At 44.3% G+C, this 144179-nt stretch overlaps 2 protein-coding genes across 3 annotated transcripts; one reads left to right on the top strand and one right to left on the bottom strand.

Annotated features, from left to right (window-relative positions):
* Positions 1–61088: 61088 nt before the first annotated feature.
* NUFIP2 (nuclear FMR1 interacting protein 2) lies at positions 61089–114359 on the top strand. 2 transcript variants are annotated; one of them, XM_075594189.1, is made up of 4 exons: positions 61089–61398; positions 92652–94343; positions 101031–101063; positions 106186–114359. In XM_075594189.1, exons 1-4 carry the CDS (start codon positions 61197–61199, stop codon positions 106236–106238), a joined length of 1980 nt encoding a protein of 659 aa, XP_075450304.1. In that variant the 5' UTR covers positions 61089–61196; the 3' UTR covers positions 106239–114359. The 2 variants fall into 2 exon arrangements, with proteins under 2 accessions (XP_075450304.1, XP_075450305.1); XM_075594190.1 differs by lacking the exon at positions 61089–61398 and adding an exon at positions 62779–62853.
* Positions 114360–130308: 15949 nt separating this feature from the next.
* Positions 130309–135253, bottom strand: CRYBA1 (crystallin beta A1). The gene is made up of 6 exons (XM_075594188.1): positions 135100–135253; positions 133991–134055; positions 133265–133383; positions 131894–132035; positions 131144–131286; positions 130309–130660 (listed from the first exon to the last, which is right to left on the bottom strand). The coding sequence occupies exons 1-6, from the start codon at positions 135128–135130 to the stop codon at positions 130513–130515; spliced, it is 648 nt and encodes a 215-aa protein (XP_075450303.1). The 5' UTR covers positions 135131–135253; the 3' UTR covers positions 130309–130512.
* Between the last annotated feature and the right edge of the window lie 8926 nt (positions 135254–144179).

The raw sequence follows: 144179 nt of genomic DNA, 5'->3' as shown, positions 1-144179 counted from the left end.
TATATAGAGACATAGAACACAAAAATGTTCTTATGCTACCTAGTAATCCCCAATGGGGCGGCTACATGTTTGTGTTTAAACTATGTGTATCAGTGTGGTAATGTGTGTAGATGCAGATCAGGGTGCGTTAGTGAATTTTTGAAGTGGGGTTAAAGAGCATCAGGCGCAGGAACCATAAATAGCAGAGTTCACAGAGTTCAACTCCTTTACTGCTAAATCTTTAAAGCAGTCAGACTCTCCAGCAGTGCTGTCCTTTTAGTCTGGAGCCAGCTCTAACCAGCATTGCCACTCAGATCTGTCACAGATTATTTTGCATCTGGGAAGTAATATTCCACCCTATGGGCCTCACTCACAATCTAGTTACCAGCTGTATCATGTATCATCGCTGCGGCGACCGGGTGCTGAACCACTAGCATTGTTTAATAATAAATGATACCCTAACTAAGTGAGTTGTATAAAACACTTGACTTCATCAGTAAACTGCGGATACTGAATGTGACCCCAAGGAGCCAAAGGTTCAAGTGAATGCGCAGGAATGAGTTCTGTCGAATAGCACTGCTTAGTAATTACGGGCCTGAAATCCCGTTGTGTGCCAGAAAGGTGTGGGACATGTTGCTTTGCGAAGCATTGCAGATTTCCCTGGCAGAAAAGGCATGAAGGCCCAGATTAGTACTGATCTCTAAGTGAATGGGTGTAAAGGTGCACCATGTACTAAATCTGGGCCTGAATCCAAGCTACATGGGGGTGTCCTTGTATTCTTCAATCCCTTCATTGCTATGTGGGCCTAACTCATACCTTAAACCTTTTGCTGGCAGACTAGCCAGGAATGCATTGCAGAGCATAAACTTGTCAGCATTTCTGCTTGCAAATAGGACTAGAAACAACCCTAACTCACAGACGTCGCTCTCATGGAAAGTTTGTTATCGCAATGTATTAGCAATACCCTGCCCTGCCCAGTTCCTTTATGTGCACCTTTCTGATGAAAGTGCCTCTTAAACATGTTATTGCAAGTCAACTTCGTGCATTTCGGCCTTTATTTACTGAGGTGTCTTATGGGATAGCACAGCTTAGTAAATATGGCCCATTCAATCTTTCTTCATTTAGAATGATTATACGTTGTTATAGTTTTATATGTAAACCAGCAGCATTGGTGGATAACAGGCAGCGTGCGGGCTACACGCGGCCCTCGGAGGGCCACACCTGTGCCCTCCAACCACTGTCTGTATCACACGGTGGGCCCAGGCATCCGACTCTCTCCCAGGTGGAGAGGGAAGCTGCTGTGAATCACAGACTCTCCCTCTGGTCAACTGTTTAATGACTGGTAGCAAGGGTAATAAGGCTGGTTCTATAGTGCAGTCGTGCGCTACGCTCTGCGCGCGGCAGTTTTAGTTGGCTGAGGTCAGAAAGCAATTCTATAATGGTGCCATGCGTGCGCACGGCAGGGAGAGTGGAACCGGCCGACAGGGGAGAGGATGAGTAAAAAAATGAATTTGCGCTGCTACCGCCGCTGAAAATGTAAGTATATGTGTGTATATATGTGTGTATGTGTGTATGTATGTACAATGTTATTAAAAAAATTATTAAAGGATTTATTTATTTGGAAACTTATTTAAACACACACATACACACACATATACACACACATATACACACATATACACACATACAGTCATACACTCGCACACAGTATACACACAAAACGTGTGCGGCACGTGCACGCGCCTACGCACAGGCACGCTCGCGCAAAGTATATACCAGCCCTTAGAAGAGGAGCGCGATAGTATTAATCAGCGCACTTATAATGTTAGATAACACAGTGACTCATTCACTGTGGTTCAATGTTTTATAACGTGTTATTTTCCCACTGCATGGACTGAAGTCCTGAGTATATGTTCTGATGTATGGATGTTTGAGGTCTAAACACGCCACCCGGGATTTCATATTTTGCGGGTTTTTCACAGCTCGTAACATCTTCTCGATTTTTCAAATTCTTTCGAGATCTCACCGCACCCTCCATTCCATCACAAGACACCGCGTCACAATCCCACGTAATTCTATGCAAACAGGCACTTCAGACATTTCAGAAACACTTCACCTCAAGAGCAGGAAAGGTGTTCGCCAGTCACTAGAAACAATTTATCTGCTTTACCGAGGGGTCAGCAATGACTTGCAAAGCCGGCCGTGCTAGCAGCGAAGGATTTATTATTAAGTGGTTATTATTATTATTAAGTGGTTATTATTATTAATATTATTAAGTGGTTATAGTACTCTCTCTCTCTCACTCTAGGCAAATATGATACAAAAACAAATCAAATTCTATAGGGAAATTGCCTTCAGCATCATTAATGTTGGAGGCCTCAACTTGTTCTTATTTATCGACAGAAGATTGTGCATTTCCTACAGAGAATAACCATTAAGATGTGATAGATCTAGGTGAGTATGTGGAGTAACAATACTATTTTTTATATTTACACATTAACAGAACCATTATTATTTTATTTACAGACTCAGAATACCACACTTTTTTTTTACATTTACAAACCCACAGTACCGCTACTGTTTTTTAAGCACACTCCTACTTTCTTTTTCAAAAGGGGGTATATTTTAGAAAGACACACGCGCTCTGTTTTGACAGCATGTTTTTATAGTATAAATATTCTGTAACTCTTTCTAAAATAAGATACAGAGCTTTGAACCGTTGTAGAAAGAATCGAAATGTAACAAATCAGGCACAGTACCAGGACTTATTTTAACCTCTTTGCAGAGGGTGCAGCATGCCCCTATGACATGATTGGTTAGGCCATGGGTGCGCAAACTGGGGGGTGCAACATTTTCTGGGGGCTTACAGAGGCCCCCGCGCTCTTCCCCACAACATTTAAATGCCCGGAGAGTGCGCGAGGCATCTGTAGGTCTCTTACCTTCTCTCCGGCGGCTTCTGGTGACACGTTGCCATGACAACACGGAGTCAAATGACATCGCAAGGTCAATTGACAACGTGACGTCATATGACGTGACATCAAATGATAGTGCCGATGCCGAAGAAAATGTAAGGGAGTGGGGGCGCAAGCAGGGGGGGGGGGAGAAGAGCAGGCAGGTGGGCTCAAACAAAAAGGGTTGCGCTATTGTATCACCAGTGATGAAAATATACACGGGCACATCCTGCATTGTGGGGATCTTAGGGTGAAGTACCACGTAGTGTGAGAGTGAACCAATGACCTGTTTAAAGGGCTAAATCCTAGTGGTTGACACTTTTTTTTAAATCAAATCAGACAGGTATAAATATTTTTAAATAAATGTATTTCTCTAGCGTTGAAGTGATTAATTACTGCTCCCAGCCTGAAACTTAGGTGTTTCACTCTCACACTTTTGTAGGGTGTCACTGTGTGATGAGTAGAAAGTACATTTCCATCAACCCTCCCATTCTTATCGTCTTACTCAGTCCCCTGACAGGGAAGGTGTTATGCATAACTTCATAATGTTGACACCGTTAACCCTTGGGGACTAAAATCTGCTGAGCGTTGTTACATAATGATGGGCGCCAGGACGTCTTTCATTCAAAACAGCAGTTTTTTATATGGCATACACAGTCTCACATATGATATACAGAGATCCTCTTGTATTTCCAGAACAGGTCTTTGGCTTATGTTCTTTACATGGCTTCCCTAGCTGGCCCCCATCTTGGCCCACTAGGAAGGTACTGAGGCTATGTATGGTTGGTCTGCTTGTAGAATCCCTCTGCTCTATAGAACTAGTACTGCTCCATCCATGGAGCTCCTTCTGGACGTAGTACTAGTCCTTCTGGGATGGGCCCCCTCATCAGGGCTGTGTGCCACTGCGTGGCCTTCTGGGTGACAGCCAGTAAGTGGAGTACGTCTCACTATACCTTGGGAATTTGGCTTGTGAAGCTCCCTCTTGACATAGCTTGTCTCTCATGGTACCGGGGAGTAATGCCAGACCATCTTTGTGGAACTCGAACTACACGGGGTATGTTCTCTAACTGAAAATAATAAAGAGGATGGTGAACCTATCCTATACATAGGGGCTTACATAACTATTCACAATGAGATCCCACTTCTTCTGCTCCTCCAGGGATCTCACCTTCCAGAAGCTTCCCCTTCTCAATTTGTAGCCTAGCATGATGTCACTGTCTCCAGGCAGAAAGAGGCAGGCTTACCTTCTTTCAGCCACCCCAGCACCACGTGATAGACAAGGGGTGTTACCCTGTGTGAGCCCACACAGTTAACCTTTAATAGCCGTTATAATGCCAAAGGGCTTTTAATAAAAGTGCTGTCTTTTATCAGTGAGGTGCCATTGATGTTTATGGGGCTGCTCGTGCCAAAAATCGCTGCTATTGACTCCAGACGTGAGCGACTCCAAAAAATCAGAGACCTAGCTTGGGGAGAGGGGGAATATGGCATAATTTTCAAAGACACGTTTGTTTCAGGGAACACATTGTAAAAGGTTTTTTTGCAGCTAAGTGTGACTCCACCTTTACAAATGCTTGATACAATGGGGCATCTCAGATTTAGCAGCCCTATAGCTCCAATTATGTATAATGGTGTTTCCCCCATCCAATCTCATATTGGCCCTATCATGTGGAAACTGACCCATGTTACCTGTAGTGTAGTGTGGTGCACCTGCTGGCTTACAGGACTCCTGAGTCTCCACAATGTTATGGGGGATATCATCAGGACTGGCTCTCCAGGTCTGGCTGAGTCATACTCACTCTTGGTACAGCGCCTCCATCTCTTCCAGACCCCAAGTGTAGTATGGAGGAGTCTCTGAAAGAGAACCTCTATGTGCATCTTCTCCCTGAAAGACTCCAAGCTCAGGCAAGAAGGGTTCTTTAGCAACAGCAGCATAATTTATTACAGCAACATATGGCAGACTGCCCATCCTGCAGCCGGTCTTCTTAGCCACTCATAATAATAGGTTGCCAACCCAAAAGAAGTCCCTAACCTTGCACTCCCAGTCAAGGGCACTGAAAGCAGGTTGAGCTCTTCCCATACTCCCTGGTGGAGTAAGGGGAATAGTCTTCTCCTGCACCACTCCCCTGAGGGAGGGCCACAAACTGCCAGAGCCCTGCAAGTTTGCTGGGACAGACTAACCTCACTTATAGGTGGTGAGGCACACACTCTAAATACAGGAAGTGCTGTGCACTTAATAGCTCCAATAGGCACCACCCCTGTGTCACTGTAATTAGACACAGAGCCTGATGACACTATCTTCACTGAAATACTGCACAGGACATGTGTGTGGAGGAACAGCCCCATGATTACTCCTGGCAACCTGCCCTTACCAGGGATTATTGCACAGGAGGAGAAAGAACTATAACCCCAAAACTACACAGGGTTACATATGTAACCCATTTCCCCCCACCCTAAGGGATATTCGGTTCTAGTTACCGGTGTAGTGCTGCTCACCTGTTACTGATACTCCTGATACTGAGTGTATCGAGCGGCTAGTGAGGTCCTGCGTTCTCCCCCAAGGCATTTAAATTAAATGCCGTGGGGGACTGCTTGAGGCCTCTGCAGCTTCTCCTACCTTATCTTCAATGGTGTGTCACCATAGTAACCGGCATAAAATGACGCCGCGGGGGTCACGTGACGTCACATGAGCTTGCGAGGTCATTTGACGCTTGAGCCGAGGAGGGGAGGGGGGGTGTGAGCCGGGAGGTAAGCAAGCAGGGGGGCGCAAGTTAAAACTTTGCGCACCCCTGCTCTAGGGAGCTGTTTACTGCCGCAGGGCATATATTAACCTTAATACTGCCTGCGCTGGTACCAGGGCTTACTGTATGTGTTAGGCAGGGAAATTAGTAGCCCAAGGGGTACCTGGCTACATATATAAGCAGGGAATTTCTCTTCCCCTGTGCTGGGGAGAAGCTCAGCTCCAAGTGAAGCTTCAAGTGAATGGGACAACATTTTTATGTAAAACAGGCAAGAAAGTTTCACAGCATATTGTGTTTCTGGACCAAGTGTGACTATTCACGAGCAAGAAATGGTGCCTATTCAGTATGTATTTGTGTCTCAAGTAAAAGCAGTGAAATCCCATTGTTGGAAGCACTGATCTATATTTTCAAACTGTACTGTATAAAATGAACTATGGAAAAGACGGATGCACATGTGGCTTAAACTTGTCACCCAGAGCAGCTGGAAAATGTACTGTGCATCATTTAATATGAGTGGAGCAAGAAATACAGCATAATGTTTGTGCTCTCAGAAGATGCACATGAATAAAGACTACAGGTTGTAAATAGATTGAACATGACGAGATAAAGTTGGATTACTGTACTCCTTCTTAATTAACCGTGTTATCATTAGTATTAGCCGGTTCTTTGGGTTGCATCTGGAATTCATGACTGTTGGATAAAGCTTTATACCTTAGCACAGATGGGCTCATCTCCACTCCTCAAGCACCCCCCCCCCTTCTAACAGGTCAGGTTTTCAGGATATCCCACCTTCAGCACAGGTGGCTCAATCAGAGGCCCAGTCAAAGACTGAGCCTCTGATTAAGCCACCTGTGCTGAAGCTGGGACTGAGCCACCTGTGCTGAAGCTGAGACTTATTGAGACACCTGTGCTTAAGCAGAGATATCCTGAAAACCTCACCTGTTAGGGGGGGCTTGAGGACTGGAGTTGAGCACCCTTGCCTTAGCACATCATATACCAGCTGATAATGACTGAATCTGATGCGTCACATTTTGTAGATCAGCGGTGCGCGAATTGAGGGGCGTTGGATTTTTTGTTGGGGGGGCGTGGGTGCTTGCAGAGGTCCCGTGCTTTTCCCCGAGGCATTTAAATAAAATGCCGGGGGTACGCGTGAGGCCTCTGCAACAATAAAACTTACCTTGATACAGACACTGTGACGTGTCGCCATGGCAACGCGGCATCATTTGACGCCGCAGTATCATGCAGGGTGATGTCACACGACTGTCTCCATGGAAACTGGGTGACATCACGTGACCCTGCGGCGTCATTTGACACCGCACACAAGCGAGGGGGGGGCGCGAAAGCGAGGGGGATATGGCAGGGGGGCGCACCTCAAAAAGTTTGGCTCCCCTGTTGTAGATCATTGTATGAATAGAAGATACACACCGTATTTACTGCGCAGTTGAAACATACTGTAGATGCACGTGTACATGAAAACACCATTGTCCACTTGTCCACTTTCCCTTTATTTATTTTCCTATTGCAGAATGGAAAAAAAGTTGCCGTTAACAAACCCCAGAGAAGACAATAAAAATAATAAGTAGAACGCCTGAAAAAGAAAGCCTGTCATAGTGTGTTAATGGCACAAGGCGAGACTACACATATATTTCAAGTTTGTTTTCACCTATTTTGCGGCCTTCCATAAGATTAATGTTGCACAAGCAAGAAGTATATTTACAAGGAGCCAGAAGCATATTTTGAAGCTGAACAAGTAGTGCCCGGACTCAACATTTCCATATGGTAAAACATATACCAGAAAAAAAGGGCAAATATGCGGCACACCAAAAAATAAAATAAACCAGCGACACTTATACCGGTGCTCCTGGCGCCAGGAAAGACGCGCTGATTTCCATTTTGTAGATCCAGCCAATAAAGACAGATTAGGGCACTTCGGATTTTCGCAAATTAATTTATTAGCCCAAGTGTCGGCCGACGTTGCGGGTGGTTTCAAGGGAAGTGGCGTGAAAAAGGCTGCACAAGCGGCCGAACCGTATACCAGCCCTTATCGGAAACGGCATCCAGTATTTCATTAGCTATAATAGTAAAAATAATGCAGCCTTAGGCCTCTTTTCAACATATACCACAAAAAACAAAAATGCCCAAAGCTACTTCCAATGTGACAAAAATGCACAGTGCAATACCTATATATCTCTTGTAAAAGGGTCATTTAGTTTAACCCTTTGGCCAAAGCGTCTTAAGCCTGCTGCCCCTTACGAGGCATGACCGTAGCAGGTCCTAACACTCTTTTCAACATACTGTGAAGCAGTGTTACCCACGCTGGAGATAAGTTCAGCTTCATGCAAGTGAATGAGAGTACAAGCTCCTCCAGCGCGGAGAAGCAGCTTTACCGCATACTGTATAAGGGCCCAAGTCGATGGCAGTTTTCATGATTGGCTTCTTTGACATTGTTAAAGAATTTTTTATATATATATATATTTTTTTCAGCCAATAAATCAAAATAGCTCTTTGCACAGGAATAAGGATCCATAATTCTAACTAAATTTAAATCCGTTTTCTCCACAGATAACGGCTCCCATTACTGCTGAAAAAGAAACTTACAAGAGGGAATCTTAGACTTTACATTTGTATTGTACAGACCAGAAAAGTGTAAAAAAAAAAAAAAACCTTATGTTGAGCGCAGTTTGGACGCTTATCCTCTCCCCCTGGTCTTATTGATGAGATGTGATGGAGAAATATACTTTAAACTCAATGAGAAATGTTCCAATTTTATTTACAGAACAGTTTTCAAATACTAAAGGACCTAAGTAACTTTAGTTTGTAATCACAATGTTCCTTACCCCCTTCTAAAAATATTTTAAATCCTTTGCTACAATGTACTGATCTAAGTTTAGGATTTCCGGGTGCACCCAACTTAACGGGACTGCCCCAGAGTTGTACGAAGAGCCAAATGTAAAAATGTTCAGTTTTGGAACAATTTTGTATAATTAGATTAAGATTAGTACCAGAGTGATGCAAAAAAGGACAAGGAAGTTAAGGGAGAGCAGGGCCGCCAACAGAAATCATGGGGCGGGGGAAATCGAGGAAGCGGGGGGGGGGGGAAATCGAGGAAGCTGGGGGGGGAATTGAGGAAGCGGGGGGGGGGAAATCGAGGAAGCGGGGGGGGGAAATCGAGGAAGCGGGCAGGGGAAATCGAGGAAGCGGGCGGGGGAAATCGAGGAAGCGGGGGGGGGGAAATCGAGGAAGCGGGGCGGGAAATCGAGGAAGCGGGGGGGGAATTGAGGAAGCGGGAGGGGGAAATCGAGGAAGCGGGGGAGGGAATTGAGGAAACGGGGGGTGGGAAATCGAGGAAGCGGGGGGTGGGTAATTGAGGAAGCGGGGGGGGGGAGAAATCGAGGAAGCGGGGGGGGAGAAATCGGGGAAGCGGGGGGGGGGGGGGGAAATCGAGGAAGCGGGGGGCGGGAATTGAGGAAGTGGGGGGGGGGGGAATCGAGGAAGTGTGGGGGGGGAAATCGAGGAAGCGGGGGGGGGGGAAATCGAGGAAGCGGGGGGGGGGGAAATCGAGGAAGCGGGGGGGGGGGAAATCGAGGAAGCGGGGGGGGGGGAAATCGAGGAAGCGGGGGGGAAATCAAGGAAGTGGGGGGGGAAATCAAGGAAGCAGGGGGGGGAAATTGAGGAAGTGGGGGGGGGATCGAGGAAGCGGGGGGGGAATCGAGGAAGCGAGGGGGGGGGAAATCGAGGAAGCGAGGGGGGGGGGAAATCGAGGAAGCCGGGGGGAGGGGGAAATCGAGGAAGCGGGGGGGGGGGGAGAGCGGGCCAGGCCAGGCCCACAGGCAGCAGGCAGGACACCCTGCGGGACCTCGGCTCTGCGCATGCGCAATCGGCGCCATTTTTTTAACTTTTTTTTAAAAAATATAACGGCCAGGGCCATGCAGGGGCCCAGGACGTCAGTGCCTTTTGTCCTCCCCCCTGTTGGCGGCCCTGAGGGAGAGACACCGAGGGTTAACTATTTAAGTGCTGGATAAGGTAGGAACTTATTGCTTAAGCCTGTCTGGTGTGACTGATTTGGAGCTTGTGAGTTTCACTCAGTAGAAAAGAAGCCTCACTCATTTTTATCAGCCTCGGCCCCCAGGGAAAGAGATCCCTCCCCCCGGTACTTAGAAATAACACCACGAAATGTAGCCATACTGTAGTGAATGGCGAGTACCTTTGCAAAAGTCCTTGCTCTGGTTAGTGAATGCAGCCACAGGAAAGCAAGAGCGAGGTATTTTTGTGAAGTAATGAGCAAAAGAATGCAGCCCTCTAAATATCCAGCCCACACAGTGTTATCCACTGAAGAATGAGCACTGGCTGTTACCGTCACACAGCTTTTCAGCAGTGCTGGGAAGGCACAGAAATAGCACCGGCTTTACAGTGGCACTGCTATGAATAGCTGACTGGTAGGGAGGAGGTGTGGGACATCAGCAGCAAAGCATTGCTTTACTCTGCTCTGGAAGCCAGTGAGATCCTGACTTCCAAAGTGAGAGGTAAAGGTGTACATCCTCTAACAGGCTCTGAGGAGGCACTGGATGTGTGGACATGAGTTTGATAAAGGGATACAGGATGTGGGAAAGGAAGTCGGGGGAGGGAGAAAGAGAGAATATGCACCCACTTAGGCTGAGCGCAGAGAGGCTGCGATGCGATGTGCGCGCTTACATGCGTGCGCACATTCGCCACTCTTACGCTTTGGTGGGTGGGAGTTTTCAAACTGAAAACGACCCCCGGCGGTGAAGTACAGCGGTGTCGCCGCTGCACTTGAAAAAGACAACTGAAGTTGTGATTTCAAGCGGCAGCCGCGTCACGTGTACCTCGCCAGCCAATCACAAACACACGCGCTTTGTTTCTTTCTTTCTTTTTTTTATTATTTAAAGTCCCGCCTCCAATTGCGTCATTCTGTCTGCTGGGGGTGAGCACACATCGCCCAGCAGAGAGGCGCGGACGTGCGGTAGCGTAGCAGCCGGTCTGAGCTCAGCCTTATAGGGGACGATGCTGGTTTTAGACAATGTGAAGCATATTATTGCGCCAGACGTCATCGGTAGCTCCACCCAATGTTCTAGAAGCAGGTTCTTCAGAGTCCTGACTGGGATCCTCACTAAGGTTTGTGTGTAAAGTCAGGTGTATTAAGAAGTGTCCAGTCACTGTTTGTTGTTTTAAGTTATAAACATGGCCATTAAGTAGCCGCCATTAGTAAGGGTCCAATGTTGTTCTTACTATTGAAAAGTAGGAAGCATGCTCTTGATAGGGGTTCCCGGCATAGTAAATCTGGAGTATGTTTGGACCGTTACAACCAGAAGGTTCCTAGTGCAATCCTGATCAAATAGGTATGGAAGAAGAATGCAGTACATAGTAGCAGGTCACTAAGCCAGGCAGGGCCGCCAACAGAAATCATGGGGCCCGGGATAAATGAAAGGAGCAGCCCCCCCCACCCCGAACCCATAGCGCGACTACCACGAAAAAATATTTTTTAGAGCGCAACTTTTACTTAACTGTTTTCTTATTGTGATACAGAAAAAAACATTACAATGCAACCTATTTATTTTTATATTTTCAACAAAAGACATGTGACTGCCTGGGTGGCTGAGTGGATGGGTGGGTGAATGACACAGTAGAATGACAGTTGGGTGAATGACGGTGGGTAAATGATGGTGAGTGAATGACAGTGGGTGGGTGAATGATGGTGGGTGAATGACAGTGGGTGGGTGAATGATGGTGGGTGAATGACAGTGGGCGGATGAATGACAGTGGGTGGGTGAATGACAGTGGGTGGGTGAAAGACAGTGGGTGGGTGAAAGACAGTGGGTGGGTGAAAGACAGTGGGTGGGTGAATGACAGTGGGTGGGTGAATGACAGGGGGTGGGTGAATGACAGGGGGTGGGTGAATGACAGTGGGTGGGTGAAAGACAGTGGGTGGGTGAAGGTGAATGACAGTGGGTGGGTGAAAGACAGTGGGTGGGTGAAGGACAGGGGTGGGTGAAAGACAGTGGGTGGGTGAATGACAGTGGGTGGGTGAATGACAGTGGGTGGGTGAATGACAGTGGGTGGGTGAATGACAGTGGGTGGGTGAATGACAGTGGGTAGGTGGGTGGGTGGGTGAATGACAGTGGATGGGTGAATGACAGTTGAATGACAGTGGGTGGGTGAATGACAGTGGGTGGGTTGAATGGCAGTGGGTGGGTGGGTGAATGACAGTGGGTGGGTGGGACAGTTTGGGTGAATGACAAGGGATGGGTGGGTGAATGACAGTGGGTAGGTGGGTGGGTGGGTGAATGACAGTGGGTGGGTGAATGACAGTGGATGGGTGAATGACAGTGGGTGGATGGGTGAATGATGGTTGGTGGGTTAATATTGAATGACGGTGGGTGGGTGAATGATGATGGGTGGGTGGGTGAATGAATGTGGGTGGGCGACAGTGACTGGGTGGGAGACAGTGACTGGGTGGGTGGGTGTTAGACAGTGACTGGGTGGATGGGTGTTAGACAGTGACTGGGTGGGTGTTAGACAGTGACTGGGTGGGTGGCTGGGAGACAGTGACTGGGTGGGTGTTAGACAGTGACTGGGTGGGTGTTAGACAGTGACTGGGTGGGTGGGAGACAGTGACCATGACAGTGACTTGACAGTGACTTGGTGCGTGGGTGGGAGACAGTGACACTTGACAGTGACTGGGTGGGTGGGTGTTAGACAGTGACTGGGTGGGTGGGTGTTAGACAGTGACTGGGTGTTAGACAGTGACTGGGTGGGTGTTAGACAGTGACTGGGTGGGTGTTAGACAGTGACTGGGTTGGGTGGGAGACAGTGACTTTTGGAGACAGTGACTGGGTGGGAGACAGTGATAAATTAGATAAATTTAAAAAAAAATGTAAAAAAAAATGGCGGCGATTCCCTTGAGGTCCCTGCACGCATGCTCCCCCCCCCCCCCCCCCCCCCCGCTCCCAACGTGGGACAGAGGGGGAAGTACCAGCTCCTCCTGTGGCGGCCACTCCCCCCCGCTCCCAACGTGGGACGGAGGGGGAAGTACCAGCTCCTCCTGCGGCCTGCTGTCTATCGGGGGCAGAAGGGGAAAGAGTCCGGCGGCAAGCTGCACCCACCAGGTCAAGGTAAGTCACTCTCACCCACTGTCACTGTCACCCAGTCACTGTCACCCACCCATCACTGTCACCCACCCAGTCACTGTCTCACTGTCACCCATTCACTGTCACCCAGTCACTGTCATCCACCCACCCAGTCACTGTCATTCACCCACCCACCGTCATTCACCCACCCACAGTCAACATTGACCCACCCACTGTCATTCACCCACCCACTGTCATTCAACTGTCATTCACCCACTGTCATTCACCAACCAACCCACTGTCATTCACCCACCCACCCACTGATATTCACCCACCCACCCACTGTCATTCACCGTCATTCACCCACCCACCGTCATTCAACTGTCATTCACCCACTGTCATTCACCAACCAACCCACTGTCATTCACCCACCCACCCACTGATATTCACCCACCCACCCACCCACTGTCATTCACCGTCATTCACCCACCCACCGTCATTCACCCACCCACTGTCATTCAACTGTCATTCACCCACTGTCATTCACCAACCAACCCACTGTCATTCACCCACCCACCCACTGATATTCACCCACCCACCCACTGTCATTCACCGTCATTCACCCACCCACTGTCATTCAACTGTCATTCACCCACTGTCATTCACCAACCAACCCACTGTCATTCCCCCACCCACCCACTGATATTCACCCACCCACCCACTATCATTCACCATCATTCACCCACCCACCGTCATTCACCCACCCACTGTCATTCAACTGTCATTCACCCACTGTTATTCACCAACCAACCCACTGTCATTCACCTACCCACCCACTGATATTCACCCACCCACCCACTGTCATTCACCGTCATTCACCCACCCACTGTCATTCAACTGTCATTCACCCACTGTCATTCACCAACCAACCCACTGTCATTCACCCACCCACCGATATACACCCACCCACCCACTGTCATTCACCGTCATTCACCCACCCACTGTCATTCACCCACCCACCGTCATTCACCCACCATCATTCACCCACCGTCATTCACCCACTCATTCAGCCACTCACCCAACCTTCATTCACCCACCCACTCACCGTCATTTACCAACCCACCGTCATTCACCCACCGTCAATCACCCACCCACCATCATTCACCCACCCACCATCATTCACCCACCCACCGTCATTCACCCAACTGTCATTCTACTGTCATTCACCCACCCAGTCATCCACCCACCCACTCAGCCACCCAGGCAGGCAGTCCCATGTCTTTTGTTGAAAATATAAAAATAAATAGGTTGCATTGTAATGTTTTTTTCTGTATCACAATAAGAAAACAGTTAAGTAAAAGTTGCGCGCTAAAAGATATTTTTTTGTGGTAGGTGCGCTATGGGTTCGGAAGGGGGGGGTACGCTATGGGTTCGGGGGGGGTCCTGCTCCTTTCATTTGTCCCGGGCCCCATGATTTCTGTTGGCGGCCCTGAGAACCAACACTGAGATTGACCAAGAAAACGGATTTTACTGTTCATACATAGAAAATATACACAGAGGTAATGGAACCTCACAATCTGAATATGCAAATGTTCAAAAATAGACAAATAGAAAAAACAAAAGGTGTTACAGTAGGAACTCACAGTATGAATGTGATATACACATTTGAAAAGTGTCTATCCCCCAATCCTTTAAATGCTCCAAAGAGTACTATAAACGTCTGAGGTTATAGATGAAAATTACACGGGAGATTGTAAGACACTCCAAACAATGGTAGACTTGGTAGGGAGGAAGTAAGAACGGCAATATGCAAAACCATGTAATCAAAGAACACAGGGTTCCGCAAAAAAAGAGTCAATGGCTAAATAGACAGCAACAGTCACTGGTATGTTAAGAGGGGTTACATTAACGTTTCAGGGTAAGGACTCCTTTCTTCTGTCCCATTCCTACATCAATGGACAAGAAAAAACACAGTACTTTCCTTTTAAAGTCCACCTGAAATCCTGATACAGTGGGTAGTGACAGGACACCACTCAGGCCCCGTCCAGATGGTTCAGTTGCTACATATTTCTTCAAACAGGTATGTGTGAGCTGGATTCTACTATCAATAGCTACAGATTTTAAAATGTATTAATTGGTATGTCTCCTTCAATCAATTTGCAAGATCCTAAAATTGAATTAACAATTTGGTGTGTCTGAGTTGATTAGGCAGACCCCTCCCTTAATTGTTAGTCAATGTGACTGTGTTTTAGAATACTTAAGGCAGGATACCTTGGCTGTGAGCCATATGGCTGTGTAAAATCAAAGAGTGGGGAGTTAATCTTGGAGTTGAGATTGGAGGAAGATCTGGACTGAACAACAACTTTATAACGGTGAGAACTTTACTTTCTAAAAGCGGTGATTCTTTGTACTCTTCCTATCCTCCAATAACTGGGAAATCTCTCCTCCTCTATCTCACTATGCCCTCCTTATTACATTTTCTGTTTACTGTTTTCTCACTCCTTGGTGAATGTCCCTGTTCTCTCCAACTTCCCCACTCCCCACTGCACCATTATTTATAGACCTCTCTCCCAACAACCCTCAATAAAAATCACCCCCACAAATCCTCTATTCACAGCCTATATCTACTCCTTCCTGCTGCTGGGGATCTCCCCTAAACCTGAAGCCAGACATACACACCTGATCTCACCCACAGCTCCCTGCCATCTCTTCCCCTGTAAATGGTGTTAAATGAAAAGGTTAACACTGACCAACCTTAAAACTTGCTCCACAAATCAAGCATCCCAATAGCCTGCACTCATGGCTATTGTCCCAAAGTCACTTATACCACCCATTGTGGCCAAGCACACCCATCTACAGCACTTATTCCCTCACCTGCTGTCTCTGTAAGTTTCCCCTCAAACCTCTTAGATTGTAAGCTCTTCGGGGCAGGGATTTCCTTTCCCATTTCTGATTTTTGCTGCACTTATTGTATTATAATTCCCTGTACTGCATTCTTTGTGAAACGCTGAGTACACTTTTGGCGCTATACAAAGACATACAATACAATACATGTTACTCTTTATTTGTATTGAAAAAGTGGCTAACATTGAGACGAGCAAATAAATCATTTCACCTTGCCCATTCTTATTACTCCTCACTCATTGAGTGCTGTCTACTCTGTATATCTTCTACGTTTTTGTTTACTTCCATATTAATTGAATGAAGCACGTATGAATCCTCAGAATATCTTTGCTTTTCATCATTAAAGGAAGCATGAGCAGTGGAGTGTATTGCAGGGCTTTCCTGCATCAAAATGGTTAACAAATATAAAAAATCTAATTGAATTCAGTTCCCTTGAACTTCTAAAGGCCCAAAGCAGCTTCTTAGTTTACCGATGCTTAGGAGCACAACTACTAACATCTCACCATGGACCCTCCTGCTTAGATAAAGTAGCACAGTCACCATAACAGGTTTCTATTATTGCAATTAACCTTGGACTACGAAGCTTCCTGTGTTTTTGTCTCACAAGGTTGCTTACTGTATCACAGGCAGAGAATGGGGCAGGAGGCATTTCTCTTACTCCATCACATATTTATCTGTTGGCTTCTTCTTTAGTAAAGTTAATTAAAACAATGGCCCGTTTTCCCTTTTTTACTTATACTGTACCTACAATGAGCTTTGCAACCATTTTGTTTGCCTGTTTTCCGTATGATCGCACAGCAGCACCTCTGAAAGAAAAATATGAAGACAGCTGAAAGCGTTACAAATGTGAAGGCCGAGGTTGATTAATGCAACTGTGGCTACAGTATTTTTTATTTTTACTCCATGCCATATCTGGTAATGCTGTTTTTAGAAATAGTTAGAACTTTTTTTTTTTTTTTTTTTTTTTTTTTTTTAACAAGAGAAACATTTGGATAATTGCTTAGCATTTAACAATAATTGCATCTTTTTGTTGATAAATATATATTTGAAATAATTGGATCATAACTGTAATAAATGGGGCTGTGTTCACAAATCAATTGTTTTTGTTTTTTTAATACAATCTTTTCTTTTTTTCCATTACATTTAAAAATTATTTTAAAAAAAATAAAGAAATGTGTTTGGTACCATTTATTGATCATTGGTCATCTTTATTCCGTTGGTCATCTTTATCATCATCCATTGGTCATCTTTATTCTGTGACTTTAATTGCAGTTCCTATTTTCATTGTAAAAGCCCAGCGTGCTGGGTCATTGCACAAATATAACAGAAACAAAAGCAAAGGTTTACCCTTACCCCAGTACAGGAAGCAGAATGTGTGCGTATCTTTATTTATATAGCACCCACAGTGTTCTTAGCGCTTTACAAAAGAGACACCAGAGTACAGGAAATTATAATACAATAAATGCAACAAAATCAGACAATAGGAAAGGAAATCACTTCCCGGAGAGCTTACAATCTAAATAGTGTGTGTGTGTGTGTGTGGTTAGAGCGCAATCCTTGCTGACATTACAGGTCAGTATAATAGACATAGTATTGGGCATTGTTAACTCTTTTGTTGCTAGACACAAAATGCTCTGAAATACATCACCGGCTCCTCTGGCATCAAAGGGGATAAAATGTGTAACCAAATATATTTGCCCTGTCTGATTCTCCCAATTTATAACCATGGCAATATCTTACACCACCAGTAAATGGTTCACTATGGACTTGTGCGTAATCCAAATGGATTTTTCCTGCTAATAGTAACCCTTTACGGGTCTCCATATACTTCAACAATACGAACCGTGTGTATACTTTGTACCTGCACCACAAGCACATCGATGATTACAGGTTCATGCTCAACCTCCCCAGACTCTATTTGCACCCTTTTTAATTCGTTGTTTACCAGGTACTTTTGCAAACAGTTTTGTATGGTCCCTTTTTTTTAACCGGTGGCAGAAGTCAGGTAAAGAAGTGGGGACGCAATATCTTATTTAAAAAAAAAATCCAAATGTAGTAAACATTGGAGCAAACATTTTTGGAACATATTTAAGAAATATCAATTTAATATTCATGCTATCAAAAGGAAAAGGAAGGGAGTCTTTCTAAAATAAATCGATTTTTGCTTTAAGTGGGGGAAAGTAAGTGTTCAATTAAAGAAGTAGAGTTTCTAAGGCTTGTATATATAAAAGTAGTGTTACACAAGGTCTATAAAGCATCAATACTACACCCCCCCCTTTTTTTTTCTCTTCTTCCTATTTTTATGTGTAAAGCGTGTGACAATGTATAATTTTACATTCTTACCTAAACTGGCACTTGTTTGGTGCTCCTGTTACACATCTGTATAAAATCCTGGATGTGTGCCTAACAATGGCAGCTTTAGTCAGTGTTAGGCCGCGCTTATCGTCCCGGCGACGCGGCATCGCATCAAAACAAATGTATTGAATCTGTCGTGTGCGCTTATCGTAGGAGCGACGCGGCGGGTTGTTCGCGATCGCTGGAAGTTCATTTGATTTTTTTTCAGCGACCGCAGCGTGACGTCAGCGCCACCGTCGCCATAGCAAGGACTATAAGCGCGGCCTAACTCGGCAGCTACAATGTATCCTTGTATTACTCATGTGACAATATCTAGTGTTACAGCTCACACTGCTGGAAACATTGGCAACAAATGATCACAAACAGAAAAGTGTTACAATGATCTTGCAGTTCTTGGGAGGTATTCTAAAGTATGCGACAGAAATGAAAGGTAAAATCTGCTATAGAAAGTAAAGGATGCTTTAAAACTCATTGAAAATGGAATTGAGTTGAATAAAAAAAACCAAAAATCAGTCACTATTATCTAATACTACAGAACTGATTTGATTTTTTTTTAAACACAAGATTGCACATGTTTTGCTTTTTGAAATAAAAAAAGTTGTTACACACCATGTCCAGGGCCACAGGCAGCTTTCCCGGGGCCCAGGTCTAGAGTTTCCACTGGGCCTCCCCCCACCCCCCTAGTCTCAGCGGCCTTGCGAGAACCCCCTCTCTCTCCCCCTCACACCCCCACTTCTCTCTCCCCCCTCATGCCCCCAGCTCTTATTCCTCCATACGCCCCCACATTTCTCTCTCACACGTGCCCCCACACCTCCCTCTCACGTCCCCACCTGTCTCCCTTGCCTCTCTCTGCATTGCGCAGATATACATTTTTTAAATGCTACAAGTATTTTCTCATTGTACAGAACTGTACAATTTATTAAAAAAACAAAACAAAAAAAACACACGTAGGATATTGTTTTAACTGCAGCTTTATTAACACCAGATAAATTAGCACATACATACAAAGGAGCAAGTGCTCTGTGGTGGAGAAATTGTGGGTGTAGAGGTACGTTGTATCATATTTTCTGGGCATGTTCAAAAGCTGGTTCCTTCTGGAGGAAAATTGAGAGATCGCCAGGGCACTTGAGGTTGTTGTGCCACTAGACAGTGTGGTAATGATTTTGGGAAAACCGACACCATATGTATCATGTGCCACAAACAAATTAATTGCACATCTTCTAAAAGCAGCAAGGTGTACAATAGCACTTCAATGGAAACAGATAAATGTACCGTCCTATCCGATCTTTCAGGAAAAAGTTAGACATGTTCTAGAAATGGGAAAACTCACTGCATTTCTGAACAACTCTACGGAGAGATTTGAAAAGATCTAGAGTCCCCGGATAAGAGCCTTTCCAGGGGACATTGCAGTGATACAAGATTTACAAATCGTAACAAATTCAGGCAGAAATGTTTTCTAGATTAGTGATACTGTTGTCTCTTGCCATCCCCACTCACCCATATTTTGTTGTTATAATATTATTTTGATTGTTAATATTATTATGATTATTTTTGTATTGTATTATTGTTTTAATTTTGTCGGTTTTATTGTTCCCCTCCCGTCTTTTCCCTTTTTTCTGTTCTGCACCCTCTCCCCCCACACCCCACATTTACAGTATGATCGACAAATAAAACAAAATGTTTGAAACCAAAAAAAAGAAATGCAGCACTTTTCTTAATCATCAGTTCAAAGTTTATTCCACCAAAAAAGTCAAAAGTCATTGAAATAAAGCACCTCCAGTCAGGCTCTCAGCAGATGGCTTGCACTATTTGTTGTAATACATGGAGGTGCGCCATTGTTTATAGCCCCGCGGCATGTGACATCACTGGTATCTATTGGAGGTTCCTCCTCCCAGTAACCGTAGCCAAGGATCAAAGATAGGGCAAGGCAGACACAGCTGGGCATCAACTTGATGTATGTGCCAGACATGTGCAGTTCTGAAACGGATGAAGCATTGATAACTTAAAGTGCAGCAGTTGGTTATAATACATCCTACATTAATATAAAGACATAGACAAGGCACAACTAGGTGCCATATCTACTGTTAAGATTAAAACTGGTCACAGATAAGGTAATGCAGTCCAATCTTCCTTACTCATATAGAGCAACAGTGATTGATACTCAAACATATAATGCATCTCAGCAACATCTCCACCAGATAGTCCAGAGATAGAAAAATGAACCAAATGGAAAGTGAAATGTATAGGATAGGCTGGGTAGAGACCAGATGGAGAGAAAGGCAGGATCACAGTGGTGGAAAAATGCAACAGAATGTGTGTATGTGTGAGCCAGTCACAGGAGAAGACAAAAATGAATCAGACTCTGCAGGGAGGAAAACCAACCCTAATACATATAAAACACCAAAGGCACACAGACTTCTCTGGTGTCATGTGCATTAAAAGTAAATTCAGGAGGAGGCTCAAATATCCGTACTCCCCCTTCAAAGTGCATGTAATATAGAGAATACTGGGGGTATGGCGACCAAATAAAAATGACCTCAGAGAGTTTCAAAATGGAAAAAAGCAACTGAGATCAAGATCTGTATTCATACCGAAAGGAGTCGATGCTACATTTTTTGATCCATTCTGCCTCTCTTCAAAGCAATAGTCTCAGCCCATTGCCCCCCCCCCCCCCCCCCCCTGTGGTCACTCCACCCAATCAATAACCTGAAACCTCTTCGGACTAGAATTGTGGCTCCTAGATATAAAGTGATGGGCCACTGGTGCTTCCAGATCCCCACTGCATATAGCCGCCTTGTGCTGTTCAATCCTATCCTTCACCTTCATCGCGTGGTCTCTCCCACATATCCTAACCCACAAGGACATTTGATTAGATACACCACGTATTTTGAAAGCCATGAATATAGTTTTTGATGGAAAGCTTCTGTCCTGCCTGTGGACGGGTAACGGTATTCCCTTCCTGTACGCTACTACACCGAGCGCAGCAACAGCATCTGTTTGTTCCAGATTTTGAGGGTCTTAAGAGTGTTTGCTGTGTTTATCTACCACACACATCTGACAGGATTGTCTCTATTTTTAGTTTCTTGTACGAAGAGAGAGAGGTGGAAATGTAAACAGGTCTCCAAGAGTGCCGTAATGTGACAGGAGGGACCAATGTGAGGTGATTGTATTTCTTATTCTGCCACTAATGGCGTTATACACCGATATAAACAGAACCGACAATTCTTTCTTCAGTTTGACCACACCTCTATCTCCCTTTTCCAAAAATGACAGTCTAGGTATTCATTTGACCTTATGTTGTTGACATTCAATGAGTGCTCTTTAATACCCCCTATCAAAAAAACAGTTCTGAATTAAGTCTAAGCCTTGTGGTACCCGTTCTGGTCTATTAATAATCCTTCTTGCCCAAAGGAATTGTCTGAAATGCAAGTCCTTGATGGTGCCTGGTGGATGAAAACTATTGTAGTCAAGGATATTGTTCCTACCAGTCTTCTTGCTGTATGTGTCAGACTTTAACACGCCATCCCTGATACTGATGGTGGTAACTAGGAAACTGGGTGAAGATTCACGGTACACTAAACTAATACCAATAGTTTGTCAAGCACCATACAGATCTTTAACAAAGCTATTCAAGGAGCCCCAAAATCTGGAAACACGGTATGTGTATAAATAAAAAAGGCTTCAAACTCATTAATAAAGATGTTGGCGTATGTGGGTGTATCCTGGTGTATGTGGGCTTATTCTGTTAATCTACAGAAGTCTCCTTTCTGTTCAGAGGTTAACTGAGCTCTCGTTGGTATTTGGTTACCATCAAATATATTTCCCTGTGGAGGGAGAGGACCCTATTTCCTCTTCCACTGGGTGGATGAACAGAGATCTCTCACCTTCCTGGGTTTCAGTAAGTTTAGATAATAAATGTATTTACGCTTCCTGGACCCTGGTTGAGAAATTTTGCAAATTCATGTCTCTTGTGTAGCGGAGTACTTCAATTGGGCCCTCCCAGTTTTGCTAGGAGTTTACTCTAACTAGGTAAAAGCAACATCACTTGGTCAACTGTTTGAAACACCCTCATGTGAGCATTTTGGTTATAATGTCTGTTCTGTCTTGAGCAGATCTAAGATTTTTCCCCTTGCAAAATGGCTGACCATGTCTAGGCGGTTCCTTTGGGGACTTCCCGCACAGCAAACAGCAGAAAGGGGAGAAGTTTATCCCAAGCTCTCTTTTCAGAGTCCACAAATTTCGTTAACATACTCTTTAGAGTTTGTTAAACCCTTCTACCAATCCGGCAGTCTGTGGATGGTAGACAGATGTCCGAACTGACGACCTCTAGTTACTTTAAGAGATCCTGTATATGTTTAGCCATAAAATGAATCTCCTGGTCTGTTAACATTACCTGGAGGAGTCCGCCCCATGAGAACAATTCCAACAATTTGTTTGCTATCTGCTTAGAACTGCTTAGCAGTTGCTATCCTCAGGGTGAAGGCCTCAGAGTATCTTGCGGCATAGTCGACTACTACCAGAATAAACCAGTGTTCCTTCACGGAAGGTTCTAGAGGTCCTACCAGGTCTACCCCAATCCTCTAAAAGGGGACAGAGACCAATGGTAGAGTAACCAAAGGGGACTGTTTTTGTCCCTTCTGGCTGGTTGACTGGCATTCAGGATATGCCTCACCTAATCTGGCAGTATGTATGTATGTCTTTATTTATATAGCGCCATTAATGTACACAGCGCTTCACAGTAGTAATACACGTGACAATCATATAAATAATAAATAATACAAATAACAGATCATGGGAATAAGTGCTTCAGACATAAAAGTAACATTGTAGGAGTCCCTGCTCCGAAGAGCTTACAATCTAATTGGTGGGGAGAACATACAAAAACAGTAGGAGTGCATTCAGGTAAGTGCGTCTGAAGGGAGCCAAGCTTTATGTATCGTGTACAGTATTAGCCACGGTCCTACTCATATGCTTCTTTAAGCAAGTGTGTCTTAAGGTGGGTGTAGAGGGAGAAAGGGGGCGGCCCGGTATTAAAGGGGTTGCACCCCATATGGCCATCCCCTGACCTCACCAGAGAGACAAGGGGTTAACTGGACTGCGGTCCAGGGATGAGGTTTGCACCTTGTTATACCTTGAAAATGTATGTTCTCCTGTTCCCATGTTTCATTATAAGCATGTATTTTAATGTTTTAAAGTGCATTTCTGTATCTCCAGTTCTGGAGGTCGCAGAGAGTTCATATTTGGCCAATATGTGGAGTCACTGTAGGCATTAAATACTGGCAAAGGTCGACCCACTGAGCCCACCAGAATGGAACTTATTAGTATGTGTAGATATTAAAGTGTATATGTATTTTATTTTGGATCTGTTCTGAAAATGCAGACGCCATTTGCTAGGCTAATAGGTCATGAAGGGCAGACGGCTGAGTGGCCTAAGCACGGTGATCAAAAAGTAACTGCCTTGATTGTTACCCAATGTCTAGGGATTAAGTATTAATCAATCAACAAATTCTGTTACCTGAGGGCATGGGTTAGTCTGTTATTCTGTGTCTCCACAATAGAGAGTGGATACAGATAATTGTTCACCAATAGGCTGTGTTCAATGTTAAGAATAGGGTTGCACAGGTATATAAACTGTGTCAACCCTACAGTTTTTAGTTGTGCTGGAGTTGTGCTTCTGATTCCACCTGGAATGTCACTGATACTTCTCCATTCCCCAAACCTGAGTAAGTGTTACCTTCTTGTCTGTTAATTGTACTATATTGCTGTGTTCACCTTATTTAAGGAATAAATTATATTTTATTATATCTAAGCCTTGTTCAGTTCAACCCAGATATTTGGTGTTCATTATATCTTGTAATAAGCTACCGTGACAGTGGGTCTTAAAGATGGGTAGAGAAGGTGCTAGTCGGTATTGAGGGTAAGGGCATTCCAGAGGTGTGGGGCAGTCAGTGAGAAAGGTTTAAGGTGGGAGAGGGCTTTAGATACAAAGGGGGTAGAGAGAAGACAGAGAAGACATTGAGCAGAACGCAAGAGTCGGAAGGGTGCATAGCAAGAAATTAGGGCTGAGATGTAAGGAGAAGCAGAAGAGTGTAAAGCATTAAAAGTGAGGAGGAGAATTGAGTGCGAGATTTGATAGGAAGTCAGGAGAGTGATTTCAGCAAGGGAGACGCTGAGACAGATTTAGGAAAGAGTAGAGTGATTCTGGCAGCAGCGTTTAGGATAGATTGTAGGGGAGACAGGTGAGAGGCAGGAGGTTACAGTAATCGAGACGGGAGAGAATGAGGGCCTGAATCCTTATGCATTCCTGGCTAATAGAACCGGGACAAAATAGGATCCATAGTTTTGTCTCTACAGAGGTGACCACCCCAAGGGATAGTATTGGTTAGGGTGAACACCGCTTTAACAGACACCTAGGGACCAACATTTCTCTTGCGACCCTCCCTGTTTGTGTATGCTTGTTCACTCTATATAGAATGTCATTCAATAATTCAAAATTAGGTTACACCATTACACCTTGTGCATTCAATACCTTTTCATCAATTTTAACAACCTTCTTATAAATGTCTATCAAGGATTGGATCTTCCCTCTTCCCCTGGCGAAAATCGGGAAGAAACAGCTTCAGTAAATCTCCAAGCTCTGTCTCTCCCTCCTTCTGGCCATTCCCAGTCATTACTTGTGACTTATGCATATTAGTACTGTTACCTTGAGTCCCAGATTTTTTTGACCAGTCCTGTTTGTCACTGTGTCTCTCTGCGAGATTTCAGAACCCGGTATCTATGGGGGAACATTGACAGAAAAGGGGAAGAGTTCCCCCGGGCTTCTCCTGTACAGGAGAAGGAGACTCCTTCTGGGATGGAGCCAGGAGCCTGGAAAATAGGGTAAGTCATGGCCAAGCAAGTGTCACGAGGGGGACTCTAGGAACGGGTAGGACCACGGTGGCCAGAACAGCAGGGAGCAGGCACAGATCGTCGGGTCACAGGCAGGGGTCCAGGGCAGGTGGTAGTACTCGTAGTCGGGGCCACAGGTTGAGGCCGATGGCAGGCGGCAAGGGTTACGTAGTCAGGTCCTGGCATGGGTCGGCAGCAGGAAGGCAGGATCAGGGCAGGGGGAACAGGATTGGAACTCACAAGCAGGAAACAGACAGGTACAAGCCAGTACAAGCCAGGTAAGGGCCTTTAATATGAAATCCGGATTTCAAGGAACAGGTCAGGTCAGATGGCAGGAGTCAGGATCACAAAGTAAAGGCAAAGAGGTGCAGGAAACAGGAAACTATAAGGCAGGCAGAGACAGAAGAAAGGAGCACCCAAGAGGCGACAAACAGTTGAAAACCCAGAGCAGGCAGAAACCGCAGCACACCCGGTGGTCAGACAAGGAACAGAAATTGAGAACTCCTGAACTGTCAGGATATTTCTAACAGCAAGACTGGGGCAGGTAGCCAAGGAGCGACTCCTACTTGTAGACTGGCCACCCGACCCTTTACCTGTAGCAGGAAGTTGGCAGTCAGGTACCATTTTGTATCGCCATATATACATTCTATGCTCCACAGGGAGTGATAGGATAGCACTTCAGGTGGTGTAAGATTTTAAAAAAACCAGAGGTTTTCCCAGAGCCCAAATCCACAAGAGCCTGGACAGATTTAGCTCCAATCAGGACTGGAAGTAGCCAAGGCTTGGAGGTTTCCCTGAGCGAGGCTGTGGCGACAGTCCTGCAAAAGGAGCAAAAAGGTGGGCACTCTATAGGATGGTGACCGTGATTCCCAAAGGAGGAATAGAGACAGCTCTCTCATGGTGGGTTGACATGGATACCTCGCAGCTTGATGGGAGACTAAAGACCAGGAGTTGGATGAATCCTGTGTGCGGCGTCCTCTGAAGTTCTCCTCCTTTGGTGACGAGCTAACATCAGGAAGTAGATGAGCATCTTGATGAGCACCAGTGTCAGGATCGCTCAGTTGTTGGAACGGTTGTTCCCTTCATGGGGCTTAGCAATCCTGAGGTGGTGGGTTGTAGTGTTCATGCTTGTCCGGACTCCTCCTTGGGGTGTCTGTCGGAACTGGTGGAGTCTGAGGTCAGGCCGAAGAGATCCAAAATGGCTGATCTGCAGCTAGGCCCCGATATGCCGCCTGGGCTTCTCCTATGAGAAGCGGGCAAACGTGGTTGCCCAGCGATCAACGGACCAGCCCTGGGCCTCGGTGACCCTTTCCAAGGTTAACAAGAAAGCCTCTGCCGGCTTCATTATTCCCCAGGAGAATCAGTGGGCTTTCCAGAAGTTCTGGTCTGGCAGACAGTGGGGACTGAGCCAGCAGTTGGGCCAGCCTTTCATCCTGGCTTGACTGCTGCTGAGTTTGGAGCTGAGCTTGCTGCTGGGAATGCTGCAGTAGTAGTCCATTTTGCTTTGTCTGCTCACTGTTCTATTTGGCATGCTCATACAAAAACGCATACAGAAATGTTCAAAAAGAGCTCACATTCAGCATCTCACTGTACTCAGACATAAAGGAGCTTACTTTCAGCAGTTTATCGCAGTACGTTCTAAGAGTCCAGAATAGGGCTGAGCCCTTTGTCTGCGAGACCAAAAGCAGCGTGGTCCTGCAGGGTTCTACGGTTGTACTGTAGTTCCCTGCTAATGATCCAGCTGAGAGCTGGCTAATTACCCCAGATGAGATTTAACCAGCTCAGTGCTGGACTCAGCAGCTACACATGCAAAGTAATTAGGCAGGTAAGCTGTGTCACAGATTGTCTGGTTTTTTAAATGCCCTTCTTATTGCACTAAAGGGGATTTAGGGACAGCCTCCCTTGTGTACCTTTATATTCTCACAATACCCTTACAGGGATTTGGGCACTAATTTTGTCAACTTTCTTAATATGATGATATTATTTAAACTGTTTGTATTAATTATTTCCCAGTCCTGATCAAAGTCCAGGACACATTGAAATGTTGATCTATAAATGGTTAAAAACAGGTGTTGCTTACACTTCTCATGCCCCCATTCGCTTCACCTAGTTAGTCAACCACTGTTCTTCTAATTACAACACAGTTGTATAATTTCCATTAGATAGAATGAGGACCTCCCTTTTAGATGAAATCTGGCCACAAAGAGCCTCAGCCAAGATCACCAGTTAGACCAGGGGATGGCAACTATTTTGTCCGGAGGGTCATTTGACGAGCTTTGGTAAGATTCTCGTACCACACACTCAACGTATAATCTACGTTTTAAGTCTGTGGTCCGTGAAGCTTACCAAAGCTTCGTTCCTCCTCAGCTTGTCTCCCACATGCTCCCCCTCTCTCCAGTTTTACCTACATACTCCTCTTCTCATCTGCATGTCCCTACCCTCTCTCTCTCTCTTACTCCTCACCTCCCTTTCTCACTCTCGTTTTCTCCCAACTCTCCTTTTTCTCTCTCCCCTCCTCCCTCTCTTTCCCTTTCCCTCACTCTTTCCCCCCCTCTCTCTCACTCGACGTCCAGTCTGTCCCAACTTTCATGTTAGGACCACCTGCGTGGGCTTCCGCTGCACTGCGGCCTCCGTTACCTCCTCTCCCACACCACAGATAGGGCCCGGGGAGTGGGTAACTGTGGTGGGCTATAGGCCCCACCTGTCGTACTTTGCCCACCCCTGAGTTAGGCGGTACAGGCTCATTCTTCTGATGCATTAATTCTCAATGCAAGTTAATGCTGGGGGGGCGTGAGATTCTCTGCAGGGGGGGGCGCAGTGGTTACAGAGGCCCAGCGCATTTCCCAAAGGCATTTAAATTAAATGCCGGGGGAGCGGCGAAGGAATCTGTAAACTTCACTTACCTTGGCTCAGAGGGCTTCTAGAGACGTGTCGCCATGGCAACGCGGCGTTAAATGACGCTGCGGGATCACGTGACATTGTAACGTCAGAATGTTGGAGCCAATTTAAGGAGGAGGGGGGGTGCGAGGAGGGGGGGGGGAAGAGAGCTGGAAGGGGGGCGCAAGAGAAAAGGATTGCGCACCCCTGCTATAGCATATGGACACACTTCGTTGTATCTGTGATTACAGCAAGAATGTCTGGACCAGGACAAAATAAATAACAAATGTGAGTTTCTTTCCCCTCCACATTTTTTGGCAGTCTTAGAGCAGAGGTGCTGAACTGCAGTCCCCAAGCCCCACCCTCCTCCCAACAGGTCAGGTTTTCAGGGCGTCCAGCTTCAGCACAGGTGGCTCAGAGGTTCGGTCGAAGACGGAGCCTCTGATTGAGCCGCCCGTGCTGAAGCTGGGACTGCTTGAGCCACCAGTGCCGAAACAGGGATATCAGGAAAACTTGACCTGTGGGGCAGGGCTTGAGAGCTGGAGTTGAGCCAATGTACTGTATGGGTTTGTATTTAACTCCCTCGCCGGATACAAAGTATAAAGAGAGCTGCTTTGCAAATATTTACAGAATGTGTTGTGTCCCCAAAGCACCTGGAACGGAAGGACAATCGATACACGGCGTCCCTATTGTAGGCAGATGTGTATTGCAGAGTAAAGCTTTGAGAGGGGCGTCTATCAGAGATTCTAAGCTGTATTACTGGTGCAAACACATTAGCTATAGGTGATGTCCAATTTAGCAGAAAACAAATCCGTAGTTATGTTCATGAAAGTTCATGTAAAAGGGTTAAAAACGGAAAATACAGCAACCTCCCCCCCTCCCCCCAAATATATATTTTTTGTTTTAACAGATTAAAAATAATAGTGCTGGTTCATGCACATAAAAAACGACTATTATGGCCTTGTCGGGGTTGGGAGACCATGTCTCAGCTTTGGGGGAACCCCTGTGCATGACCAGTAAAAATAATAAAAAGAAATGTAAATAGAAAACAGGTGGGACTGTTGCTTTAAATACCTAAATGCTACAAAAATTGCCATTTCCCATTGCTCTTCTATTTAAAGTTTTATGACAATAACAGCATTCATTAATGCACATTTAAATTCCCATTTCTCATTTATAAATATCTGACCAGAATGAGTTTTTCCTCCAGGGAACTACCCATAGCATTGCCAGCACTGTTAATCCCGTGCCATCGTGAGATTGGCACGCAATCCTTGTTTTCTAACTGAATGGTACTCTAGTGATTCATTATCCTGCATGTCTATGAAAAAAGAGAGACATGAGGGGGAGGTGTGGGGGGGTTATTTATTAACTTGCAACAGTTCTATAAGCATAAGAGAGAAGGTGTTTCTGAAACCCATTTCCAAGTGACAAAGGCGCTTCAGCACTGAATCCATTAGATGTATATGTTCATAACACAGGACTGGATAAGGATATGGATAACTGTTTGAAGGTAGTAAAGTCCCCAGGTGGGCCAATGTACCCTGAAGGGTATGGTGAAAGGCTAAAAAAAACCATCAAACCCTCATTGGGATGGTCCCTGGACTCACATTGAGCAATCATATATAAGAAAGTACTCACAGAAATCTTTAATCCTGAAGTCCTGGTAGGCATGGAGCCTGGAGTGGTTTTTTTGGAACACGAAACGCATAGGAGGGTTAGTGCCTCCACTTTTTTAGATGGATCAATAAAGAATTATTTTTAATATCAATTGTTTGGGACCCACTCTTTGGCTGCTGTGCCAGAACCACCTTGTTCTTCATATTTTTTAAAACCCAATACATATAATCACCATTTCTTTTTTTTTTTTTTTTTTTTACAAGAAGTAAAAATGTCCAGATTTAAAAAAATAAAAAAAATAAATCAAAAGCAGCGATGCTCAGTAAAATTGTACCTACATACTGACCACTTGGATTTTAGCCTAAACTCATAGAGCACCAACCGTGCGTGTATGCCTGTATCCGAGAGCATACAGCCTAAAGACCAGCCACCTCGTACATGCTTTATATTTTGAATATATTCCTGCTGCTATAGAAACAGGAAGCAGATGTATTGTATTGCATGGATTATTTGTATGGACAGCATCCCTGCCGGCTTCATGCAACACCTACAGAGCCAGAACCCCGTTGTGTGTTTTTTTTTTTATGGTGACGTGTTCAGAGAGCCAGATCAAAATTAATGTGCTGGGGGTAGAGTTTGAAATGTCACAAAGTAGCGTGTGACTCCCCAAAGGATTGGGATTTGCATGGGCCATTTCAACCCCATCATAAAGTCTCAAGATGCCGAGATGTCAGTCACCGGAAACAGAGCTCAAGGTGCACTCCTCACTGTATGTTTATTTATTTTTTAAAGATTTATTCTCAATACTGTAGGATGTCTTATAACACCTGTCTAGTTTTTAACCTGCTCACTGATTTTTGGTTCTGTGTATTGTATTTTGACAAATTGTGCCTAAACCTAAATGAATATGGCTGCTAAGCCTCTCTCCCCAGTGATTTAGCAGACTTCAAAGAACCTTATCTGTGAAGATTAAGAAAAGACAGCTTTGTTAATAAGATCCTTTGAAGTCTGCATGGACAACAGCTCTGTGCTGCCTGATGGACAGGAGAATGTGAGAATAAACAGCAGGAGATGGCATATAAAAGCTCCCCTCCAGGTTTTGAACTTTTTAAATAAATCATTAGAATAAAATAAAAAATAGACCAAATAGAAATGTTGGGAATGAATTTTAAATAGCACCAGATCATGCTCAATGCAGGTAACACTTTGGGGTACATGCACTTTTTTTTTTAACTTACTTTTTATTTGACTTTTAGAAAAACAAAGGAAAGGGGATACAGAAAAGGGGGGGGAAGGGAAGGGAAAGTACCACAATTTTAACACAGGTATCATAAAATATAATGACGACATGACCACATCACCGCACATCATTCAGAATGACCAGCACACTGAGAAAAATACAACCCTCAATCCACATTGATTCAGAGATTTACTTATTCCCCTTAGAGTTCCAGGGCTCCCATACTTTTTTTTTTAATGTTCTTGTGTTATGTCTCACATAGGCTGTTAATCTTTCCATAGATTGCACATCATTTACTCTCAAAATAATCTCTCTCCTAGAGGGGGGTTGGGACTTTTTCCAGGCCCCTGTGATTGCACGTCTCGACGCGGTCATAACATGTAATACTATTCTAGATAACTTAGATCACAATTTATCTAGAGGCTTTCCCAAAACCATTATAAGCGGGTCTAGAGGGATTCTAATCCCAATTGTTTAACGTAACAGATTCTGCACTGTTCCCCAAAATCTCTGAATTTTCAGGCAAAACCACCAGATATGGGTCATATCCCCGACACCACCACAACCTCTCCAGCAAAGATTTGTGGCCCCTGGGTAAATCTGCCTCAACTTCTGAGGAGTCAGGTACCATCTAAAAAATAACTTTATAGATATTCTCTTTAGATATTGTGCATAATGATGTGTTTGTTGCATTGACCCAAATATCTTGCCAATCTTCCCATGAGATCTCTACCTGAAAATCATGGGTCCATTGCTCCAAATAATGGTGGGAGCAAGGAGCGTTGAATTCCCGAGAGATAAGAACTTGGTACAAAATAGAGATGAGACCCCAGTGAGAATTTATTTTTCTACGTAGCCCTTCGAATACAGAACACTCTGGGAAAAACCCACCCGGGAACAACTGCTTAAGATAATGGCAAACTTGTAAAAATCTAAACACATCAAGCACCCGTGAAAGAGTATTTCTGACAAAAATCATTGAAGTTTAGCGGTTTACCATTGAATAGCATATCACCCACATCACTAACATTTTTAGCCTTCCACACATCAAAAGTACCCGTACACCAACCCGGACCAAAATCAGTGTTATCAAAAATAGGGATACCCTGAAGGCGTAGGATGCCCCAAGAGGGAGAGTTAAAAGAGTAAAGAGGTTCACAGACCTGAGGAGAAAGGTACACACATATAATCACCCTGAGACTTCGAAAAGGAGACCAGTCGGCTGGACGGCAAGGAGCCAAAGTGTTGGCCCCCCCCATACCAAGGTTACGGAACCCTCCACGCACCCCCCTCCCCCCTCTCTCCTTCCCTTTCTTACCCTTTGGTCATGTCTCCCTGTCTGTCCTGTGAGTCCAGTGTGTCAATGTGATGGATGAACGTTAAAAAAGAGGTGATGATACTGAAGCCATTGGGTTGTGTTACCATGTCTGTAATATTTCACCTAATAAAATCAAAGTTATAAAAAAAAAAAAAAAAATAGGGATACATCTCGAGGGAACTGAGCATAATTGATAGTGAGTTTTGACACTGTGCCAAATTTTAAGAGAAAATGTTATTACTGCCGAATCAAAAAAATCTACTCGGTAAGATTCTGTTGATTTATTAATCCACAAAAGGGCCGGCAATGCTGCGGAACTGTTAAATATATTTTCTAAATCTACCCCCCTATATTGATTTTTCTGGGAATGCCAAACTATTATCTGTTTTAGATGGGAAGCTAAATAGTATTTCCTAATATCAGGAACCGCCAGCCTTCCCTCTTTCTCTGGGTGCGAGCATAACCGATCTCGGAGATCTTGGTCTTTTGTTACCCCATATAAACTGCATAATCTTATTCTGTAGATCTCTTAAATATTTTATCGGGATAGCAACCGGTAGTGTCTGAAAACAATAAAGCCGTTTCGGGAGAACATTCATTTTAACTGATATAATACGACCCATCCAGGAGATTTGGTGACCATTCAATAATAAAAGATCCTGTTTAATTCTTGTGAAAAGCTCTGGGTAATTATGTTTAAACAGAGATTGGTAGTTTTTCGTGAGAAAGATTCTTAAATATTTCAAATCTAGCAGTATTCCGGTGATAATTGATGTTTAATTTGATTCATTTTACCTCTGTGTCCGATAAAGTTAAGTTTAATGCCTCTGACTTAGCCGAATTAATTTTATAACCCGAAAATTAGCCAAACCCTGACAGCTCTTCCTGTAAATTGGGAAGAAAAATCAAGGGATTAGAGATAGTCAGGATAATATCATCGGCAAACAAAGAGAGTTTGAATTTTTCCTGGCCTATCCTAAAACCTTGAATTTTAGGATTCATTCTAATTCTAATTGCAAGCGGTTCAATTGTTAACGCAAAAAGCAGAGGAGATAATGGGCAACCCTGCCTAGTGCCATTCCTGATTCTAATTTGGTTTAACTCCCCACTTGGCATTTTTTTTTAAAGCTGTTGGGGTGTTTTATAGGGCCTGGACCCCCTTTAACAATGGACAAGAAAAGACAAACCCTTGCATAGTTCTGTCCAGAAAATCCCATTTAATTCTATGAAATGCTTTTTCGGCATCTAAACTCAATAACATCACTTTGGATTTAGAAGACTGTACATAACCTATTATATTAATAATCTTACACGTATTGTCTGAGGCTTGACGCTTACTTATAAACCCTACCTATGTATTAGACAGGGAAGGATTGGATTTAATCTATTCACCAATATTTTACTATAAATTTTTAAATCTGTATTAAGAAGTGAAATTGGCCTGTAACTTGCACAACTCATTGGGTCTTTTCCTTCTTATCACTTCTTATCCCGTATCACTACTAAATTTGCTTTTGACATTTGCGTGGGAATCTGGGAACCCGATAAAAAAAATATTAAACATATCTAAAAGATATGGTGCTAAAATTCCCCAATATTTTTTATAATATAAATTTGAGAATCCACCCGGGCCTGGGGATTTTGGGGTTTTCAAACTTTTAATAACCTCTTTTAACGCCAAAATATTTATTTTAGCATTGAGACGCTCCAATTCTTCCTCAGACAACTTTGGCAGCTCACACGCCTGTAGATAGATTTGTTCACTGGATATTTTATTATAGTTAGGGTCTGATGAGTCCAAAACATACAGATTATTGTAATATTTAGAAAATGCCCTGGCAATTTGGATAGGGTTATGAGTGACCTCCCCATTACCTTGTCTTATCACTGAGACTTGTGTTTTAGATTTAGAAATAATCAATTATTGTATAAATGTCGCGAGGGGGAGAATAAAAGGTATAATCTCTTTGTTTTTTATTTTTCATGCACCAAAAATCCTCCAATGTAAATTCTTTTATTAATTTCCAAAATACTTAAAACTTATGATTTGTTAAATACATCGTTCGCTATCTTTTGTCTTTGTGACGAGGACATGTCTAATTCGGGGTTCAGGGTCATATTAAAATCTCCTACAAATATTATATCCCCCGGCGGGGCTTCCCCAATATCTTCTACGACTGATTTCACAAATTCAATTTGTTGGTCGTTTGGAGCATGTATATTAACTAAGGTTAGTCTAACCCCTGACAAGAGACCCCTCACCATTATAAATCTGCCCTCTTTATCCCTTTTAACTTCTTCCATTTGAAATTACAGGACTATGCTACCTGTGAACACAGACAGGGGAGTATGGGAAAATCCACTTACTAGGGGGATTAAAGAGGTTGTCAAGACAACCAGCTATTCACAGTCTGGTGAGGGGAAATGTAACTAAAATGTATCAGTTACACAGGCACTGTGATTTTTCAGAGCAGAGAAGCATGCAACTGAAATAGAGAAAGCGGACAGTGAGAACTGCAAAGTGGGGAACAGAAAAACAATCCTGTTCCAGGACAGTCCCTAATGTGTAAATCCACCGTGAATCCTTTTTGAGGAGCTCTGTGTCTCCTTTTCTTATCCCTGTTGAATATTGGTCTACTGTATGTCTTAAAAATGCATTGACTTTAGGTTTCCGTTGTGACAGGTGTTGATATGTTTTGCTACTGGAGTATCAAGACTGTTGCGCACTGAGCCAATGTGCTCCAGTATACGTTGTTTGAATTGGCGTTGTGTTTTTCCTACGTATTTATTCCTACATACGCAGGTGCCTAGGTAGATTACTCCTGCAGTTGTACAGTTTTGAATTTATGAATCTTGAAATTCCGTGATTCATCATGAGTGCTGAATTCTTTGGATACGTTTACATATTGGCAGGCCTTACGTCTCTGTCATTGAAATGTTCCTACTGGTCTTGGCGGTAGCCATGTTGGTGCTGCCTGTCCACAAAAATGGCTATGTACCAGAGTATCCCTTAGGTTTCGAGCCCGTCTGCTCACCATGGATGGATATGTGAGTAGGACTTCGTTGATGTCAATATCAGCCTTCAAGATATGCCAATGCTTTAGTAAAATGTCTCGTGCTTGTTTCCATTGTTTGTTATATGTACCCACAAACCTAGCCACTTTCTGATCTTGGCCTTTTATGTTGTTCTTTAGTAGTTCTGTACGTGGTTGATGTTTAGCCCTTTTATAGGCATATTTGATGAACTTATTACTGTATCCCCTTTCGAAGAATCTGTTCCTCATTTTTACTGCTTGCTGTTCAAACTCTGCCTGATCGCTGCAGTTTCTCTTTAATCTTAGGAATTGCCCAATTGGTATCCCGCTCACATGTGCCCTAGGGTGATGGCTACTGGTCTGCAAAATACCGTTGGTGGCTGTAGCTTTCCGAAAAATGGTAGTGTTCAATACTCCATTCTCACCCCTTGTTATTGTAAGGTCTAGGAAGCAAATAGAGTCACTGTGGTGCTCTAAAGTGAGATGTAGATGTTAAGGACATCAATTATAGGTTTTCAAGGCTTCTAAAAACCAACGCCAGAGGATGAACACATCATCAATGAAGCATTGTCACATGTCAATGCACGCCGTGTATTGCTCCATGTCCTCTTCAAAAACTACATCTGCCTCCCACTACCCCAAATACAGGTTCGCGTATGATGGGGCACATTTAGTACCCATAGCGGCCCCCTGTATTTGGTGGTAGATTCTATTGTTGAACCATTAGTAGTTTTTATTGGAGTACAAATTGTAACACTCTTGTTACAAAAAGATTATGCGCCTGATGCCATTAACCTCTCGTATTAAGGAAATACATGATGGCTTCCAAGCCTGGACCATGCTTAATGCTCGAGTAGAGACCCTCGACATCAAGGCTGAGGTTTATTAAGGACATCTTTCCTGTCTCTTATGTAGGACGGGAGTGCTGTCACAAAAGGTCTCAGTACTTGGTCGATGTAATAACTGGCGTGCTCAGTAAGGTTACCAATGCCTGGTACAATTGGGCGACCAGGTGGTGGTATCTTTTATTTTAAATTAATTTTAGGCAAACTATAGAACGTGGATATCTTTGGGAAATTAACCAGAATATACAGTAGTTGTATTCTTGCTCAGAGATAAGTTTGTCTGACAGGCCCTTGTAAAGGATGATGATTAATTCTGTATTACATTTCAGAGTAGGATCTGCTCCAAAACCTCATAGCAGGTGGTATTAGATAATATTCTGAGATTTTCTTTGATGTAATCCTCTGATCTCATAATCACCAGGTTTCCACTTTCATCCTATGGTTTGATGACAATGGTTTTATTTTCTTCAAGATCTTGGAGGGCTTGTTTTTCAAATCTGTGAAGGGACCCTCTCCTGGTATTCTTGCGGACTTCTTGCCTGACCTGGTTTGTTGTCTTGGACCTACTTGCACTTCCAAAGTATCTGAGGGGAAAAGTGCTTTTGGCCTCTTTTTGAAATGAAACTTCTTTCGTGGCACCTAGTCCTGATAGAGCAAAACTGGATAGATGGGGGGCGAAATGTGAAACGGAAGTGACGTCACCCAATGGACGCCGCTCCGCTCACACGTCCCCTGTCCCCTGTCACATGCTCCTAATCGCCGCCGCACCCCCACACACACCCTCCCACAACCCCCCCCCCCCCCCACACACCCGGCTGCTGACATATGCGGCGCGCCACCGCTCCTAACGGCCCAACTGTTCCACGACCGCTGCCATGCCGCGCATGCGCAGTTGTGATGGCGCCGCTGACGGACGCCACACATGCGCAGAAGCGTCTGGCAGCGGCATCGTCCCACCCACACGCTCCTCACGGCGCCATTCAGCCTTCCACTGCCGCGGGCGTTCGCGGGGCCCTTGCGCTCGCAGGAAGCGGTGGCACACGGCGCAATTCCGGGCACAACCCGCGCGGCACAGAGCCTCGGTCACTCATGCCCGTGCCGGGCGCATGCACCCCGCGGGAGGTGTGTGTGCGCAGATTGCGTGCGGGGTGTGTGTGTGCAGATTGCGTGCGGAGTGTGTGTGTGTCTCTGTGTGTGTGTCTGTGTGTCTCTGTGTGTGTGTCTGTGTGTGCGCGCGCGCTCAGAATTTGCATAAGGGAGGGGGAGAGAGGTGGTGCGCAATGTTACACCCCGCCCCTGGCTGCAGCTGGACACATACACACTGACTGACCCACCCACACACTGACTGACCCACCCACACACTGACTGAACACACTGACTGACCCCCCCCCCCCCCGCACACTGACTGATGCACACTGACTGACCCACCCACCCCCCTCGCACACTGACTGACCCACCCCCTCCGCATACTGACTTAACCACCCACCCCCCCCGCACACTGACTGACCCACCCACCCCGCACACTGACTTAACCACCCACCCCCCCCGCACACTGACTGACCCGCACACTGACTGACCCACCCACCCCCCCGCACACTGACTGACCCCCCCCCGCACACTGACTGAAGCACCCACCCCCCCGCACACTGACTGACCCACCCACCCCCCCGCACACTGACTGACCCACCCACCCCCCGCACACTGACTGACACACACTGACTGACCCACCCACCCCCCCCCTGCACACTTACTGACTCACCCACACACCCCCGCACACTGACTGACCCACCCACACCCCCCCCCGCACACTGACTGACCCACCCACACACCCCCGCACACTGACTGACCCACCCACACCCCCCGCACACTGACTGACCCACCCCCACCCCCCCGCACACTGACTGACCCACCCCCACCTCCCGCACACTGACTGACCCACCCCCACCCCCACGCACACTGACTGACCCACCCCCACCCCCCCGCACACTGACTGACCCACCCCCACCCCCACGCATACTGACTGACCCACCCCCACACACACTGACTGACCCACCCCCACACACACACACTGACTGACCCACCCACACACCCCCGCACACTGACTGAACCACCCTCACCCCCCCACACACTGACTGACCCACCCCCACACACACTGACTGACCCACCCACACACCCCCACACTCCCCCACACCCCCCCCACACCCCCCACACACTGACTGACCCACCCCCACACACACTGACTGACCCACCCACACCCCCCACACTGACTGACCCACCCCCCCCACTCCCCCACCCCCCCACACACACCCCCCACACACCCCCCCCACACCCCCCCCACACACACACACTGACTCACATACACACACACTGACCCACCCTGACTGACACACACACACACACACGCACTGACTGACACACACACACACACACACACACACTGACTGACTGACACACACACACACGCACTGACTGACACACACACACACACGCACTGACACACACACACACACACACACACACACACACACACACACACACACACACACACACACACACACACACACACACACACACACACACACTGACTGACACACATACACACACACACACACACTGACTGACACACATACACACACACACACACACACACACACACACACACACACACACTGACTGACACACACACACACACACACACACACACACACACACACACACACACACACACACACACACACACACTGACACACACACACACACACAGATACACATACACACTGACAGACACAGATACACATACACACACTGACAGACACAGATACACACACACACACACACACACACACACACACACACACACACACACACACACACACACACACACACACACACACACACACACACACACTGACACACATACACACACTGACACACACACACTGACTGAGATACATACACACAAGGAATTCACACTTAGTGCAAATAGCTAATACAGGGGATGTGTGCCGAGCACGCGCATTATAAGTCAAATTTATTTGCGTTTTGTCACTGAAATTGTATTTTGATTTTTAATTAAAACATCACCAATACAAATACAATTTCTGTGACAAAAGTCAAAGAAGTTTCACTTACTATGCGCGTGCACAGCACACACAGCTTTTTAACTCCTCTAAGCACTTTATTAAGGAAAGGATATCTTTTCATCTTATTTTTAACTCTTTTTGCAGAAGAGGTGGGAGGACTTTTCTGGTAAAAAACCCACCAGGGAATCAGTGGCAGTAACGGACACTGCATCCTCCATCTTCTGCTGCTGATAAATCTAAACTGCCGGGGGGGCACACGCACCCATTGGTCACGTGATTGGCATCCCACAACTAGCACGTTTAATGCCCTACAGTTACTTCTCTGGGAGGCTTGCCATCCCACCAGCTAGATGGCAACCCTCTCAAAGAACAGTAGGTGTGTAACCACCAGTACCATGGGCGTCCGCAGGAGGGGGCAAGGGGGGGCGCTTGCCCCCCCCTGGATCCAGGGCCGCAAACAGGGGGGCACAGGGGGGACAAAGGGTACTGCTTCCCGGGCCCCGTGGGTCAGGCCGGGCCCCCGCGCGGCCGGGCACCAGTTAATTAAATACATTTTTTTAAAAAAGTTTAAAAAAATGGCGCCGATTCCCCGCGGTCCAACGTGGGATGGAGGGGGAAGTACCAGCTCCTCTGCGGCCCGCTTCCCCCCCTTGGTCAGCTTCCCATGCACCCACCTCCCACGTGCCCCCGGCCCACCTCCCGTGGCCTTGCCCCCCCCCCCCCGAGCCCACCTCCCGTGCCCCCCCCGAGCCCTCCTCCCGCGCCCCCTCCCCAAACCCACCTCCCGTCCCTGGCAGCTGCCGCGGGGATATCGGGGGCAGAAGGGGATATCGGGGCAGGAGGGGGAAGCGTCTGGCGACAAGCTGCACCCACCCGGTCAAGGTAAGTCACCCCACCCAGTCACTGTCACCCACTGTCACTGTCACCATAACCCACTGTCACCGTCACCCACTGTCACTGTCACCAACTGTCACCCACTGTCACCGTTACCCACTGTCACCATTACCCACTGTCAACATCAACCACTGTCACTGTCACCCACCCAGTCACTGACTGTCACTCACCAAGTCACTGTCACCCACCCAGTCACTGTCAAGTCACTGTCCCACCCAGTCACTGTCACTCACTCAGTCACCCAGTCACTGTCTCCCACCCACACACTGTCTCCCACCCACCCAGTCACTGTCTCCCACCCACCCAGTCACTGTCATCCACCCACCCAGTCACTGTCACCCAGTCACTCTCTCCCACCGTCATTCACCCACCCAGCATCATTCACCCACCCACATTCAACATTCACCCACCCACCCACTGTCATTCACCCACTGTCATTCACCCATCCACCCACTCACTCACTGTCATTCACCCACCCACCCACCATCATTCATCCACCCACCCACCATCATTCATCCACCCACCTACCATCATTATCCCACCCACCCCCGTCATTCAACCGTCATTCACCCACCCACCCACCGTCATTCAACCATCATTCACCCACCCACCGTCATTCACTCACCCACCCACTGTCATTCACCCACCGACCCACCGTCATTCACACACCCACTGTCATTCACCCACCCACTGTCATTCACCCACTCACCCACTCACCCACTGTCATTCACCCACTCACCCACCCAGGCAGGCAGACACATGTCTTTTGTTGAAAATATAAAAATAAACAGGTTACATTGTAATGTTTTATTCTGTATCACAATAAGAAAACAGTTAAGTAAAAGTTGCGCTCTAAAAGATATTTTTTCGTGCTAGGTGCGCTATGGGTTCGGGGGGGGGGGCGCTATGGGTTCGGGGGGGGGCCTGCTTCTTTCATTTGTCCTGGGCCCCATGATTTCTGTTGGCGGCTCTGCCTGGATCACTCGCAGTCCTGGGCTGTTTTTGGCATTTATGGCGCCGTACAGTATGTTAACGGCGCCATAAACGCCAAAAACAGACTCTGGGTGGACCGGGACGGAGGTGGGTGGACCGGGACAGAGGTGGGTGGGTGCCCCTGGCGCCTCGGCAGGCAGCTAGTGGTAGGCTAGCCTATGCTGCTACGCAGGAGGAAGCGCAGCGCACTGTCATTGGTAGCACTCGGGAGTGATGCGGCTCTCATTGGTAACACTACCTACCAATGAAAGCCGTCTCACTCCCAAGTCGGGACCAATCTGTGCCGCAGCCGGGACCGCCATTGCGCTGCGGTTATAAATTATGGCCCCCCCTGAAAAAAATTCTGCGGACGCCCATGACCAGTACCAACCCTTGTGGTCTGCAGTTCAATACACAGTTTCTGACATAGTAGCCAGCTCACACGCATGTGATTTCCCAGGAGGGATGTGGAATCTGCTCTACTGAACTGTTAGGCAGGCCCCATACTAGTGGTAGAAAGTGCAGAATTGGAAGAGATACTGTCGACATGGCCATCAGTGTAAGCATGCCCATTGCATGGGGACTGGAGGAGGGGGCTGGGAAACACAGATCACTAGGAAAAGCCTTGTCTATGAACAGTTAAAGCGACAATAAAAGTTGCAGCCGTTAACGCAGCTGGCCCAAATAAATAATTTGTCTTTTCTCCTTACTTTCCACTCCCAGCATATATTGTGAAATACTCAAGCAGTATTGTGCATGTACATCTTTATTTGTATAGAGCAATCCATGTACATAGCACTTTACAGCAATAATACACGTTATACACTTTTTTGGGAGACATGATCGGAATAAAAGCTTCAGACATAAAAGTAAACATGAGGAAATGGAGTCCCCGCCCCAAAGAGTAGTATTATCCATCCCCACACGCACACACTGCCAACAATGTATACAGAACTTTAAAGCGGCAGTCCAAGCAGCTGTTTCCCCCCCCCACCCCACCCCATTTAAAAATGTGCATCAATACAATCCCCACAATGATAAGTAATTAGCTAAGTTGCCGATCGATCGGGGGTTCACTAAATGGCTGTCAGTGAAGCAGAAAAGGACCAAAGATGCAAAGTTCTGTGGGGAACATCATGTGACCAGGCGGTCACAAGATATAATTGGTGCACTGCTAGAGAGAGGGCAGGGCTCAAAAAGGGGTGTGCCAGAGCCTGTTTCAGAAGAGGAAGGGGATGTGACTTTGTAAGTGGAATGGTTGCTATAGAAAGAGAAAATGCTTGTTTCATTATAATACATAAAAAAATGTCACAGTTGTTTAAAAAAAATGCTACAAGTATTTTCTCATAGTACAGAACTGATTTTAAAAAAAACAAACAAAAAAAAACCCCCACGTAAGATATTGCTTGGTCTGCAGCTTTAATATGTGCTACATTGAAACACACACACACACACACACACACACACACACACACACACACACGCACACACACACACACACACACACACACACACACACACACACACACACACACACACACACACTTCTTGGTAAGGCCAGAGTACTGCACCTTTATATTTGATAGTTATAGAAATAAAATTACTTCCCAGAATCCCAAGGGGAGCCGATATAGGGATTTGACTGGGGTAATCCCTCTTAAAAAGGTAGTGTTCTTTCCAGCTGTGAAATGCAGGAGGCAAAAACGCTAGGGCAACATCCATGTTTTAACACGATAGCAAGCTGAAGGTGACACATTCAGTGTGCATGTACTGTATTAGTTAAGCAAATTCACTTGGGTTTCCCATACAAAAATAAGTTAAAAATAACTAGCTCGTTGCCAAAAAGACACACGGGGCCTCATTCACAATGTGGCAAATCTGTACCGAAAATCTTTGGCTTTATACTAAACAGGAAGACACCAAGATCTGAGTTAACATGGCAGATCTATTACTGCATTAACCTCTCTGATGCCAGAGGGGCCAGCAACACATTGTAAGGCAACACATTGCTCTCCCCCGTGAAGGGGTCTAAAATGTTGTAGAAACCCAGAAAAAGACAATATGAAATCTTCACTTTTCTGTCTTTTGATTTCTAATTTGAAGGGATCCCTGTTAGGATCCCTGTTAGGATCCCTGTTAGGATCCCGGAAAGCAGAACACAAAAAACACTGTAGAAAGCATTTCAATGTTTGTTAAAAGGCTAGATATATGTGCATGCAATGTCTTGTATATAATGTATACCCTGCTCATTATGTAACTGTATTTGTAAACATGTATTATTTGTCTTAACTCTGTGCCCAGGACATACTTGAAAACGAGAGGTAACTCTCAATGTATTACTTCCTGGTAAAATATTTTATAAATAAAATAAATAAATAAGATATCTACTTCTTGTAGAAGGCAAACACTGTACGCAGCATTGCACTGAAGTTTTGGAAGCACAACGAGTCCTTGCCCCATAGAGCTTACAATCTAATTTAGGTACCGAGGCACTGGGACATTGAATGACTTGCCCAAGGTCACAAGGAGAGCGGACACTGGGAACTCGAACCGGGCTCACCCACTTCAAAGGCAGTGGCGTTATCACCGAGCTGCTGCTTCCTCCTGCCCATGAACAAACAAAAGACATAGCTGAAGTAGGATGGACTTTTCCTTCCATGTTTAAAATGAGAAGTATGGGATACCTACACCCCCTTCATTGGGAGACACTATTGTAAGTATAGGCTGATATATACAGAGACAAATACACACACACACATAAAAAAAATGATTGGGAGAAATATCCTCCTTGTTTTATGTAGATGGCTATCTTGACACTAGAAGGCTGAACTGTACGGAGATTCATAATTAAATACTTCAGCTGCTGCATTTCCTGCAGCAGCACAAACCTTCTAGTCCTGTGTGTTTGATGTCAGACAAGGGCTGGCTTGTGCTTCCAGACACAAATGAAGGATGGCTGCTTCCAGGCTTCTGTAAAAACAAAAAAATTAAAGGACACCTACAGTCAATCATCCTATTTCACATGTTGTTTCCTTAGCTCTGCTGGTGCGGAAATCTGATTTTAAACATGCTAAGCCTATATTTTAAAAAGAGCGTACAATGCATTTACCGTGCAATAAAGAGGCAGTCTGCTCGGCAAGTTCAAACAATATATATTTGTATATATTTGTTGTTTTAATATACAGTATGTAGCCTTTGACTACCTTTATTGAAAACCAATTACCTAAGCTGCTGATTGATTCGTTCTCCTGTGATCGATTAGAAAAAGATCCTGCTTCACAGGGTTCACTAAATGGCTGCCTTTCGGTTTCAACCAATCCTTCAGTCAGTCAGTGTCTCTCAGTAGTTATAATGTAATGTTATATTACTACTGTAACATTATCTATTGTTACAGTTTGCAGCTCAAACTGCTGGGAATATTAGCAACACATTAGCACAAACAGGAAAGAGTTACAAAATATTGCACTGCCAGGGAGTTGTGTTAAAACCTGCTATAGAAATGAAAGGATGTCCATTACAGGCATACCCCGGTTTAAGGACACTCACTTTAAGTACACTCGCGAGTAAGGACATGTGGTCCAATAGGCAAACAGCAGCTCGCGCCTGTCAGCACGTCCTGAACAGCAATACCGGCTCCCTACCTGTACCGAAGCTGTGCGCAAGCGGGGAGACTATAGAGCCTTTTACACATGCGTTATTTACAACAGTTATGCACGTATATGACAGTACATGCATCAATAAGTGGGGAAAAGGTAGTGCTTCACTTTAAGTACATTTTCGCTTCACATACATGCTCCGGTCCCATTGCGTACGTTAATGCGAGGTGTGCCTGTATATTAAAACTCATTAACACGGCATTAAGGCTTGAATTTAAAAAAATGCAGTAAGTATTATCTATTACTACAGAACTGATTTAAAGGGGAAAAAACCCACACATATAGGATATTGCTTGGATTGCTTCTTTAATGCTGAACCCTCCCCCATGTTCTTTTTCCCGCTACTGGGGTTTTTTGTTTGATTTTTTTAAGAATTCAAATCTGGGGTGTCCTCCGGAGTTGAACCTTGCTACACTTAAAACTAGGGACACCCGCAGTTCCTGAAGCACTTACTAAGTTTAGATGCCAGATCTGGGAAATCAAAATGGCTGCAAACTGACCAATACATAAAAAATAAAAAAAAACCTGGAAGTATACTGGCAACGAAACAATAACAATAGCAAGTTCAGCACCAAAAGACCTCACCCCCCGTTCAAATTCTGTAAACCCCATCCCCCCCCCCATCCCCCCCTAAAATAGGTAAAATCGTCGGGATTGCTGCTTTAAGGGTTGATGCACATTTGTTATCCTAAATGAAAATTATGGTAAATGTATAGACTTCTAACTCTAGTGAATGAATCCCTGCTCACTGTTGTAAAACATATTTAATGGGGATAAGAACTTCCATGACCAGGAGAAGACAGCACGGCAGCACATCCATGACCAGGAGAAGGTTCACAGCACAGTGGAGATGGACCTATAGTGGTTGAAAGCTAAGACACAGCATCACACCTCTAACAATATTTTGGCACCTTTGCTACCAGAGCAATACATTGCCAGACAAAGAGCTGCAATGATGCTGATACCCTTCCTTCATTATAACATTACAAATTCTGTATCACTTGTCATCTGCTTCCTCTCCCCAGTTACATAGTTACTTAGTAGATGAGGTTGAAAAAAAGACGTACGTCCATTAAGTTCAACCTATGCTAAATTTAGACAAGCAGATACTTTATCCTATGTCCGTACTATTCAATGATATCTCATAAGGGGAAAAATAAATTCCTTCCCGACTCCAAGAATTGGCAATCGAATTACTCCCTGGATCAACATCCTTCCCATGTTTAATTATTTGGTATATCCTTTCCTTTCTAAAAAGACGTCCAACCTTTTTTTGAACAAATTTATTGTATCTGCCATCACAGTCTCCAAGGGTAATGAATTCCACATTTTAACTGCCCTTACTGTAAAGAACCCTTTCCTTTGTTGCTGGTGAAATCTCCTTTCCTCCAACCTTAAGGGATGACACAGAGTCCTTTGTACTGCCCTTGGGATGAATAGTTGTTTTGAAAGCTCTTTGTACTGTCCCCAAATATATTTGTATATAGTTATCATATCCCCTCTTAGACAAATCTTTTCTAATGTAAATAAATCTAATTTAGCTAGCCTCTCCTCATAAGTTACATTGTCCATCCCCTTAATCAATTTGGTGGCTCTTCTCTGCATTCTCTCTAATTCCATAATGTATTTTCTAAGGAGTGGTGCCCAAAATTGTACTCCATATTGAAGGTGTGGTCTTACGCAGTGTCGTCTTAACGCATGGGCACGCTGGGCAGTTGCCCGGGGGCCCCACGAGCATAGGGGCCCTTATGCTAATCTATGCACAGACCAGAATTTAACACTAATTTTCCGATCACCCGCCTCAACATTCAAATCTCCCACTAACTTGGTAGAAGGAGAAAAATGACGACTATAGCGGAGAGTTGGCATGTCTGCATTCGCCAGAGAAATGTTGCCGTTTTTATTGCTTGCAATGTTATGGAAACAGAATATTGTACCGGATTCGCGGGAGGCAATTAATGGCTGGGGTTGTGTAGGCAGGGCCCAGTGCACTGCTTTGCCCGGAGGCCTAAAATGCTGTTAAGACGGCCCTGGTCTTACGTATGTTTATAAAAGGGGCATAATTAGGTTTACTTCCCTTCCATCCATTGCCCGTTTAATGCAAGAGAAGATCTTGTTTGCCTTTGCAGCTACTGCATGACATTGGGCACTATTGCTAAGCCTGCTGTCTACAAGCACTCCTAAATCCTTCTCCATCAAGGATTCCCCTAATTTATCCCTGTTTATTGTATTGTATGTATTGTATGTCTTTATTTATATAGCGCCATTAATGTACATAGCGCTTCACAGTAGTAATACATGTGGTAATCAAATAAATAACAGATAATATAAATAACAGATCATGGGAATAAGTGCTTTAGACATAAAAGTAACATTTCGGAAGAGGAGTCCCTGCCCCGAGGAGCTTACAGTCTAATTGGTAGGTAGGGAGAACGTACAGAGACAGTAGGAGGGAGTTCTGGTAAGTGCGTATGCAGGGGGCCAAGCATTATGTATCGTGTTTAGAATATCCACAGTGCTATTCATATGCTTCTTTAAGCAAGTGTGTCTTAATTTATTCTTGCTTCCCAAATGCATAACCTTACATTTATCTGTATTAAACCTCATCTGCCATTTACCGGCCCAAGTTTCCGGTCTCTCCAAGTCCATATGGCGAGAAATTATATCCTGCTCCGATTCTACTACCTTACACAATTTAGTATCATCAGCAAAGATGGAGACTTTGCTCTCTACGCCAACCTCAAGGTCATTAATAAACAAGTTAAAAAGCAGGGGTCCCAGTACCGATCCCGGAAGTACTCCTGAGGTATTCCACTCACGACTTTAGCCCAACCTGAAAAAGTTCCATTTATAACAACCCTCTGTTGTCTATCCTTCAACCAGTTTTCAATCTGGGTGCAGGGCAGCCGAGAGGGGGGGGGGACAGCCCGGACTGGTGTCCCGGGCCTGCTGGCTGGGGCCCGGCCAGCGCTGCAAATTTCCCCCAACCTCTGGCCAGGCCCTGTTGCCGGTCGCGGCCAGGACACGGCTCTCAGCTGCTTGTAGGACCTTTCCTCTCGCTGTCCCACGCTGCCGAGCTTCCACTGCTGGTGCGCGTGGGGGCTCTGACGTCAGTGTGACGGTAACTTTGTAACAGGCTATAATAATACACCAAAAAATATAACTGGGTTGAACTGGACGAGGCTTAGATATGATAAAGTATAATTTATTCCTTGAAAAAGGTGAACACAACAGATTATACAAATAACAGACAAAATATAGACACTTACTGAAAGGTTTGGACAAGAAAGCCACCAGGATACAGGATGGGCCATTTCTTCCATAATTCAGGTTCAGATGTAGACATCACGACAATACATGAAGATCATGAAGACCATGCATGAAGACATTTGAGTAAGGGTTGACTATGGTTTAAATACCATTTCAACCCCCTCTCTTACAACATAGGCGCCGAGCTGGCTAGAAAAATCTCTTTGAAGGAGATTTTGGCTTCCCCTGTAAGTGTGAAGTACCACACTTAAAAACACTCAGTTCCTTTGTTCCTGCCCGTAGTATAAACAATCAGGGCAGTTAACTTTTGACCACTCTTGATCACAGTGCTATGCTAATTCTTTCAGGATGCCCTTCCTGCCCTATTAGCATAGCAGATGGGGTCTGCATTTTCCGGGCAGATCCAAAATCCCATATACAGTTTAATATCTACACATATTAAAATACCCAGTTCTGGTAGATCCAGAGGGTCCAAACTTTCCAGACCTTAATGCCGGAAGTGCTACACTATAGGGTCCAAGTTTCAGCCCGCTGCGACCTTCGGAACCGAAGATATACAAATACCATATAAACCGTTTCATATTTTATTATAAAAATCTCCGCTAAAAAGAAATCTCAGTTTTTCACTGAATCCCCATTGAAATCAACGGGGTCAACCACCATAGCATTGCATGGCGGGCTCCGCTGTTGCAGTCAACGGGATTTCCCGCCATAGGCTTTCAATGGGGAAACGCTGCCATTGGAGCCTATGGAAAAAACACAAATCTTTACATTCGTCCACACTCCGTCTGGTTGGTCGGAGGGGGCTGGGAAGGGTCATGCATTAAAGCCGGAACCTGGGCTACATGCCACCCAAATCCCACCCCCCTGGTCATTCCAGAACCGGAGATATGGACTTACATTTTTCATAATTTTACACTTAGTCGTTTGTACGCCACGCGGCTTTTCCCCATTGGAATCAATGGCCGGCGCCGCCAAAGACAATGCATGGCGCACGCTGCCATTAGATTCAATGGGAACTCCGCTCCGCCATTGAAGTCAATGGCGCGACCCTGCTTCTCCGCTCGACCCCTTACGGGGGTCTCTCATTCCTGGACCCGGTGTGGATCGTGTGTGGGGGCTCCTAGGAGCTAGGGAAAAAAAGAACTTTATTCCCAGGGGCCCTAGAACTTAAGATTCCCACGCCAATTGTCTTTGAACTTGACCGAAGTGATTAAACTCTTTTCAAAGACATTGTATCCGCTTTTGCACTCTGCGGTTTGGATGGCTGCCAACCTGTTCCTCGAGGCTGGTGTTGAGGAATCTCCATTGAAGTCAATGAGCCCATTGACTTACAATGGGAAACCGCCGCTCCTCCTCTCGGACGCCACCTGCTGGTCGTCGCTGAAAAACAGGTCCAAAACCGCTACTTCTGCCATTAGAAAGCATGGAGGCTCAATGGCGACCTATGGACGGCTGCAAAATGGAGCCTGAAAAGGCGAGAAAAGGGAACAAAGGGCTATAATCACTAAACTAACATTAACCCCTTCCCTCCCGCATCAACCCTAGTGTATGTGTGAGTGCAAACACCAGGATAACACTATACATTTATACAGGGGAAAAAAACATTTGGATATTGAAGCAAGGCAAAAACACATTACTGGACCTCAGTCCAGTTAACCCCTTGCTTCCCAGGTGAGAGTAGAGGGTGGCCAAATGGGGTGTAACCCCTTTAATCCCAGGCCAAATCCTCTCTCTCATGACAGTCAGCGCGCCGGAAATAAGCTTGACCCAGCTTTCGGCGCACCATGCGCTGACGTCAGAGTATTGGGGTGCGCAAGGAGAGTGATCTGCATGGCGAGGGGTATTACCAGTATAAAGAAATACTGACGACACCTCACGGAGTACTTTGTTCAGGTTTGGAGGCCCGATCTCCCCACGAGCACAAAGGGCCTTATTTAAGGGGAAGTCTGTGTGATAACGCCGGATCGGCACTATCGCAGCTTACGACTAGTGGGAGGTAAGTGCGGGCAGCCGGGCGGGAGTGAGGTGCGGGCAGACAAGCTTGAAGTGATGTGCGGGCAGCCGGGTTTGGCGGGAGGTGCCGGCAGCCGGGCGGGAGTGAGGTGCGGGCAGCCAGGTTTGGAGCGAGGTGCGGGTGGGATGGCGCCAGGCTCCAATCAGTCTCGTGCTCCCCCGCATTAGCAGAGGCTGCCTCTGCAGCTCCTTGACGTCACGAGCGTCATGTTGGCATGGCAATGCGGCATCTGACACCACGCGGCCATTGCCGTTTAAGGAGGCAAATAAAGGGCTAATATAGCGTGAGCAGGGAAAAAGGCGTGCGCTGCTTGGGCGGCCATGAGGAGGTCGCCATGGGGTCAAATCCAGTCACCCGGGGCGTGCGGGCGACCGGATTTGTCGAACACTGTGTATATATATATATATATATATATATATATATATATTGTTTTTTTTATATGTATTGGGTAGGTGGGATTTTTATATGTATTTGGGGGGGTGGGGGAGGTTGTATATATTTGCGGGGTGGGGATTTTTTTTCTATGTACTTGGTGGTTGGAAGTTTTTAGCATTGGCGGGTGGGAAGTTGTTTTTTTGGTTGGTGGGGGGCCCGGTCAGAACTGTAGTCCTGGGCCCCGGGAAGTCTGTCTGTGCCCCTGTCCAGGTGCATATATTTTTAGTAAGTCCAATTTGCTTTATTTTGTACACCAACCTCGTGTGGAACCGTATCAAAAGCCTGTGCAAAATCTAAGTAAACCACATCAACTGCATTACCCTGGTCTAAATTCCTACTTACCTCCTCAAAGAAACAAATAAGGTTAGTTTGGCAAGATCTATCCTTCATAAACCTATGCTGACTATTACTAATAATTTTGTTTTCCATCAGATATTCCTGAATATTATCCCGTATTAAACCTTCAAGTAGCTTCCCCATTATTGAAGTCAGGCTTACATGTCTGTAATTCCCCAGTTCTGATCTACAGTAGCTCCCCTTTTAAATATAGGCACCACATCTGCTTTACGCCTATCTTGTGGTATTGTGCCTTTGGAAATGGAGCCCTTGAATATTAAATGTAATGGTTTGGTTATTCCTGAACCTAACTCCTTAAGAACTCTTGGATGTATGCCATCAGGGCCAGGGGCCTTATTTACTGTCATTTTATCAAGCCGCCTATGAACGTCTTCCTTAGTTAACGAAGTGTTCGTTAATATGGAGGTTGTGGCTTCCTCCTGCGGCACTACTATTGAACTTGATTCTTCCCTGGTAAACACAGAGGCAAAGAATTTGTTTAATGCCTCTGCTTTTTCCTTATCTCCAAGAATCTGCCTGCCCATCTCACACTGAAAGGGTCATATATTTTCTCTTCTGATTTGTTTGTTATTAAGGTACTTAAAGAACTTTTAAGGGTTGATCTTACTTTCTATTGCAATCCTTTTTTCATTAGCCATTTTTGCTAATTTGATTGCCCTTTTGCAATTTTTGTTACATTCCTTATAATTCTGATACGATGCCTCCATCCCTTCTGACTTCAAATATCTAAACGCCTGCCTCTTCTTTTCCATTTCCTCCTCTACCTGTTTATTTAACCACATTGGTTTTTACTTATTTATTTTATACTTATTACCCAAGTGTATACACTGATAAGTGTGTGACGGTAAAGGGGTACCCAGGCCAGTAAATAAAGGTATTTGGCCGGGCTGGGTGCCCCTGAGCCATATTGGGGAATTGGGATCGTCAGCTCTGCAACCCAATCATGGCAGAAACACTGTGTCTTGTTATAAAACTGTATTATTATTCCAGGAGTGTTAAGCAGCGGACATTTCCCTGCTTCAGCACAGACCAGAATAGTAAGACCGGGCAGGGGAATGAATTACATTCAGGTATATGCCCGCGAACCCCAGAACCAGGGGGGGGAGGGGGTTCAGAGTAAAGTCATTTTTAAGATTGTGTGTATAACTGTGGCAGTGTTTCCGTATAAGCGTGTGAAAGGAAAAATGGTTTTAAAACCTAGCAGCATAGCAGGCGGCTTTTTGCTAACTTTCGCTAGGAAGCTCCTAGCGCCGTGAGATTTGCTATGAGCACTGTTCGGGTAAAATCAGGAACTATCATGTTGCACAATTTTTTATAGAGTTATATAAAAAAATGGATGAATTAAAGTACCCCTATTTTAATTGTACCAACATGTTAGGCATATGGGGATTTTCATCTAACACGCCAGAGACAGAGTGGCTACTCCAAGCTTCAAAGGCAGTCCAGGATATGGGAGTGTTAAACCTTTTGTTAGCAACAGCTTCAAAGGCGATCCAGGATATGGAGGTGTTAAACCTTTTGTTAGCAACAGCTTCAAAGGCGATCCAGGATATGGAGGTGTTAAACCTTTTGTTAGCAAGGAAGAGAATTTCAAAGCCACCCTGGCAAATATAAACAGATAATGCTCCGTGCTGGTGCTGTCCTAAAAGTAGTGTTGCACTGATGGGGTTAAAACTCTTGCAGCCGTCTGCCGGGGGAGCTCCACACCCCCTAAAAGAAAGTGAGCTCCTTTACAGGGAGCTCCCAAAACAAATAATGAAAAGGCAGAAAGCGCACTGAGCAAACACAAATAGTCTTTATTTCAGAACTCCAGTGCTATTAACAAACAAATATGACAATAAATTAAAAGTTTAACTGACAATTGCCCAAAAATGGGAGACAGCCTCAGGAAGCCTTGGTTCACAAAGCCAGGCATAGTAGATGTAGGTGGTCCGGACCAACACTATACACCCGCGCCGCAAGGAACCTCTGCCCCACAAGATGTGTCTCTTTCTCACTCCAACAGATCCAAGACGCAGCCTCACGTGACCTCTACTATTTTCGCACATTGTGCTTCATCACCCCCTGATGGTTTCATTCATCTGAGGTTGTATTTACCTAATTTTAAGACCTGCTAAGGAAGAGATGATTGTTATTATGTCCTGATATGTAAAACCATAGCATTCAGAGAGGGTGTACTTTCTTTTTCACACCACTGTATATATCGTGAAAATGGGTCATTTAGTTAAACCTTTTGGCCAAAGCATTTTAAGCATGCAAGCCACGTCAAGGCATGACCAAATTTGCAGGTCCTAACACTAACTGATTAATATTCTTATTTACCTGTATAATTAGAGGAAGAATTATCGCATTGGATCTATCAGAACCAGCTGCATGTAAAAAACCTGCTTACTGGAGAATGGTGTGGGGCAAGCTTAAACCCTGGGAGGGGCCACGCCCAGTAGCACTACAATTGATATATATTTTTTTGTTATGTGGTAATTTTTGGGGTGTATCAGAGCTTCCTGGGAATCTGTGTGTTAATTTCAAAAGCGACCATGTTAGGATCACTGTTACCCAAATGTTCCAGGACTTGAATATTTGTTATTACTTTTACATTGTTTGATATTACCAAATCCAGTATTGCCCCTCTCCTGGTTGGTTCCTCAATAATTTGGGTAGCATATCCCTACAAACATTTTCTTTATACTTTTACCTCCGCTGCTAATTTCTATCCACAAGGTCTCTACATTTATCATTCAATTCATAAACATCTTCTCTTGTAATAGGTTTTAGATCCGGTTTAACATATAAACATACTCCACCTCCTCTTCTATTTGCGCGATCCTTCCGAAAAAGGGAATAAGCCTCTAAATTAACTGTCCAGTCATGAGTTTCATCCCACCCTGTTTCAGTAATGCCTATGTTATCATACTGCTCCCATGCAGCTATTAATTCAAGCTCCCCCATTTTAATCTGTCAGGCTTCTTGCATTAGCAAGCATGCATTTAAGTTTTTTTTTTCAGTCTGTCCTATTATCTTAGCTGCTCCTTCCTTTCTGCGCCAATTGGGTTTAGTCTTTAGAGGTTTTCTAGTATTATCTGTGTTTACTATGGGTGTCTCGCTGCTTGCCAAACTTGCACCCATTCTACCTCCATAAACCCTTGCTATTTCCCCATCTATTCTATTTATTTATTTCTGTTTCCCTACCCTCCCCCCTCCATCCTAGTTTCAAATCTCCTCTAACCTTTTTAACATCCCCCCCCTAGCACATTGTATCCCTCTTCAACAAGGTACAATCCGTCCCTAGCATAAAGATTGCACCTCTCAGAAAATGAGTCCCAGTGCTCTAAAAACCCCAAACCCTCCTTCCTACACCATTTTCTTAGCCATGCATTAACCTCCCTGATCTCTGACTGTCTCCCTGCGGTAGCGCATGGCACTGGTAGTATTTCAGAAAATACTACTTTGGAGGAACTTGCCTTAAGCTTTTGGGCCTAGATCCCTGTAATCATTCTTTAGGACCCTCCATCTTTCTCTAACTTGGTTATTGGTGCCAACGTGTACCAAGACCGCCGGGTCAATCCCAGCTCCTCCCAACAATCTGTCTACCCGATCCGCAATGTGCCGAACCCGAGCACCCGGGAGACAGCAAACTGTTCGGTTCATGCGGTCATGGCAACAGATTGCCCTATCTACTTTCCTAATAATAGAGTCCCCTACCATCACAATCTTTCTTGGTATCTGAGCATCTTGAGTACCCTCAGTTAAAGCACAAAACCTCAGAGATAGAAGTTGATCTACTTGAAAGATCTAAAATCCAAAAACGTATGCAATCAATGATCAAATATATATAATGTGACATTCACGTGGGTGTAGTACTGTGATTAGTATTCAAGTGAAGACAAAAAAAAATAGATTGCTAAAGCAAAGCTTTTCAAAATCAAATCACTTGAGTGCACAGCACGAAAAAATTAAATGTAACGTAATAAGATTCATTAAAACATAGTCATAATAATTAAAAAGCTGATGGGAAGGAAAATATTTCCACGGAAAAGGTATAAATAATTGGGGAGATTCAATACAAATAATGCTTCAATTAACAATAATTAGTTAGTAAAAAAATAATACCCAATTAGTAACAGCATGACACGGAAAAGATTCTCTAATAGGGTAAGCAAAAATCTATTTTTAGGGGGGGAGGGGATCCGATATAATGTCTCCATCTCCTTATGGATAACAGAGGGTGAGCTGTCTGAGCTATCACATGAATCTATGGTAGTAAAGTACATGTGGGATATTGAGAAGTGCCTCATGTACAGTATAACAGGTGCTTAGAAACTATTAGCTATATAGCCATGGCTAGTGCAGACTATCTTCTATCTCCTCTTGTGATGAAGAACACAGCTGCCAGACACATGCGGAGAAAACTTCTACGCTTACCTGTGTTCCGGGGCAGAGTCCCGAGTCAGCGACGTCCGTCTTTAAGGCCATGGTGCTGCCGGAACCCCGGAGTAGCCCCATGTCCGAGGAAGACATCAGCACTGCTAAAGACCTGTCCGCTGTGGGGCCAGATGACATCTCTTACCTTCAGTTGGGTGACGTGCCATCTTCTTCTGCCCAACAGGAGTCTGCTGCGGCCTTGCCAGATGTGGAGCCTTGTTTGGTGTGCTGCGGGGTGATGCACTTCCAGCGCAAATGGATGTGACGTCATCGCCGCCGCCGAACTTGTGCCTGACTGAGGCATTCGTGAGGTTGGCCCTCTCAGATGATGTCAACAAGATGGCCGACCGCTTCCACTGCAGAACCTGACTCAGAGTGAGGCGAAGGCCGAACAGTGCTCCACTGCCCCTGCTCCACCACAGACTCCACTCCAGGGAAGAGGTCGTCGGACCCGGGGCTCATTCAATTTCATTCAACGCGCACTCTGTACCATCCCCTAGAGGTCATGGCCGACTTAAAAGGTACACATACTGGACTGGTCATGGACATTGCTAGGCACAGTTCACCGGCCCCAGTTGCGCAAGCCCCATCACCAACCCCTGCACCCAGCCCAACACCATCCTCTGGGAGTAAGGGTAAGGCCAACCCCGTGTGTTATGTCCAGGATCATCCTAGGCCTCGACCCTTGGCTTCTAATCACAATATTTCGGCCCCTGCTACCGCTCCCTTTGTGTTACCAAGTTCCCTAGTAATAAACTGTCCCCTGGTATGTCAATAGATTTGAGGGATTGGGACTTTGGTGGAAAAGATGGGTGGTCAGAGGATGATTCTGAGGGAGAAATACCCTATGCAAACCGGATACTGGTAGCTAAGTCCCCTGGGTCATTCAGGTCGTTTAGGGAATCATCATTGTCCCAACAGTCAGCTGCTTCGGATGTGTCCTCCCAGATGGACACAAGGTCCAGTAGTCCACACGTAGAACATCAGATCAGGGAACCCCTTAAGTGGTGGAACCCAATGTTTCAGGGCTACTCCGCCAGTTTAAATAAAACATGGCTTTTGCTGGTGGATGGTCCTAGCATGGACCACTGGTGGGAAGAAGGTCAACTGTCCCAGGAGGAAATAGCTGAAACCCTTCGTAAGAGGGTGGGCAAGATTAATTTAGGGGTTAGAGTCCCTAAGGGCCCCTCTGTATTCGATCAGGAGGTAAAGCTCAGTGAGCCTACATTTTGGGTACTGCCTGGTCAGGGAGCTAACCGTAAGATCCTGAAGTTCAGTAGAGCTGACAGGGCTATCCTTAACCGGTCAGTCTCATGGATATACCTTTCCATATGTACCTGAACCACTTATGGATGAGATAGACAATAACCGTCAGTAGTGGATCAGACAGGCTGTTGTAGAAAACATTAAGACCAAAACTTCTGATGACCGATATATTACTGACTCCAAAATTCTGTTAGGGACGAATGGTTAGTGGGTACATGTATCTACAAGGATAGGGTAGAAGTTAGGCAGTGCCCTGGTCCTCCTAAGGTGTATTACATCTGGACCAAGTTATTTGATGGGCGGGTAGTAAAGAAGCCGGTCCTACATATTATAAGTGAGGGTTTTCTTTTTCTTCCCGTTGGAAGAATAGCTACGTATTAATCATCGCTGTAAACCAGTGGATTATATGGGTAATTGTCTGTGTAACTGTATATGGTTATGTTATACATCTGCGGTAACCTGTTCTGTATTGCAGGCTCCAGGTTACTGGATGGTGCCCAAATTGGATCCCAGTGAGGACATGGGAATTTTCACCTAGGGGAGAGTATAGCCATGGCTGGTCCAGACTATATCTTTCTGCCCTCCTGTCACGTAAGTCCAATCATGGTGCAGACACTGTGCCCTCCCCTTTTGCATTAGGGAGAATGCCTTCCAAATTATAGAGTCAGTGTCTTCCCACCCGGGGAAGGGAGAGGAGCTCAGACCCTCCTGGGGCTGATTGAACCAAGATCTATGCATAGCACAAGGCCTCAACATTATCTGCTGGCCAGCACCATCCAAGGGCCTGAACCCCATTCTGCACTATATGCAAACACTGTTATACCATCTGCAGTGGCTGCATCAAATAAAGACCACTTTTACTGTATATACTTTTGGCTAAGTCGCAGTCTATTGGACAGAAGTATAGGAGAAAAGAACGGTCATGGTAGGGACTGCTTGCAGCTCTGCTGTAGCCTACAGTGACTGGAGGAGCTGTCACCAAATGAAAAGAACCTGAGGATCACCTAAAGCCTGTCCTGTTCCCCACGACATCGTGGAAGCTCATCTCTCCTGGACCCTCACAGGTAACCAGCACCACACGGACCTGTAGCCTAGGCAAAATCTCCCAGAGGGTGGGGTGAGAACAGTGCTACAGCTAATAGAGCTTATCTAAATAGGTTGATGCTGTGCTATAATCTAAGTGGATTGCCAGTACTAATAGTCTAGTACTAATAGTACTAACAAGTATTAATAGTCAAGAAGTCATTTGTTAGGGTAGTTGATAATATACCCAACAAGTACATAAATAAATAACGTTGCAAAAATGGCTAATGTAAAAAACAAACAAACAAAAAAAACAGTCCTGTTGATACTTCTCTAAATAGAATAATACAATGCATAGTACCCTATTCCTAATAGATTAGTAAAAGTAGGCACCTGCTATAAAACACCTACAGCAAGTCATTAAATATACAGCAACTATCTAATCACAATCATATATGCAGTAATGTGCTGCTGTTAGAAAATTGCACATACCTTTAGGGAAGCCTGAGGCCGCGCTTAGTGCTGGCGACGCGACCGATGATGTCACCGTCGCCACCCGCGAAAGTTGTAATTTGTTTTTTAGCGACGATCGCCATTGACGTCACTAAAGGGGGCGGGCTGCGCAATTTGATTGGTTTAGAGACAGTCACACGTGGCGACTGTCTCTAAAAAAATTAAACGGGTCTGCCAATTTTCCAGACGCGACGTCGCTCCTCGCCGTCACTATAAGTGCTGGCGATGGAGTCAATTGTTTTTTTTCCGAGCGACGTCGCGTTGCCGGCACTGCGCTTATAGTGCCGACGACAGCGACGTCGCGTTGCCGGCACTGCGCTTATAGTGCCGGCGACGACGTCGCGTGCGCTTATAGTAAAAGCGACGCGACGGCTTGGTCGCGATCGCTTGAAGTCATCTCAATTTGAATTTTCCACCGACCGTAGCCGGCACTATATGCGTAGCCTAACAGTACTGCAAGGCGATAGCCACGGGTCAGGTTAAACCTCATAACACAGGGGTGAATCTCTTTGATTATCCCAAACCAATCTCCTTAACAGGCCCAAAATCCCCTCTATAATGTGCACTGCAATTCACTAACCTGAGATCCCAATACTTACTAGTCCCTGCAATACATACTGGACACCTAACAAGCTCCTATTGAACCCCCAAAATAACCACAACATATATATAAGCATATGAGTGTCACAGAGGAGTGCTATTGAGCATGGCAATATATATTTAAAACCAGAGACAGAACATAAAACACAGACAGAGGTCAGTGCACATCCAATGAAACTTATACACGGTACAGTGCCTAAATATACATGTATAAATATCTATTAAATAAAATGGTCTTTTAGTTTAAGATTTTGGCCAAATTGTTGTAAGCCCCTAAGCCACTGCACGGCAGACCACATTCTTCAGGGGTCCCTAACACTAATATAAATTCTTAATAACCTGTGCAATACCAGGAAGAATGATCTTATACTATATTAGTGAAAGCACTGTATGCCTGTCCGGTGTCCCTAGGGGAAATCTCATTGGTCCCTTGGGCCACCCGCCCCCGCACACCTCTCATTGGCCTGAGGCGGAGTGACCACACACACACACACACACACACACACACACACACACACACACACACACACACACACACACACACACACACACACACACACACACACACACACACACACACACACACACACACACACACACACGGTAGGGGGGGTGTTACATACATTAGCTTGGGGTGCGCCCCCTTGGGGGGCGCACGATTATGTAGGGGGGGCGCGAGCAGCTTGCAGGGAAACCTGGGGGCGCTCCGTGCTGCTGCTTCTATGTCTGTGTCTTGCAGAGGGGGCGGGGCCAGAAGATCCGTGCTGCTGCTTCTATGTCTGTGTCTTGCAGAGGGGACGGGGCTTCTCTCTGCACACAGACAAGCCCTCCTTCTCTTCCTGTCTGCTTCCCGTTTTCAGCAGCATGGGGGGTTGGGGCATCGGAGCATGTCGCCCCCCCAGGTGAAATTGTGGACTGATTAAGTGTGTGTGTTGTTGGTGGTGGTGGTGGGGGGGAGTGATTGAGTGTGTGTGTGGGGGGATTGAGTGTGTGTGTGGGGGGGGATTGAGTGTGTGTGTGGGGGGGGATTGTGGGGGGGGGATTGTGGGGGGGGGATTGTGGGGGGGGGGATTGTGGGGGGGGGGATTGTGGGGGGGGGGATTGTGTGTGTGTGTGTGTGTGTGTGTGTGTGTGTGTGTGTGGGGGGGGGGGATTGAGTGTGGGGGGGGATTGTGTGTGTGTGGGGGGGGATTGAGTGTGGGGATTGTGTGATTGTGTGTGTGGGGGGGATTGTGTGGGGGGGGATTGTGTGTGTGTGTGAGGGGGGGGATTGTGTGTGTGTGAGGGGGGGATTGTGTGGGGATTGTGTGATTGTGTGTGTGGGGGGGATTGTGTGGGGGGGATTGTGTGTGTGTGTGTGTGGGGGGGGGGTTGTGTGTGTGTGTGTGGGGGGGATTGTGTGTGTGGGGGGGGGGATTGAGTCCCCCCCCCCCTCCCTGCCCTTTGCCCCCCCCTCCCTGCCCTACAGTGCCTAAATAAATATGTATACATTTCTATTAAATAAAATGGCCAAAACTTTGCAACTAATATTGACAGATTTCTTATAAATGATTCTTCCTGGTATTGCACAGGTTATTAAGAATTTATATTAGTGCTAGGGACCCCGGAATGTGGTCTGCCGTGCAGTGGCTCAGGGGCTTACAACAATTTGGCCAAAATGTTAAACTAAAAGACCATTTTATTTAATAGATATTTATACATATATATTTAGGCACTGTACCGTGTATGAGTTTCACTGGACGTGCACTGAGCTCTGTCTGTGTTTTATGTTCTGTCTCTGGTTTTAAATAGTCCCTGCAATGCATGATTACAATGATACCACACCCATTAGCTGTTGGTGCTGGTACACCTACTAAATGACACAGGTGGTCATCAGAGAAAACGTCCCGATGTGCCGGTGACGGAACTTCTTCAGGGGAGTTATGCAACTGTGACCAGAGCCAAGTCATTTATATATTTCAGATGTGAGACCAATTTCATGCAAGGGTTTCTGACAAGCCTGCTGTTACTAGCATCTACAAACATTTACAAAAATCAAAATGAATTGTTTATCAGTAATATCAGTGTACAGAGCTGTCAAAACCCCAGAGGTCTCTTCTTCAAGTGTACTGTGATAGAAAAGAACCGCAAGGCTGTATATCACATTTTAAATGCTTGGGTACATTAAAAGGGATCACAACTTGTAACAATTATGCAATTCTCCAGGAGCCAATAGGCTATTAAAACATGGAAAGGCATCCGAAATACTCCCTAATACCTACATGTTTTTTTGTTTTTGTTTTGTTTTTACAATGACAACCAGGTATGCAGCATTTCAGTTTTATACTTAGCTGAACAATACATGGTTTCTCTGTTTAAAAATTCCCTAAATCCAGAGTAATTCAATGGAAGATGAAGAGATCTCTGTTAATTTCCCTGCATGAAGCTTTTGACACGTTGACCTGTATGCATTAACCTGCTGCTTGACACCCCTACTCCAGACTTATCATTTTGCTGCAGTGGATGATCTGCTTTGCATGACCTGTGGCTGTGTGATCCTTCCAGTTATGTGTAGAAAGTGCTGTGGTACAGAAGGGGAGAGAGAGCCATACTGCTGACGTTGGAAGCCCAGCCCTGTGAGATTGCAGAAGCAAAGTTGTGCAGGGAGGAAGGAGAGCAGAGAGAGGAGAGGGGGGAGGAGGTTGTGGGAGGAGAGTGGAGGCACTTGGAGATGCCTGATTGCTGGAGAGAGACAGTCAATCGTTTCTAGAAAGTGCCTAAGCCAACCGGCTTGCTGTAGTGTAATAGAGGCACATCTGCACACACACATCCAGAGAGGGGCTCTGTGCTCTGCATCCAGCACAGACACTCTCAATGGAGGATCAGCCTGGCCAGCACCATCACCTTCACTCTCCTTCCTCTCACAGCCATTATTACTATTATACACACAGCCAGCATCACCACCAGCAGCAGAGCCTGCAGCATGGGGCAGAGGGAAGACCTCAGCCCAAGCCGCTGAAACATGACCAGAAACACACCCTGCTACAGCACCAGGAAACACACCAGAAGAAAACAGGTCCGGGTCTGGAGGGAGGAAAGGGGTTGAAGGGAGGGACCATCGGAGGGGGAGGGGGGGGGGGGACATTAGGTAGGGGTGGTGGGTGAGATGCCGGTGTCTTGGGGGGGAATTAAGGATGTTGGGCTGATAGTGTAAAGGGGTGATTTTTTTTGGGGGGGGGAGCTGGATGTGGGGTGGGGGAAGCTTTTACAGTAGGAGGGTGGGGACTTAAGGTTGGGCATTGGGTTGCAGGGAATGTATGGATTTTAAATGTGTATAGGAACTGTATGATTTGACAGGAATACCTGAAGGTTATAGGATTTGACAAGAGGGTGGTCTATGGGGTTATGTGGCATTTGCTGGAGGGGTGTGTGAAGGGTTGTAGGATTTGACAGGAAGGGGGTTTGTAGGATTATATACAGTAGTTGTACATTCCGTTGGCTTTAAAGGTGTGGAGAGCGCGGGTAGGATTGACATAGGGGTACGTGGGGGTATAGCATGTATGTATGTATGTATGTATACAGTACGTGTGTATGGGTTTGGGAATAGCACCGTTCTGGTTGGGGTGATCTGGCTATACACAGGTATATATGATTGATGGCACATTCCCCGGCTGGCCTTACGGGATCACGGGTGTATGAGAAACTTGTAGGATGGTGTAACCAAGCACATGAGCGGTAGATACATTTACTGACTTGGGGGTCGCACTGATCCCTTTTAGGCGGGATTCCTGTCCTTTTTATTACCTAATGGGGTTTATATTTGTGGTCATAGCAACCCTTAAAAAAATAAATAAAAAAAAAGCTCAGAGGGGGTGGGGGGGGGGGGGGGAGTTTGAGGTACAAAGGGACAACTCTTCATTTGGCACTGGGTGTGTTTTTTTTTTTGTTTTTTTTTTTTTAAATCTATGTAGGGCCCCATCAGCACTTTATGGGGTTTATATATTCAATCCCGTTGCTGGCTCCCCAATAATGCATCGCCAAGAAGTAGCTCATTGTGAATATAGGCCTCTCCTGCGTTCATAGGATAGGGTTTATACACATGGGGACAGGCCGACGTGTGTATGTGTATCATACACACATACACAGTGTATGTGTGTTAGGGGTGTTTTTTTTATTAATTTGGTCATCAGAGCCGGGTATAGGCCGGAGCCGAGGGTGGCAGACCCCGGAGGAGGAGGGGGTGGGGGGGGGCTTGGTCTCCCGACGCTATGACCTTGCTGGAGCCGGCTGCTCTGCTCCCCCGGGGCTATTTGTGCGCCCTCCCGCCAGTGGTCTTGGAGGACGGGTATCCTTTTCCCTCCCCATTGTCCTCGCTTGTTCCTGCCCCGCCACGTACCTCCTCCCCACCCCCACCCCAGTCAGCTGCTGCTTGCGGCCTACTCTCCGGGACCTCGCGTGAGGCTGATAACAGGGGCGTGGGAAGGAGCGGGCGGGGACAACCCGGTGTCTACCTCCCAAAGCAACATGTCATGTTTATTACACCGCCGTCAAAAATTAACTTTCTGTCTATTCAACCAGGACATTGCACGGTTTGAACCTTTTCTTCCGTCACATGTTTTACAGTATAGAAAACGGGATAGGTGATACAATAGAGATGTAATCCAGGTATTGTCCACTAACTACAGAGTATGCAGGCGAAATAATTCTGTTTTTAATTTCTTATATATATATTTTTTCTTTAAGCAGTCACCGATTTTAAAACAAATTATTATAATACCTTCCTAGAGTACGCTACTGGGATTCTTTGCAAACATAGACCGATAGGCATAATAGAAATTATTTAACATGTTTATTTTTGTTTAGTGGGCACTTACTTTACTTATTTTCTTACACATGCGGACAGTTTTTTTTTTTTTTTAATTGATTTTTTAAATTATTGTTCCTGAAAATCAGACAAGGGGTGGGGTGGGGGGCGCGCTAGTACCTGCATGAATGAAAAGCGGGGTACTACATAAAAAGTCTGCGCACACCCTGCTTTGCCAAAAATGACTAATGTAACATCTGTATTGGAGTTCGATTCTCTTATTATAGTGAAATTATGAGATGTGCAGGAAGTGGGCAATGAGGTGAGGGGGGGGGGAGGGTGTGCAAGAAGGTAAAAAGGACATGTTAAAAAAAAAATTGCATGATCAGATTGAAACCCTGGCAGTTCAACCTTAGCCGAAACCAACAGTGGGGCACGAAAAAGACGTGTGCACAATAACCGTATTAAAGTGTAAGATACAGTACATGTGGTATTCCTAAGGCAGTGTTTTTCAACAAGGGTTCCTTGGTTTCCCCGGGCATCCCTAAAGGGTTCCTTGTCATTTTTTAAGTTGTACCAAATACAGAAGAATTTACAATGCATCTGATCTCAGACGCGTTATTAGCGAGAGTTGGGTTCCTCAGAATTTCACAAAGAGTTCCTGAACAAAAAAAAAGGTTGGAAACAATTGTCTTAAGGTATACTATACTCTAGTACAGCGGTGGCCAATTCCAGTCCTGAAGGGCCACCAAGAGGTCAGGTTTTCAGGATATTTTTGCTTCAGCACAGGTGGCTGAATGAGTTGGCCACACCTGCTCTAGTAGTTCAATGTGTACTAGGGAGAACCCATCAACATAAACTTAACAAGATTGACTCTTAACATGAGTCAATTAATTTCCCCACACTAGCTATGTGCCAGATACTTTTTTTATAAAGGTAGCTCGACTGGGGATCTACTCTGTTTCCCATAAAGATGCCAATGGGCATCAATCTACCAAAATAATCTGCATAAGGCGCCTAACCCCGTTTTCACTAATGTGGGGTGTTAATGGGGCTATCTGTGAGTCTTTTTTTCTTTTCTTATTAATTACAATTGAATGAAATGATTGATTACCCCCCTGCCAGTATTTCTCTCCCTTACACCATAGGCCTGTTGGTCAAAGACAGCGCTAAATGCATTTTCAATGGAAAGGTGCTGCAGGTATTGAGACAAAATCGGATCCCTTGACAAAGTTGTGTATTAAAACCCTTTCCGTGCCAGGGGGACTGGCAACGCATCGCAGGTCAATATGAAAGCCTTCCTTGGCACGGAAAAGCAGCTTTACTACATTCTGATTAAGACCTAAATTGGCTGTTCGTGAAATATCAACCTTGGCCGCCTAAACTGGAGCATAAGTCCACCGCGAGATTTGGAAAGTAGCCCTGTGCTTGTCAGTGTGACTTTTTGCTAGTAAATGTAATGTTGTTTTTTGCAGCAAAGACACTCCACCCCTATCCCCCCCCCCACATTGGTCTATCTGTGACCCCCATTCAATAGTCTGTGACGCTGCTTCTCAGTGCTAGAGAAGAGATCAGCTCATTGAAATTAATGGGACTTCAATTTTCTCCAGCACAGATGAGTGGTTTCAGAGTACACTGAGTAGTGGCCTGAATCCTATATTCACATGGTTAAGCAGTATGGAATGTATATACAGGAGGGCCCTGCTCATACAGTGGGTTTCCATTCCATGGCACCACGGCAATGCATAAACCGCCGAAAAGCAGAACCGGCGATTTTCGGCATCTCCTTCCCGTCTGCGCATGCGTGACCCCGGCTGCTCCCCCTTCTGCACGTGGGCAGACATGGCGGACCCCTTCTCTGTACCACCGTATTGGCGGATCGCTGAGACTCGGGGCCCTACTGTATTTGTACATATTGTAAACTAAACTGTCCTTTGTAATGTGTTGAAAGTATTTCTGACAGTGAATAGGTTAGCAAAATCCTATTAACTCTCACTTCATTTGACTTTAGCTACATAATGTAGTGGCCCATGTAACAAACTTGTTCAAAGAGTGTATACATACAGCAATGTATATTGTGTTTCATCTTTTGCTTAGTAAGTTTGAATGTAAAGATTACATCGTGGCCAAATGTGTTATTTTTGTCCCTAAACATGATAGCCATAGGACTTTTGGAGGTACAGTTGTGTGAAAACGAAAGTACGCGCTCTTTGAATTCTATGGTTTTACATATCGGGACATAATAACAATCATCTGTTCCTTAGCAGGTCTTACAATTGGGTAAATACAACCTCAGATGAACAACAACACATGACATATTACACAGTGTCATGATTTATTTAACAAAAATAAAGCCAAAAATGGAGAAGCCACGTGTGAAAAACTAAGTACACCCTTACTGCTTCCATAGGAATTAAGATGCTAAGTAGCTGACAGGTGATGCTAATCAAATGCCCTTGATTAATTGATCATCAGCAAGTGTGACCACCTCTATAAAAGTCGAAGTTGTAGCAGTTTGCTGGTCTGGAGCATTCAGGTGTGTGTTAACATAATGCCAAGGAGGAAAGACATCAGCAATGATCTTAGAGAAGCAGTTGTTGCTGCCCATCAATCTGGGAAGGGTTATAAGGCCATTTTCAAACAATTTAAAGTCCATCATTCTACAGTGAGAAAGATTATTCAAAAGTGGAAAACATTCAAGACAGTTGCCAATCTTCCCAGGAGTGGACATCCCAGCAAATTCACCCCAAGGTCCGACCGTGCAATGCTCAGAGAAATTGCAAAAAACCCAAGGGTTACATATCAGACTCTACAGGCCTCAGTTAGCATGTTAAATATTAAAGTTCATGACAGTACAATTAGAAAAAGACTGAACAAGTATGGTTTGTTTGGAAGGGTTGCCAGGAGAAAGACTCTTCTCTCTAAAAAGAACATGGCAGCATGGCTTAGGTTTGCAAAGTTGCATCTGAACAAACCACAAGACTTCTGGAACAATGTCGTTTGGACAGACGAGACCAAAGTGGAGATGTTTGGCCATAATGCACAGCGCCACGTTTGGCGAAAACCAAACACAGCATATCAGCACAAACACCTCATATCAACTGTCAAGCACAGTTTTGGAGGGGTGAGGATTTGGGCTTGTTTGGCAGCCACAGGACTTGGGAACCTTGCAGTCATCGAGTCGACCACGAACTCCTCTGTATACCAAAGTATTCTAGAGTCAAATGTGAGGCCATCTGTCCGACAGCTAAAGCTTGGCCGAAATTGGGGCATGCAACAGGACAATGATCCCAAGCACACCAGCAAATCTACAACAGAATGGCTGAAAAAGAAAAGAATCAAGGTGTTGCAATGTCCCAGTCAAAGTCCAGACCTCAACCCGATTTGAAAAGCTGTGGCTGGACCTTAAGAGAGCTGTGCATAAACAAATGCCCACAAACCTCAATGAACTGAAGCAACGTTGTAAAGAGTGGGCCAAAATTCTTCCACAACGACGTGAGAGACTGATAAAGTCATACAGAAAACGATTACTTCAACTTATTGCTTCTAAAGGTGGTTCTACAAGCTCTTGAATTATAAGGTGTACTTAGATTTTCACACATGGCTTCTCCATTTTGGCTTTATTTTTGTTAAATAAATCATGACACTGTGTAATATGTCATGTGGTGTTGTTCATCTGAGGTTGTATTTACTTAATTTTAAGACCTGCTAAGGAACAGATGATTATGTCCTGCTATGTAAAACCATAGAATTCAAAGAGGGTGTACTTTCTTTTTCTCACACAACTGTAGTTGGGACCAATGTGCTCTGTAATGTGTAAGCAATATTTAAAATTATTATTGACCAAAACAGATGATATATGAATAATCATTTATTCATTGTGCCAAAAAGATTACTACAGATGCAGTGGACGTTATTGCATCTGCTGGCGCAGGAGCCCCGCCTCTTTTTTTTTGCATGTGTTTAATGAGCACACAATGGCGACTGCTCTTGCTGGCACGTTGTGTCTCGCTGCAACGTGCCAGCGAGAGCAATAACGTCTGCTACAGCTGCACATTTCTGTACTAGAGTTCAATGTTCCTGCCCTATAATTGTTTAATAATGTATTTAAACAATATAATGATTAGTGGAACATTGCGTTTTCAACTGCAAATTGAATTAAGAAGCAGAAAATGAGGGGAGCTTGCCTGACATAGAACTGCATTTCATCCAATTATCCAGCTTGGAAAACAAAAATAGCGCCTCAATCATTATTGTGGCACTTTGCTAATTCCCTTCTCTAATCAAGCTGCAGGATTGAGGCATCGTTAGTTTACTTATATAAATATATATATATTTATTAATTTTTTCTCTGCTTTAAATGTGCAATCTCATATATAGTCAGCCACTTGCATTGGAGGCCCATAAATGGGGAAGTGTTTGTCAATCAAGTGTTTTTTTTTATTTTTATATCCCTTATCCTACCCTGTCCTTATCAGAGAACCGGGAAAGATACAAGCACTTGCTCAACACACAGTGACATCACACAAAAGGGAGCAGCTAACTGAAATCAAACCCCTTCCAAGTCTATCTTGAATAAATACTTATAGCATATCCTCCAACTGTACCTATTTAGCGTGTACACTACATGTGTTTGGGTCCTGTAAGGCCTGCTGTATCTATTGAGAGTTTGCTGCATAGGTTAGTGGAGTTCCATAGGAATGGAAGGACCTCCATCCAGCACAAGTAGAGGGGTGACAGTATGTTCAAATTGTTGTATGTCTGTTACAGCTGTGAAATTTGAGTCAAAAGTTTATCACTCAGTTGAGACCCCTTAAACATGTCACTGGAATTGGTTCACTTTGGTCCTTGAAGAGATTGACCCTTTAAAGAATGAGAGGTTCAGTGAGTAATGACACTGACTCTGGCACTGAAGCAGGGGAACCTGGTTCAATTCCCGGTGTCGGCTCCTTGTGACCTTGGGCAAGTCACTTTATCTCCCTGTGCCTCAGGCACCAAAAACATAGATTGTAAGCTCTACGGGGCAGGGACTGACTGCATAATTAATGGCTACCAAGTCAAAGGCGTGTGCAGTTTTGTTTTACCATGAAATCGTACATTGTTACTTCTCGTTTTCAAGTATGTCGTGGGTACAGTTATGTTGACAATGCATGGTTACATGAAATTAACGGAGGTTAAAAGTTCTATTTACAGACATTTCATGGGCAGTTGCACAACATGTTGGGTTCGAATGTAACAGTTACAGATCAGATTAAAATGTGAGATAGCTGAAGTCTCGGAAGAAATGATACTGGTAGGACTTTGAGGTTCTCTGGTAGGTTGTCCTAGTCGTGAGGTGCAACGTTACAGAAAAAAGAGCGACCAGATTCTTTGAAACCTTGAGACCAGAAACAGTCTTTTGGAGTCAGATCGAAGGGGATGAGTGCTGCGTGTAGTAGGAGTGAGGAGCATATTCAGATAGCCAGATAGCTTGCCCAGAAAGTATTTGAAGTCAAGACTGGAAAAATGCACCTTGCATCCGGACTCGAGTTCTTGGAGCATTTCCCAGTGGTCTGTGTTATTGCATTGTAGGACAAAGCAGAATATTTAGTTGTAGAGGGTGTCTAGTTTACCAAGTTGACTTTGGGGGTGCTGTATATACTGTTTCCATAGTTCCTTTAAAGTACACTCAGTTTTGCATAGGTTTTGAATGTCAGAGTATCAATATGCAACCCAAATGTTAAATTAAATGGAGTCAAACCATATACCCAGATATGTAAAGCTAGTGACGTGCTGGAGTGGTAATTGAGTTGGTTCTGATCTGTAGCTTTGTCATTGATAGTTTTTTACAAAATTTATTCTTGGTACCAAATACCATAGTTACAGTTTTGTCCGTGATTTTAAAAAGTTTGTTTTGGGAAATCCAGTAGTGACGTACGTGTCAAAGGTCTGAGGGGCTAGGACTGTGTGTGTGTATATATAAGATTGTGATCTGCAAATATGTGCATTTAAGCTGCCTTACAAGCTATAGGTAGATCATTTATGAAGACTGAAAAGAGTAGGGGCCCCAGAACAGAGCATTGCGTGACATTCATGGGGTTCGAGTTTGGGCCCGAGAGATACATATTGGGATCTATCTGATGGGTAGGGGTGAAACAAGTTTTAAAAGCATGTTCCCCCTATTCTAGAGCATTGAAGCTCGTTGAACACTATAACATGGTCAACAGCAACAAAAGCCTTTGAAAAATCTAGGAATATTGCACCTGTAAATTGTTCCATTCCACACTGGCTCTCATTGCAAACTTTTAGGGCGAAAGCTGGCTTGGAGTTGACAAAGGAAATTTGCCTTATATTAATCGCTTAATTGGGAGTGGACACATTTTTCCATGACTTTGGATAGATGAGAGCAGTTGGTCTATAGTTGGAGACCATATTTTTGAAGCCTGGGACAATTCTAGCAGTGTTCCTTGTCTGTGGAATATGCCGTGAAGAATAAATAGTTGATTAGGAAGCCAAAGTGGTATGGTAATAATTGGGTCGTAGAAACTTTGATTGCACTAGGTCAGGTCTATTTTGGCTGTTTAGTTTTTAATGTTGGGAACGCCTGTGTAATCTCTCTAGATACTGGGACAAATTTGAGAGTGCTTTTGGAAGTGGATGGAGCTATAGTGGTGCTCACAGATTAAACTGCTAGTTTGTAGTTTTGGTTTGTGCCTTTATAGTTAGGAAGTAGCACTCTCCACAAAGTATTCATTGAATGCATTTGCTATTTCGGTGTGATTTGTCAGAGTAGTACCATCCTTTTTGATATTAGATGGACGGTGGCTACAAGGATGAAATATATTGTTGATGACCTACCAGAAGTTTGCTGAATTTGATCAATATTGTTAGTGTAATATTGGACTTTGCGTGCCTTGTTTTGACTTGTGCATGTATTCCGCAAACATCTGTAGTTAAGATCATTGGTGGTTCAAGTTCATTTGTATCTTTTCCACAAGGCATCCCTAAAATGGTAAAGGTCGGTTTTAACTATCAGGTTTTGAAGGGGAAATCTATGGGGAGAGTCTGAAGTCCAATTAACATGGGGGGTAACTGGTGCCAGGGAGTCTGGATCTTTGTTGCGACAGGCAGCTGAGGGCTCCGGTAAGGGTCGGTTGAAAGACGAAGGAAAATGGCAGAATGGATCCTATGTCAGGACGTGAACAGGGTGGAGGATCTGTGGGCTCTACGGGAACAGGGATGGCAAGGATCTGAAGGGGGGAACAGCAGAGGGTGGGGGATCTGTGGGTGGGAACAGCGGGGTGGGGATCTAGGTACTAACAGGGCTGCAAACAGGGTCCAGCTAGGTAGTTGAGAAGCCTTGGATGGAGAGGGAGTTGCCATATTATAGGCCATCTGAGATCATGTGCCCAGGTTAGAACAGCCGTATGCTAAGAGCTGCACACGATGACGTAGACCCAAGTAGCGGAGTCTTGTCAGTAACTCATGGAAGGTGGACCTCCGTACTCTTCTGTGTAGTGGAGCATGGGTCTTTCAAAGATTTAAAGAGACAATCTAAGGCCTGGGACATAGGGTGAACATTGCTGAGCAGATGCACTTACCCCCTGCATCTGTCATCAGCGCGGCTTTAGCAGCCACTTCCGCAGAACGGAGAACGGAAAGTATGCTAGGGGGGCGACGTTTCGAGCACTCCACACGAGCAGCTGAAGGAGCAGAGCCACTGAGGGTTTGACCACTTCATTTATTTTTCTCATTAACCTTTCACTGACTGTGTGGACTCTTGGTGCTCATTTGCAAGCTGCTTTCTTGCAAGCTGTGTTCAGCTTTAACTGTACCATTAGTGGATTCTTGCTGCCCTGCTATTAGCTGTTTAGCTGTATTTAGCTTACATTATATGTTTACTAGCTATTTTCAGGGGTGTCTGATTTGACCAGGTATAGGGGAAGGGAGGCTAAGGGAAGTACCTCTCGGTCCTTTTGGACCAGGGGGAATGGGCCAGATGAAGAGGTAGTCCCTCGAAACGTCGCCCCCCTAGCATACTTTCCGTTCTCTGTTTTTTTTGTGTATATTCCTTGTGTTTCATGTTTTTTCCCCTTTTCCTTCTTTCCCCCCCCCCCACCCCTCACTTTGTGACATGCCCATTTGTGATACTGGTTTCTGCAAACACATTTGATTTATTTCTGGTTCATTTTATTATTAAATGTTTATTCTGCATTACAACTGTTTTCATCATTTAGCTATTAGACAGTGAATGCTGGTACTTACGTAGATTTGTTAGTACTATACAGGGGAATAAGGGTCCCCTTTTGTTCCGTGCACCCTGCAATTGCATATATTTAACACCATCAGAGTGCTGTCTATCGTCCCCTTTTACCCTTAAAGATATACATACGTTCTTCTTTAAGGTAACATTACCCATTACAGTTTGCAGCTCAATGTGCTGGGAATATTGGGAACAAATGATCACAAACAGGAAAGTGTTACAAAGATCTTGCACGGGGGGGGGGGGGAGGTGGCTAAAACCTGCTGTAGAAATCAAAGGAGGCTCAGTATATTAAAACTCATTAAAATGGCATTAAGAGTTGAATAATAAAAAAAAAATCTATAAAAAACACATGTAGGATATTGAACGGATTGCTCCTTTTTAAGAACTTTGGAAATAATGAAGTGCAGGATCAGTGTCGGGTATCAAGTTGATTTTGTACCAAAGGCAGTTGGTAAAATAAGCCAGAAGTTGTTGTGGGTTACATTTTCTACATTTTCGAGGGAGTAGACCTTTAGGGCTTGATTTGGGTAATTTGATTTTTCTTACACAAGACACTATTGTATGGTTGCTGAAAAATGTCAGGTAGGATACCAGTGTTTTAAGAGTTAGCCATGTTTTCAGTGAGAATTGTGGCTTTGGGTTTATGCAAAAGGCACCATGCCCTTAGTTCATCCAGTTTGGGCAACAGGCTACGAATATTTTATATGAATGGCAGCCCTTTTTGGAATTTGAAAGGGGCATTTTCAGGGGTGTGGAACAGAGTTGAGAAGGCAGGGCTGGGGTTTTCAATATGCCCTGCTAAAGAGAGTAACAATATAAGTACAAATGTGAGTAATAGTTTGCAGGTTGTGATGTTTGCCATTAGAATGAGTGGTGGTTGGTGTCTGGTTTTCAGAACTCTCCACCAACGTTCCGTAGATAATGCAAGGCTTTTGAGTAGTCCAGGATGTCTGATTACATTGAGTGTAGGCCAGGAGGGAGAAGTTTGTAGTTGATAGAGTAACATTTACACGAGGCCACAGTAAAGAACAGAATTGAGAAGTAGAATGTTCATTATCAGAAAGGTAGATCACAAAGACTCAGGCTGTGCACCGTACTTAAGTTGAGTGATGAAATACAGGGTATCAGGGCTGCCAGTAGAGTTGCAAAGTTGTCAATGGAGTGACTAAAAAATACAAGGATCAATCTCCTGCATAACAATTTTACTCCAGTTAAAAAATATGCACTTTATAATATGACCATTATAAATGCAATGCTTCATCTTCAGTATAGATGGTCTCCCGTATCATTTTCTGTCAATAACTCTGAGCACGTAGGTGTTATCCCTTCTCCACCCCCAATTTTATTTTTGAACACTGTTTTTAACAAAGATGTACATTGATTCTTACCCTTTTTCGTTTTATTTGTTATAAAGAAGCACTTGGTAGGTTTTTGACACCTATTAAAGTGACTGGTTACGTCTCACTGACGTAGCCTACTGTATGTAATTCAGTGGCTGTTTCACACTCTGCAGAGGTTTAAAAGGGATATAAAAATCATTCCTAATTTCATCTTTCTGTGAGTTAAAAATAAATAAAAATGTCTCTCCATCCAGTGTTTTTTCTTTTTTAATTACACATTTTGATAAACAAGCCCTTTTTACCATGTTGCCACAACAGAGGCATTTTCTGCAACTCCTTACTTTTGTTTCCATGGAACCATTGTGTCTGTAGGAGTGTATAGAGGTGTTGCAGACCGTTTAGCAGCAATGGGGTTGCTGTGAATGAAAGGACAATTGGGAATGTTAGGCCTTTGGGTCACCATGTAAATTGCATTTACAGGTTAGGTAATTGTTTCACCTGTAAAAGAGCTAGTCTCAGTAGAAGTGATGAGATTAAAGCAAATTTTAAACTCCCTGATTTGCAGTGCTTGACTAAATAGTTATAGTCAGATTAAAACAGTGTATTCCCAGGCTATTATGGCAATGGGTGGAGGCAAGTGCTTTAAACTCAGCTATGGTAATAATCACTTGGTTATTTCCTGTCCTGAGGGAATTAAAAGTATCATGAATGTAATTGGTTCTTATTTCACCTTTTCAGTATGATGCTCAGAATTGCCATAGGTCAGCAAGCTCATTTTGTAAAATGTATGAAACATGTAGTTGGTGAGAACATGCAATAGGTGCTATTTATTGGGTGTCGGGAAACGATATCCAGCATGGCTTTAGCAGACTTGCTCGCTGCAATCGTAACTTGCTCATTTTATTCCTATCAATGTTAACGTTTAATTGCATTGCTACTGCACTTGAAGCTTTATCATTTTAGGCAGGCAATAAGGTAGGCTTGGTTAGTGCAGATTTAAAAAGTTCTCCAGCACAATACAGTAGTGAAATAATAATAATTAAAAAAAAAGGCATAGTATATAAAGTACATTTTTAATCACAAGCTTTTTCTTGGTGCTGGCTTAGAAAATAATTGCTCATTCTGCTCAGCGGCAGAAACGACAAATCTTTTTTTCTTTCAGCCCCTTTGCGCCTGGGCGGGCATGCTACACATTGCAGTGAAGGGTTATCAGAGGCTATAGTAACGAGCCATCATTTTGATTATAAGTTGCAAAGACAGTGTATATTTATAATTTAGGCATGTGATGCTGTGGGCTTGTTCTCTATATGAGATGGGGGGAGATCTTTCATTCCTTCCCCCACCCCCCAATCATCTTTGTGGGATACAGCTGAAATTTTTTGTTTACTTTTATTACCTCCTTTTCTAAGTAAAAGTTGTTGTTTGTGCCTTCCCTTTCACACTTATCTGATGCTTAGACCTCTATTGTACAATATATGTGATGTAGCAGCATCCCGGTACTGAAGTGACCAGCTCCATTCAAATGAATAGGACTGAGATCTTCTCCGGAGCTGGGAAGCAAATGGCGTCAGTTCATCTTTGCTCCAATTTGTCCTATGTGTACCTGTTATCAAATTGGAGTGTGCAAAAGGAGGCGTTGGGGAATAGTCATATGATGCACATATTGTAGTTATGTAACAAGTGTCACATCTCCGTTCCCCCTCAATCTGCATCCAAAAATGTAGCTAGTTTTAAAGCAGCAATCCGCCTCCCCAACTTAATTTATTTTTAATTTTTATCCCACCCTACAAGAAGGTCCCCTGGAGCCAAACTGCTATATTTTAGCTTTGAGGACAAGCTTGGTTTCCAAGATAATTACCAGTGAAGTTGAAATCTCCCGTTACGGGAAACAAAATGTCTGCCCGCGATTGCGGCTTTTTATTGGACAGCCATTGAAATTTTAAGGGTAAGTGTGTCGGGAATCAGAAGATCACAGGAGGCAATCGTAAAAAAAAAAGGGGGGGGGAGGGGTGGGGAGTTAGTTATAGGGATTGTTGTTTTGTGGTGTCATTTTCTGGCTTTTAACACCAGAAATCTGCACCAGAAACTGCTTCTTACATTAGGCCGCGCCTATAGTGATGGCGACGCTTGACGTCCGCCGTCGCCGCAAGTGAAAGTTGTATTTCGCTTTGCGGCGCTGTCGCGGGCGACCAAGTTCTTGATTGGTGCAGGGCTGTCACATGTGGCGACAGCCCCTGAAAAATCAAATAATCACGACTACCAAAAATCACGTCGCTTTGTCGCAGTCGCGCTTACTATAAGCTCACGCGGCGGCGACAATGCATTTGTTTTCGGGCGACGTCGCCGGCACTATAAGCGCGGCCTTACATGCAACTGTGCAACACAATGTGACACAAATTGGTGTAACTTGTCGTAACAAACTTTCTCTGCTCTAAAATTTCCTTTTTACCAAACACTAGAGGAGCTATGTAATAAGTCCGTCTTCTAAGTCAGGGGTACGGAAGATTTTTTTGCGGGGGGGCGTGCAATGCCTCTGTAACTCGCTTACCTTCTCTCCGACGGTTTCGGCCGACGCGTCGCAATGGCAACGCCGGTGGGTTATCTGATGTCGCATGACCACGCGTCATCATTTACTGCCCGATACTACGTGGGGGGAGGGGGGTGTGAGCACTGGGGATGAGCAGGCAGGGGGGCTCAGGGCGATAAGTTTGCGCACCCCTGTTCTAGCTCATCTGAAGAAACAAATTTATCAGGGTGGAAAAAAACACGGAAGTACACTATATAATTTACACTGTAATGTGAATAAGAGATCAGTGGGGTTACACGTGCATCAAGGAAGAACACCTCAAAGGTATCTCAAACTAAAAGAATTGCTGCTGGCTATGATGTTTCCTGCTCATTTTTTTTTGCACTAAATTTTACCTTTTTTTGCACTGAGGAGACTTTGATAAATCGCACCAAGGAGCACTTTTGTAAAGCCGCTTGAGTTGTGGATTCACCTTGAATTTTAGTATTTAGTTATCCGTAGACATCCCAAAATTAGAGGTTAACTAACATGAGGTGACTTTGACTGCATAAACTACAACAACAATATAAAGATTAAAACAGCTGGAAAATGACGCATCCGAGGCCAGCAGTTAGCAGTGGCTGCTCATTAGCACGAACTATTCTACAACATAAGTTCTATTCTGTTCTTACATATAGTAGCCCCCAGTCGGTTCATAAATGCTTTTGTTACGCAGCACATCAGGGGATGGTACGATTACACCACCAAGATCATGAAAATCAGCAAGTATTACGACTATTAATGATTGTTGTTTATCGTTATGATGCCTTGGCTTTAATTATACAACTGTCGGTGGGCTAAGTTAGCTGCAGTTACTGCTGAATATTGTTTTTCGATAGGTGATGTTAACCACAAACGGATTGATTTTACCTTAAAAGGGACAGCCCCAAAGAGCGGACCAATAGACTGTTTTTGTGTCACATACGCCACACCTGTGAGCACGGGACTGGTGTATGTGTGAAGGGTTAATACCTCTAGCTAACCTGACTCCTTTGCCTCCCTGCAGAACCCCAACAATGAGCAATATCTCCTCAAAAACCATCACACTGCATATTGATACGCTGCCACACCCAAGAATTATTTAAGGTCCTACCTTTGTAGTCCTTGCCCTCTGTTTACTGCAGAAATATTTAATTAACACACAAATCCAATGTAGCATAATGAAGTTAATCACTTCTAAGAGGTACAATTAGAGCCCAAAGACCGTACTTATTCAATGTTAAATTTAGTATACGAAAAGTGGTACAGTGCTTGGTTACAGAAAAAGAACATAACAAAGACATACAATGTAATAATACAGACAGTTCGTAAAATACACAGTAAAACATCAGAGCCTAAAATATGTGACCACCTATTAGATTACTGTCACAGTACTGTCACAGGAGACCAGGTATTTACACCTTTTTACCGGGATCACTCATTGAGCAAAACAAGATAGTAAAATAAATTGTCATTTATTCCATAGAAACAGACGTACACACAGTGGATTACAAAATACAAGAGAAAACACACTTACTGGGGGTCTGGGCAACAAAACTGGACCTAGGTGAATGGCACATCAAATAAAATCTTTAGGTTGACCGCGGCTTGTCCCAAAATGTCCTGGAACTCAAATCAGCATGAAGTTCCTGACGCCACCGCTGTATCTGCTCCGGAGATGCAGAAATCCCTTGATCGGGAGATAGTACCAAATGTCCTGGTACTTTTTTCAGCTTGTAATCCCAGCCGCGACCGCTACGTTCTATTTTCCGGACTTGGCCCCGAAAATTGGGACTTAGAACATTTCTCGCCTTGACATTTCTGAAGCCGGCTCGCTGCTATTTCTCCAAGAGCATCTTTTGGTGATTTAGAATTTGCCGCTGCTGTCTTGGCACTTAAAATCTGAGTGAATCTCGCCTTCGGATTGGCTGAGGGTTTCTTATAGTATTTCAGAGTTCATTTATGAAATACTACAGCCAATCTGAGCGTGGGAAGAATCCTACTAGCCTATCAGAGCGTTGCCAGTCTATCTAAGCTGGGCAAGCTCGGTTTCTGACAAGTGCATGCGCCAACCTGGCACCTCTGCCACTTGTCAGTCAGAAGCCACCCACGGAGTTAGGCTCCTCCAAAGTCTGGGCTGGGCAAATGGCGGTCCGATCACTACCATTCATCCCAGGACGTGAGTGCTTGAGGCTAACGTCGTTGCCCAAATGGCTTTCACACCGTGGCAGCCTCTGAGGCTTTCATGTCCGGGATCGAGCAGACTTGGTGGCACCAAGCTTGGTAGCCACATGGTCAAGTCCTTTGGGTAGAATGAAAAAAATTTGCAGGTTCATTCTCACGGCTGCTTTCTCTTATCTAACTGAAAACTGGACTTAGGTTTCTTAAAAACCCTCGCAACCCCATATATGGTTTGAGTACCCCCAGAACCTCTATCTGGTTCTGGGTTACCGGGCATTAACTGGGGGTCCCTCTGTTACTTGGGGGACCCCGGTACCGTTCAGGGGATACTTTACACCCCTATGCCCCGCTTACCTTTCTGCTCTGTGCTGAAGCAGGGTGTCCTAGCGGTGAGTTGAAAAAGCATTTCCAGAGCAGGATTTTGACCGGAACCTTGTGCCTACATGTATCCGGGCTGCCTGACATGACATTATTGGGGCGCCCAGCAACTCTGGACTCCCACTAGGCACAATCGGATAAGACTTTCTCCGCAAAATCCCCCCTGAAACTCATAGCCTAGCAATCTCTGCTGGCACCCCTGGAAAGGTAAACGAGGTAAAACACACATACATTTATTGTCGCACAATCACATACATTGCAGATACAATAAACAAGTTAAAGAGCTGACACTCTAAAACCCCAAATATGAATCAGAGGTAACCAGCCGGGCATAATACCTTTTATTGATGGCCTGGTTACCCCCTCACTATCACAACTACCTCAGAGGCCTTTTGAATTTGAAGTACTGTAAGAGAATCCCCATGTTATGGAAGAATACACTCTCCTATTTGAATTCTATTTTTGCTATGCCAAATGCATGGATTTTATCCTCAAACTTTGCAATGGGACGAGAAGAAGCCCACCCTCCTGGGCGTGTCCTATTTTTCCAGTCATCATCTCTGGTGACATTTATGGCTTGGAAGAGAAAATGAATCTTAATATATAAAATTGAAATTTGTGAGGTTGGTGCTAGATGTGGTGAATCTGATTGGTCCTCAGCCTCTGGCCAATCAGATTGGTGGCTCTATGACGTCACCCAACTGCCACTCTTCGTCTCCTCACCCGTAGCTCACCTTCCCCCTCGGCCTCACCCAACTGACACACACACCACACACCACACATACACACCCCTCCCCACCCCCCTCTCTTCACCCAGCTCACCTCCCTGCCGGCTCCCCCCTCCCCCCAGGGAATCCACCAGGCTCACCCGAGCCCCGGCAACAAGCAGCATGCGGGGAGTGTCGCTGCTGACACAGCTCCGCGCGGGGGGAGGGGAACCGCCTCCAGCCGCCTCTCCCCCACCAAACAGTTTCTCAGCAGCGCCTCACCTCCCCACCCGCCGCCAACACAGCTCCGCGTGGGGGAGGGGGAACCACCGCCGAAGGGGGAGGGGGAAGACACCCGCCTCTGCCCCACCACCCCCCCCCTCTCAGCAGCGAGCAGCGCCTCACCTGTCCACTCGCCGCCGACACTAGCGCGCCACCGCCAGTCAGCGGGGGGGGGGGGGAGAGGGAGTCAGGAGAGAGGGGGGGGAGGAGAGGGAGTAAGGAAAAGGGTGTGGGGAGGGAGTCAGGAGAGAAGGGTGGGAAGCCCACACATAAATACATACTGACTGACACTCACTGACTGACTGACACACACACTGACTGACTGACTGACACAAACTGACTGACTGACAACCGCCTCTGAGCCCAGCACCACCACCCCCCCTCTCAGCAGCACCTCACCTGTCCACTCGCCGCCGACACTAGCGCGCCACCGCCAGTCAGCAGGGGGGGGGGGGAGGGAGTCAGGAAAAGAGGGGTGGGGAGGGAGTCAAGAGAGAAGGGGGGGAAGCCCACTCATAAATACATACTGACTGACACACACTTCCCCCCTCAGTCAGCTCAGCTGCCAAACACATGGGAGGCACGGAGCTGTGAACAAGGGTGGGGGGGGGGGGGAAACGGAGCTGTGAACGGGGGGGAAGGGGGAAACAAAGCATTGAATGGGGGGGGGAAATCGGAGCTGTGAACAGTGGGGGGAGGGGGGCGCAGCTCTGAACAGCTGTGAAGAGGGGGGGAAGGGAGTTGAGAGGGAGGATGGGGGAGCCAGAACATTACATCACGGGCAACGCCGGGTATATCAGCTAGTGTATAAATGAATCTGAAAGTTTGAAACACCCTATAACTTTCTCCCCGTAACCCCCCGAATAGTGCTACCTTCATCAATGTGTTCGCATGATACTCCAGAAGGCGTAGATACACTTTTTTTTTTGTCAACGTAATTTCTACTTTTGTATGAGTAAACGGGTATCTGAGATGCACATAAATATCCCGTTATGTTTAATATCATTTTATACAGCTGAACTCAGTTGTCAGAAATATATATCTCATCCTTGTGGGGTATACCATGTCCCAAATATCTTCTACTTGGTAAATCTGTACGGAAAAGGAGAAAGCCCTCCTGGTCACACCCTGGGGTGCTATCCAGAGCCCTCCGGAATTCCATTGAAGATGAGCATGGTCAGATCAATCAATATCTGTATCCCTGCACATTGTCACCCATCACTCCCTGCTATTCTTATTATTGCTTAATTACCCCCAATTAACAGGCCTGGTGTCATTCAGATAATTTCACCATTAACATAGAAAAATAGTTGTTGTTTTAAAATACCCGTAAGACCCCTTGCTTGCTGTATTGTTAAAATAGTCAGTGTGTAATAGCATCTTTGCAGGGAAGCCAATCATTCTTAAAATAAAAATGATCCTTTTTTGTTTTATTTTTTTGTCCAATAATAAATGTTTTACTGTTGTCCGGATGCTCTGAAATGTTTGCTGATCCCATCCCTATTATCCTACAGATTTACCTGGCTAAGAACGACAACACAATCAAAAACAACAATTGTTAGACCCCCCCCCCCCCCCACCCAACTGTTTGTTTTGTATGTTTGTATGGGGTACAGAGAGAAAAGTATGGGTGGGGGAAACATCATATATAATATACATGCCACATGACCTGAGAACAGTACATACAGTACTTAAATATATTTTGCTTTAATCCCTGGACTAAAGGGAAGGAAAGCATAAAAGGAAAGGGGAGAGGGAAGAAAGTGATGAGAGCACAGGTAGCGTCCTTCCACCCCTGCATCAAGATCTTTGTTCTTGGTCTCACCCCTACCACATGCAGCCCTTATCTGAGATCTGACTCCAAAAGACCGTTCATGTCTCAACAAAGTATCCGGCTGTTCCTCTTACCGTGCACCTCGCAGCTGGAACAATACTGGAAACTCTCACTTCCGCCATCAGTCTTAAGGCCTCGGGCATGGTCAGCGCTTAGGCACTGAGGCGCGCTGGTGCTTACCAGTGTACCCCTGCAGCCGCAATGAGAGCGGCTTTAGCAGGGGCTCGTGCACGCTTCCGCAAGCGTGCGGAAGCGTGGGTCTTAAAAGAATTTTAGATTCAAGCGCTCAAGGGAGCGCAGGGCCGGTCATGTGAGCGGTTCGCCCAATGAGGGCGAACCTGCTCTGTGCGTTACTGGCTCGCCCCCCGACACGCTCACGGACTGCGCGTTAACCAAGGCCAGGGAAAGCACCCGCTTTCCCTCAGCGCGCCTCCGTATGGCTGCTGCAACCCTGGACGCAGCCTAAGACTGCGGCCATGGTGAACGCTGGAGAGGGCGCAAGCGTTCACTCGGCTTCTCTCCGCCGCCTGCAGCAGGAAAGATCTGTGGCCGTGACGTCATGGAGCTGGTTCGCCCTCATTGGGCGAACCGCTCACGTGACCCGGCTGCCGCCCATGAAAACAGATTTTTCTGTTTCCTCCTGCATCGCGAGCGCCGGCACTTCTGCTCCCGCGCGCCTTGGTGCCCTCTCTAGACAGCCTCATAGAGGCACATCTATGTGATAATGCAGCGCGCGCCCCCCTGCGCACTGTCGTGATCACCATGGCCGCAGCCTAAATTCTTTAAAAACTAAAGCCGTCTCTCATTTTAATCTGGTCTGTAACTGTTACATACGCCTATAATATATTATAACTCTATGCCCAGGACATACTTCCTGTAAAACATTTTAGAACTAAAATAAGATATTTTCTAGACATTTCGGTTTACCAGAGTGTGACCCATAGTATAACCTGGTCCAGGTTATAGCCTGCCCTACCCTCCCTTGTCAACCAAGGCTCCCAGACTCGGGTGAATGTCAGGGATTTTTCTCTTTAAGTAGGCTGTCTGCTCCATCATTAGTATGTAGCAGATCCTCCTTTTTATTATTTTTTATATATATGGTCACTGTCTAATCTGGAATGGACTGCTTATTCCAGCAGGCAGATATGCAGCATCTTGCTGCCAGAAAGATTTGCAATATTAATTTGTAGGAGTTTCTAGGTAAGCCTAGTCTCCCCAACAGCGCCAGTCAAGGATCCGGAATTAGTGTATTGCTTACTGTAGATTTACATCCATAGTGGTCTTAACACTGGGCAGGTCCACCAGGTGTGGCGGAGAGAACTGTGCTGCCCCAGTCTCAGCAGCATAATGGTGAATTAGCATTGTTAATGTTATGAGTACGCACCGGAGTCGGGTACCATCTGAATAGTAGTTTGCTTAGGCCACCGTGCAGATGTAGCTCGCTGCTGCCTCACAAATGTCCAGCTATTCCTCGACCTCTATGGTTTCCCCCAACTCGGCGTCCCATATTAACTTGTAATGGCATTTGGGCTCCGGTGTTCAATACAAGTTGATAAATTAGAGATTTTGGCCCCTTTTCACGACATCTTGAGTCAAATACATCTTCAAAATAGCTGGTAGGGGAATGGGTGGAGTGTTTGGCCTTAAAGTGTTTTGACTTGGAGATACCTGAGGATCTCTGCTGCAGGCCTGGCAAACTTGTGCCCCGGTGAGCATGTCCCTTACGCTGGTAATGCCAGCTGCCCTCCAAGCTTGGAAGAATTGCTTTTCCCAAGCCGGCTCCATTTTTTTTTATTTTAAATCCTTTATCTGGTACTGCCCCTTTTAACAAGTGAAATATTCCAATTGTTCCTAAATGGGGTACCATCCTTAAAGGGGCAATCCCTCCTAGTACCAAAGTGAACTAATGTAAGAGGTTACATCTGTGTGATGGATAAAGACAGGGTGGGATAGTCATAAAGAGAACCTTTGATTGATAAACACTCCCTGTCACGTACTCTCACGCGTATGTGTGCACGTGAAAGCGGTTAACCATCAACTGGCCGCTCGGTTGTCTCTATCCTTCCATAGGACACTAAGGCTTCGGACATGGTGTCATTAACAGTGCTGAGCAGCGCTGACGCTCAAGCAGGAGCTTTTTTGTGTCCCTGCATGAGCGTCAGCGTGCGCGCTTGTGAGCCGGGTGGGAGGCGGGGCTAGCACGCCGACGTCACGGACTGCCATTGGCTTTTGGCGGTCACGTGACCGGCCCTGCGCTTCCCTCAGCGGGAAAAATGAAATTGTGCTGTCGGCTGCAATTCCGCACGCCTGCGGAAGCGCCATCTAAAGCCGTGCTCATTAGGGATGATGTTTCCCCCTCAGTGCGGCTCAGCACGGTCTTTTTGACCATGGCCCTGGCCTAAGGCTGGGTCCATAGAGGGGGAAGCCGCGCCGAGCCGTGCGGACGCTCCACGCTGAGCCCCGTCATCCTCAATAAGGATGTCTTTAGAGGGGGCTTCCGCGAGCGTCCGCAGGCGTGCTGAGGCGCAGGGATTTTCAGCCGACAGCCGAAACTGTTTCTGAGCGCACTGTCGGCTGAAAACACCCAATCGGCGCGAAGCAGCGTGATGACGTTAACGCCGGCGCTTCGCAGGCTATTGGCCCAGCGATGTCACTGCCCCGCCTCCGCCTCCCGATCGCGCTTGCTGACTCGCCAGCCAGTCCATGGAATCGCTCCTGACCGAGCAGGCGAGCCTCGGCCTAAGATGAGCCTGCAGATCTCCAAAAATCCTCGCCATACTTCCGGTGCCACCACTAGGATTCCATTTAGGGCAGCTATGTGTGTTTACACCTAATGAGTCCTTGGGCCCCCTTGTTCCAAGACAAATACACAAATGTAACAAAATGATGGTAAAGCATCTTTGAAGATGAGAACAGTCATGTCAAAGGTAATTGGGTTCATTTAATATAATAAATGGTTACAGTTCTTGTATAAAAGATTGCAAAATAACAGACAGTAAAATAAGATCATGTAGTTGTAGAAATAAGGGATAGTGTAAGTGAAAACCTATACATTACCACATGAAGCCTTGTGAACAGGTGCCTCTGATGCCTTGTAATGGGTTCCCCCCTATAAGATCATAAGGAGAAAATGGGGATTCATTGTATGTGTCGCACAAGATTAATCTAATGTGTACGTACATCTCCGATATGAATCTTTATAACCAACTCCTGTGCAGAGTCCCTGATCATCTGTCCTGATACAAATCTGCCACTCTTCTCTAGATATTTCACTGTTTTACCACCTGGAGTCTAAAATATGGCAATCGCTTTATTTTTAATTGATTCAGAGATTATAAAAGTGTGTGTGTGTGTGTGTGTGTGTGTGTGTTTAGCTTAAACATACTGATCTAAAAGTAAACATGCTCACTGTGACAGCAAGACCAGTGACACTTTGCTGGTTAACCACTTGGTTACCATACTGCATCTCCATACCCATAAAATGTAACATTTTCATGGCTATATTATGGCATTCTCCCATTCATAGCCCCCTAAGATTTGTAATTGATTTACAGGGAAACAAAAAAGCAAATGCTTTCATTTTAACATGGTTAGATTAGATTTAGGAAGTCCAATTAGGTTTGTTAAATTATTTAGAATAGTTTTTTGGCTAGCTGCATTGGATTCAACTTTACAGCAACCGTGCAGGTTTGTCATAAAATGGTGTGTGTGTGTGTGTGTGTGTGTGTGTGTGTGTGTGTGTGTGTGTGTGTGTGTGTGTGTGTGTGTGTGTGTGTGTGTGTGTTAAACATTTTATGACAACCCTACACGGTTGCTGTAAAGTTGAATACAATGTAGCAAGCCAAAAAACTATTGTAAATAATTTAGCCAAAAAAATAAATATATATATTATATTTTGCCACATTTTGTTCTTACTTTAAACAATCTAGTTTTCTTATTAATTTACGTTTGGTCTTATATGAAACCGAACATTTAATTAATTAAAAAAAACAAAACTTTTAAGTGTTGTATTGTTGCTGCAGTTCCGCTGGTTTGACCGTAGCCATTTTGTTTTAGCCCTTGCGCTCCAATCCTTGGTCCTCACCAGTGATTGGGGGTAAAGCCCTTAGGGCCTTTATGAAGCTCCAAAGTGGCTGATCACACCGTAATTGTCTGAAAACTGCCATTCACAGTACTCTGTCTTTAGTCAATCGCGGTGCACTCAGACCTTTCAGAGCTTCATGAACGCATAATCCCCCAGCCTGACCACTCCCCCTGAACAAATAATGTGTGTAGTTGGTTTGAGTGCATCCCGTACCCCATGTTATACAATTTGGCCTTCTGTCCAATGAGTATAGTGGTGTTAACTAATTATGCTGTTAATTCAGTTGTAGCAAAATTGTACAGGGCTCAGCACTCCGAAAAGATACATTTATTTTCTTTTTATATCTATGGAAACCGGAATCTGCCACCCCTCCACCCCTCTGTCCCCAAAAAAAACACCTTTTTCAACGGTATCGAAAAGTGTTATTTTGAGGGTGGAAGTGTGGAGGATCCCAGTTTCCTTGCATATATATATATATAAAACATAATACTGAGTTAAGTTATGGTGAGTAAAAAAAGTGACAAAAACCCTCCACAGTTGTATTATATATATATATATATATATATATATATAATACAACTACGTATATAAACACGATGATTAACACTGTTGTGAATACAATTAGAGATGTAGCATTTAGTGCGTATTATCCCCTAGGGCAAGGCTTAGGCCCCTTAAAGCTGCAGTTCAGTCAATATCCTGCATGTTTGTTTTTTTTAATAAATCAGTTCTGTAGTAAGAAAAAATACTTTTAGCATTTTCTGTTTTTAAAAAACAACTTTGAAAGACCAATTTTCTTGTATTCTATTTTAACAGCCATTTGCTAAGGCACTGCCCCTTCATGGCCTGTCACAAGCTCTGGCACACACCCCTTTGTCAGCCCTGCCCTCCCTCTAGCACTTGTCAGTGCAGGATTGCTCATGAATATTCATGAGCTTCCACTGCCAGTCAAGCAGATTATAAACAAATGCCAGCTTTTAATATGTCACCAAATTTCGACCTATCAATACATGGAAAACGAATTGAGCTGCAGCTATACTGTTCTTTAGGTAATTAGAGATTGCCCACATAAAACTATTGAAGTAAAAAAATAAATGTAAAAAAAAAAAAAAAAAAAGACTGAACTGCAGCTTTAAGTAGTAATTAGATATTTAATTTTTTATTTAATTTTTTATTGAACTTCTTGACGAACTAGTGGGGTGACTCAGGAACTCGATCATATAAATGAAGTTCTTTGCTGGGAATAAAAACACTGCTGCACATTGTCATCCTTTTGAATTTGTCATCATGAAATTGGATTATGCCTAATAATGTTAGCTGATTGCTGAATGACATCAGCGATGTGAAGGATATCTTGCAGTTAACCATTTCCCTGCCAGCTTTGCAAGCCATGCGACAGTCGGTGAAAGGTTTAATATTCCATGTTCTCTGTGTCCTAAATGAATTGGTAAAAACTATTGAAGACAGTAGAGTGAACAGGTGGGGCATGGAGAAGACCAAATAAACATATTATGGAACCGCTGAAAACAAACCACATGAAATGTGCATAATATAAATGCATCCCTACAATCCCTTATAGAACAAATCAATGTGTTTTTGCGAATCATGCTCTGGCCATTGCAAGCAGTGTTGTAAATTCCTACAGCTTCATTACTTCCAACAGACAGTCCCATAAGAGAGGTTGGGAATCAAAACTCCCCTGTTGGAATCTGGTCTCCAGAGCTTGTGTGTGGCCCAAAGATTCAGTCTTTGTATCACTGGGGCAATACTGCAAGTTGCTGGCCCAGGATTTCTCAAGGAGAACGATCCCACAGCTATCTGTAGATTCGTCTTTATTTGATAAATCTGTATGCTGGATGTTGCAAGTTTTGCATCAATTATGACTTTAATAGTCCTAATATTGTTGCAGCGATTTTTGTTATTTTGTAGAACAAAAAAAGTGGGATCCAACGAGAAGACTAACATTGTGAGAACGTGCCCTCTATTCAGTTGTCATTTTTATACAGTAGATCAGTGCTCTTTAACTGGTGGCCCTTGGATTCTCTGCTCCGGCTAATGTCATTGCCCGGTTGCACTTACTCATTGCTTAGCCAGCGAAGTGCAGTTTTTCACACTAAAACTCGCTTGTAAGTTAAGGTAATGCACAGATGTTCTAAATGCTTGCAACATGTTGAAATATAATATTTTTTAAGTCTACAATACATTACAGTGAGCTTGTGGCCCTTCTACATCTAAATGTTTTGTCATCTGATCCCTTTGGAGAACAAGTTGAAGAGCCCAGCAGAAGGTAATTGAATAGTTGGACTCTGATTCTAGATACCGCAGCCATGCTAACGGGTACTTCTGCCTAAATATCTCTGGCCTACTTGGCTAAATTGCTTATTGATGGTCCTTTTGAGCCTATATAATGCTGTATTACACAGCCCAATTACGAAAAGACTGAGACAGAAATAGTATTGATCAGTACTGTGGTTTGAAATATGAATTCCTACCAAAATGTTTAGCCTCTGCTCTGGGCATGCTAAGTCTTAAGAGCTAAATAATGCTAGACCTGCACCACAGGTCCTAGGACAATTGTTTGTTACGTTCTAGCACATTATGATGATGTCATTTACATTCCTTTCTGTATATAGCAAGTGTGCATACATTGTTCTCTAGTCCAGGGGAGCGCAAACTTTTTGTGCTGCGCCCCCCTGTCTCTCTGCCCCCGGCTCTCGCGCCCCCCTCCCTTCCTTTAGCCGCGTCAGATGACGCTGCGTGGGCGTGTGACGTCAGGTCACATGGTGCCGCGGCGTCTATTGACGCCGCGTTGCCATGGCGACGCAACACAGGCGGCTGAATCCCGGTAAGTAAACAGTTGCAGGGGCCTCACGCGATCCCCCGGCATTTAATTTAAATGCCTGGGGGAAGAGCGCGGGGCCTCTGCAACTGCCCGCGCCCCCCCAGCACAATCTCCCACCCCCCCTGGGGGTCGCGCCCCCCACTTTGCGCACCGCTGCTCTAGTCCTTGTACATTGTAAATATCCCTTCTGTACACTTGTATTTTAATGGGGATTCAACCCCTGAAATCAGAGGGTCATTTTTTTTACTTGTAGCTATAGTTTAAACCAGTTTCTGGACTGCTTGGTCAGTTGGGTAACGTAATTGGAAAAAAATGCAAAAATGTGTAGCGCTATTCAAACTTGTGATAAATATAAACACCCTAATAAAATATACGGTGAAAATTATATTAACGGGCTGCCAACTAAACACTAACTTCCCAAAGTAAGTGACATAACAATCCAAAAAACAAACATTAGGGGCGCCCTTAGTCTAAATATATGACTTAATACAAATAATGAGCTAAACATACAATTAGCCCTACAATAAATGTGCACAAATACAACCGTGGATAAATATCTGGATGCTGAGAAAGTCCCAAAGGTATCCGAGAATGCAGGTAACTGGAACCATCTCAGCACATGAAAATGAGAAAATAAAACAACATAGTGTGATTTTGTAACGATATAATGCACCTATTCTGACATTTCCAATGAAACACAAGAAGTTAAAAAGTGATTGAGCAAGCACTAAAATATAAAAGAACTATTTAATTAAGACAAAAAAATAAAAGTACAAAACAGCATTAAAAAAACATCCACTACTCCTGCGTCTGGCAAACTATAAGAATCCTACTTACAAACTGTAAGTAGGTCAAGCGCAGTGTAATACGTTCTGACAGGCTGCTCATCTGCTACAGGTGTGCTGCCAGGATGTCCTCTCTCCTACCCAGACCAGCTGGGTATGTGGAAAAGACCACCGTCTGCTGAGGTGCTGGTTCCACTAGCCGTCAGACCTTTCTTGTCCGTAGTTTCCAACTCACTGCTCCGCCTCTCTCTCTCGTGAGAGAATCCACCATCGGAAGGGGCTGGTGCTGCTGTTTGGCGCCGGAGATTCACGATCAGGATCGGTATAGCGATGTGTGCGCAGATAGCCGAGACGCGGGGTGTGTAAATAAGCAATAGACCACGCCAGGTACTCCAGAATAGAGTAAAAGAGAGAAAAGTGAGATAAATCAATAATACAGCATAATTGAGGACACTATTAGACAAATACCATTATAATTATTTTTGTGATGTCATTTGTTGTAAAAATAATGAACGTGTCCCAGTTTTTACTTTCGGATATCTGGTGACCCTAGTTTTAAGCTACAATATCTTGCGTCCTAAGTTCTCTGAGTGCTGGGACCCCATACATTTTACCCACTATTTAGTTAGTATGTAAAAAGTTATTTTAACCAGAGGAAGATATAGAGTAGCTGAAAATGAAGGGACTGAGCAGATTAATTTTGATGAGCTCAATTGAGTCTTAATTTAAAGCACTTTCGCTAATATCTGGGACGTGTGTGTGTGTGTCTTTCAGACAACGGGATAGGTCACCAATAAATTCCTTGGAAGAACGGGCCTCGCACTATATATGTATGTTAGTGTTCATTCACCTCACCAAATATACTGTATTCCACTTACTATTAACAGCTTTCTATCCTAGATACCGAACAAGATAATATCCACTTGTGATAAAAGCATAGATGGATTTTTATATATAAAAAAACGGGGGGAGGAAACGCTTGGTGAAAATAAAAGCTTCTTTTGTGAATAATTTGGGACCACAAAATGTCCTGCCTGTCAGTAAGTCCCACTTTGCTGTTCCTATTTTGTCAGTAAAGAGAAAAACAGTGGAGCAGGAAACTGGGGATCAGTTTCCACGCGGAGCTGACGGATTGCGATCTTTCTTGTACTTTGCACAGTGGAGGGCTTCTGTTTCTAATCATAATGCTACAGTGTCTGGTCTGTAGCCTCATAATGCAGAGTCTGTGCAACCAGGCCAGACCGACGAGTATGCAAGAAGGAAATGGCCCTTCCTGCATGAGTTTCCCAAGCTTATTGCCTGTCCTGTACACAAGCTTTGGACTGTACAACCTACTTTAATGCGGTAAGCTGCAACTTTAAAGCAGCAGTCTGCGCTGATCGCCATCTTCTGTTTTTACGTTATTAATCTCTTCTTGCCCATTCCAACACTTTGTATTTAAAAAAAAAAATGCTCTGTTGAAGTGATGTTTGAAATATTTAGTGTCCAGGAGGTAAAATAGACTACTCCCCAGTGCAGTACAATGGTTACAGTGGTAACATCGAATGCAAGGATGAAGAAAATCCTGATTTTGAACACTAAAAAAAAGAAAACATTAAAGAATGACGAAGATTACTGCATTAAGGAAATATCTGTTAAAAAAAAGATACTGAACCTGTTATGCACTAAATATCTTGTGAATTCTGGTCTTGGTGTGATACTGCTGAGTGCCTATGCAGTGGGAAACGGGAGCTCTCCTACACCTGTCAGACTTCTTGACCCATGGAAGCAATTTTCCCAGGGGAAATATGCGGTGATATGGTTTCCTAGTGGGCGACAATGTTCTAACTCTTTACACTGACAATAAGGAGACTGGCATATGCCTATAATTAGCTGTTCTCTGTAGTTTATGCTCATTGAACAATATTGTACTAATTCCCACCCCCTTCTAATATTTTATCCATCTCGGGAGGATGAACTAGGTATTTTTGCCCCCGGGGCAAATACCACCAACTGCGCCTGCCCCCATTATTTTTTTTAATTTTTTTTTTTAATTGAACCAAAGCAAAACTACTGTAATTTTTAACTGTATTTGTGACTTTTTTTGTATGAATCTCCACCCTTCCACCATTTCTTTCACGCTCCCCTCTACAACTGAGATAAGTCCTTACCTGTAGAGCAGTGGAGGTTCCGGTGTCTGCCCCTAGGACGGAAGTTTGTAACAATTTCAGGTCGGACCACTGGGGTGTGCCCTCCTGCTCCCTCTTCCACCACTGCTATCCTGCTCACTCCGACGTCGGCGCCATCCTGCTGCTGCCTCTGCTCTCCTCGTCTGCCCACCCTGCGCCCCCTCAGTTGCTGCGTCTGGGGCAGTTGGCCCGCTCCCTCCCTTCCCCCCTAGTTCCACCTCTGATGCATCTTAATATATTCACTGATGGGTATGAGATTTGGTGAAATACAATTTTAAACACCTACTTTATAAAATAGACTGATTTACCCTAGAAGCATTTAATTTTTTGTTTGGTGTTCTACCTTAAACCTGACATACATACTAGCCAACTCTACCTGTTTGTCAGACCTTCAGGTTGTATTACCTGACAATGTTCTAAGAAGGGATTTCAAAGATTGTCCAGTTAAAAGGGCTGCGTCAAAGAATTAACTCGCCACGTATCAAATCTATTCAAGTCAATGTGTAGCAAAAGGAAAATCAAAAACATAATCAAATAATGAACTAAACAATCACAAAAACGATAAAACGAAGGGGGAAGGGGTGGAAGAAATCCATAAATAAAAAAAAAACCCTGACCCTTAAGAATAGTGAGACCTAACACTAAAGCTCATAAGTACTTATTCAGGAGTCTAAAGATAATTTTATGTGTTTCTCATTAACATGCCTGGGGACCCCTTCAAAATGGCTGTATGCGTTTGAGCCCAAGAGTGCCCTCTTACACCTCCCTCTGAGGCACTACTACCACTCGCTTTCTCTGCTTTTCAAGATTGCACTCCACAGTGTATTGAGAAGAGATTCGGAAGGCATACTGTATTAGGGCAAGATGTTAGAGAGCAGAGTGGTGACTGATGGCTCTTTACATGCTACTTGAACAGGAATATTCCAGAACATTGGAGGACTATTCTATTCTGAATATCACCTATCTATGTTCTCATAAAGCCATTTTTTAGTTTTCCGCTATCTGGGTATCCTGTTTTTTTTTCTACTTTTTGGTTCCTTTGGATATTACGCGAGGGCCCTGTTATACTGTAACAATTTTGCTTATTACACACAGTGTCCTGTGAATGCAAGATCTGTAGCCATATCCTTTAATATTACAATATACCCAGTCAAGTTTACCATCTGTAGCAGAAGACTGCCATATCTGCAGTGTGTGTGTGTGTGTGTGTGTGTGTGTGTGTGTGTGTGTCGTCAAGGGATGCATGAAGTCCTGATGTAGGGACCCAAACTTTATATTTTTTAATCATAACACCTGCTTTTTTCCATTTAATTATGGGGTTATTCACATACTCTGATGGTGCGATTGACCAAAAATTGTCATGCAAGTCAGTGGCAGTGGATCTGCTGCTTTGAAGCCTGTTGAATATTCACCTGGTGTGCAAAATATCAGGGAGTTTTTAGTGTGCAACTACAGACTAAAAAGAGGGATGTTGTTAAATACAGCAGCAAAAATCATTCTCAATGGTCAAAGCACCCTTCCTCGTCTTTTTTATTTGTAATTTTTTTTTATTATGGCTCTTTGAGGGGATTACAGTGATTGTGATACACGCTTTTATACTATGCACACCAACCATGTAAGTGCATTTCTTACTTGTTTTTAACTCATAAAAATCTTTTCATTCGATCTGCACAATGGTCCCTGTTCTTTCTTTTTACTGAGGTACCAACTTCCCGATACTCTAGAGAACAGACTCCCACGTTTGTGATATGCCCTAAATATACTACCACACTGTGAGTAGGAATTACACAGGAGCCAAGGTACAAGTATCTAGTCACTAAATAGAAAACATCCGCACTTAGTTGTGTTTTCCTTTTTGCATTTCTCCCATGCTCCGCTTGGATTTTTGAAGAAGTTGTTGGTTTGTTATCCACGGTGGGCTGAACTTTGAGAGGGTTTTTATTTTTGAAATGGCTTTGGAGTCCCTAGCGATTTTTGTCAACTATAGAATTATTCCAATAGTATTATTGGAAGAAGAAGAAAGCTTGCATGATTATTTTTAGTAAATTATAGCCGTGCCTATATGGTGTCCAAACATATTGTAATGGTAATGTAAACCCGTTCTCCCTCTAACACTTATCTTTTTCTCCTGTAGGCCATGGAGAGCTAAATGGTACTGCAGGAGACAGATACCCTCCTCCAAAGACACTGGGCTCCAACAAAGCTGCAAGTCAGACTGCCTCTCGGGTTCCCAACGGCAGCCAGCAAGCCATCGACACGAACCCCAACCAGCTAGCCAAGGCCCTCCCCTTTGGGAAAACGGGCAGCAAAACTAAAATCTTGATTCATAAAAACAGTATGGACAAAAAAAATGAAAAGTCTTACGAAAGCAAACCGAAAGAGATCAAATGCGCAGACAAGGGGGAGGCCGGGCATGTTCAGAACGGTTTGCTGGCAAACAACTCTGGATATATAACTAATGGCTACGTGGGCAAAGTCACTGAGAATGATGGCAGTGGGTCTGAGAGTGGATATGCCACACCCAAGAAAAGGAAAGCCAGGTGCAACAACACTAAGGGTGCAGCTGGGTCCAACTTGGTGATGGACAAAATGACGGACGATTATGCCGAGTTGGAGAGTTTTAAGCCGGATCCGTTTGCAGACCAGAAGGGAGTAGGGCGACTGGATAACTCCAAGGCTCCATGGAAATGTGAGGCTGGGGTTTCTAGTGCTGGCCGTGTTAAACTAAGTGCTGGAGACGTGCAGAGGAAAAACTCTGATGCCAAACCCGTCCCAGGCAAAAAGTTTGATGACCGGCCCAAGGGGAAAACGTCCTCAGCTGCCTCCTCTAAAGAGGACTCCTGGACATTGTTTAAACCCCCTCCTGTTTTCCCAGTGGACAACAGCAGTGCTAAAATAGTTCCCAAAATAAGTTATGCAAGCAAAGTTAAAGAAAATCTCAACAAAACAGCCCTGAACAACTCTTCTCTCTCTTCCCTGGCCTTCTCTCCACTGGCTGTGGAAGTCACAGCTTTGAACTGCGTGCCCCAGGTCCCTATGTCTGCCATGAAGTCTGTGTCTACGGTTAACTTTCCCAACGGGCCCCTTTTAGCAGGAGCTGACGGGAGTTCATATCTCCTTGGGAACCAGCCTCTGCTGACCACTGCTGCTAGTACTGTATCACATGGGCTGCTTGGGGGAGCAGAACTTCTCCCCACAGAAGTGGGCTCTGCACCAACCCCCTCTGAACAAAAGAAGTCTAGCCTTTTTACCTACCCTTCAAATATGCAACACCTACTGCTTGGCATGACGCATGGGGAATTAGCCGGTCAGTCAAGTCAACACAGCCTGGGAGAAATATTTCAGAACCAGTGGGGCTTATCTTTTATAAACGAGCCTAGCGCCAGCCCAGAGGCTGGAGCGGATAAGCCTGCATGTGGGCAAATGGCCTTGGAGCGTGCCATCCCATCGGTTTCACAGGGTGCTGAAATAGCTGTCTCAGGAAACGAGCGCCCCGTTTTTCCCAAGGCATATGAGCTGGAGAAACGGACTAGCCCTCAGGTTCCAGATGGTGCTGCCCTTAAAGTGGCTCTTGTGTTGGGGGGAGAGGGTGCTGGGTTATCCTCTGAGCCACAACATTTAGGAAAACTGCAAAAGACCGACGCTGCTAGCCAGGGTTCTTTAGTGTTTCTGTCCAAGGACTATGAGATAGAAGCTCCTCCTCGGACCTCCCTGACAAACACTTTACAAGCCTCCGCCAAAGATAAGAAGTACCACGGAGGCCTTGAAAGGATTGATAGCTGTGCTTCTTTTGACCTGAGGGCTGCTATTCTATATCACGCTAAAGGTAAATCATTTTTGTCTCCTTTGGGCTTGACGGGAGAGGTGGTGATCGTGGGGGAGGTACTTTAACGTCTAGTTAGCTCCGGTATTGGCTCTTTAGCCCGTCTCTGGTTCACATTCTTCAAATGAAAATATAATTGATGTCCATGTTTATTTTATTACTTGGAAGAATTTAACGATTGGGGGCAAAAAAAAAGACAGAAAATGTTTAGCAGCGTCATAAGATTCTTTTACATTACAGTACAATAGCTCTTCATTAGAACGCTTATTTTCTAACAGTAAGAATCTTTGATCCATAAGAGATTTGGTTGACATTTGTGACTTTGGTGTAGATTTACTAAACAACGGTGTGAACCGTACCAGTTCTTATGCCTCTAGAAGACCTCTTGGGCCCTATTTATTAAGCCGTTCTGTTCGTGGTAAATATGTTGCCCATTCACTTTTGATGATGGAGCGAGGAGACCTGCTAAGTAGTGTTGTACCGGGTCCTACTTTAAAAAAAAAAAAAAAAATGGTACCGGGTACTCCGGGCAAAATCAATTGTTCTACCCGGCCAGGTACCCGCATGGCACTTACCTGCAGGGTGGAGGAAGACCGCGGCGACATCTAGGAAGATCAGCGGAGGTGCTGTGGCAGCATCAGAAGTCTGAATTCAGCCGGCTGTCGAATAGGAACGCTCGTGCTCCGGTCACATGGTTCCCCGGCACAGACTATCTGCTGTGTAATGGATTTCTGATGCTCCCGCGCCGGCATAATACAGACTTCTGATGTTGCCACCGCCACCGGACCTCTGCTGATCTTCCTAGATGCCGCCACGGTCTTCTTCACGGGTCTTCCTCACCTTCTGTCGCTGGCAGCAGTAAGTGAAGAAGTATTTTCAGCTACTCGACGCCGAGTAATACCCGGAGCCGGGCCCACTTCTCAGTTGCCGGGTCAGGTCCGGGTAGCTGAAAAAGCGCTGAGTACCGGGTAATTTCCAGGTACTCGGTACATCACTGCTGCTAAGTGTATGAGCGCGATATCCACCTTGGCCAATAGTCTTTTTCTCAACGTGTTTTGCCGTTCCATGGACCACTACTGACCAGATCAGTGTCAGTGAGCGTAGCGGAAAGTATCATTTTGTTATTGGGTCATTTCAGAGCTATAATTTATAATTGGAATGTAGAAGCTTAATTCCCCACAATTAGCTGGAGCTGTAGAGATCAATCCATCTGTTTTGAACTGTGTACCATTCGTTACACTTCAGTTAATTTAGTCACATCGGCTATGGGCTTGCTGTTCCAGAATGCAGCGATGCGCAAACTGGGGGGTGCACCCCTCGGGGGGGGGGGGCACGAGACTTTATTGGGGGGGCGCGTGTCGCGCGACGGTTATAGTCAACTCTTTGATAAAGTGCCCTTCGGCAAGAAACGCATCAGAGGAACCTTCCTGTTTTGTTGTTGTATCGTGGCTTTGACTGAACAAATTAGCCTAATTTTTAACCCACCTCCAGCCCGAATTCTTGCAGTGCTTGTTCCCGTTTTTTTCCGTCTTCAGTCTATGTAATGGATATGCATATGACCCATAAACCGTTATGCAAAAGCTGTCAGAAAATGTGCTTTCCCACCAAGTTTACCTTTTAGGATATTCCCTAGCAAAGGTCAGAAACTCATGAGCGCACCTGGGCCCTGAAATCTGCTTTGTGGGCCCCATTGTCTCCTATTTTACTGCTTAAACTGCAGACAGGGATTCTGGGTAATGATATGCAAAAGTCCCTTTTTTTTTTTTTAGCTTCCCCACCATATTGCACATGGAGCTTTGTGTCTCCCTGCCTTTCATAATATTACACAACAAAGTCTGAGCTTGGGATGCATCACAAGGCAAATTCCATAACGAGGCTCAAAGGAACAGAGACCCACGATTTAGAGGCCCAAGGAAGAAATCATGGCTCATGGTATTTTACCTCTGCTATACTTTGTGCTGTGGAAGGTACTTTTCACTTTATCTGTACCAACCAAAACCCTATTGTGTTTTTGGGCATTCCCCCCAAAAATTGCGGTAACCTCTTTTTGTACCATTTGTATCGGTTATATCAGCGGTGCGCAAAGTTGGGGGCGTGAGACTCGCTGCGTGGGGTTTACCGAGGCCCCCGCACGCTTCCCGAAGGCATTTAAATTAATGCCGGGGGAGCTGCAGGACCTCTGTAAACCTTACTTACCTTGATTCAGACGCTCCTGGTGACGTGTCGCCATGACAACGTGGCGCCAGGACATCTGAATCAAGGTAAGAGGGGGGGGTGCGCGAGGAGAGGGGGAAAGCCAGCAGGGGGGCGCAAGGGGAAAAGATTGCGCCCCCCTGAGTTATATCATACTTGAGAATATTTGTATATTTTTTTTAATTTTTTTTTTTTACATTTTTAGACGAGCCTCTTTCAGTTATTTTTTTTTATATATTTTATAATATATTTGTTGGGGGCAAAAAAGAATCCAAACATGAAGTTTATTTACACATTAGTTGTCTGCCTGTTACGTCCTGTTTTTTTGTGTTTGTGTCTCTAGCCTCCGACTGCTGAAGTGATCAGGGCTGAGATATTATTCCGTTTTTTGGGAAATCGCCGCAATGATTAGGGCTCAAATGTTCCATCTTCCACCAGTCCCTTGAATTTATCACTAGCCCAGCGCTAGAAAGAAACGGGGCACAGAACCGTATCGTAGTCACAGCTTTACTTGCCGGAATTGTGCACTCCAATGCCCAAGCGGAGATGTGATTTGACAGCTCTGTCGCTAGTGCGGTTCTTTGCAGCCACGGTGTTCCCAGCACCACTTGTCCGCCTTAATTTGTCACTCATCCTAGACGCGCTCTGACAGTGACAACCACTTATAAGCATGTCAACAAAAAATGAGATGGTTGGAAGTGATAAGGGAGAAGAAAAGAGAAGGCCGTGAGATATTCAATTATTGTATCAGAAGTCCAGTCACTAATCCTCTGTAGTTATTGTATTTAAAAAAAAAAATATTATATTTGTCTGGTTAGGACGAATGGAGCAATAAATATAGTTGTTTTTTTTTTTTGTCGTTAAACGGTGATCTATATTTGCTTTTATGTACGATTTGTTATTGTAATATAAAGATGGATGTAGCACTCAATTTATTTTATCTATCATTTATAAATTAATTGAACGTTTTTAAAAGTACAAAAATTGAAAAAGGTAAATCATAAAGGCTGCCTCTGCTTAAGCCAAACATGCATAGAATAGTCAAATGGGTAGTAAAAGGACACAAAAGAAGTGGTTTGATGGGAAATGATTACATATTTAAGGCAGAAAGCCTTTTTGACATAATGAAAATGGAAAATGTTTTCCTAGTTATGTCGTCTTTGGGGTACCATTACGATCTGACATATTGCAAAGTTGCTCTTTGACCGCTGAATATCAAGGCAAAAAGGCTCACTTATAGGCCTGGCTTGCAAGTTGCGCTGCGTAAATTAATTTATTTATAAAATATTTTACCAGGAAGTAATACATTGAGAGTTACCGCTCGTTTTCAAGTATGTCCTGGGCACAGAGTAAAACAAATAATACATGGTTACAAATACAGTTACATAAATGAACAGGGTATACATTATATATAAGACATTGCGTGCACAGTTAAAGATAATATATATTATGGGCGTATGAAACAGTTACAGACCAGGTTAAAATGTGAGACAGCCTTAGATTTGAAAGAACTTTAACTGGTGGTGGATGTGAGAGTCTCTGGTAGGTTGTTCCAGTTTTGGGGTGCACGGTAGGAGAAGGAGGAGCGGCCGGATACTTTGTTGAGCCTTGGGACCATGAACAGTCTTTTGGAGTCTGATCTCAGGTGATAAGTGCTGCAAGTGGTAGGGGTGAGGAGCTTGTAAATGTAGGGGGGTCGGAAAATGGAAGCGAAACAAATAACGACTCACAGTGTATTCTACATTGAAGGCTTGCCAACCATGTATGCAGCACATGACTAAATGGGCATTAGAATACAGGCAAGAAGAATACATCAAGTGACCCAAACATAAAAACGCGATGGGAAAAAGGCCATCTTTACAAAGCTGAGTATTCTTAACCATTTCAGCCAGGAGTCTTTCTGCGTCATTTCCTGAGACCATTTAATGTGCCGTTTCGCCCCTCATTCCTTTCCCTACACTCACATTTTTGGACAGTCTTTATCTGGGTAGAACGAGCAGAGCAATAAATATAGTTGTGATAGCCGGGCGCAGTGTGCAGTTACTAGAGGGACAGGCTATGACATGCACAATATGTAGTCTCTCTCGTTGTTTTTGTTTTATACGAAGTACATCGATCATGGAAATACCAAGTTCTTTATCCTATGTATGTCAAATTATTGTTGTGGTAGGATTTACATATTTTATATGATCTATTTTAGAAGTTTTCTATATTTTAGGATAATACGGTATAACCTTTTTGTATTCTTTATTTTAATCTCAAATCTAGTTATTGGGTCTTGAAGGGCAAAATTTTGGTCATTAACAAAATTGGTCTCGGGGTACCAGTAGTAGCCTAATTCAGAGCACCTGGTTACCATGCAACACTGGTTTAACACCACCATTTTTCAGAAATAACTTGACTTGATTTCCTAAGATTCAATGGCCAGTAGTGACCATAGCCAGATCTGCGCCATCACTTCTGAATCAGCGATACCCACGATTAAAGTCATTAGCAGATATCGCCAATTCAGGCACGGATTGCTTTTTAATGACTCCCGCCCACTGAATCTTAAGAGATTAAGTCAAGTTATTTCCGGAAAAAAACAGTGCTGTTAAAGTGTTGCATGGAACCTTGGTGTTCTGCGTTAATGAACCGTAACATTCAAAATTGATATTACCCCGGTGTTCCTTATGAGCACTGAAACACTGATGCTCTGAAACCATTGCAGTTTGCCTGATTCACTTTTACAAGGCTGCGCACATGAGTTCTTCTTTATCCCTACATAAAGGCAAATTTGTCATGTGAATGCATGTATTAAATCTATATAGATATGGCTTTTATGTGTATGAAATGGAGTAGTTTGGATGAGTGTTGGCTGGTCTCGTAGGGCGATCATGTCGTGAGAGAAGTAATTCATGGACGGGAAGAGTGAGGGAGGAGAGCACTGCAAAAGGAACACTGAAGTTATGGGAGCTCACCATTATGGTGCATGCATGAAAACGATAATTGTCAGATGCAAAAAAGTGCCCTAGAAACTCTACAGAAAATGATGTGGTATATGAAGCTGTAGTTGCAACCACATTTGTTCCCATCTGCAGATAGAACCTATGAGTCCTATAACACATGACTAATCAGTTTTAGGTGAACTGTCGGCCACCAGTTTTTGCAGCTCTTAAGTCAATAAAGCTGACTGGGTAAGCAGGTGGATAAGGGATTGTTTTTATGTTGCTGGATCAAAGGGTTGAAAGAGAAAACAGACCTTGGGATTAGTGGCTCGCGGTCTCAAAGGTGGCTTTTCATCAGTTTCTCAGCAGGAACTCAAAACATTGCACTGGCTTACCCCAGTGCCCACTGGGAGAATTAGCCTTCACAAAATGAGAAACGTAAGCTTGCATTCCCTGCGCGTGTGTGTGTGTGACGTTGGAGACACATTTTGTTTCCTCCGCAGTTAAAATTCCAGAGCTCACAGCTACAGTGCCACCTGCTTGGCCTCTTCAGAGTATACTTGGCCAGCTAAATGAAAGCATTATGCTCCTGGGTAACTCACTACTGTAAGTGCCTGAGTGAACATCTTCAAAACCACAGGCCCTGGAGAGGCAGATAGTATTTTGTTACTTCACTGCAGCATAATATGTGGGAGCTTTATTTCTGGACTTGTAGGTCTGTGCCAAACTGGCCATGTCAGTCACACAAAATCGCTTCCCTAGCAGTGGCAATGTGAAGGCGACAAATGTGTAAACCTCTATTACAACAGGGCAGTCTTCATAGTGAAATCAATTGCAGTATTGCAATGAATTCCAAACTTTCTCTTCCCACGGTTTGTTCCCTTCAGCACTTTGTGGAACATTACAATGGCAATATCAATAGGTTTGCAAACCACCACCCATGTTTCTTCTGTGCATACAAAAAGTAGGAAAAACGTCTTAGTACAAGAGCGAACAGCCGCAGTAAAGATAGTTAACAAAACTAGCTGGATATCTTGTTTAGATGAACCATGTACTGAAAATGGCACAAGCCTGTTTTAATTGCTCTCCTAAACATGAACACTTGGCAAAATGGTAATTTAAATATTATTTTTGTTTCTCTCCTATGAATGTATATTGCAGTATGAAAGGTCCAGAAGATTTTATCCTGTGTGTAATTCTTTCAGTATTGAAAATATTCTATCCAAACATGAAACCCAGCTGCAGCTCTATTTGTTATTGGATTTAAAACTACACAGTTGTAGAGGTTAGAAGCCATATTTACAAAGTGGTGCTAAGCAGTAAGGCACGTACGCTCCCTTCAAGGGAATGGGCTGTGGGGGTTGGCACCACTTAATAAATAAGTCTGTAAACCTCTAACCCCTTTGTGGTCTGAGGGGCCTTTGTTTTTGGTCTTGACACACATTACCAGTGGTCATAAAGCAACCCTGGAATAAAAACCTGCAGAGAACGTGTCCTGCATCTCTTATAATTTCTTCCACTCGCCTTTTCTACAGTGACCTAACCTGTGTCCTTTTTGTTTTCTCTACAGAAATGGAATTTATTTTGAACTTGCAAAAACAAGGTAAGTGTTAAGCACACTAGTAAAATCAAAATAAAGTTTGCTTTTCTTTTTTTGCATCCGCATCACCTCTTTCTGGCGTTAAAGATATTGTAAATGGTAGAAAGGACACTACAATGTGCAAATAATTAAAAAAAAATCCTCAGTATCTTACTGATACTTCAGGTATTCATTATAAGAACAATGTGCTTCTGGAAAACCACTTACAGTAGTATGACTGGACTATTACAACCAGCCAAAGCCTCTTCTGCTGTAGAATCAAGACTTGAGAAGCCACATTGGAGCTGTAACAGCAGAGCCTCACTGCTTGCCCTGATGTATATGAATCTGCACTGCGTGGTGACGTCACGCCGGTGACGTCCGCGAGCGAGACGGTGGTCGGCAGTGTGTAGCATCTGGGAGATCTCTGGACACCCGGTTGTATTTGGGCTCTTTTTACTTTTGCATCTACTATGCTGCTGTTGTAGCGGTATACAACCTTGACAGCTGTATAAATATTCATGGGTTAATATTTACACTTTGTGGCTAAGCGCTGGTAAGCAGTATTTTGGTCCTCGCTATACTTACTGGGTGTGTGTGTGTATATATTATATATATTATATATATATATATATATATATATATATATATATATATATATATATTCAGCTCATTATACTCCATGTGGCCTGTGGCTTATTTTGCCCACCACCTTATGTCCCCCAGAGTCTACACCTGACTAACATAGTTAATATATGTAGGAGTTTGTACCTATTACTACACATCCAGGTTCCTTACCTTTGTTGATCCTGGTACTATTTCTTCCAGACACACGTTCTCAGCTTTGGGGGTTTTATTCCAATTTTATTTTCCACAAGTGCATACTATGCTGCTGTCTATATAGAATTTAAACTGAATGCCTGCTTCCTAAAGAAAAACATCTTCTGGGGGCTTGATCTTTGAACCTCACTAAGTTTAAATAGCTTAGTACAGTTGATGTGGTTAAAAATAGTTCAGCCATCACAACAATTTCTACATGAAAACCCTTGCCCTGTGTGTTTTCGCATTTTTCTTGCTTAATGCGAGAATAATAAATGTATTTTCTGTGCTACGTGAAGAACTACTGATTCTACATCTGTCCAGACCAGGAATTCTTGAGCGGCTTCTAGGCATACTTTTGTGGGTCTCTATGAAAGGTTCTGTTGGGGATACAAGTCATTATAGCTGTATTAAAGCCATTATAGGTTCCCTCTTCCTGTATTTTAGTAACACGGTCTAGTAAATAAGCCCAAGGGGGAAAAAAAGTGATCTTGATGCAGGCAGTACATCCAGGTAATGAATTACAGGAAAAAATGTTTTCCTTGTGAGGGTAGTGGTTACAAAGTCCATGAAGTTCAGTGCACTCCAGGACAAGTTGCTCACCTACAACATATTAGAAACATTTAGCTTTGCGTTGCTTTACGGACTCTAGAAAAAAAAATTCCTGTGAAAATTGATGCTTTAAACAGCAACATATGATAGCATTTGGAATGTGTGAAACATTCCTTTCTTGGATCTAAACCCCTAAGAAAACCAGAATGATTGTTGTTGTGTTGTTTTTTATTTTATTTGTATGCATTTGTACTGTTAAGAATTCGGTTTAGGTTTACATTTGCAAATCTGGATAATGAAACCATTGCATTGTCACTTTAGGCTTATGCCCAAAGAAAGGGCTGGAAATATTCCTGCTAGGTAATCCGGATGTCTGTATAAAAGTAATATTTACATTTTTGTAATCAAGGTATTTGGCCATATTTACTGTGGTGTATTGGGGTGCTTCCTGGTCACTGTCATGCTGTGATGTCACCACTCTGACTTCTGACCCAGGAAGCAGAGTGAAAGCTATGTACAGCAGGGGTGGGCAACCTATTTTTCAATGTAGCCACAGGTGTGGCGAAAATTAGAAGTGAAAATAGCCACACCATGCAATAATTGAGGTATTTTGTTGCGCATGCAAAAATTTAAAACACTGTATGTATATATACATGCGCACGCGCGCACACACACACACATATCACATTTCGTGTGTGTGTGTGTGTGTGTGTGTGTGTGTGTGTGTGTGTGTGTGTGTGTGTGTGTGTGTGTGTGTGTGTGTGTGTGTGTGTGTGTGTGTGTGTGTGTGTGTGTGTGTGTGACAGGAGGGGGCCAAAATCAGCTGAGTGGAGAAGAGCAGGTGGGGGGGGGGCAGTTTAGCAGAGCGAGCAAGGAGGGGAGACAGAACAGAGGGAGCTAGCGCTACCAAATTGTTCAATCAGTCAGTCGGGGGAACGGAGCAGCAGCGGGCAAGTTTTTTAAATGGCATGATACCTGGGTTCCCCTCCACAACGCTTGCGCAACTGGTTAATCGGCTTCCATAACTCCCCCCCCCCCCTTCTGATGCGGCGCCGTGAAGGTGAGAGAGGCAGATTGACAGCGGAGTGCTTCTCCGCATGGGGTCTGCACAGCTAGGCTGTGCAGGACACAGAATGGAGTTCTTGGAGGGGGAAGGTAGGGCTAGACTAGATCAATATTAAATTCGCCACACTTAGCCTGCCAATTCGCCACAAGTGGCGAATGGCGATAGGGTTGCCCACCTCGGATGTAGAGTAACATCAGGGTTTAGACAGACAAGCATCAGTCTGAGGTAACAAGCGGAAGTTCTCATGCCAAGGCTACAGGTCAGCAGCAATAAAGTTGCATATGACCTATGTATCCTTATATACTTATAATACCGTTTTGGTGTAGTCTTTCATGTAGGTTTGTGATATCATTCTTACTATACACTAGCAGTTTACTAGTACTTTTTTCTTAGACCAAAAAAGTGCATTAAGGATTCCCAATGTACAGACTCTGGCCAGGCTTGTTATTTTTATTCGTTGTGTGAAGCGGGCTTGAGGCGTTAAAGGTCAGGCTATGACGACCTACAGTATTGTACTTCGGATCTATTGTACCTGTAATTTGTACTATCTAGTCCTTACTATGTATTTTATACACAATAATATATTTTCTAATCCCTGGACAAATTGGCTGTATCGATTTTTATCATCTGATCTTTAAGCTTCATTTGCTAAACTGGTGGGCAATTAACATCTCAGTGTATGAAATACCTGTTTGGATGCTGTAACTCTAATACAGTGCTGCCACTTCAGGCTTCTTTTGAGTGAGTGTGTGTGTGTGTGTGTGTGTGTGTGTGTGTGTGTGTGTGTGTGTGTGTGTGTGTGTGTGTGTGTGTGTGTGTGTGTGTCAAATGGCAATATTACTGTATGCTCATTTGCATGTCTTAGACAGGTCTGCAACCCTGCCTTTCACCATTATCACCCAGAACACAGTGCTTCTCCTGTAGCAAGGGATTCTGGGAAATGGCATGCAAATGAGCACACAGTGCCATCTTTTGCTTCAAAACCATATTACATGGTCCCCTATAAGCTTATGCTTGCTGCATTTCACAGCTTTGAGCACAGCCTGGGTTAAGATGCATAATCAGTAAACCCACCCGCTGACAGCTGTTTCGACCTTAATGGGTCTCATCAGTGTGGGGTTGGTTATACTGGCTATGCAAAATGAAGCATGGGATAGGATTCACCACTCTTAGTTAAGTAATGGTGGGTAAAAAAAAGTGACAAAAACCCTCCACAGTAAAGCATATAGCAAATGGAAACACGCACACACATAAATACACATATACATACATACTAAGGGCCTCATGCAGAGAGCAGCGCTATTTGCAATCTCGCCATTTTCCGGAGAAAATCGCGCTAAAAACAGCTGAAAATGGCGAGTTAGGAAAAAAGCGCCATTTTTTTTTCTATTTGAAAATCTCGCCGCGCGGCTGGCGAGAAACTACATCTCGCCAGTCTGAAAAATATCCGAATTCAGAAAGGCGCGCTCGCCATCTAGCGGCTGTTTTTGGCGCGATTTTCTCCAATTTTCTCCGCCAACTAAAGTTGGCAAGAAGCAGGAGCTCGCCGGCTATAGGGAAACAAAAAAAAAAATGCGCGATTTTTTTTTTTCCCTTTCAGCTGCGCGCATCTCCTCATTTACAATTCTCCACATGCAGTAATGCTAAAAATAGCGGATTTCGCCCATTTCTGCATATGGAGAAAAAACCTCTCCATTAAAGCTACTTTTTCTTAAACTCTCCAATTTATTCTAGCGCTGCTCTCTACATAGGCCCCTAAGCTGGTTACTGGGGAAATGGATAGCTAATGTACAGCGTGCTCCATCAGTTAGGGCCTGGGTGAAGGGTCCAAAATCCAGTGTTCCCCTAGAAAGGGGAATACCTTGAGGTAAAAACGGAAAAAAACAGACAAGCATAGCTTGTATAAGAAACTGTATTACAATAGTAAAAAAGGTAATATCACTCACTCGCATGTGAGAAGACACCGGCGGGTATGGAGTCGCACGAGCACATGAACCGTGGAGAAATCTTTCAGCCGGTCCCAGCTGAGGTCTGTGCGGTAGTTCCTCCGGTCTGTGTCCAGCACTGGATCCCGGAAGTGACGTCACACGCTCTCGAGTGTTTGCCTCAGTCTTCGCGTTGGCAGTTCAGCTTCAGACACTGGGTCCGTTCTTAGCTCCTTCTCCGTCAGTTTGGCGTCCGCCAAACACAAGGAGCTGTAGTGAAAGGTCTGGCTCTGTGCTGACACAATACGCCTATCTTAATAGCCGTACTAGTTTCGCACACCTGGCTTCATCAGGGGATCTATATAGTATTTCTGCATCCACTGAACATCAAAAGCAGAATTTGTTTATTTTGGAGTGCCAACTGGAGTGCTACTGGGAAAGTGACCAAGTATAGAACAGTAAACAAAGTAGCCCCAATGCACATCCAATTTGACGAATTATTTAGTCTATTTCTATATTTTATTTTATTTTTTAGAAGTATGGTTCATTTAGTTCAATCTTTTGGCCTCACAAGAACTGATAACTAGGAAAGTCCTGATGCTTTTGGAACTAATAGGTAGCTTGAAAACACTGCCAGTACCCACAGTTAAACATACGTGCGCACAAACATAACCTCTAACCTATGAACACTTAAATACAAGTTCCATTTATGGTGTCATTGCAAAGATTCTTCCCGTTGGTGAGCGAGTGCATCTTGGTAAAATCGCTCTCTTCTCTATTTCAGATCCAAAAAGAATAATCACTTATAATGAAGCCATGGACCGCCCTTATCACTGAGGCTACTGCGAGGGGACTTCTGGCTTTTCCTTTCCTACAGCATTTAATCTGTGCATGAGAGACATTAACAGGCTGTCATGCCCCTGTCACAATCTTCACCGTAACAGAGGAAGAAGCATACATAGAAATCATCGGATATAATGACATAAATATATATATATATATACCTACAAATATATATTTTGTTTAGATAACTATGTATAGAAAAATCTCTCTATATAAAAAAATATATATATAGTTATTTAAACAAATGAAAAAGGTGACAATACAATTCAGACACTTGACCGAATCAGGAAGAATATATTTTCCATGGGATAAGAAGACAATTATTTCATTGTTGGTACAAAAAGGTTTTTTTTTTTTTGTTTTTTTTTGCCTTAGATCCTTTTTTTGGGGGTGGGAGGGGGAGCAGGGGTGAGGTGAATGGTATTGACAAGAAGCATGACTTTTGTTGTCATGTTACCTGCCATTTGGAAGTTGCACAGGAAGTCATGGCACAAGTGCTCGTCTGCTTATTTTCCAACAAGAGGAGAGCACGCAAAGAATGCTGGGGAAAAAATGGAAGGCCGCTTCATCCTTATCCCTCGCAGTTTACGTATCTTTATGTTAAATAGATTCGGTGTATAACACTTAGCCCTGCAAAAATGCCAGGAAAAACCGTGGCTGGATTTCTAGTTTCAAAGTAACGCAGTTTATATATACAGTACCATTTTTTTTTATTTTTTTTTAAATAATAATAATACATACTCCTGTTACCGTGCCAGGATTTTCCAAGGAATAAAAGATCCAAGAAGAACAGATGAAAGGAAAAAAAAGAAGTCTTTTTCACTATATTTTGGGAACTGGGGAATGTCAGATTTTCAGTTCTGGAAAATTTGGACAAGCAGGTTTTCTTTTGTTTGGACAGTGGAATTTTTTCCTCTTCAATGAAGAAACACAAGAAAATGCTATAAAAAAAAATGCAAAACAAAGGAATCTATGTAGGCATTTAATATATTTAAACAATCTATAAAAGAGCGTGAGAGCTGTTCCCAGAATTTGATGTCATTTACAACAGAGGAGCAAGTTGAATGGAACTGCTCAGGACTTTGGCTTCTTCACCTCGCTGTGTTTCTAATCCCTAACCTTGGTTTGTTTTTGCTATAACCCCTCCTGTTTGGGAGGGGATATCGACTAATGGCAGAACCTTGTCCAGTTATTAACCCTCCAGTGCCGGTAGGGGTTAAGACACGGACGGTTTTCACTATGTACACTTCTGCCAGTGTTATAATTTGAATTCTTAACCCTTTTATCATTTGGCAATGCCCTCACTGTATGAGGGGCAATGCTCGAAAGCAGGACTCTAGCAATAAAGGTATTGACCCTTTCAGTGACAGTGGCCTGCAATGCATTGAATATTGGGGGAGGTGTAGCATTATATGCACAAGGTTGGAAATTCTGTCCCCACCTTTAATACCGAAACCCCTTTCTGATTTGCCATCTTTGTTCATTGAACAATGTCCCTCTATCTCTGCCCGCCTTTTCCCCTTGTAAGCTGCCATGCAGATCACAGTGCCTGGAGGTGCACTACCAGGCTTCCACCCCAGAGGGGGCTGCACGAGTACCTGGCGACGGGCAACTATTAGGCGTTTTTTAATTGAAAGGTGCTATATAAATAAGATGTTATCGTTTATGTTGCTGGCCCCTCCTGCAGTGAAGGGGTTAATCTCTTGCTTGCATGAAGTCCCCTCAATGCCAACCTGTCCGGCAAACATTTGTTTACATTAACACTTTCGCTGCCAGGATGCAATGCGTTGCGGGTCACTCTGGCAGCGAAAAGGTTAAGCTGCCTTTTCAGAAAAATCTTATGCAGAAGTGTAAGTGGTTTTGTGCGACCCCTTAGCCTTTGGTTTTGGAGCACCCCGTGAACTACACACACATTGAATACCAAGACCTGGGTTGGGACTCCCTATATATCTCTGGGACATGCACAGTATTGTTAATGCAATAGTGCGATTTCAATCTAGACCAGGGGTGGTTAACTCCAGTCCTCGGGGGCCACCAAGAGGCCCGGTATTGGGGATATCCCTGCTTCAGCGCAGGTGGCTCAGTCAGAGTGACTGAGCCACTGTTTGAGCCAGCTGTGCTAAAGCAGGAATATTCTTTAAACCTGGCCTGTTGGCGGCACTTGAGGACCGGAGTTTCACACCCCTGATATATAGACCATGTTTGCTAGCAATACTGCATATGTGCCTGGTCCTTGCTTTGCTTTCCAGCCTCCTCACATGGTTTTTCTTTCTGTATGGAAGCTCCAGCTTATGCATCACGTCTGAGGGTGGGAAGCGAGCGGGATGCAATGTGTATGTTACTAAAATGAAATACCCGGGGCTTCTGTTTGACGAATAGGTGCTGTGTCTAACCACGTAAACCACTGAGCTCTTTAGACCCCCTGACAGTGAAAGGGTTAAAGCAGCAGTACTAGCTATACAGGAAATCCAGTACCTACCTATCCTTTCCCACCCTATTTTTTAAATCTGGTTTCTGTGGGGGGAGAGGAGAGAGTTTATATTCTGCATCCACATTTTTAATGACACTGGTAATTTTAAGGAGAGATCTGCTGCAATCTTCCCAATGTCCCACAGTCATGATTTCTGGGTTACATAAATGACACAATTCGTGTGGTGTAATTTCCAGCAATCATGCCGCTGTGACTCAAAACGATTTTTGTATTACTGATGCTTCTTTTGAACATTAAAAAAAGGCTTATTTTTTTTTTTTTCATATGAAGCTGTTGATGGAACAATATTTTAAGTTTGCACCAGTTTTGTGTGTTTAAATGGTCCTAAAACGAAGCCACAAAACAAAAACAAAAAAAGATGTTTTTAAAGAACTGAAGCTCAAACAGTTACCCAGAAATCTATATGAAGCAGAAATTATTTCCCTAACAAGATAGAAAATAAAAAAATGAGTGTAGACCAATGGATCTCCCATAGTATAGGACCACACTAATCTTCCCACCAGAAATGGACCTCTAATTGTCCTGGAAAAAATAGTAACTTGTGGCCATTGCGAGCACTAAAGAGCAGTGCTCCTCTTATTCCCTGGCTTGCTGGCAGTGCTATTATTAGCATGGACATATTCCGTATCTGATAAGATGAGCTGGCCTGCTGGTGAAATCGGCGTAGCTCTGGCCTGGGAACACATGGGGAAAGTAATTAAATGAAGATGGCAATTAGGAAGGATTACTGCTTTAATGTCTTAACCTGGGACGCTTGTTTTTAGATATATTTTTAATTTCCTATCCCAGTGCATTTTGGTGCTTGTAGTCCAATGTGTTTTTAGCGTTTCAGAAAACAGAAAATATTATTTGCCTGATATTAAAAACAAGATTGGTTTGCATTGCATGCTGTGCGTGGCATGAACCAATTCAGAAAGCTCCATTCTGCCAAGCTCTCGGAAATATTACTGTTACTGCCACAGCCGGTGCCTCTCGCAGGGAACTTTCAGGAATGGGACCATCTGATTGGCTGAGACCATTACCAAGAATTAAATGAGCTTGGTACAACACTCCACTAATAAAACCGATCTTCTGCATGTTCTATTCACCCACAATTTGAGGGGAGGTCCGATTGTACGAGCTACATTTTGGTCTTGATTCAGTATGAGCGGAGCGGCTTCCCTGTGCAAGGGAAGGTTTTAGTCTCATTCATTTGAATGATACTAACCTATTTTCTCTAGCACAAGGAAGCAGCTTCACAGACTGGAACAAGGGCCTTTTTTGTTTTTAGCTGAGGCTCTGATTTGCAAGAAGTTAGAGTATTTCTCAAAATCATTGCTGGCTCTGTTTAACGTTGCCCTCAGCACCTTTAAAGAGGATTTCTTAAAAAGATCAATCTCGGATAGCCAACCCAATGTTTTTTTTTTAGTGAAGATGTTAATCTAATTGGCTTCCGTCCATGTCACCATATTTAAAGAAAATATTTAGCTGCTGCCTGTTTCTTGGGTAATTATGCACACAGCTCTTCTCTGGGCCCCTGAACGGTAGGGTTTGTCACTCGGATATTTACTTATCCTGCCCCCACTGTCGGAGCCTAAAAAGGTGAGGGGAAAGGGGTTTTATCTGGACATCACTTAAAGTAGCTAGACTCGCAAATGAGCCCCTCCCTTGTCTTACCATGTTTATAAACTACCCTTAAATATATATATTTTAAATAAAGGTTTTGGATTTAGGTGTTGGGGGGGGGGGGGGAGGTGATGTGTTCCTTGTCCAGATTTACCCATTTAAACATGTCACTTTTTTGTCTCCCGAGGGTCTGCTCATTGCAGAGGAAGAGATACTATCCATGATGCAGCTCTCCCAATAAAAGTTTTTCAAATGCTAATTTTTGTTGATTTATCTAGGTTGTCTTTCACTTTTAAATGAACTCTTCGTCTTATGGGAGGCAACGCAAGCCCACGTTTGAGTAGGAAAAACCCTGTAATGTTGTGTAGTATTGAGACTTATTTCCCTTTCCTGTGTTTTCAGTGTGTTTACATGTTAACTAACGGAACCAAAGGACAGAATCTCATAGCCGGAATAGTGTTCACATTTTGTGAAAAGATCCATTACTGGTTATTTACTTTACAGCAATTCCTTGCATTACTAAACCCTCTAAAATATTTTTGTGGCCATTATACTGGACCTCCACTGGGAGGAATGAGTATTCTGTGGAATTTGCGGTTGTGCTATTTGCAAATCAAGCTTTAAAGGTCCTGAATTTGTTGAGCTTCCAAGTATATTTACATTTTGAAAGAACGAAAAACGATAGAAAAGGTGTCGCATGGGTAAATGATTTCACATTATGTACTGGCCAGAGCGCACTATTTTTTTGTTTTTATTTTATCAAATCCAGAATTTCACCCACTTTTAATCATGGCTCCATTCTCAAAGATAATGCACCAATTGTAATTGTTAAATTCTGGGAAATGACATAGCACTCTAGCACAGGTTTGTGACTAAGGGAGGTGTTCAGTAAGCAGTAAGCCCCATAGCGGATAATCGCATTTCGATTGTCCGAAACAATCCTATGAACTTGATGAGCTTTTTCTGCAATCAGTCACTACCTGGCTTATTAAATAAGGCCCTTATTAAATATGCTGTGCCCAGGTTGTTTGCATATTAGTGAGGATTGGCAAACATTAATGTAAATGTCCTCAAATCATAGTTGGTCTATAACACTTAAATTAATAGACCGATAAAACTACTTGCCTGCAAAAGAACAATCTTTTGTGTGAAAGTCTCTCACGTGAAGAGATGGGCAAAACTTTTGCATGAGGTCACATATCTGTACTGTGGAGTCGTGAAAACAAAAATAAGCCGCCGAGTCTGAGATCGCATGTGATTTGCCAAGTATTCAGTGTATGTGCATCGCCATCTCATCTAATATGCTAATTTGCTAAATTCTCACCTTTTCTAGATTTCCTTAATGCTGAGACTACAAATTGGACACCCTCACAATGCTTTGCTTTCTGGTGATACTTCCCCGAAAGCTTACTAATTTAGCAACATTATTCGTGCTTCGAGGCTTGACGAAACGTTTTGCAGGGAATCGAGTTTGTGGGGGAAGAACGCTTTTAAATTTCGCAAAGTCATTTTGGACCAACTCCAGTTTTATTCCATTTACTTCCATGAATGGCGTCCGATGCACCCTCTTATCACAAAAGACCTACATTGCTCTGATTTCATGGAAATAGAGGCTAAAAGCTCCGTTAGGGTAGACCATGCCATGAACATTCTAATACAGTACCAAAGTCTCCGCTGAAAGGCTGGGGCAGAAATAAGTAGCACCAGCTGGGAAAAAACAAAAAATCCCATTGAAAGGAATATAGTTTGTTTTCTTTGATAAATTTGGTGCAATATTTTTTTTTCTTTTTTTTTTTGCCCAGTTTTTGCAGCCTGGAAACTTTGATAACTAACCCCTAGTGTATCTTGTTACGATGCATACATTTTCTTTTTTTATTTTATTATTGCAGTCTTTAATGCCTATATTTACAAGTGTCTTTATTTTTACTGTTTTTATTCCCATCTTGATGATAATAAAAATTCACGCAACGTCGTAAAATTCTCTGACCGTAATTAGGAACTCAATTTACAGTACTCTTGATATAAGCAACATTCTGTATTTAATTGGTATCTGTTTTCACTACAACCCACTAGTTTTATCATTTTGGAAAGAAATATATATTTTCTGATCGATCAAATGGCATTTTTACCAGAAAGCATATAATGTAGAAGCAAAATCCCTTCAATACAAAAATGTGTTTTTCTAAATTGAGAGATTGCATCTTTAAGCTCTTTATGGCTAAAGATGTGCCTGACGAGTGTAAGAGGTAAATTCAATATACTCCAAAGCCGCCATTCCGGCGGTTTTGCCGACGAAATTCTCCACTAAAGTCAATAGGGATTGTCGGCAGCCTGAATGACCGTTTCGGACTAGATCGAAATTAACCCCAAAGGTAATATGCTGTGAAGTTGCTTCTGCATGCTGGAGACTATTTTAGTCACATTCATTTAAATAGACTGATCTCTTCTCCAGCATGGGTGAGCGACTTCAAGGCATATTGAGCAAGGGCCCAAGGAGTGGTGTCCTGCTCTGTTTGGCTAATTCTACCTTTCTAACCTGTAATAATTCACTCCGAAGTGCTATTAACCAATACCATTTTTGATGGCATGATGCTTACATTCAGGCCGTGCACGGTCTGTGCAGGCCAAGGTGGATTATGCAAGTTGGATCGTATGATTTAAATTAAGTCGGCATTACAGACCTCGCTAGCATCTGAGCAGTAAATGCAGTTTGATATGGTAAACCCGATTTAGTACCTGAGAGGTTTGCTGTGCAATGCTTTAAAATGTGCACTGCAAGAGCTCTGCAATGTTGATACTTGCTTTATGTAGTGCTGGATGAGCATACACCGTTTGTAGGCCTCTGTAGCACTAGAGTGGTCAAGGATAGGTCTACTTGTAAGCACACACTAAGGCTGCATCCATAGAAGGACAAGCAGCGCTGAGCCGTGCGGACGCTCAGCACTAAGCCCCGGCATCCTTAATGAGGATGTCTTGAGAGGGGGCTTACGCGAGCGTCCGCAGGCGTGCTGAAGCGTTGGATTTTTCAGCCGACAGCCAAAGCTGTTTTTCAGCGCGCTGTCGGCTGAAAACATCCAATCAACGCGAAGCAGCGTCAACAGTGACGTCGGTGCCGTGACGTTGACATCGGTGCGTCGCGGGCTATTGGCCCAGCGATGTCACTGCCCCGCCTCCTGATCGCGCCCGCTGGCTCGTCTGCATGTGCATGAAATCACACAGGCTTCCGCAGGCAAGCCTCAGCGTCAGCGCGGTTCAGCACTGCTCCCCCCTCTATGGACGCAGCCCAAGAATAACTTTTATGCTTTTCCCTACTTTATAATTACTTTCATGGCTTTCATTCAGTTTGATAAAATGTACAATGTCATTTTTGGAATAAAACGGACCACACTGTCCAGATAGACACACCTCAAATGCTACCTCTGAACTTAGAAACCTGTTTGTTTTCCCCCCACACACTCGGGCCTAGAGAGCACTCGTGCAGAAACACCCTGGAGACCACAATCTTCAGTACAACCCACACCCATGTGCATGTGTTTTTTGTTTTTCCTAAATGGCTTAAGCATGTCTACTTAAGTGCAGATGTTTAACTCCAGCAATGTAAAGACGGACGTGCTGTATAGTCTCAGATGCATCGGGAAAACATATTATTTCTTGCACATACTGTAAATGGATGCAGGGTCAAAAAACGTCCAAAATGCACTGTTTTAGGTTACTCCCCAAGGACACATTTGGTGTCCGCATTTGCTCATGGTTTTGTAAACCCAACTTAGAATGAATAATTATATATTAATAATGAATGATACAATTTATAGAAGAGCCGCTGAAGCTAATTCTTTAGACACTGAACTTCAGCAGTGTGTCAGATAGTAACCTAACTCTTGAAATGCTTGGCTGACTGTAAAAGTAAGACTTTAAGTCGGCAGCACTTGTTAAATTTATAAAACCATGGTTTCCTTCTTAGTAAACGGTCCTTCTCTTTTCAAATACTTGAGGGGGTTGATTTTTTTTTTTTCGTAATTCACCACTTGGATACATTGTTCACTTTGACCTATTTAAAAAAAAAAATGTAAACTTGGTATGCATTAACGATGTCGTCATGACCTGGACAGGGAGCGCATAGAGGGAAAATAAAAAACATGATTTTAAAATACTAAATATTAAAAAGAAATGGTATCATTTGTAAAAAAATAATCATTGGTTCTCAGGTTATGCAAGGGCTTACTTTTTGTTTTAGTGTCTCGCGAGTGCTGCTGCTTTTGATGGAAACGGCTGGAAAATTGATGAACTGATCTGTTGAACTTGTTCTTTTTTTTTAGAAGCAGGTTGGAGTCATTAGTAATGATTATTATTATTATTTTTTTCATTCTCTGTTTCGCCTTTTTCCTGCTGTTTTTGTAATTACTATTACCTCTCTTCGCCTGTCTGTAACTGTCTCTCAAGTCCTCACACAATTCATTACTGAGCACTTAATAAATAACAGATCTTGAGAGCTAAATTGTCTGACTCTTGTAATTATTTACTTGCAAATGAGTGATTATTTGTGGTTGTCTTCTTTTGCAACAGATTTGTTGTGTGTGACTTGTAGCGAACTGGTAGATTATGCTAATTGAGTACACTGTAAATGACAGCTCAATCAATTTTCAAGCAGCAGTAACATTTACAGTAAGTGGGTAAGGTAAGTAGCCGCACTGGATAAAATGACATGTAAAGGTTTAGAGATGCAGGCACCTCTTTAATAGCTGGTGAAGTATGATTTTATGTGCTATAAGATTGTTTTTTTTTTGTTCATTTGAATGGTGCTGAACTCTTGCCCAGCAAAGGGACAACTGCTTCATAGCATATTAAATCGGGTCTTCAGGCTTCCATAATCTCCATCTTCTGCCATTATGTTGGCTACCACTTTACAAGAGGACCCATACAGCAGTGGTTATTAAACTTGTTATTTTTACATGGTGGTACACAATAAGCTAACTTCCCATACCACTAATTAATTTACAGGAGCGTCTAAATAATCTTCCCCTATACTTATCACATCTCTCTCCCCTTACTTTCAGATGAGATCTTTTTGAGTGGTACTGAAACAATCCAGTGTTAATACTGTGTGAATTCCTCTTGAGACCAGACTTGTTAAACTCTGTAAAATTAGTAAAGGCCTAGGCTATAATGGGATGCGCTAGCTTCCGCGCGCCTCAGTGCACGTTCGCCTGCAGCAGGAGATATTTCCTGTCCTGCAGGCAGAGGCGACAGGGAGGCGTGTTGGGGGGGGGGGGCGCGGCCGTGACGTCACAGAGCTGGTTCGCCCTCATGGGGCGAGCCGCTTACATGACCCATCCGTCGCACAGGAAATTCAAACTTTCTTGTCACGTGAAGCACCGGTCTTCCCGTCGCACTTGTGCACACGCGCACTATACAGAAATACAGTGGTGTCCGTAGTGTTTTTCGGTGCGAGCTATGTCACTCGCGCCGTCTCCTGCACTATGGATGCAGCCTAAATCAGGAACAGACTTAACTTGGAAGGAAGGGGGATCCCTGCTCAGCCTATTGGGCAGAGTGACTAACTAGAGAGGTGCTATCAGGGACAAAGCATATACAGTGGTAACGAGAGAAAAAGGTACCCTATGTGATGCACACCACTCTACTAAGTGAAAATAAATACATTTTATTAGATTGTTAGAATAAACGCACAACAACAAAGAAATTTAATAAAACCTAACATAAGCGCTATTGGTAGCGTTACTCCTAAATCTCTCCTCTTTGCCAAACACAGTGGTATACTTGTCAAACAGAACTCACAGTGAGAATGTGTCTCGTCACTAATAAACTGTAAGTATGGTAAGTATACTTCTACCTAGAAATAAGACTCCAGGTGAGTACACCAATGCCGCTGTGATTAAACGTATCTAATGGCATTATAGTACCATATAAACCTGTGTTTATATCTAGGAACCAATCAGTGAATATAAGGTGCATGCATATAATGAATGGTATTATACCATATAATCAGTGGCTGATGTTGAGAAATCACTATGAAAAGGTATCACACATTACATATGATCTACTCCCACTGTCCATATGACTGGTTAGTATCTGTACCTCTAATGTTCCTGTTGGAATATTGATACAGCAACACAAGCTAATATATGGTAGGTATATACTTGAGCATATAGCAGATGAGGTACAGTATATGGTGTGCTACCCTATTCTCTGCTCAGTAGTTGTACCAATAGCATGCTACCCCGACTAGTGGTTGCCTGTATGGCCCACAACTAGATTAGCTAACTCAGGATATACCTGTTGGTGCAGGTGCATATAGACATACAATTCACAAAGATCCTGGTAATAAGTGACCAACCCTGTTAGTATAATACTGACTTGTGTTAAGTCCTGGTTGTATAATATCACTGTGGCACTTATACATGTGGACGTTGCAAGGCTTATCCTTCGATCAAAGTTAGTAAAACATTCACTGGCTCCGCATCACTTAACATCTACACCACCAAAGACTTCATCAACTGTCTTACTCCAGGGGTGGTGTATTTGATTCAATGCTCCTGCGGCAAACAATACGTTGGAGAAACACACATAGCCTTTAAAGTACGCATTTTGGAACAACTAGGTTCTGTCCGGAACAAACTTGATACACCAGTGGCGAGGCATATAAATCACATACGAGATGCTTCCAATTTACGTTTTATGGGCATAGCTCATATACCCTGGGGCCCACGCAAGGGCAACTGGGACATCAAATAACGACAATGTGAATGTAGGTGGATTTATTTGCTAAACACACTTTCACCGCACGGTCTAAATGAAGGGTTAATTTTTTCTCCTTTGATTTTGGGTAGAGGGATCCAGGTATATAGGACCTACTATTTAATTCCAGCTTAGTAGGTTCTGTTTTGACTCTATAGGCGGATCCGTCAGGGTAGTCCACTCCTACACCTCCCCATTTCATTTATTCATTATGCATCTCCCTGCTTATGCCATTTCTTGCCTTTATGTACTGTTTACCTATGGGTGCTTTATGGTGTATTTAATCATTCATCTAATGATCCACCAGTATAGGTATGCCAGCTTATCTTATACTTTTTCTTTCCCTCCTCCCTTTCCCCTTCCCCCCTCCCCCCCCCCTGATTCCTTTGTTTATTCGTTTGTAAAGTTTTTTAAGGGTTAATGTGTTTCCCTTCTTTGCAATTGCCAGTTACGGTTACAATAGGCAATTTGTCCACCCCTCCCCTATTTGGGAGGGTATATTAGGTCACGCTGCACATCACGATCCACTCCTCCCCCTTGAGAAAGCGCGCTGTGACGTGCGAAACGTACGTCGGGGTACGCATGACGTCATCATGTTGCCGCTCACGTGGTTTGTGTTTGGAGGCGATATCAGTTTGGAATACTTCCGAGGGCTGCAGCTGTTCACATATATGCGCAGGACACACCATATCAGGTTGTATACTCACCTTATGGACGATTTACCTAGTGTCTCTTGGGAGTTATAAGACATACTCCATTGCTGCGTAGTTAACATTATTTATGCCTTTACAGCCTCACACAGAGTTTGTTTGAGACTGTTGTTGTGAGTACAGCCTACTATTTTCTGTCTGTGAGACCTAGGCATTAGGTATAATATTACACTGCCTATTCCTCTCACCTCCATTCATTTGGGGATTTTTAACCATGCATTTTCATGCATTTTTATGGTGTTTCGTCGGGTTTTAATTTCATATTGTTTATTATAACTTTATTATTTTTGTTTGAGTGTGACCTTTTGCGGCTGACCCAATTGAGGGATTATGCTATTTTTGGCTTCCACTGTGATGACACTTTTACCTATAGTGTTATCTATCGTGAGTGCTACTATTGGGAGCTTTATGTAATCCTCATGATTATTTGTGTGTTTCTAGAAGTATACTTACCATGCTTACAGTTTATTAGTGATGAGACCCATTCTCACTGTGAGTTCTGTTTGACAAGTATACCACTGTGTTTGACAAAGAGGAGAGATTTAGGAGTAACGCTACCAACAGCGCTTATGTTAGGTTTTATTAAATTTCTTTGTTATGTGTTTTTTTCTAAAATAATCTAATAAAATGTATTTATTTTCACTTAGTAGAGTAGTGTGCATCACATAGGTTTTTCTCTCGTTACCACAGACTTAACTTGCCCTTATTTTTACCGTGTACTCCCTAAACAAAAACAACGCCTGTACTAGAGCTCAGCATAGGGTTAAATGTCATGGTAATTACGTTTTTTTGGTGTTACTCATCAGCCACACACTGGAACAGGGCTTTTGAAGGAAAGGGAAATAATATTACGTTCTCTAAGACATACCTGGTGTTCCTCCCAGCCAGGCTTTTGCCAGATGTCATGGTCTGCATGGGGATGCCGCCAGTTGTTTTGGGGTTTTTTGCACAATATTAAGGAGCTACGTGAGTAAGGATATTGTCATGCTAGCCGCTCATTTGCATATCGTTTCCCCTAATGTCTGCTCTTTTTATATTGCTAGGCTTTTAACGCAACATAAAATGAGCTTATCTTAATGTTACTTTTGTGAGTACTGCGACGCCATTTACGTTGCGTTACTGTTAAATGGGTTTACGGTGTAAAGTGAGTCTGTGCCTTTTTTTTAGCTACTTTTTTTTTTTCCCCCATCCCTCTTCCGAGACTTTGAAGTCTCAAATTGCCAGAGTATGGAGTATCGATATAGGACCGGTATCTTCCTATTTCTTCTTCAGCTCGACTGACACTAGTACAGTGGACATAGCAGGAAAGCCTAGCAGGATAAAGCACAGAATGATAGAATGTCTCCAATATCATTCTCCAATAAATCTGCCTACTTGGCCTCTTTGTCAAAGTGTCAAAGTAGCTGCTATTGTCGAATTAAAGAGAGACTCTCATAACCATATAAAGGGTTTGTTTTAAACCCTAAAACAATGTGTGTTCTATTAAAGAGACCTTGCCAAATGACATTTTGTTTCTGCACATAGCCCTGCATAATGACATCATATACTAACACACTTGTACAATCTATACAAAGCTGCGGAAATTAGGAATTATTTTACCTGGTTACGATTCATCTCAAACTATTTCTGCAACACAGCTGCTCACATACAACCTTACATTCGTCTAAACTCTTATTTATGTACATAAAAGAATAATGTGTTTTTTTAACTCTTATGAGGATGGAGAGTGGTTCTGCAAAAAGCGCCCACATGTAGTGTAGTAGATGAAAGGTGCATTCATACTGAAGAGCGTATGGTGGAGTTACATCTTAGTGAAAATACGTAGAACATGTCTGCAGTTTTGACATCTCGTACGTAATTCGGGATGTGTTTAAGACTTGGAAAACGTATAACATTATAACAACTTAAACACTCACAATCAAGGTTTCACCACAAACTACTAGAAAATGTGTTGCAGACTCTGCTGGCATTAATTAAGGGATTAGGATTAGTGACTAGAAAAGCAGCAGCTGAATGGTTACTATATACGGTTTCATTATATTTACTTGTCCAGAATCACATCATTTATGTCTAATCAATACATATATCTGAACACGCATGTCGGATTGATGTTTATTAAGTTTTATTGCAAATGTATGAATGTTTTAGTGCCACCAATGTTGCAGCGATTTAGTAATAATACAGACCGTACAGTGAGATAATATACAACATTTCAAAGTGTTAAACAGGATCTTAAATCAGTGATTAGGCAGTCCCTGGCTTACAGAAGGGAGTGGAATAATGGGAGACATGCAGAATGTAATAGGAACCAGTGCAGTATAGAAGATATTTGAGAGGAGGTGGGGGGGGGGGGGGGGGAATAAGGGCACTGAGCGAGAACGAGCTTCAGGTCTAAATAAACCAAGTGCTTCGCTGAGGAAGTGAGATTTGAGGCGTTACTAAGCTGGGAAGGTATGTGGATTGGTCAGTCCTGCGGGAGAGTAACAGCAGGAATAGAAGAGGTTGGCAGAGCACTGCAGGATATTTAAATGAAGAGATCCAGAGGGGGCTCACAAGTAAAAAAATCAATTCTTTATTGGATCATGACAGACCTCAGCATAGTACAAAAAAAAAAACGCACCTACGCATTTCGGGCAAAAAGACCATTATCAAGGTGTACTGTGGTGATCTAAAACCGGCATTTTAAACTGTTAATTTTGGCGCGAAAATGATGTCATCCGACAGTTCTCTCTAAACACAGCGTGGCCTCCCATTTGGCTAACAATTTAAACAAGGAAAGCTTTATTAATCATTGCAAAGTAGCAGAGCACAGCTCTGGCAATGAGATCGTGGGGAAAATGACGTCACGTGCATGTGGACCGTCAGACGCACGCCCCACACAGGGGAGTGTGTTCTGATAGGTCCATTACTTTTGAACAAATACAACTTTATTAAACAAATACCAAAAAAACACAAATTTGCAAAAACTGTGAAAAATGCCAAAAACACATATAGAAGTGAATTTAAAATTCCAGAGTGGTAAATATATAATTACTGTAGATGAAGAACCCCACATTGAAAATTGGCACAGCAGGCTAATTTGAAAAAATATATAGACACACAAAAGAAATAAAGAAGAAATAAAGAAATATGTATTGGTAAACAAATCATAAATAAAAATATATAATAGTAATAACAAACTAGAGGGAAATAATTAATATAGGGGTGAGGGTTATATTCTTGTGGACACCAGGGTGGTTGGGTGCCCAAGGCATGTTATGTAGCCATGTGTAAAATTGGTGTACAGATCTCTCTCATGCTGATAGTAAATCCTGGTAAGAAGGCAGGGTTGCCAGTAATTATCATGGAGGTTTGCCCTCAAACCCTGGTGAAGTGTCATATGTAGCAAAGGAAGTGACAGCATGCTTTGTGTCCACTGTTAGTGACAAAGAGGTGGGTCTTTCTGGAGTCTATATAAGACACAGCCCTGCCTAAAGTTAGTCTGTCTAGGTCTAAGAGTTGGTTTAAGTGTTCTAAGAGTCTGAGTTCAAGTCTGTCTATCAGAGTGACAAGGTGAATACACACTGTGTTCAGGGACCTGGCACAGCTGGTGGTCTCCCTTAGGGGAGAGGTGGAGAGCAACTCAATTAAGAGAGGAGGAACCTTCTGAATGGAGTACCTCCTGGAAATGTGCGGCTAAGTACGACCGCTATGATGGGCAGTCTGCCTGGAAAGATGTTATTAAAGATGCCCAAGTTCAAGACAACCTTCCAGTGTGAGTGTGGAGTTATTAACCAGGAGGATGCACCGAGAAGGAGTTCCCCATCAGATACTTCCCCCTGCTGCCATAGGGATCCTGATGGGATGGAGGCGCTGTACCGAATGGGAGTAGGACTCAGAACACTACCTCAGATGCCTGTTATGGTGATATTCCCCATTACCAACCAGCTGGAGACTCAGGAGTCCTGTTGCCTGCAGGTGCACCACAACACACTTACATGTAATTGGGAGCAGATTACACCCACAGGGGCCAATATGAGATTGGGTGGGGGCCTGCCACCGTTACATTTTTGGAGGCGCTTCTGAGATACTGTATCAACAGGACAGGCTTTTGCTAGGCACACTGGGAAACAGGGAGAGTGTATGCTGCCAGTCAGTGCTGTGGATGGGACGGGACCTAGGGCTAGTCAGGAAGGTCGTGGCGACTCGCAAAGCACACCCTAGGGGCCCTGAGAGGAGTAAAGTGGGTCTGGAGACAGGGCTATAGCTGTTCTAGTCACCTTGAGGCGGCTAGTCGTAGGATGCCTGAAGGGATCGCCTGGTTAACATGGGTCAGGAATTCTGGAGAGGATCTGCGCTAGAGGTAGCCAAGAGAGGTTGACGCCCTAGTACTGCATGGGAGAAACCAAAGTACTCTAGCCAGTAGCCAGAACACTTACCACAGAGCACATACTGGAAGAAGGTAGACACAGCATACACAGAGAGAGTGAGCCTAGCCTGAGGTAGTAACATGAGTCAGACATACATGGGATACATGTAGGTGGTGCACTGGCATTCTTTATTGCATCGAAATGGCGGCTGCCCAGCAGAGAGGAGCACCAGGTGCGATCGCAATTACCAAGTAAAGATGGCGACCGCAAGTAGTGAAGTTCTGCGCGGTGCAGAGAATCTAAGATGGCGGACCGCGCCTGATGAAGAGAGCGCACGTGGTGTGTGTACCACAGAAGAACAGACTAACGAAGTGACTTTGGCTAGTTTGCTATGGAGTGGCGCTAAAGCAGTGGCTGCGCCGTTTTTGTCCTGCCTAGGATATATATATACACACACACACAGTTTTGTTTAATCCCTTTGCATTGAGAGAGCGAGAGTCCCAAGAGGTGCCCGTGGCACTCAGACCAGCAGAATATCTTGCCTGGGTGCAGTGTAACAGCTGGACAGATAGCAAAGACACAAAACAGGCACTAGCAGGAACCTTGAAATATATTAACACAACTTTTTCACTATAAGTCAACATTTTGGTTCACCTTTCTAAAGACATGATGGAAAACAGAACGGCGCGGAGGACACTGGCGAGGTTCGTTAGTATACTCCTTTCCGCATCTTCCGAGGACATATACCGGTATTGTTTTTTCGGGTTTACCCACCATGTCTTGAGAAATCTCCTGAGGACCAGACATCAACTTCTAAATTCATGGGGACAGTGTCAATGTTTTTTTGTTTTTTTAATACATTTTGAACGATTAGTGTTTTGTTTTTTTTAGTATTATTTTTCATTTTTATGAAGTAGAATATATTTTTATATGAGGAAGTTGGTAATATCATTTTACACTTTTCTTATTCAGTTGGATGTCCTCAGTACTGCGCATCCCACTCTGAAATATAGAAAAAAACATTTGCTGAGCTTTTCTAAAAATGCAATTTTGAACCAATGCACCCAGATTTCCTGGCAGCTTTAGTCCGGTATCTGCCAAGACGCGCAATTTAAAAGGGCAATAAGAGAGGAAAGCAGCAGAAATAAAAAAAATGCATCAGTCTTGGGCCTTGGTTGGGCCTTCCTTCGCCGTCGTCTCCATCGGAGCCTGTGAAGGGTGAGGGGATGTCTCACCGCTCCTTTGGCTTGTGATGGTGTCTTCTCCGCCTTCCACTCGGGGAGTCGCCACGGCTGTGGGACTCATCCGCTCCGGTCGCACCAGCGCAGGTGACCGCGGACTCTCCAGACTCTGCTCCACTGCATCACCGGTAAGTGTCAACTCTTTTCCAGCACCGCTGTAGTGGTCCGCCGGTAGGCGCATCACAACCGATGTCGGGCTTGCTTGCTCGTCGTCCGACGAGGCAGACTCGGATGCTGGCAAGGGTACCTCCACAGGGGACCGACAGCAAGGTTCCGGGTTCTCACTGCGGTTGCAGGCCCCAACTTCTTTCTGCTCCGTCGCTATCATCAGCAACGATCCCCATTCTCCGGGATCAGCTTTCTCGGTCTTGATCTTGTGCGAGGCTCCAGCCGTCAGCTTGGCTTTCTCTCCTCCCGCCTCTGCGGCGTACCCAGGCACAAAGGACTGCACGGCCCACAGATAATGTATGCCACATTGGGGACACCTTGCCGTGGTACTGGCTTCTCTGCCTAGCAACCGACACTGCATGCACAGGCATCGCAAAGTTTCTGTGTCACCCGCCTTTATTATCAGGAAGCCTCCTGGCAAAGAATAGGGGTGAGCTAAAATGTCCATCTCGGTCTTTATTGTACTGGTTACAGGAGACACTTTGCACAGTGGTCTTGCCTGTTCACCAGCTCCTCGCAACTGAAGGGCAGGAAGCGCACATCCAGCTCCTCCCTCAGCTAACTCGGTTCATAATTGGCAGATACAGGGACCCCTCCCCCTGGTAGATATTAAAGGAGGGTCCCACAGGTTCACTTGATGACCCATGATTGACTCTGAGCCTGTCACAGTCCATGAGGGCGCGGCCACAGCTTTCGCGCCACTTCCCCCAGCAGGTTGGGGTTCTTTATTTGGCGCCAATCCCGGCCAACTCCTTGCAATCTTAGCATTTGCAGAATTTTCTTCAATCGGCCCACGCGGTCTCCCAGGGAAGCGGGAACCGCCATCTTGGTTTGCACGGCCATTCACATAAGCCAGGGGGGCGCAAACTTTTTTCCCTGCGCCCCCCTGACGGCTGTCCCCTCGCTCCCGCGCCCCCCCCAACCCCAACTTACCCGCGCTCCGGCGTAATGACGTCACGTTGCCATAGCAACGTGACGTCACATGACCTCGCAGCGTCATTTTGACGCCGCGTTGCCATGGCGCCGCAGGGAGGAAGCCGCTGGAGCCTAGGTAAGTAAGGTTTACAGAGGCCCTGCAGCTCCCCCGGCATTTAATTTAAGTGCATTCGGGAAGCGCGCGGGGCCTCTGTAAACCCTGCGCCCCCCGTCGGCAGTGTCGCGCCCCCCCTGGGGGTCGCGCCCCACAGTTTGAGCACCCCTGACATAAGCAACTGAGGTAGATACTTGGCTGTTGATCACCGTCTGGCAATCAGGTTCTCCATCCACTCCGCACATAACAACAATGTCCTCAACACTGTCCTCCAGGGTAGGAGATATATATATATATATATATATATATATATATATTGATGCCGACACCACATTGCAGTCTCTTTTGTCCCAAATGAGGCAGGAAACACTGTATTTCTCTATACTTGGGGTTTATTTACAGGGATAAATAATATGAATAGGCCCACCGTCCCTTTGAGAAAAACCAAATAATAAAATCAAATCCTATTTCCTTTAGGAAAGCTAACTACACATTTCAGCAGCAACCCTTACTAACCCGACTGCCAGCTAAGCCAGTTGTCAGCCCAAAACATGTACATTGCATACAAAGTCTCTGCAGATAATAACAAAGCGCTTGCCTTATCTTTAGTCCTTTAAGGTCCTCTGCAACCAGACGTCACTGCTTCAGCCTAGCTCTCTCAGCAGTGTCTCTCAGACTTCTTTTACCAGCCTCCATTAGCTGGGGAGCTCCTCTGTCTCATCCCTTCTCTGGGATAAACTGTCTCTCTGTGCCTTGCAGCTTCCAGCCTTTTAAAGCACTTCCTGACTGATTAGCTTCATTAGTTATCACCTGAATAGCCTTTCCAAGGAGGATTAAATTAACTCTTTGTGGTGAAAAAGTCCAATAGCTTCCCCATTCAGCCCCTAGAGGTCAGCGATGGCACCACATATCCCTCACCCCAGCGAAACATTATCCTGTGAGCGACCTGTGCACTATTCCTGTGCACCCACCTCTTTGTCAGACTTCGGCCCTCCCCTCCCCCCCCTTTTTTTTTCTTGCCTTCCAATTTAGGCATTTTCTTTTTGGGGTAATTGCCAGGCCATCTGGGCCTGAAGACTGGTACCTGTCTTGTACCGGCCTGAGTCTAGGGTTGAAGCTCCGCCTTTGTTGTGTCCACTTTTTCAAATGTTCCTGAGCATCCTGCCGTCTATCAGCTATCTCTGCCTTCTTCCTCTTGTGCTCAGAGTCTCCCTTACCCTGTAGATGATCCTTGACCTCAGTTAGCTCATGGCGTTCACTCACCAGTGCTTGTTTGGCCTTTTCTTGTGAAGACAGCAACTCCGCTTTAGCAGTGATGGCTTTTGGATCTTTTTCCATCAGCGTACTTTTAGGGTTGGTTTTCACATCATTTATCTTCAGAACTTCAATTTGGGTGGGGGTCTTACTAACCACAAGTGCACACCATGATGCCTCTCTATGACAGTCGGCAGACTCGTAGGCTTTGGCCTTTCTTCCTTGTCCCCTTAACTTACTCCGTTGGGAGTGTTGCTGGACAACCTGTGAGGTCTTTCTCATCTTACGAACATGGACACTCTTCAGTCCCATTCTCGACTGTCTCTTCACAGCGGCTGCCTTCCTGTCAAGGAATCCACTTTGGGTCCCATGGGTATTGCAGTACAACTGGCTTCTTACTGTGCTACTACGTCGCACCTTGGTCTTCCCATTCCGTGCCTTGTGGAAAATAGACTGTAGCACTGCAACGGTATTGCAGTCACGCTTCCTGGTGCGACTCACTTGCTTTATCTCTACCGCTCTCTTTTCCATGGACCGCTTTTGTGACCCAAGTGTCTGTCTTAGGGTGGTAACCTCTTTCTCCAACTTCAGCTGAGAAACCTCCTGATGGGCAGCATTAGAGTCCAACGTAGCGTCCTGCTCAGTCTTCAGAGCCTTGAGTATCTCGTCCAGGTCACGCTTTTGTTTCTCTGCCATCTTGCGGCCAGCACGCTCAGACTCCAGGTCCTTCCTCAGGTCATGAAGCTGTCCTTCTGCATTTCTTTTTTCACTCAGTGCAGCTGCCAGTTCATCTTCTTTGGCATTGAGTCGCGACTCCACATCTCCTAGCAGGTTCAGCGCAAGGCTTAATTCTGTTTCTTTTCCTCTATTTCTGACTTGCAACTGCCTGTGCTCCTCCCAGACCTTGTCCAGCTCCAGCTGCAGTCGGTCCCTCTCATTGGCCGTGTGGTCCAGCAGCTTGCGGCTATCAGCCATCTCGGTTTCATAGTGCAATGTCAGGCAAGCCACTTGACGGACGGTCACCTCCTCCCTCTCGGCGAGTTGTATTTTGCGCTCAGCAATCTGCGTCTGCAGGACTTCAGTTTGATCCTGCAAGTCCCCTCTGAGGGCCTTCACCTCTTCACGGTGCTTGCTCTGGGCTTGCGTCAGCACCTCCTTCATCTTTTGGAGCTCTGCAGTTTTTGTCGCCAGTATCGCCGCTGCTTCTGTTTTTCCGGCTTCTTTCTCCTTGGCATACTGACTCATGGAGATGGAGTTGCCTCTCTGCTCCTCCAGTTCTTGCTCCAGTCTCTGGACCTTCTCACGCTCCCTCTCATAAAGAATCACCTGGCTTTCAAGCTCCGCCCCCAGCGATGCTCTTGTGGCGTACAGCGTGGCCCTCAGCTCCTCATGCTCGTCTCTGGGGACATACTGGGTACTCAGCCGTTCCTGTAGCACTCGCTGCTTCTTCTTGGCTGCTTGCAGACTTGCATGTTGCTCTTGCAGCTGGCTCTGCCATAGGTGCGCTGCTTGATTGTGCTGCTCCAGGGAGACATGTTGCATCCTCTCTGCATTCTGCAGTGCTTCCTGCACCTCTAGCTTTTCCTGGATCAATTGCTTCTCCACTTTCCCTGCTTGGTGAAGCTTCTTAGCATCTTTACTGATCTGGTCAGTCAAGTCTGAATTTTTCTGTCCCAGGCTTGTATTTGCTCTTTTTACCTTTTCTAAACGAATAAGGATCTCTTCCTCAGAATCCTTCAATTCAGAGACCTCATGGCGTTAGAGTTCCAGCTCTGTTTTGAGCGCGCGAGCCTCTTGGTGAGAAATTTCTAAGTCTGTGATGAAGTTCTGCACATCTTTCTGGGACATCTCATAGCATAGTCTCCAGTCAGGACGTGTTTTCTCTGGTTCGTTCGGCTCTCTGCACACGGTGGTAGCGGCAGCCTCTGTCATCTCTAGGCGTGTCGTCGTTCCCGTGACTATTGCGCCAAACACTCTGGGCTGTAACTTCTGCTTTAAGGTAGCAATACTGGGCACACATTCTCTCTCATCATCACCGTCATCATCATCATCGTCATCCTGCCTGAAGGGACAGTCTTTGGTATGGTTCAGCTTTTCACACCATAAACATCTCTGGTGCGGCTCCTTTTGTGGGACCACGCCAGGATACCCATTCCTGACAGGACATTGTTTTGTGTGGCCAGGCATATTACACATAAAACACATTGTTTCCTCCATTTTCTACCTTCAGGTGTATTCTTCACCTTGATCTACTGGAGGCGCTATTTCATTTACACACAGCACTTGCTAGCTGCAAATCCACTTGCTTCAGCAAAAAAAATCAACGTTACATACAGCACTGCAATCCTTTTCATAACCGACCGGCAGACTTTACACTTTCTTCAGAAAAAAAAATGTTTTTTTTTTTTTTTTCTCTGCTTGAGTTCAGCACCTTAACAAATCTTCTGACCTCTGGGTGCTATTGCATCAACACTTCACACATCCTCTGTGCATGCTGTAAGCACAGCTGATCACTCATAGTGGGACAGGCTTTGCTTGCTTTTTACTTCAGTTGGGTGGCCATTTTAAATCCCCTCATTTTTGTTCAAACCCACAGTTTCCGCTGCTTGGTCCCTTAGGGACTGCCCGCATTCTCCACCATATTGTGATGCCGACACCACATTGCAGTCTCTTTTGTCCCAAATGAGGCAGGAAACACTGTATTTCTCTATACTTGGGGTTTATTTACAGGGATAAATAATATGAATAGGCCCACCGTCCCTTTGAGAAAAAACAAATAATAAAATCAAATCCTATTTCCTTTAGGAAAGCTAACTACACATTTCAGCAGCAACCCTTACTAACCCGGCTGCCAGCTAAGCCAGTTGTCAGCCCAAAACATGTACATTGCATACAAAGTCTCTGCAGATAATAACAAAGCGCTTGCCTTATCTTTAGTCCTTTAAGGTCCTCTGCAACCAGACGTCACTGCTTCAGGCTAGCTCTCTCAGCAGTGTCTCTCAGACTTCTTTTACCAGCCTCCATTAGCTGGGGAGCTCCTCTGTCTCATCCCTTCTCTGGGATAAACTGTCTCTCTGTGCCTTGCAGCTTCCAGCCTTTTAAAGCACTTCCTGACTATTCAGAACAGGTTGATTAGCTTTATTAGTTATCACCTGAATAGCCTTTCCAAGGAGGATTAAATTAACTCTTTGTGGTGAAAAAGTCCAATAGCTTCCCCATTCAGCCCCTAGAGGACAGCGATGGCACCACAATATATATATACACATACACACACACACACACACACACACACACACACACACACACGTGTATCGAAACTACCAGTGTACCAGTAAATTTGGGTCCGGTTGAGTTAACACCATGGGGGGAGGGTGGGAGGGTTATGTACTAGGTTGGCATAGAGGTGCCACCATCTGACCTGTCTTGACCACTATACCAATCAATCCTTTCCAGATTGATGAACACCATCTGGAGAGCCAGACCCAATAATACTGTGGCACGAGGCACTCAACGGGTTAAAATAATAAATATATGGGACGTCTGTATTGCAAGTGCATATAGACATTAATTTCAAATTAGCTGCCAATTTTCCAGTGCGAGACCTGTGAAGCAGTTACAGCCACAGATTAATCCAGACATTGGTGCAACCACTGCTGTTATCTCATTAGCCTGCGCATGAAGCTCAGGTGCTGCTCAGATGTTCAAGTTTTTTTTTATAGTGACACAAGGTCCACAAGTCTGGTGGCTTTCAAAGTGTTTAGAACAGGCTAAATATTACTGCTGGTTGCCCAGGGCAGTTTGGATGGTTTCAGGGCTCTGGAAACAGAGCAAACTGCCATTGCTTTCACTTTATTGACACTCCAATATACGATGCTAAATTGAAGTGGGACTTCTAACATCATTAACCGCAGGGCTCATTAAACCACTACATGGACAATATGAAATGTATACTGTACCTACCTGTTGAAGATTAGGTGCTAAGCCTTATTAAAATAAGTAAATCAAATAATATTAGAATTAACATTTACATTTAATTAATTTCTCTTTTTATGTGTTTATGATCCAACGATGTGCAGAATGACCATATGGAAATGCTTTTATGTGTGCTCATACTCGTGGCGAAATCAATGCATATTTGTAAACTCCCCTCGCTCAAGTAGTTTAGTGGCTTCATTCAAAAGTGGAAGGGTTGGGTGCAATTTATTTAAGTGTGGCAGAAACTAGATCAATCAATTTGTACAAGCTAGGGTGCATTGCTTTCAGTATCGCTGTGCACTATAAGTTCCTCTTTGAGTGAAGAGGTTAAACCATTTTCAAAACATTTTCAAGTATAAGCTGTTGGGGAAAAAAAACCCCAGTGTAAAATAAGAGCTTGATTAATAATTCCCCAAGAACATTCATTGTCCAGCAAAAGTGATTCCACATAAAACTGTCCCAAAATCAAAGAAAAGAGACCTGCAAGGTTGTTTTCTGAATGACATTTATTTCTCATTTTAGCTGCTGGTACAATTAAGAAGTGATTTATCCCAACGTGCATTCACAGTACAAGAAAGGATTCTGTTTCCTCTAGTTTAGCATTAAAAGAGATTAGTAGCACCATAGTGAGCCTGTGAGTGGTGACCTCTGGCTAACACGGTAATGGTAGGTGACAGGATCATCTGGGGCCTTTACTGCTGAATGCGTCGGATAGACTGGATCTGGAAGGTCTGGGCGTGGGAGCCCCACTCTCTCCAGTGCTTGTACTCGCCTCCGTGGTGGTCGCACTCCAAGATGTATTGGTAACCACGGTAACCAGGATACTGATAGCAAACCCAGCTGCAGGAAGGAGACAGTGTTAAAGCTACACCGAAGCGTAAAGACATCCGAACCACAAATTCATCTGGACTCCTACCTGTGGACCCTGAACCTGTTCTGCTATTTCAAACATCATAGCAAGATTGATTTAATTATTGATGCTTTGGTCTAACAAGTTTAATTGTCAGACTGGAGGATTGATGAAAGTAATTCACTTTACTTACAGTATCTCAGACACCATAGAATAAGCTCTGTAGGGCTGTAGTCCATTGTTTTGTAGATTATAGGTTTTCAGTTGATTTGATTAATTGTTATTATTGTACTAAAAAGCAGGTGTGCAAGTGTTGATAACCTTTGCAGTGCACATTCGGGAAAAAGAATTGCTTTAAGTTATGGACTGAATAATGCCTTATTCATTGTGGCTTAATAGCCTGGGTGTGATAACGGCTTTCCTGAAGGCTTCCGTTTCCCCACCCTTCATTTAGCTTCCCGAGTTGCACTTACGATCCGCACTGCACCTTCATGGATCCAACCTCATTGTTGCACCAGCCCATAGCCTGCAGAGAGGGGTAGTCATCACATATTTCCCACTGGCGCCCGATGAAGTTCTCTTTCTCAAAGATGATCAGCTTGGATTCCTTGTGATTCTGCATGGTGGGGCCAAGAAATGGGTTAGAAAGATATACTGTATAACAGTGGCTCTTAAATCCTGGAAGAAAACGTAATCCTACTGCACTGTGTTCCCAAACACTTGCCCTAAACAGGTGACTTGCCCAGTTAGTGCTGTAAATTACCTATGGGGCTGGTACATGGTAGTCAGAGTACAGCAATTTAAATAGTGAAGTTAAAGAATTTGGACCTACTGTAAATCTAGTTTTTCCAGAGGGTAGTTCTAATCGCAAAAAAGCCACTGGTAATGAGTGATACTTTAGTTTAAATAACTTTAAAATACCGATCAGCTGGCCCTTCCTTCCAATCATTAAACAACTCGTACTATCAATACTGTTCTAGCTTTATATGAGATGGGTATACACTCGACTTCTTTCCTGGTTTTAGCTATTTAACAACAACCAGTCATAATGATGAAGGGAAGTACTTTAAAAACAAAAATTGGTTTCTAATGTTCTTAGAATGTATTAGATTGAATAGCAGAACAAATGCTGAATCGGACATCGCCGTCCACACCATCATCCGTGCCAAACACTTCCTGCTCACTTCCACCAACTCCGCACAAGGTCCCATCGGCACACTCACAGCAGAACAGATTGGGCGGAAAGACATCAGGCGCTCAATGTGATAGGCATTGCTGCCACTCCAGGCATCCCAGCGTGGGTACTCTCCTCTCTCCAGGACAAACTGTTGGCCACAGAAGCTTGTGTGCTCATATCCTATCCAGCTGCAGGAACATCAATAATGGGATTAGCAAAGGACACAAGACGTCTGGAAATGGGAATTATCACTGCATCAACGCACTTTCCATAGAAGGTGATACTTTAAACGCTTAATTTCGGAAGGCAATACAGGCTCCTCTTGCCCTGAATAGATTTAACCTCTGCAGCAGTTTTAAATTGCAGGTCTGCATAACCACAAAAGTGTTACAATCATTTGTAGCTGAAGATCACACACGTTTTGCATTTGGATATAAAAATGATGGTACAAAGTTACATACAACTTTAACTCATCTAAGTGCATTGTAGAAAGGTGTAGTTGAATGGTTAAGAGGTCTTTACTGAATACAGAAGCCTGTGCTTATGTTCACTCTGTATGACCTTGGGCAAGTCACTTTATCGTCCTGTGTCCCTAGCAGCAAAAATTGATTAGAAGTCATTTGGTGGTGGGGCTTGTACTGCCTGTAGTCTTCTGTGCTTAATGTCGTTCTCACTATTAAAGCTTTATAAGAATACAGTATTGCTGATTATTAGAAAAGGCAGTGGCTTTAGCTCTGAAGATGGACACTGGAGGTCATGGAGCTGAACTAAGGTGGAAATTATCTGTTTGAGCCATTAAGGGAAAGTCAAATGGAAAGAGAAGTCTGGCTGAGGGCCCCCTGAGCGTTGTTAGAGCTCTGGGCAACGCGACTGCAAATACTATCCCTATCATTTCCTGTTTTATTGTCAGAAGGGAATTCTTTCTTCTTAGAGCCAGTAACAGTCTTCTAAACGAAAGCCTCATGCTGTGACTAAGCCATGTGTGGAGAGTAAGTCAACACAAAGTCAACACTTTATAAACCTCTCTAATGACAGTGATGTGCAACAGACCCCTTAGGTGGTTATTCATTAAACTGCAAAAGGGCTAACAGGGTCACCAGACCACGAAAAACCCAATTGGGCACTATTGAGGTTGAATGAATAACACCCTTAAAGTGTTATATTCTAGGGGGAATGGAGTCCAGTTTAATACTACTTGAATTATATTTCCGAAATGATGAAACATCCCCCTTTTTGAGCACTCTTTGTAACTCAGTAAATTGTAAACAGCTGAGTGCATTGTTAGTGCTACTCAAGAAATGAAATAAATAATATAATGCTAATTTGCAGCATTCTTCATCTCTTCTGTAAATAGATGTTTCTAAAAGGATGGCTTACACAGGGTCCCTAGCAGTAGCCACATATGAGGCATACTTACGCTCCACATTCCACCTTTACAGAACGGATGTTGTCAAAGCCACATTCCATGATGTTTGCACAGGAGGAGGCGAACTCCATCCTCTTTCCTTGAAAGTTCTCCTGGTCATATACTGTGATCTAAAAGTGTGAAAGAGAAACCGTGCGTGTTCTCAGGGCTGGGCCTAATAACCAGACCTTCCTGTCTTTTTAATAATAAACCACTGCTTCCAAATGCTATTGCAGATCATTCGTTACCATGGTGTGACTCGAGTTGTTGTGCCTTTTATGGGACAAGCGTAGAAACTATTCAGAACTGATTACATATAGTGAATGGTACCCTGAAACATTCAAGTGTTCTCCAGGGTCAGCCTTGGAGCTAGTAATCGGCACTATAATGTAGATATGTGGATACTGATGCCGTACTGTGTGCTGTGTCTTTGTTATTTTCTTCTACATATATCATCTAAAGAGAAGGCTGATGAATGCTTATTTGTGTTTGGCTGCTCCCATGGGTTCTCCTCCTTGGCACCAAACAAATTACTATTTTGAGTAGGAGAAGTAATATAATTAAATAAACAGAGCTCTCTCTTCTTTTAGTATTTTTTTTGGATTATAGTCATGATAAAACACAAATAGATGAGGATTTACTCTACATTCATGGGCTTGATAGAACTGCTTAGCGCTTGAGTATAGAGGGGCTATTCTCAACATGCCTAGCTACACGATTTGAGCACTTTGTGAATACCTTCCAGGGTCCGAGTGGAACAGGAAGCGGGTTGGTCTGGGCCATTTTCTCAGAGGTGATGTCTTCTACAAAAGAGAGGAACACTCATCAGGGCTCAATATATATGAACAAGTTACTTGTGAAGCATTGAAATCCCACATGCCGTGAAATACGTGGAGAACCTGTAATATTGGACTTTGTAGTATTGTTGCAATCTGACCCATTGAATGCTGCTAACTACCTGTACTCGGGGGAGAGATGACGATGTCTCACCTCGTACAAAACATTGCAAGTAAAACTGACTTTATTTCTGATGTCTTAACTGTTCTTGAAACAAGTTTAAGGTTTTTTTTTTCTTTTTCTTCTTACTATTCCCCCAGTTTGGGAATTCTACAGTTGTTTAAGGAGGCAATATTCTTAGAATATTTAGTTTATCAAATAATGTACATACCAACTTTCCCAAATACTTCCAAATACCGTGTGTATCAGTTGTGACGAATGTTATATCAGGAAAAGCCTTGCTTATCTTTGCCAGCCAGAGACATTCTTACAGTATCTCCGGTCTTTACCCCAAGGTCTCGCTAGCTTTAATACTTGGATACAAATCACACAGTGGAGCAGTGATTCCTGACTCCAGTCCCCAAGTACCCACCACAGGTCAGGTCTTATGGATATCCCTGCTTCACCTTTTGCTGAAGCAGGGATATCCTTAATACCTGACCTGTGGTGGGTACGTGAGGACTCGAATTGGGAACCAGAGCAATGGAGGTATCCTGTAGAAATGAAGTTCCATCCACCACCCAGAATCAAACTCCTGGTGCTTTTACATTATATAATTTGCCAGTGGTGACTGCCCTTGCCTTGGAGTCATCAATCCTGGATCAAATATTAATCCAGTTCGTTTTGACCTTTGACTCATTTTATCCTCCATTCTACAAGCAATAGTATTTAAATAGCATAGCTCTCTTTTTGCCTGTAGATATGAGTACAATCCATAATATATATATATAAAAAATTTTAATATATATATATAAAAAATACAATCCATAATATATATAAAAAATATATAATATATATATATAAAAAATACGAGTCGCAGGATCATATCCCTCTTTGAGAATTGCACTCACCTCGCTCAGTCTGAACTGTTGGGATCTCCATCTGGCACTTGCCTGTTCCAGCTCTCCCACCCCAGGGCTTATATAGAGAGCACAGGAACAGGTCCTAATGTCAGCATTTCACCCAGTGTCAGCACAATGTAGTCTGTGCTATTGTCTCCGGCTGATCCCAGGCCTCTTGTCTAAGTCGCTGCCCAGCACAATGTGCATTGCTGTCTGCATGAATAACCCTGCTGCCCATGACTTCACTTCCCTGCCCGAGCCTGGCAGGGCCCATGGAGATAAGTGTTCACATGCGCTTATGAAAAATATCAATTATTCCCCCCACATTATTTTAGCAACTGTTGGTCAAGAATCCTCTGCCCGCTCCTCTTATTTCACACCTACCATTATTGGTGAAAACCTTATGTTATTATAGTGATGTTAGTGTACTCTGCACTGATTAAAACATTGTCGGAAAAGTGCTTGTAACCTGCTTTTAGCCCAGGTAAGTCAACATACAAGGTAATCTGAACCCTTGGCAGTCATTGCTTGGGGTTGAGTTACCAATGTCACAGGGAACGGGAATTTGGTTTTATACCCGACTTGCCAATTCAATACAGTACACTAGGCTTCAATTAATACTATGCTTCTCAATTCAATATACTATCCTTCAATTAATACTATGCTTCCCAATTCAATATACTATCCTTCAATTAATAATATGCTTCCCAATTCAATATACTATCTTCAATTAATACTATGCTTCCCACTTTAATACACTATCCTTCAATTAATACTATGCTTCAATTAATACTATGCTTCCCAATTCAATATACTATCTTCAATTAATACTATGCTTCCCAATTCAATATACTATCCTTCAATTAATAATATGCTTCCCAATTCAATATACTATCTTCAATTAATACTATGCTTCCCACTTTAATACACTATACTTCAATTAATACTATGCTTCCCAATTCAATATACTATCCTTCAATTAATACTATGCTTCCCAATTCAATATACTATCTTCAATTAATACTATGCTTCCCACTTTAATACACTATACTTCAATTAATACTATGCTTCCCAATTCAATATACTATCCTTCAATTAATACTATGCTTTCCAATTCAATATATTATCCTTCCCCACTTCAAAACACTATGCTTCAATTAATACTATGCTTCAATTAATACTGTGCTTCCCACTTCAATACACTATGCTTCAATTAATACTATACTTCAATTAATACTGTGCTTCCCACTTCAATACACTATGCTTCAATTAATACTATGCTTCCCACTTTAATACACTATCCTTCAATTAATACTATGCTTTAATTAATACTATGCTTCCCACTTCAATACATTATCCTTCAATTAATACTATGCTTCCCACTATAATATACTATGCTTCAATTAATACTATGCTTCCCACTATAATATACTATGCTTCAATTAATACTATGCTTCCCACTATAATACACGATGCTTCAATTAATACTATGCTTCCCACTTTAATACACTATGCTTCAATTAATACTATGCTTCCCACTTTAATTCACCATGCTTCAATTAATACTATGCTTCCCACTTCAATACACCATCTTTCAATTAATACTATGCTTCCCACTTCAATATACTATGCTTCAATTAATACTATGCTTCCCACTATAATATACTATGCTTCAATTAATACTATGCTTCCCACTATAATACACGATGCTTCAATTAATACTATGCTTCCCACTTTAATACACTATGTTTCAATTAATACTATGCTTCCCACTTTAATACACCATGCTTCAATTAATACTATGCTTCCCACTTTAATTCACTATGTTTCAATTAATACTATGCTTCCCACTTTAATACACCATGCTTCAATTAATACTATGCTTCCCACTTCAATACACCATCCTTCAATTAATACTATGCTTCCCACTTCAATATACTATCCTTCAATTAATACTATGCTTCCCACTTCAATATACTCTGCTTCAATTAATACTATGCTTCCCACTTCAATACACTATCCTTCAATTAATACTATGTTTCAGTTAATACTATGCTTCCCACTTCAATACACTATGCTTCAATTAAAACTGTGCTTCCCTTTTTAATACACTATGCTTCAATTAATACTACGCTTCCCACTTTAAAACACTATGCTTCAATTAATACTATGCCTCCCACTTCAATACACTATCCTTCAATTAATACTGTACTATGCTTCCCACTTCAATACACTGTGCTTTCCAATGATCCTATTGTAGTTTATTACATCATAGATTTTCAATTCCATTGAGAAGGGATTATGATATTGAAGATGTATACTGACTATGATGATAAATTATGGCCATTATTATTATGTACTCATATTTAAGCAATACTTTTACTGTTTTATATTAAACATGGAAACATATTTCCATGTTTTGCTAAATTAAATAGATGTTTTAAACAATGGTGCACAAGGTTAAAACCAGGTGTGCCCTTAATAGGAGCTAAGAGCCAGGAGCCATCAATCACTGGACTTAGAAGTGTATTAATTTATTACTAATCTTCCTGGCTCCTGATTTATTCTTGGTCCGGAGTTTTACACTGTACCAGCGAGGAAGAGGGTTGCTTTATACTGTTCCAGAAGAAGTTGAAGCCAGAGAGACCAGTAATGAACTTAAATGAACTTCAGCCTGATCATCATGAATGACATCACATGTCAAGGATGGCTGCCTCCTCCCACCTGTGAAGTAATGAAAATCATTTTATTTTAGGTAGATATTTTGTATAACAACTATACACCATTTTAACATTTTGAGAGTATCACTCAAAGCCGCAGACCAAGCAATATCCTACATGTGTTTTTTTGTAATCAGTTCTGTACTATTAGAAAATATCAACTCTGAGTGACATTTTTAATGTAACAAGCATTCACAAAGTCACATCCCCTTCCTCTTCTGAAACAGGCTCTGGCACACCCCTTTTTGAGCCCTGCCCTCTCTCTAGCAGTAGCACCAATTGTATCTGGTGACTGTATAGAAAAGCAACGCCGAGGCGCTCTCTTGCAGTGAATAGCAAATATTAAAGTGAGTGACAGTGATCGATATTGGATGGTGAATAGATATAGTGTTACATCCATGAGTGAGATGATTGAATAAATCAATAAATGATACGCTGCTCAACCGATGAGGATCCTCCTTCGATCCTTATGGAATGTTGATAGTTGGATAAGGGGAGGCCAGGATCATGAAGGAAATAAAATATCCATATAGTGCAATATTGTAATTAAATAGTCTTGAGGAATATTATTCGTTGTATAAGTGATCCATGCCACTACTCACATGGCCCAGAAAGAGTGTGGACATATAAGGGTTTCTTTAACAGGATAATCCTCGTCTAGCACATTCACTGGGAATCTTGAAACTGGTGTTTTAACAGTGGGAACATCTACCCAGTATGTGGAACCGGAACAGAGAGCCCTTCTTGGGGTGTGGTGCCTTCCCCTCGTATTAATTTTCAGTACACAGAGAAAATACGTGTTTAAAAATCGATGTTTATTTTATATGCAAGTACAGAGTGCTGTACATGACTTTTATGCAAATACATCAGCTGCCTCAAACGGAGCACAGCAGCAGCCTGGACAGCGAGGCGCCTGCGTCCCCCCGCTCGTGTGTCTCTTCACTTCCTTGTTCTTTGCGGAATGCTGATTGGTCCTGGCACTCCGTTTCGCAAGTATGTTGCTTCGTCAGGATACCTCACTGCTTCCTGACGAAGCAACACGCTTGCGAAACGCGTTGAAGTAAATCCGTAACCTTTTGGAGACATTACAGCCGCCGTAGGACGCTGACGGAGTGCCAGGACCATTCAGCATTCTGCAAGGCTCCTCAGGGGAGTGGGAGATGAGAGCTCCCTTACTCCCTGATGGGATAAGGGAGCTGAGGAGAGACTCTTGAGGCCTCAAGCTCCTGGGGTTGGCACCAGGGACCAAGAATAACCATGCTGTGCTGTGATGACAAATAAAGACACCGTTGTTTTACTCCTGCCTGAGGATGCAGTTGTTCAGGGGGAGAGAAGAGCGTGTTCCTGGAGGGACTGCACCTATGTATGATAGGCCCTGGAGGATGGAGTCGCTGCACCAAAGAGAAAGAAGATAATAAGCAAAAGCTTGTCCTGTTGAACCCCATTACCATCGGTGGACGCTCAGAATCCTGAAAATCTACAGGTGAGCAGCACTACACCCGGTAGCAAACACCAAATCTCCCGTGGGGTGGGGGGGGGGGGAGGGGGGATAATAGTGGCATCTTTGACTTTGAAGCAGGAGAGAATCCCAGAGTCCTCTCCTTTAGACCTTGCGCACATCAGATTGTTCGCTCTTGTGGACAGGGACACTTCAGCCACCAGAATCCTATGCACAGTGCAGAGCTAAAGAAGGACAAGTATTGTGATAAGCTCAGTAGAATGGACGAACCCGAGACAGGAGTGTCAGTGAGAGAGCTGTATGAGCGTGAATGGAACAGGGAAACAGAAAGGTGACGGTCTGGTCAAGTTAGGTTCATCAAGAGTTATCAGTGAGAGTGCAAGAGGAGTCATTTAGTGACCATGTACTGTATTTGTCATCATAACTCTGTGCCCAGGACATACTTGAAAACGAGAGGTAACTCTCAATGTATTACTTCCTGGTAACACATTTTATAAATAAATTTAAAGAAAAATAGCAGACCAGGGTGTTATATTAAAAAAAAAAATACTACAAACTATCAAAAAGTGTTTAATGTCCTGATTAACCAGGTGATGTTCTTTATACCACTTCTTTTTTTTCTGATAAATCAGTTGCTGCTTTGTACCAATATTACCCCTGCTTTGCAGTTGGAAGAGTTTGATAGACAAGTCACCTTGCTTGGCCTACAACTAGTGGTGAGCAGCAAATAAACATACCACTTCTGGCTACATATACAAGACTAAGGCAGGCCTGCACCCCTAGTGGTGACCAGGGCCGCCAACAGATTTTATGTGGCACAGGACTAGAGTTTAGACCGGGGCCCCCACACGTGTCGGCGGCCTTGCGAGCCCTGCCTTTCCCACCCTCGTGAACCACCTCCTCTATTTTCCCATCTCCACGTGTATTTCTCCCACTCTCCCCCATCCCCCCCACCTCCTTTCTCCGCTATCATTCAATCCCGCTCCCTCAATCTCCTCCACAATAGTTACCCCCATTCCAACACACAGAAAATGCAACACACAGAAAATGCAACACATATACACAATGCAACACACACACACGCACACACATACAATGCAACACACGCACATACACACCCCCTTGTACTTGGCATCACCTCCCGCCCCTTGTACCTCACATCACCTCCCCCCCTTGTACCTCACATCACGCACCCCTTGTACCTCACCTCACCCACCCCTTGTACCTCACATCACCCACCCCTTGTACCTCACCTCACCCACCCCTTGTACCTCACATCACCCACCCCTTGTACCTCACCTCACCCCCCCTTGTACCTCACATCACCCACCCCTTGTACCTCACCTCACCCCCCCTTGATCCTCACATCCCCCTTGTACCTCACATCCCCCCTTGTATCCCACACCCCCCTTGTAACTCATATCACCTCCTCCGCTGCACACCGCGGCGCCTTCTGTGCAGTGCATACAAGCCGCTGAACTTCCGCCTGCACGGGAGGCCGCAACAACAGCGGAGAGGCGCCTGCTGCAGCAGGGGAGGAAATCTGTTGCCCGGCTACTGGACACGGAGCGGCGCCGGGACAGCTGGGGCCTTGCCAGAGGTTAGGTCCAACTGTCAGGGCCGTCCTGGCCCCCCACAGCCTCTGGGCCTGGGACAATTGCCCCAGCTCGCCCCCCCTGTCGGCGACACTGGTGACGGCAACCCCTAAAAGAGGGAGCCAGAAGGGTAATGGCAGGGAGAATGGAATATAAGGCATAAGAGTGTGGATTAGAAAGAATGTCAAGGTCAAAGGGACAGGAACATACAACAAGGCAGAGACAGAAAATCACATGAAGAAGTTATGACATCTGTAGGGTGAAGGTGATTAATCCCTTTGCAGAGGGGCATGGGGCACATTTTTTTTAAATAGTTTTTTTTATTGGGTTTCCAAATATTAAACAACATTACAATACAGAAAAAACAATAAGATACATAGAAAAACATGCTTTTACCCAAAATAATTTTTAGTATTGCTCGTCATACTTATAATTTAAAAATTCAACACATTAACACAAATAATAATATAAAGAAAAAAATTGTGCGTGTGCTGATCACGCACATTTTAAGTGAAACTTCTTTGTGTTTTGTCACTGTTTTGTCACAGAAATTGTATTTGTAATGGCGATGTTTTTAATTAATAATCAAAACACAATTTCAGTGTCAAAGCGCAAAGAAGTTTGACTTAGAATGTGTTTTTAGCTATTTACACTTCTATATTTATAGAAGCTGTATTCCTTGTGTGTGTCAGTCAGTGAGGGGGGGAGAGGGGATCAGTGGGTGCAGGAGAGGGGATCAGTGGGTGCAGGAGAGGGGGAGAGGGGATCAATGAGTGCAGGAGAGGGGATCAATGAGTGCAGTAGAGGGGGAACGGGGGAATCAGTGGATGCAGTAGAGGGGGAGGGAGGATCAGTGGGTGGGGAGAGGGGATCAGTGGGTGCAGGAGAGGGGGGAGAGAGGATCAGTGGGTGCAGGAGAGGGGGGAAAGGGGATCAGTGGGTGCAGTAGAGGGGGAGAGTGGATCAGTGGGTGCAGGAGAGGGGGAGATGGGATCAGTGGGTGCAGTAGAGGGGAAGCTGGGATCAGTGGGTGCAGTAGAGGGGGAGAGGGGATCAGTGGGTGCAGCAGAGGGGGAGAGAGGATCAGTGGGTGCAGTAGAGGGGGAGAGAGGATCAGTGGGTGCAGTAGAGGGGGAGAGTATCAGTGGGTGCAGTAGAAGGGGAGAGAGGATCAGTGGGTGCAGTAGAGGGGGAAGGGGATCAGTGGGTGCAGGAGAGGGGGAAAGAGGATCAGTGGGTGCAGTAGAGGGGAGAGAGGATCATTGGGTGCAGTAGAGGGGGAGAGAGGATCAGTGGGTGCAGTAGAGGGGGAGAGTATCAGTGGGTGCAGTAGAGGGGGAGAGAGGATCATTGGGTGCAGTAGAGGGGGAGGGGATCAGTGGGTGCAGTAGAGGGGATCAGTGGGTGCAGTAGAGGGGGAGCGGGGATCAGTGGGTGCAGCAGAGGGGGAGAGGGGATCAGTGGATGCAGTAGAGGGGGAGCGGGGATCAGTGGGTGCAGCAGAGGGGGAGAGGGGATCAGTGGGTGCAGTGGAGGGGGAGAGGGGATCAGTGGGTGCAATAGAGGGGGAGAGGGGATCAGTGGGTGCAGTAGAGGGGGAGAATGGATCTGTGGGTGCAGTATAGAGGGGAGCTGGGATTAGTGGGTGCAGTAGAGGGGAGAGACAGGATCAGTGGGTGCAGGAGAGGGGATAAGTGGGTACAGTAGAGGGAGAGAGGAGATCAGTGGGTGCAGGAGAGGGGATCAGAGGATGAAAGAGGGAGCCGGCGTCTCAAGGGGGTTGGGGGGCGGGCTCATCGGCGGCAGTGGCTCACGGGGGGGAGGCGGCTCATGGAGGAGCGGGTTAATTGGCGGTGACTCACGGCGGTGGGGACTCATGGGGGCGGGCTAATCGACAGCGACTCACGGTGGCGGTTCACGGGAGGGTGAGTCGGTGGCAGTTCACGGGGGGGCAGGAGGGTGCGGTGGCGGTGGTGGTAGGGTTAATCGGCGGCGGTGGTTCACGGGGGAGCGGGAGGGTTAATCGGCGGCGGTTCATGGGGGGGGGCTAGAGGGTGCGTCGGCAGCGGCTCACGGGGGGACGGTAGAGGGGTGGGTGTGTGTCTCCTGACTCCTGCTGGGGTGGAAGCTGCCAATATTCAGTGGCAGCGAATGTTGCTGATGGCCTCTCATCATCCAGCAGCGACGTCACTTCCATCACCACTGACTTCCGTTCCCATCAACTCCATTCACTGCCACTGAATTTTTCTCATGTGGTAGGTGCCGCTAAAGAAATTTCACTTCAAAACCAGATAATGGCATTTTCAAAGATTAACATCAAAGCCATCACCACACATCCTCCTACAGAATCTGGCATAAAATTCCCCATTTACTATCTCCCCCATCAACAATATACCATCATATTTCCTCAAGGGCGAAATGATCTGTGACCCATCGCAATCAGTCAGAGGAGACTCCAAGCGGTATCGTCAAATGTCTGTATGATTGAATCCCGATCTTGTTGTGACATAGAATCAATAAACTTTTCCCATTTTTTTAAAAAATTCTCGGTTCTTAATTCGTCTCAGCTTCTAATTTGTCCATCATCAATTTATTCAGATAATCATTTAAAATACCTAAAGTGGGGGGTTCAGGCTTTATCCATTTCACCATCGCTATTTTCCTTGCTGCAAGCAAAACAATCTCTGCTAGCCTTGAGACATTGTTCCTTACATTAACCTCTTTCCAACCTTCCATATTTCCAAACAGCAAGGCTAAGGGCTCTTTTATTGTAGTGTAACCCCGGTCCCCCTTGGGCTCCCAGTGTGTGCCCCCTTACCTCCGGTGGGTGCCGGGAGTACGATGGGAGGTGTATGGTGGTTGCGCAGGCGAGCGCATCGCCGAAGGCTCCCGGCGGCTCCGTTTGCAGGGCGCCGCCATTTTGTGTGTCGCATCGCACATGCGTGAAACTGGCGCATGCACAGTACAGCCCCTTCAGCCGACGGCCATGAGAAGAGAGCCCACGCATGCGCAGAAGGTAGCGCAAGCAAGGGCTATGCAGGGAAGGCTCCACGAGGGACTACAGACCCCAGAAGGCATAGGGGCATGTAGCCACATGACGCCAGGGAGCCAATCAGAAGGCCGGATTCCCCTGCTCATAGTTCGATACATTTCGCACGATCAGCCCACGCTAGCCAGTTGGTGCTGGGACAGGATAGGGGTAAGAGGTTTGTGTGCAGGGATCAGTGACCCTTTGCACTAGACCAGATTCCCCCAAGGCCCCAGCTAGACCTCGACTCCCCTCAGCTTGTGGTTGTTACAGCGAGCGGGCCATCG

The sequence above is a fragment of the Ascaphus truei genome, chromosome 3 (assembly GCF_040206685.1).
Source record: "Ascaphus truei isolate aAscTru1 chromosome 3, aAscTru1.hap1, whole genome shotgun sequence".
Lineage (NCBI taxonomy): Eukaryota > Metazoa > Chordata > Amphibia > Anura > Ascaphidae > Ascaphus > Ascaphus truei.
This window is presented reverse-complemented; position numbering and strand designations above follow the sequence as displayed.

Excerpts from the sequence above, each read along its gene's own strand:
- NUFIP2 (XM_075594189.1), top strand. The coding sequence starts at position 61,197 with ATGGAGGATCAGCCTGGCCAGCACCATCACCTTCACTCTCCTTCCTCT. Across the intron at positions 61,399-92,651 it reads AACACACCAGAAGAAAACAG|GCCATGGAGAGCTAAATGGT; the intron begins GTCCGGGTCTGG and ends TTTCTCCTGTAG. Across the intron at positions 94,344-101,030 it reads TATTCTATATCACGCTAAAG|AAATGGAATTTATTTTGAAC; the intron begins GTAAATCATTTT and ends TTTTCTCTACAG.
- CRYBA1 (XM_075594188.1), bottom strand. The coding sequence starts at position 135,130 with ATGGAGATCCCAACAGTTCAGACTGAGCGAG. Across the intron at positions 131,287-131,893 it reads TCCGCCCAATCTGTTCTGCT|AATCACAAGGAATCCAAGCT; the intron begins GTGAGTGTGCCG and ends CCCACCATGCAG. Across the intron at positions 130,661-131,143 it reads ATGAAGGTGCAGTGCGGATC|CTGGGTTTGCTATCAGTATC; the intron begins GTAAGTGCAACT and ends TCCTTCCTGCAG.